The sequence below is a fragment of the Amblyomma americanum genome, chromosome 8 (genome assembly GCF_052857255.1).
Source record: "Amblyomma americanum isolate KBUSLIRL-KWMA chromosome 8, ASM5285725v1, whole genome shotgun sequence".
In the NCBI taxonomy this organism is placed as follows: Eukaryota; Metazoa; Arthropoda; class Arachnida; order Ixodida; family Ixodidae; genus Amblyomma; species Amblyomma americanum.
The window spans coordinates 53,062,896-53,196,784 of record NC_135504.1 but is presented as its reverse complement, the minus strand read 5'-3'; the positions used below and the strand labels follow the sequence as shown (position 1 = coordinate 53,196,784).

The window sequence follows — 133,889 nt, the reverse complement described above, 5'->3', positions numbered from 1 at the left end:
GCAACAAGCGTGTAACGCAAATCCGTCAAGTACAGGAATGAACACAGACACACACACACTCGCGCTACAGTGTAAAAACGTTTTGCTGACAAACATTTTCTGTAGCACTCAGTTTTTGCGTTTTCATATTTTTGTTTTTTACACATTGTTTTCATGAACAAAAAAATTGTGCGGAATTAGCTTTTTTTTTTTCATTTTGTACGGGTATTTTACCAGATTCCATCATTGTTATCATAATTTTTAAAATCATCAGCCTGAATTCGAAGGATACATTGCAACTATGAAACTTTGAAGCGACATTATTAGTGTGGGAACATTCGGTGCCAGGCAATGGTGGTTTTTGCAGGCTTCTCCTTATATATATGCGCATCTTGTGGCCCTCCTTGAAGGGAAAGATGGGTTTAAGTTTAAAAAGATATATAAACCATTTAAGCGAGGTAATGAACAACAAATGCCGGAACTGGTTTTAAACCATATCGACGGAACAGGAAGGAGCGTAGTTGGCAGGACAGAACGCTAACACAGTTTGGACTTGCAGGCCGTGTGGCCAGTCATTGCCAATGTGGAGTGGAAGCCCAGAGAACTTGGTTACGCTCTGTCCTGTCAACATTGTTCCTTTCTGCGCTGTTCTTATGGATTAAAACCAATTCCGGTAATGAGCCAACTAGATTGCAAAAACATCCCAACAAGAAATGCGTTCGCAGAACGCATAACATACCTACACAAAGAAAGTCAAACATATATAGCTGTCTTGGGTTTTATGGCACATAGGCAACTGAGGCCGTCATGCGTCAAGCATAAGGTATAGGAAAAGTTTTTTTGTTGAATATTATAGAAATGTAAAAAAATCATCCCCGGTGTAGAGGTCCTCAAACGTTAATACTCCCCAGTGAACTCACACACAAATTTTAGAAATGGCTTCTAGTAAAAGCTTTAAAGACGGCTGGGTAACCTCAGTAGCTTTCCTTGAAACATACAAGAAATGACCATTTCAAAAACATACAAGTGTATGAGGTTCTCACTAGGACACTTTGCAGTCTGCATTAGGTGCTTTACCTAGGTTTCTCAAATTCCAGTACTACACATATTAAGCTAGAAGTCGCAAGGTCACCGCTTTATGGTGGGCGCCTCATAGAATAAAGCACGATTTCAACACCATTAATGTGAACACGCAGAAATCCTTTCTAGCCACTATCTGAGGTACCAAGACTGGGTGTAAAAGGCAAAGTTTAATAAACCTACATGTTAATAAACTTTTTGTAAACATATATAGACACCAGCCAGCTGCAGCATGGAGAGTAATAAATAGTGCACTAGGCAAAGATAATAAAGATGCACTCACTGATCAACTGATTTATAGAAACCAACCAATTATCGTTCATGCTCTTGGTGACTTTTTCATTAAACATTTCATTGGATCATCAGCTCACACTAGCAGTTACATAACTAGCGAAGCTTTAGGACACTCACGGGCTGAAAGTATATTTCTTCAACCGACAGATCAAGCAGAATTCTACAGAACTTTTTTTCTCCCTGAACAATAAGCTCTTGATATTTATAACATTCAAATTAGACCCATTAAGCATATTTTAGAGTACATAACTGCTCCACTTACATTGATTTTCAACTTATCTATTGAATAGGTAGATTTCTCACTGCAACAAAAAAAGTCTAGGGTGTCAGTTGTATATAAAGGAAGCGATAAAAACTTACCAAAAAATTACCATCCAATGTCAATAATACCCACATTTGCTAAAGGTTTCGAAAAGATATTGCACTTTCATTTTAACCGATTCTTTGAGAAGAATCGTCTCATTTCTGATGCACAATTCGGCCTCAGAAGAGGACGTTCAACTGACCTAGTTTTATTGGGGTCGAAGGAACACGTGCTGAAAAATATAGAAAAGAAACTAATAACCCTTGGCCTCTTTACAGACTATACAGAAGGTTTCGATTTCCCTGATCCTTGTATTCTAACTCATAAGCTCTCAGTTTGTGGGATTCATGGCAAGCCTTTATCTTTAATAAAATCTTACTTAGCTGGCAGGCAACCGTGTGCGTGTTAGAAACCACCAAACATCTCTACTACCTATAATCAGAGGCGTACCTCAGAGAAGTGTACTAGGCCCTCTTCTATTTAATGTCTATAAAAACAGCAGTGCGAACACTGACCAAGGTTCAAACTTCATAATTTACGCTGATGACTGCACAATTTTGTTCTCCGGTCCTGATGTGAATGAACTAGTCACCAAGTGTAACGAACTTCTTAATCGGCTCCATGAACGGTCTGATGTTAATCTATTAAAAATTCACCCTGCAGAAACAAAAGATATTATTTTGTGCAAGAAACAAAAATTTTCGTCTAGAAAAAATATCACTTGTGGTGGTGAAGAAATCGAAATTGTTCACGAACACATCATGCTAGGAATAACATTTTCTTCATACCTTGCATAGAATTCGCATGTCGAGAAAATAACAAAAGTTTCTCGTTGATGACAGGGGCAATTGCTCATTGCCGCGCGTTTCTTCCAGCTAAAATGAAGCTTCGGATATATAATGCGTTATTTGTCTCGCAAATAAGCTATTGCTCAATAGTCTGGTTGACAACTACTAAAACCAACCTAGAAAAAATTTACCTTCTTCAAAAGAAAGCTATACGTCACATTGCCAATCTTTATTACCTAAGTCGCACACGGCTAGCTTTTGCATTCAGTGTGTTAAGAATTCAAATTATGTATGAATTCTGCATGTTTCTTTCATTTAATCTGTCGTTATCTTTTACGTATATGGTGATATATGGCACTGCGATATTGAAACAGAACGATCACACAGTTAATCAGAATGTATGAATATGTACGCATACAGACGAATAAATTTTGATTTGATTTGAACACAGACACTTGGTTAGTTCCCTCTTTTCGCACTGACTATATGTTCCAAGCATTAGAGAACAATATTGTAATAATTTTAGATAGATATAAAGATATAAATAACCCTGCTAAGAAAGCATTGCGTGAATTATTTATACAGAAATAATTCCTGACATACCATTCGCTACCGAGTACAACTGTTCCATTGTATGTTTTTAAAATCTGTTTTTTGCACTTCCGCATTTTCATTAAGATGACTTTGTGCTTTTGGCTCTCCTGTTTTTGCTGAAATTGTACCCTGACTATGTGTTCCTTATTTTGTTTCTGTTGTGCATGTAGATATCTTCAACTATGTCTGCTCCTATGCGCATACTTGTAGGTGCTGCCTGGGCCTCGTCAAGCTGTATACCTACAACTTTGTGTAGGCAGCCGGCCAGAATTTTCCGGGTAATAAACGCAACTGAATTGAAAAATAAAGTAAACGTCATACCGCTAATTAGAGTACTGCATGTTCATCATCAGCGCGACTTTTGAGCGCACGCGAGTGGGCAATGTCAAGTGATACTCGCGAATGCCTTCGTCTGCCGGGGGGTCGCACGCCTGTAACAGCTCTAAAAACCGGAATTCCGATCATAAGAGCACCTGCTCTAAAAAAATCGCCTTCTTATTGTACGGAAGTCTAGTCCTACTACAGGAGCACTCAACGACTTCGACGCGTCTCACGGCACGTATGGGGCCTTTCTAAGTGAGCCGCGTCATGGAGTTAATACATGCACACCGCGTGAAATTACCCGACTAAAAATAACGATCACTACGACGGGCATGGGCGCGTGCAACTAAGCGCTGGCCAGAACTCAGTCGGGGAGGACGGGCCGTTCCTTCCTAACAGCAGCACCAGCAGAGAACCCGTCAGTTGCTCAACGAAGTACAACGTTACCACGCATAAGGAAAGTGCACAGCTTACCTTATTTTGCAAATAGTCCGATCGGCAAAACACGCAAGGACGCACGTGCAGTGAGAGGGCGACCATCATGGAGAATGCAGGACCGCAACAAAACAACAGAACGCAGAGGAGACCATAAATATTCATCAGTGAAAAAAAATTGCCTCTTTAAAATATTTACCTTTTTTTAAAATGCAAAGTGAATTATAATGAGCCAGATGCATTTAAAAAAAGGCTTTTTTCTATAGCGGAGGGCCGAATTACCGGCACTTCCCGTGTAGCTGCCCCAAAAAGAAAAAATATATTTTTTTTGTGTGTGAACAGGTTTCTAAAAGGCTTTTTAACAGATATCTTTTGTATGAAAACCTAATTTCTGTCTAAAAGAACTTGTCACTTTAAAAAAACCATATTGCAGACTATTTTTGGTCTTCTTTGTCATGGAAGAAAACATTGTAAGAATGATAATGTGAAGGGCCCACTGTATGTACCAAGAATGGAAACAAAAATTTTCACCCATTCATTAAAACAATTTTCTTTATTGCAGCACGCCATAGTGTAGCTAACATAATTCTCTCCTGAATGCTACAAAGAAAAAAAAACACATATGTTGCTTATGATCAAAACAAAAACCTCTTATCGGAAAAATTTGAGACTTGAGCAGAAAAGCCACGACAATATCAAACATATATCCAGTGAAAAAATAGGAGAATGAAAAATCCAGACAATATACGTTTCTGGCGTCGCTATGCCAAAACCAGTAATCAGTGTTGCAGAGCTCTTCATGCAAACTTACAAATCAGGAAAAAATGAGTTCACCGCAGCGGTTCGGGCTAGAGTGCGGTGTAGTGCCAAGCTGCACTACGGGCCGTCTCGTAGATAACTGTGTCCGCTAGAGTTGGTGGCACGGAATCGTTCCTAACATGCCCGGGGCCTTCAGAGGGAGGAGGAGGCAGGAACTTTAATGGAATAGGAGATGTCTGCCTCGTTGTCGGCCTGGCATGCTACTCCAGATGAGGGTGAAAGAAGAGAAGGGTAGAGAAGAGGATGGTGAAAAGAAAAGGAAAAGAGAAAAAGAAAGGGTGAATGGTGAAATCAAGCACACTTACGCACTCACAAACACACGCACACACAAAATTGTCAAAGAATGTCCACCAAACCCGTGTCTCTTGAAAACACTAAAAATGCTTTTGTCCCGCGCACACCCGAAGCCGCGTTCCTCCAGGGTCCGAGGACATGCTCGGTGAGCACGGGGCCATCCCGTCGGAGTCCTACAGCACTTAAAAGTGTCTTGGGATGATTGTTGAAGCGTTTGCAGCGGGAGATGAAATGTGGCAGATCCTCGGGCACAGCACATGTGGGGCACAGAGGGCGACTTATTGCGCCAATTTTATGTAAATAGAATTTAGTGAAGGCAACGTCCAGGCGAATTCGGTGGAGGCAATTTTGATCACGTCTAGTTATATTGCGTGGCATGCGGATGTCAGAAGTGGGGCAAATACGAAGAAGGGGTCTGTATTGATGTTCCTGATCGCACCACAAAGAGCGTTGCGTGTGCCAGGATTTTGTAGTTAGAACTCTCGCGCCATCACTGCGGAAAAACGGCATAGGTAGGAGGAGCAAGGTGGTGTCGGCATGCGCCGACCTCGCTGCACCGTCAGCGTGATCACTGCCTGCAAGGGCACAGCGAGCGGGTAACCACTGGAAATCGACACGGTGGCCAAGCTCACAGGCCTCGGAGTGGAATCTGTTTAAGTCATCGATGATCAGCTCTTGAAGGCTTCCCGATGACTTTATGGATTGTAATGCAGCCCAAGACTCACTGAAAATAACCCACGCTGTTGGAAGTTGTTGAAGAATGTAAGTGAATGCTGCTCGCAGAGGAGCCAGCTCGGTAGCAGTAGTCGAGGTGCGATGACTGAGTAACGCCGAAATTGTGGTGCGCGTTGACGGAACCCAGACGCCAATCGCTGATGAAACGAATGTGACAGAGCGATCAGTGTAGACGTGACGGTATGCACTGTAGCATCCATAAATGTGTTCCAGACGCCAATCGCTGATGAGACGAATGTGACAGAGCGATCAGTGTAGAAGTGACGGTACGCACTGTAGCATCCATAAATGTGTTCAAGGGCAAAATATTTATGAGCACGATTGGGGACGATTGTTTTTCTTTTGATGCCAGGAACCGTTGTCTGGGGAGGAGGTCGTGACAGAGCGCTGGTAGTGGGAAAATGTCAGAAACTTCCTCTACGCAGTGAGCTGCGAGTGGATGGTGAGGTACGCGAGCCACGAACCGCATCTGGGCACGAAGCAGCTTCTTGGTTAGCAGTACTGATGCAGATAGACGTCTGCTCTCTGCTAGAGTACCCACTGTGGAGGTGGTCTTGGGAAGACCGAGGCAGATTCTCTAGGCCTTAGCTTGCATAGCTGCAAGGAGTTCAATATTTGTTTGTGAGATACCCTGAAGAACTGGGAGACTAGCGTAGGAGGCCTTCACACAGCGCACCATACAGCCATAGTAGTGAAAGTGTAGAGCAGCCTTTTCTGGTGGTGGAGCGCATACGGAAGACAGAGGTGTAAGAGCAGAGCTTGATTTTGAGCTGTTGTACATGTGGGGACCATGACAGTGACCTGTCAAATGTCACCCTTAGGAATTTATGGCTTATAACGTATGGCATTTGGGTACCAGAAACTTTCAGCACGTAGCGTGAAAGATCGCGTCTCGAAAATGCATTTGCTGAGCTTTTATCTGGCGACATGACGAGACCGCGCTTGCTTAAAAACGATTCGATGCAACCTATTGTCCTCTGTAATCGGGCATGCACAATGCGCCTGTTCCGTCCGGAACACCACATACAGATGTCATCACGTAAAGAAAGATTTCAACTGTAGGAGTCAAGCATTTTTCCAAGCCAACAAGTGAGATACTGAAATAGGGTGGGACCTAAAATCCCCCCCGCCCTCTCCCTGAGGGACTCCGTGAGATATTTGATGCAGAGCTGTGTCACCTTCACTTGTTGACATGAAAATCGATCTTTCGTGCAGACAATCGCACAGCCAGTTATACATCCGTCCACCAATGAATGCGACGGATCCAAGGTTCAGCTGCTCGCAATTTATAACACCTCCTGGGAGGCCGGCCGCCTTGAAACGTGTTGGAAGTGTGCTCGTGCGATACCTATCCTAAAGCCTGGTGCCTTCAGAGGGATGCCTTAAAACAGTGAATATACTCGACTACGCCGGAAACGAAAATTAGACAGGCGCCTGTTGGCAGTCCGGCCAGGGAGCTGCAATCAAGCTCTGTGATAACTAAATTAATATGAATGGATGTTATGTTTTCGCACAAATCTGTCACTTGTACCTCCACAGTGAATTATCGATGCTGCGAAATGGTGTGAACATCATCGCTCCTGAGCAGGGTCAATGCGAAAAGAAGATGCAAGCTTGGGCGCCACGCTTGCGCACAGCACGCCATGGCACCCTGGCCAATCCCCCACTGTAGGTACGTGCCACTCCAACAGAGGACAACAACAACAACAACAACAATAACGCCATGGTCAATGCACCGCCTGCACAGCGGAGGATTGGTCCAGAGTTTCCAGGCGACATTTTTTTCCTTTTGACCTGTGTAATGGGTGCATTTTGAACTCTGCGGAATAAAAAAATCCCAGAATGGCGATAAAGGAACTAATCCTGAGGCATGGGGACTTTAGTTGGTTCGCAGGCCCCGCAAGTGCTCGATAGTACTCCTGCCGCTAACGACAGTGTTATCCGTGCCGCTGATGCCGAGCACAGATAACCGCTGTCAGTTGCTCATTCCAGGGATGTAGCTGATTATCGCACTACGCTCCTATGGCGTACAAAGATTACAAGTCGTCACTGGATACCAGAGAAACGTTTCACAGCCTACGTATGCCGAGTTGAGCCCATCCAACTGGTAATCGTAAGCTTTCCTCGTGCGGCGGTTTCAGCAGAGAGCAGCGCACTTGTGGGGAACGGAATATTGCACAGAGGAAGTTGGGGGCTTCGGAGGCAGTGCGAACATCTGTGCTGGACGCATCTATGGGTTCGCCTTAGGGTACGAAAATCTACGCTTGTCGACCTTGCAGAGGGAGCGTTTGGGTTCACGTGTCCCGCAGAAAGTATATTCGCAGTCGGCACATGGGCACTGGTTGACACCACAGAAGCTAGAGCCGACTGAGATTCTGCACTGCTATGGTGAGCATCAATGTGACTATCAATTTCAACAATTTAAATTGAGATGAAGGTGCGGGTAAAGCGCGAAAGCAGTTCAGAAAGAAAAGCTCATGCAGACGCATGATTCAGACTCTGTAAACAGTATCATCAAATAAATAGCAACCACTCATGTCGCTTCTTAAAGGGAGACGGTTTAGCACTATGTCGTAAAATAGTCGTGAACTACTTCCGCTTGAAACGGTGGCTGGACCAGAGCTTTTTATATGGTCGAAGAGCTGTGGGTTAGACCACACAAGAAGACCTGATTTTAACAGACTCCTATATCTGGATGTGTCGCATTTTCTTTGCCACTCTCAACTCTTCTATCTTCTCCCGAATATCAGCAATCTGATCACGCGGGAGGTCCATATTATTATTGTTCAGCCTTATTTGGAGTGCGCCTACGAAGCTATGTCAATGACCGCCACTTTCAAGCGAGAGCAAGTTGTTTCACCAGCCGGTCAAGCCAATAGCTCTACTCCTCGTGGTAGAACTTCCGATTTCCATGTGGATGAGGCAATGAACTTCAATGCCTCACAATGTCAAACCGAGCTTAAATGCGTGGTCGTATGGCGCAATCTAGACCACGTGATCATATTATTGTGACCATCGGGTACCTGACTTCTTGACCTTGGCATTTGATTTCAAACAGGAGGCACACAATCTGCAATGACCTTTAATGCCTCACAAGGTCAAAGCGAACTTCGTGGTGGTGTGGACAAAGGTACTGTAGTATGGCCACGCAGTCATAACCATTGGGTAACTGACCTTGACCCTTTCAGGCACTGGAGACCATGTTTAACAGTGCTTTCGCTCGTATAACCATAGGTTCTGGCCACGTCGAACTCCAGCCATTTCTTTCTTCTACCCGTGACTTTCGCTCCAGGCTGGACGGAGCATGTGAAATTGCGGCATATGTGTTCCCAGAGTTGTGGCATATGAGTTCCCAGAGTTGTGGCATATGAGTCCCCAGGGAATCCCGACATCGACAAGAGACACTTTCGTGTGGACACGCAAGCGTCAACGCGTAGCTACATTTTTGTCACTGCCCAGCATGAATTTGCTCAGCGCTCCAACATGTGGTCGGAAATAATGGCGGAACTGAACACCTTTTTTTTTACGGGCAATAATAAACAAGGCCTATAGAATGTGCGCGAATTCCTGTTTAAACTTATCAACGATAATAACAAAAAACAACGTTTTTTAACTACCATCAGAGATTCCGCCAGCGAGGCAACTCAAATTCAACCATATTTTGTCAATTTGAAGTACAAATTGTAGCCAAAGTTCTTATTACCGGAAAATATCCCGTAAAAGAGAAGCATGGGATGCATTAGGCATTTTATTCAAGCGGTAAAAAAAATCGAAATATTTTACCATTGCGCTAGAGATACCAACCAATGAAGGACTTTAATTGAAATTTTTAAAAATTCGAAGATCTTAGTTATTTTCTGTGCAAATCAAAGTTGGAAATTTCTTGCACGTTTTGAGAAATGAAATACCAACAACTTGCCCGTCTACAAGTACGAGATTTCCGGGATGGTAGCGGCAAAGTATGAAAAATTAGGAAAACTAAGTCCACAGCTCCGTCCGAAATATGAGCCTTAAAATTAAGGGCGTGTGGATGCAGGCTCGACAAAAGTGTTGTTTCACATAGTCGCAAACTTGCAGTTTCACCAAATCACGAGGCGACGTTTTATGCTTCTATGGTTCCTTTTTGTTTAGAGAAAAATCTATATAGCAAAAATCAGGCCCATTCTTTGGTGACGGCACGATGTTCCATTACAGAATGATTGGAAACGAGAGCTGATCAAGAACAATGAATGATATTTCTTGAATTAGCTACTATACTTAATGAAGACAGCACAGCGGAGGCTAGACTTCCTGTCCTCCATTTGGATCCAATTCTAAGCTCTTGGTCTCCAGAGTCCTTCCAGCTTAGCAAGAAAATGTCAATAGTGCTCGCGCCTGACGTCCAGCTTAATCATATTTCAGGCGCACTGCGGTGGCTCCGCATAGGATACCCACAGACAAAACACAAAGGGATTCGCAAAACGTTGGAGTCAGAGGTTGACTAAACCCCGGAGAAAGAACGGATGGGCACACCTTCATACTGCCAGGAAATTACGTGGCCGTGTGACGCTCTGCCGTACGTTGCAAGCACTTCTCGAATGATTCTATACAGGGATGCCCAAAGCGTGAGAAGGCTTTTTTTTATGTATTTTTCAGCCACATGAGACGGAGGTGACAACTTCGCTATTTCCAACGAACAGCACAAGGAACCGGCTGAAAAAGGTCTGGTGCCCACGTGGTCGACAACAAAGGTGTCTCAAACCTGCATATCTAGAAAGAGAGCATGACTCATTAGTGGACAGTTGAGTGCGTCGCGCAACGTAGATAAGGTTTCCACTAAGAAACAAGACATGATGCAACGCCTTGAAAATAATAATAATAATAATAATAATAATAATAATAATAATAATAATTGGTTTTTTGGGGAAAGGAAATGGCGCAGTATCTGTCTCACATATCGTTGGACACCTGAACCGCGCCGTAAGGGAGGGATAAAGGAGGGAGTGAAAGACGAGAGGAAGAATAGGTACCGTAGTGGAGGGCTCCGGAATAATTTCGACCACCTGGGGATCTTTAACGTGCACTGACATCGCACCGCACACGGGCGCCTTAGCGTTTTCCCTCCATAAAAACGCAGCCGCCGTGGTCGGGTTCGAACCCGGGAACTCCAGATAAGAATTTAGAATCATCGGAGTATTTATTACGCCCTTGCGAAGGCTCTGCTCGCGTGCCAGACGTCGTCAGTTTTACGCAGTATTCACTAACGCGCCTGAATTTCCCTATCGTTCTTGTCCGATTGCCGATTGACGGCTCGAGTATGAAAAGGAAGCAATGATTGCAGGCGATTCCGAAAGAACAGCACGAATTTAAAGCAGGAGGCATGCGAGCACTCCCCGGGTTTAATGCATCGAGAAAGGAGCAGGGCGGAAGTTCGAATACTTTTTACGCACATCGATTGCAGTAAGACATGTGGTACTTTATTCCGTGCCTTGCTTGCGCTCTCTGGGGACAAGGCCATCCCAAAAACAATAGGTGAGAACAGCACTATGGAATTAATTGTGCGTTTAGCCCGTATTAGTTATTTTGTAAACGTGTGCAAAAATGTATTTACAGGGTTTTATGGCGCATAAACAATTAAGGTTACGAAGCAGCAAAGTGGGTTGTAAAACAAGTTGCTCAAATGCTGCCAGATTGCAAGTTTTAAAGGTGTGAGTTTCTCAAAAAAATTCTTTTTTTAGGAAGTTAACAACTCAAGTATTCCCTAAATTAGCAGTACAGGCAATTAATTGTCGACTCATTCATTACGTATAAAAATACAATAATTGTATCAGAGCAATGTGGCTTTAAAACACATCGCAGAACCGGATCTGCAGTGGTTGAGATAAAAGGAAAATTTTCCGATAACAGAGAAAAAGCTGTTAACGGTAGGTATTGCAATACCTCCCGGGTGCGATGCGTGCCGAAGGAAACTTGTGCTGGACTGGCACATTCGGCGCAGATGTCCTCGTTTGCCGCACCGGTAGCACACCGCGTGAAGGTGTTTGCATTCCGCCTCGGTGTGCGACTCGCCACCACACCTGCCACATGTATCGCACTTCTCCAGCCTTGGGCGCGGCTTCGATGAACGACTCTTTTGACGGGCAAAATGTACCTCTCCTGGCTCTGAAGAGTGCATGCTTTTGGCGTTCTGGGAGGCTTTCTGTGCCGAGACAACAAAGTCTTCCGCCTCTTCTAGTGTAAGCTTCCGTTGAGTCAGTAAGTGTCGCCGGACGTCTTCATCTTGCACACCGCACACAATTCTGTCCCGTAACATGCGCTCCAGTGACGTTCCGAAGTTGCACTTCTCCGCTAGCCGCCTAATTTCCGCAATGAAGTCCTGGGCAGACTCCCCGTCTTTTTGCGAGCGCCTGAAGAAAGCATAACTTGCAGCGATCTCGTTAACTTGCGGAGCATAGTGGTCTTCCAAATGCTGGACGACTTCTTGGTAACTCAGCTCATTCACTTGTTTTGGATGACACCGCCCCTGCACCACTCGCACCGCACTGTCTGTGAGCGAAGCTATGAGCAGCGCTCGCTTCTTCGTTGGTTCCGCGATGCTATGGGCTTTGAAGTAAGCCTCCAGCCGAACACGATACGTAGGCCACGTACCTTCTGCATCCGTGAATTCCGGTGGCCGCCCGGCACTCATTCTTGCGCACGTAAGTTCGCCTAGCGCCGGCGCGCTATCTCGTCGCCACTGCAATATAGCATCACGCAGGAATGACACAACAAGAAGGAACGATTTATTCAGGCAGCCCCTTTTATAGCCCGCCGGTGAGGTGACATTGTGATCACGTGGTCCAGCCAAGGTTTGCCGACGACGCATCAGGTATTTTCTTAGATCTAAGCAAAACCTCTGATTCGGTTAGGCATAACACGTTACTAAGAAAGTTGAAATTCTATCGGGTACAGGGAATAGCCTTGAAATTGATCGAAGATTGTATTACACATCGGCTACAGTGAACTAGGGTAAATGGGTTTGACCCTTTTATGGTATTGGTAACTACACGCGTGACGCAGGGCTCCATTTTAGGCCCAATTCTCTTTCTCATAAACGATAATGACAGTCAATATTCCTGACACCTAGCGCAGTTATATATGCACGTGACACAAATGTTTTTTTTTTTTACGGCACCGGATCTTCTAGCCGTTGAGCGTGCCGCTAACTCGTTGTTAAAAGACTTTTCTCGGTGGTTGAAATCATATGAAGTCGTTTGAAATATGAACAAAACTAAGTACGTCATATTCGGGGCCAAAAATAAAAATGTTGGCAGAAACTACGGCCTAGTTTTCGAAGATACAATTCGTAATCAAAAATTTTCACAGAAATTTCTCGGAATAATTTTGGAATAACATCTTTTCTGGACAGAACATATTGATTATATTTGCACACAGGTTGCCCGTTCAGTATGCGTCATTTAATAGACTTCGAACTGCTCTACCAATGGCAGCTTAAAACTAAAAATAAACAACTGTACTTCTCTCTACAGTACACTTAGATCTCTTTTACTGCGTCTTGGTGTGGGGCTCTACTACAGTCACTAATAATAAGAAACGTTATACATTAAAGAAAAGAGCCATTGGAGCAATGGGAAACATGGCATTCACCGAGAGTCCATGAATATTCTTTATAAAGCAGAGTGTATTATCGATTGAGCAAATATATAAAAAGAAGATAGCAGTGTACATATATAGTTCATATTATAGTAACAAAAAAAGACATTCAAAATAATTAATCGCTAGAACAGCTTGCAACCTTCGCCACCTTATGAAGTTTGTCAACGTCATACGAACTACAGTTTATAGAAAATGACCTCCCAAATACCGCACTCATTAAATATTTGTCCGGACATAGTTATGCTGATACACGCAATTAGTAATAAGAAATCGTTTAAAAAATGATTCATGGCTTGCTTGCCCGATAATTCTTTAGGTACCCAAAGTTCTTGGTCATTTATTATTTATTGGCACTATTTGCGGAAGTTTCGGTTGTTTCTTCCTAATTGCATCTCCGAGTATTAGCCGCAATTCATCGGCAATCTCTGTAAAGTTAGCGCTCAAGTTTTGCGTTGTGTGAGCAGATGACAATATTGTATTTTACTGCACTTTTGGATTATCTTGTGTGCGAATCAGGATTCGCTGCATTTTTTCTGCAAAAATGCATACATTGACGCCTCTCGTGTTGTAGACATTTTGTAATGTCACTGGTGTGTTATATTGTTTTGGGAGCGCAGGCCTTTGTGGTGTGTATGACAAGTTTTGCCTGCCTTCCTCCTGGTTTGTTTACGCAGTTCTGAAGAAACCAAAATAAACTTCATTTCACTTCTATCAGTGTACTATGGCATTCTCTCTAAAGAGAAGTCGCGGTGGAAAGGAAAATACTTGCTTTTAAGTAGTGTGGAACTATTTTTTAGTTGCTCGGGTCTTCTCCATGAAAACAATATACGGTTGACTGTTCACCAAGAGCCATTTATTCCCTCGTGAAGTTATATGTCAAGTACGCAAGCGCAAGAAATGAGTTGAATAAAGCGGTCTTATATATTTTTATCAGTGCCCAAAATAATCGACTACAAATTATGTACCTTTATGTAGAAATCTGTTAGAAATCTACTTCCTTTTTCGTTAACTAGCAGTGATCAAAATCCGCGTCGCAACGACACGCGTTTTGCTAATAACTACTAACCATTTACTCCCTAAACCTAGCAGTAATTATGGAAAGCAAACAATTCGTTTCACTGCCACTACATCATGGAACTCATTACCAGTTAGCATTAAGCAATCACCTAATATCTGTGCCTTTAAATCCGCTCTCCGTCAGTTTTTCAATCCCCTAATAGTATTTTACTTGGTATATGGTACTAGTTTTGTCATTTATATTATTCAATGAGTTGTCTTTTCTATTGGTCTGCATGATATTAGGAGTGTATTCATTTTTCATTCAAATAAGGGTTTGCATTATTTCTCGTATTTCACTCACTGCTCATTTATGATGCCAACAACTTTAATTTTTTTTTTGCATCTCCTGTCTATAATTCATTTTTACAATTGTTCTTACAGGAGGTCCCGTCCACAGTCTCGTAACTTTGGGGCCTCCTTCTGTATTCCAATGTTTTTTCTCTAACCTTGTACCATAAACATGTAATAAACGAACCTTGATTGAACATGGGTATCTTTCAACGAGGGAAGCTATTTATTTTTTAGTTTACTCACAATCACCTTCATGGAAGCTTTGTGAAAAATCTTTTTAACCTTATGCAGCATACGCGACGGCTCTTTCGTTACCGCCTATGCCAACTTGTCTCAGCACCTATCTGTTTTGTTGATTGTCCGTGCGCTGTGGCTGTTCATACACGGTTCATGAAAGCTCCATTAAGGTGTCCAACGTGTATCTGGAGCGCATATTTTTTTTTGGTTTAAGTCGGTATATATTACGCATTCTCAATATTCCGGTGTAATATATCCTTAATTGCGACACAGAACTGCTGTTCTTACACTAATGGTTTTCGAGTCGTCCCTACTAATCAAAACTCTTCCAATATAACGTATTATGTGTTCGTGTACAGTTTTTTGCTGCTAGAAGTGCGTCATAAATATGAAACTGTTGGGAGGTTGTACATTGAAGTGTTTCGGCTTTTGTGCCGCATGTACGTGGCAGAGTTTCCAGTAATTCCAACCCTTCGCATAGATCCTCAAAATCGCATTCTCAAAGGCCTGACTTCCTGGGGTTTAACCGAATTTTAAGGACGTACGCGGATGCAAGGAGAGTCCTCCTGAATTCACGGGGAGTCTAAATTCTATAAAAGGCCAGTTTTGGGTGATTTCTCTATGCGCTGAAGCTGTGCACACGGCTTAGTTGCCGACCTCGCTGACATAATTTAACGCGACCTCTAATCTAACGCGGGACATATTACGGAATGATAGAAATGCAAATGAATGGCAACTCCAGTGGCAGACCAAACTTTTCTGCATTAACACTCGAAGGATATTCACGGTTCCATACGACTGTTAGGGATTTTACGTAATGCACAAAAGTTACTTCCTCCTTGAAAGTTAAGAAGAGGAATTTGTGTTGAGATTATAGGGGTAGTTGGGTTCTGTTCACACTGTGTGGGATAAGTTTCTAGTTCTCACTTCAACGAGAATAACAGAGGAAAAGTTTTTGTGGCGAAAAGTTAAAACACTTTTTTTACACCAGCAGGGTTACTCAGAGCAACCTATTCGGGCTAGTAAGTGACGCGGATACTTAGTAAAGAAGCACATAAAGGGGTCATAAAAAATCCTCACGCCTGCAAAGAAGTTTCACCTATATTATATTAGGTCACTAAAATGTGACGACGAAAGCAAGAAATCTGCCGCAACAATCAGGACGGGAAAAAAACACCCTCCCTGGCAACTAGGTCCCGGCTACAGCTGGAAAAACCTCCCAAAAATGCATGCCAACTGAGTTCTATCCTCACACCGTAATGCTTAGAGACCGTGAGGGTAAACAGTAATCCACAATGGCTTTTCTTCTTGTTTTCCCTCGAAGCTTCCGTGATGGATTTCAAGCAAGCCTTCGACAGGGCGTACGTGCGCGCCCTTTGTTTGTTCCGAGACGGCAGAGGCAGGCAACGGAACGGCGGTGGTCCCAGCGCGCAAAAAGACGGACGTCTGTTTCGCGTCCGCCCAAAAGTAGGATTTGTTTATAAAGGGCGAGCGCCAACGCAAGCTCGATTATTTTACGACGCACCCCAGGACGGCTAGCCCCCTCCCCTGTTGGACGCACCGACGAGGCATGCGGCCACGGGAAAAAAAAAATGAACAGGCCGCCGGTGGTTTTTTAGCCACCCTAGGGTCTGGCAGACCAACAAAAACAAGGTGCTTCTAAAAGGGTTCCGTACGGTTGCTTCCAGACACCGCCGCTGCAGCAGACGTCATTCTTGTGTGAGGTCAGCAGACAAAGTGACCGAAAAATGGAGAAAAACAGAAAAGAAGGCTGTCAAGGCAACCGCGCTGAGGTATGCAGCTGTGTCAGGCCCACCAACGTTTGGCGGACTTCCACCACTCGGAACGCTGACTGGGCAGCTGCTGCGGCGAAGTCTCGCCAAAGCCGTGATGCGCCAGCTTTCGAAGTGAAACAAATGTGACACTCGGCGCCCCGCAACCCCCTCCACTTCATAGCGTAGAAAAGGAACCGCACAAATCAATCGCCCAGGCAGAAGAAATAAAGACTTCGACAACGAAAAGTTTAAAGAAGTTATCCTCGTGAGTGCCATTATGAAATAAAGGAAAAACCATCAACGTTTGCAAGCAACGTGCGGACTGGCCACCAGATTTAATGATAGCAGTTCTAGGGGTAGTCCCCCAAGCTTGGTGCATGTAAGGGGTTAATTACTAATTAGCACCTCGCATCGTTTCCACTTCTCCGCATTCTAGTTCACGACAAAAAATAGGAGGAGACACTTAAGCTCCGGCTTAAGGGTATGACCCGATAACGTAATGGGTTAATTCCCATATATGCATAAGGTCATTGTCTACATCCACAGATGCCTGGGAGTCCTCATACCCCTCCACGCGCAGTGATGCAACAAATAAGCGACGCGCCACAGCACTGCGATGGCAGGTGCTCCTAGCGGTGGGCCTTGTGCGCCTCAGGTCGCTCTTACCGAGCGACAAATCATTAACTTAACTGCTGCCTGCCAGACTGGGCGGTTTTCTCACTATTGGGAGGTAAGGTTGCGATGACGCCGCAAGGCCACTTGCCGCAGGTGGCCGACATGCCTCCTCTGTTTCTCTCTGGGGATCATCTGCCAGAGCCATTCTCGTGATACGTCCCTGACAACGCGGTCGCCGACAACGCCGACAGCGAATTTTTCTAGAGAACGGACCCTTCAACGCTACCGCGTTAAGACCTGGCTCGCCTTGCCGTCCTGTCGCCGTTGTGGTCACCTTAACTGGTACACCAGCGGGCCGAGACGGGCGGTATTACTATTTCCAATCTCCCGGAAGAGGCAGAAATTCTCTGCGAAGGTTCGAGTGAAACCTGTTTAGCTTTGGTTTGTAAGCTAATGAGCACTTAATGAGATACCACTCCGCTTGTAGCCGAGTGGCCAAAAGGTGGCTGGAAAGCGCTTGGAGGAACGCCAAACCTGAAGGTAGTTCTGACGGGCACAACCCGGCGGGTGGCCTCCGTGGAAGATGGAGGGAGAGGAGAAAAGTGAGCTTAGAAGAAGTGCGCAGATATCAGAGCGTCGCGCGCAAGCCGGATGTCTCCCTTCCGCGAAGTGACTGTGAGCGAGTTCCGTTGACTCCTTAACGGCGCTGTGCGGTGCTGGTGAGTGGGTCTCACGGAAGGGGTACCTTCAAGGAGCGGTATACAAAGCGCCAAAGACATGCGGGGAGCCCCGATATGCTTAAGAGCAGCGCTTATGGAGAGGGCGTCCGTGATAAAGGGGAGATTCTGCTCTCGAGTGAAAGAACTAAACATCATGCAAATGTAAAGCACAAAGAGGGCAAAGTTTGTGATAAGGTGCATGTGAAGAAATGTGTGCGATGTGTGGCAACACGCAAACGAGCATGAAGGTCTAATGCTAAGCATTTGCGTCCGAATGCACATTGATGGCCTGTCATTTTTTTAAACATGAATAGTTTATTTCAAACCACTTAGTCGACGGAGAGCCAGTAGTTTGAAAGCGCCACTAAGAAAGAACTAGAGCTGGTAATAAACATGGGAATTTAATGAAAATAAATTATTCTTCGATGACATGAAAGGAACATGGTTTTTTTAAAAACAACGCAAAGCTTCACAGCGTAACACATTGAACAGTAGCTCAAATGCGCACACCAGTCTCATGCATGACACTGTACCCGTGAAAAACAATCCGGAAGCCAAAAAGCAATTCACGCCGGGCTGTGATGCAGGCAGGCTTCAGCAAGGTTTCACAAATTCCTTCCCTTTAGATACTAATGAATCTAAGCTGCACAGCTTCTGAACCCGCAGAACGCAAAAAGTGGTTCTCACTCTCTAAAAGGGCTCTATCTGTTCATGCAAACCTTTTCCAAATGGTAACTGCTACCTTTCTATATAGAGAATGCAAGTTGCTACTGCCATACATTTGTTTCAAATTTGTTTTCAATTTTTCTACAGACGTAAAGTGTGGATAGCATTTAAGTAATATATGCGTACACTGAATTGGCACAGCAGAAAGACACCAGTAACTAACGACAGAAATCATTCTCACAATAACTAAAGATCAGAGCAGACACAAACCAGCACAGAGGCACAGAGTATCTCTTAAGCGACAAGCAAAAAAGTGAGAGGACTTCTTTTCACATGGCGCACAGCCAAACCTTCTCGTTGCTTATTGGCAACCCTTATCGCTATCGCCAAGAACAGAGAGCAAAGCCGCTATCAGCTCGGTGGCAGAAGGGTCAACTCCGCACGTAAGCATACACGCGACTCCGCTGAGATTACACCCAACTTTTGTAGCATGATAACAGCAAACACACTCAAGCGCCTGCAAATGATTCAAGAGCGGGGGCTTTAGGAAAACCACGTTTTCCATATATCCACATGTACGGTGTATGCTACTGACAGCGAAAACTCAATACTTAAAAACAGGTTAGTAGAACATTTCGCCTTACAGGGAAGGGAAGGCACGGCAAACGTCATAGCGAAGTGCTGTAAGCCCCTTGGTCAGGCAAGACAAGAAATAATGTACAGTCAGTTTTCAATTACAATAAACTCGTTCAAGCTACTAGTACACGAATAACCGTGTGTACTCAAAAAATATGTTTTCTTTATTTTGCGGCTCCTAATTTTTTTTTTCATGAAAACGTGCTCCTAGAACCCGTTAAACGCCAGACGGAGCATTAATGAGAAGTATCTGGCAACACGGACATGACAAATAGCAGGCAAAAAAAAAACGATGGGCGAATTCTAATGATTTTAAAAGCCGCTACTGCTACCGTTCCCTGAGTCAAGAACACTAGAGTAGACGTTTACACCATGGCACACTAAAAAAAAAAAAAACACGGCAGGACATTATTACAGCTTTCGCAAAGAGGTGGTCACAAGAAGAAATGCCCCAATCTCAAACCACACTAGTCCTGCGTCAAGAAAATCCCTTCAATCCTGCCTGCGACCACTAACACTACGATTAGTGCAATCATCGAAGATGCCGCGCGCTGTGCGGGAGCATAAGAGGGCTCATCGCCCGTATCTTCTTCACTTGGCAAAACCGGTGTCTCATAGCAAACGTCACCCAGGGGATCATAGATGTGCGTCGACGTGTTCCAACACCGACGCGCGTTCACAAAATGGCTCCGCATTCCCATCACGAGGTGGGACACGTCCGGCGCGTCGTGACCGAACGTCGCGGGACGGGCGCCGCACTCAATGCCCCCCTGAAGGTTATGGGCGCACCGGAAGCAGTGGAAGTTCCGGTAGTTGGAGAACTTCCGCGGAGAGTACACGTAGGCGGTGTAACTCGAACAGAGCCGAACGTCACGCGGCGCGGCGCCCTTGCGACAGCTGGAGGCGGCAATTCGGCACTCGCGCAATCCGGGCACTTCGTGCCAGAAGGCCTCGGATGCGACGTCGGCGACTTGGAGCCGGCACGTCAGCCCATCGGCGCCGTGCAGCGCATGGCTCATCTTGCCGTAGCGTCCGCGAGCAAGGCTGCTGAGGACAGTGTTCGCCTCCAAGGCACGGTTGCACCGAAGCTCCAGGTGCCAGGGGATCAAGCCCTGGAGGTCATTGTGACAGGCGGCGCAGAATACATTCGCGTACATGATTCGCGAAGCGTTGCTGTAGACAGGCACGTCCTGAAGGGTCTTCAGCTGGTCTCCCTTGCCGAGGCAATGGTTCAGCAAGTCGGGGTCCACAGCCGGGTCGTGCGGACAGGAAGCGAGGCCGTAAAATTCACGGCCGTTCACAAACAGGCAGCGCCAGGGCGAACGAGCCCCATCTGCGCGAGCGTCAGGGCTGGTCAGTGATCTGTCAGTCCGGTCCAAACAGCAATCACCGTACTTAGCGCAGTCCGCATCGCAGCGGCAAACGTTGCTTGAGGCAACGCGGTCACAGAGGTCTTCGCCCGAAGTGCAGACGCCGGCGAGCAGGCTTTCATGACGCACGGGAGCCCACCAAGCTTCGCCGTCTACGTTGGGACCCTGGTGGTGAAGAGGAAAAGCATTTATTTATTCGCAAAGCTTCGACAATACACATGCAACGCATGAGGCACAAAGAGGGAATCCAATCATAAAACAAGGATAGCATTTGCATATAATAAATACGCTGGAAGCACTGCAGTAAAAAAAAGAAAAAAATTTGAGTTTGAAATCAGAAAACTAAAAACGCTTCTTCAAAACGAAGTAACAATGCCTATGATACACAGCTAAACACAGGAGAGTGTGCGTGCAATCTCAAACATCCGCCTTTTTCAAAGTATAATTTAAAGCCTCCGAGAAGCCCGAAAAACCAGGAATGAGATTCCAGATGAATCTAATGAAATAGAGCGAAAAAGCATATGTCATAGCCTTTAGAAAATACGCTGTATTTCTTGCTGGAGAACATATATTCGAATCAGACATTCCACGTAAAACAAATTAGATTTACAAACGTGGACGGGCGGGCTAGTTGGTGGTTCATGCTTCTTAAAAAACCGCGAAAGACACAGACGGAGACAGAAGGACGGCGATCTCTCTGAGGAATATGGACCTGTGTGTTTGTTTTGCATAGGTGATGAACCGAAACACAATTTAGAGCACTAACATCATGTGTGGCTCCAGCATATAATGGTTTTCCCGGACCCGGCAACATCGTTTACCGGAAGCAGTGAGTATATGGCGGGTGACTTGGGTAACCGACACCTCAAACAATATACCCGAAATGTTTTTGCAAAAACTCGGGCGATAGAAGTACTTTTATACCACCGACAAGCAAATAAATTATGCAAGATTCGCGGAAGAAGACTAACAAAACTAAAGGAGCGGCAGCAGTCAGCTAATGCACTGAAATGAATAGGATGTAAACCTTAACGCTGCACCCTACCAACCGATGTGTTCTATAATATAATTCTCTTAAATACACTGGAACCCGAACAGAAATTATTTATTTTCAAATCATACCTGCATCATAGTTTATGCATTGCACACAAGTTAACGGACGCGCCATCTCGAGAGACGAAACTGCTAGGGAGGGCAAAGCAGCGACAGTGACAAGGGAAGGTTGCTACCTGCGTTCAGCGACACACATCTTTCACGGTTGAAAAAGAAGCCTCCAAAAATCCAGCGCCGCCTGAGCGAAAGTGCTGAAAGTTTCGAATATCGCATGCACCTTCGTTCCACCCTAATTCTCGCGGTAAGACGAAAGAAGACCACTCGGGTGTCGACGCACCTGCACACCAACGGACCAGCTGGAAGGCAGGCCGACCAGTAGGGTCGCACAGATGAGGAGCACCGGGAGCTCCCCAGAGGCACGTCCTTGGCGGCGCATCGGCATCGCCGAGGCTGTTACACGTTCCCTCCGCTGGCACAGCTCCACCACGACGAGGACGCATCAAAGGCGCGACCACCACTCTCGCCGCTCACAACGGCGGCCTTCGCAGTCTTTCGTTGGCCCGCGAAAAGCTCGGCGCGCCGCACGCTGTTCGGCTGCGCGCTTTCCCCCTCAGCCAAACGTTCAAGCCGCAGACGCTGCAAACAAAACCGCGTGGACGGCCCCGCAAGGCGCACGTGACTTTGCCCCTTGCTCCTCCAGCGTATCGCCCTTCCCACGCTCACCCGGAGCCTTCTTCTCCCCCCCCCCCCCCCTTCCTTTTTTTTTCCGAAACTTTTTTGTTTGTCTTTTGGGGAACGCTCGTCCAACGAGAGCGATCGCCGCAGCCTCGTACGGAGGCAACGACAGAAACGCGGCCGGAACGACAGCGTCACCTTGTCTGCGCACGCCGCGCGCAGGGGCGCGGCGCGGCTTGACGAAAGACGCGAGAGGAGGCGACGAGGCTGCTGCCTTTCCACCGCGCCCGTGCGACGTCACTGGAGCGGTTGCGAGAGCAATCAACGCACAGTGGGAAAGCTACCCCACGGGTGAAGAACGTAGCAATCGCGGTGGAGAAACCATTTTTCGCCAAATATACAAAACTCTCGCAACGTTGATAAGAAAGAGCAAACAAAAAGACAAGACACCTAAGTACACTGAACTGGCTGGAATAGGTCATCCAGGCGAAACAACGCACCGTAACGGCTCAGACTACAGAAGTTCGGACGAGCATACGTTCAAAAGTGCAAGGTTGGTAACTCCCAGGCCATAGCGTCTCCTTTCTTGCGGTATAATAACCACTTACGGCGCCTGTGACAGTACCGAGGCTCCTAGAAGTGAGTATGAGCCTTCTCCTTAACATTGAAAGATTTGAAGCTTTCAGGGGTGTTTACAAAGGCCCCTTCTATATTGCCCAAAAGTAGACCATGTGGACTGAAAATTTTTCGGTGAGCCAGCCGGCGTTCCCAAAAGATCTGCAAGGCCCGTTCGGTTGTAACGAGCCGACAGACAAGCCAACATAATGGGATAGCTCATGTTTTACTCAGATGGCGGTTTCTTATGACTCAAATAGGATGAAGGCGTGAAGGTATCGTCCGGTGTGATCCGTAACCTTCCGAGAGGTCGGGTGATATTATCACATTGGCTACGCACGCGTGTAGCGACGCACAGACCGGCGAAGCTGTTTAGTCAACAGACAGCAAAGTAGGCGGAAATATGCGTCCGAAGAAAAGTGCTAGTTCGCCTCATCACCACTTTCATCATGATCACAACCATATAGGTTAAGGTTGTTCTAGTTACACCAGCCAATGGAGGAAGACCAAAAAGTAAACTACGGACGATGTAGCCGTCATGTTCCCCTAAGAGGAAAGCATACTTTCGCAGCAAGCTCAGCGTGTATTTGACTCAGGAGCCTGAATATCCGGCTTTTAACAATAATAATAATTGGTTTTTGGGGAAAGGAAATGGCGCAGTATCTGTCTCATATATCGTTGGACACCTGAACCGCGCCGTAAGGGAAGGGATAAAGGAGGGAGAGAAAGAAGAAAGGAAGAAGGAGGTGCCGTAGTGGAGGGCTCCGGAATAATTTCGACCACCTGGGGATCTTTAACGTGCACTGACATCGCACAGCATACGGGCGCCTTAGCGTTTTTCCTCCATAAAAACGCAGCCGCCGCGGTCGGGTTCGAACCCGGGAACTCCGGATCAGTAGTCGAGCGCCCTAACCACTGAGCCACCACGGCGGGTTCCGGCTTTTACCGAACGAACTTCATAGAGAAACGAGCAGAAACCTTCAAGTGACCTGATGACGCCGTCGGCAGTGCCTACATCATCAGGAAAGAAAGTAAATTAAAATTTCTTCCGAAGCGGGCTTCGAACCTAGGCCACGACAATTCAGTGTGACGTCATCAGACAGGAAGTGACACAATTAGACTGGAAGTGATGCCACGCCGGAAGTGACGTGCTGGCTGGGTTAAAGCGAGGCTCAGTACCACTAGTGGCTAGTAAAGAAATATAGTTAACTAGTAGGCCATGATGAAAAATGCTTTCGCACTTACAGAACGTAAGTAGTCTTCTTAAGTGGCCTCTTATTTTTTTTTTTTACAGACGTTCGTAGAGCCTAGCAGAAGAATAATTTTTGTACAGAACGCAAGGTAAGTGTTGACGGCTAGTCACAAAGAAATAATAAAAACCACATGGTCGGCCCAACAGCCTAAAGGGGGACGCGGCAGTTCGAATTATTTTCGTTAATATGTGTGAAATGTAATCGAATTTCACAAGAGATGTAAAACATTTTCATTCAGATTTGAGAACCGCCGGCAGATAGAGATTGTGTTGGTCGTAAAATAAAGTGAAATATAATTTTCGGGTGTTAAGTTTCATACACATACTATAGAGGACACCATTACGCGCGAACACCCACAGATATGCATACAACTTAAGTCTACAGTGTAGATCCGCCCACATTTAGGACCGGCGCGCAGAATTCCTCCACGACAAAAAAAAAGTAGTTCGTTGTTAAAACTTCTCTCTCCACATAAACAAAAACCTAATCACGAGAAAAATGTTATAAGTTCTAGAATTTAGACACCTGGCTTATTTAATAACGTCAAACATTAAAAAGCTTATTTCGTTTGCTTTCGTGACTGCCTAACGGAGTAATACAGTATGCCGCGGATCGTAGCCCAGTCTGCTTTTTTTTTTAAGTTGTATCCTACGCTGTCCATACTACACAGATTGTGTCCATTCGGTGCCAGACGGAATGATCACCCGAGGATTTTGCTCGAACGCTGTTCCATTCCATAGGTTTGAATCCCGAAGCAACGATGTGGAAGGAAGCCCGCAGCTGTCGTTTGATAGTGACCTCGAAAGAAAGATATCTGGTTGCCACCGCTTTATCAGCAAGGCGGCATAAGGAGCGAAGCGCGTAATCTTTTCGACACTAGACGGTAGCTATTGCACAAGCCCAACGGATGCAGAACCCACCCAACAGTCGAAACGGACGCCAAACGAGAGGCCGTGGCTGCGATAGAAGAGTTCCAGGCTACTAGATGGCGCAGGCGTTTTGGGGACTTTCGACACCCATACTACGTCAACATACCGTTCTCCGCAACTACCCGCGTACCCGCATGGTTCACATGGAGGCATTCCGTGTTGCAAGTCAAGCGGTGTTGTGTGTGTGTGTGTGGCTCCTTGTTCTTGTTCTGCGTCTGTTTCGCTGGTTCTACCATTTCGCGATATGAACGAACTAGCCCAGCAATTTACTCTGTTGATCATTCCGTGAGTCCGGAACAGTGAGCAACGTGCACGTGATCAAAGAAAGCAAAGATGGCACAAACATGTGTTTAATAATATATTATTGGCAATGCGACTTCCGTTCGCCCAGAATCACAGCTGGCAAAGTATCTAAGAGCGGCATACTGATATCGCCAGCACTCAATGCCCCCTACGCACTTCACTTATCGCCAACTACTTTCTCCGCGGTATAGGAGCGCACACTCCGGACACGGAAGAGAAGCTCCTTTTAAGGCAGAGCGACCACCGTCAGTAGGAGAGGATGGGCGCCTGAGTCACGGCATTTCTCGCTGCACGCCTTCCACCTCCCGCGAACGTCGTGGCGGGAACCTATGCAAAAAGTCTTTGAGCGCACCGACGCAGTTACCAACGCAAACGTCTGCCACATTCCCATTCCCATCGCAGAAACCCTAAGTTTGAACTAAGCGTAATATTTTAAGCTATCGCTGCCTGTCCACTTCTAGCTGCCAGGACCCGACTAATAAACAGTTTTCCCTATCTCTTCACGGAGAAAATCCTAGGAGCATGGAAGATGTCAGCTAATAACATATGCGCTAATATCGCGGCAACTAAAAACAAAGGATTGAAAGTGTCGCAAAAAAAAGTAAAAAAAGCACGAAAGCTCTCCCACCGCTGGATAAATGTTTAGGTTTGAAGTCGCAACCATATTCCCTTCGCTTTTTCCCACTTTATTACGCAACTCGATCCGAGACTGGAACAGCGAAAGAAACGTAATTGCCTAAAATGTCGTGGGGCCGCGCAGCTTACCAAGAAGCCAGGCGTGTAGCAACGTCTCGCCACTAAAAGGGAAAGAAACATAACAAAAACATACGTCAAATTCTACTAGACCCGCAGCAGCATCCAGATTGACGCCCGCAAGTTTGTCTACACGCTCTGCTGACGGCCAGCGTGGCTGTGAGCAAGCGCCCTACCCTGCTTACGCGGCTGTCCCGGATACAGCCCCCTTCCTGCATGCATCAGCTACATTGTTGCATAAGTACGCCACCACCAACGGACTAAAGAAAACGAAAGCTATCGCCACAACTGGATTCAACATAATCGGAAGCCCTGCGTACAGGCGCGGTCAAAAATACGCGGCCCACAGCTCCGATCGGCGCAGCGGCTGCGAGCCAGCCGCACCGCGGCGCTCGCGCCAGCGCTGTGAGAGTATGCACTGTGACGACAGCTTTCTCCCTCGCTCTCGAGCGGACACGTCAGACGGTCCATAAAGTTCAAGTGCGACGTACAGCTGTTTCGCACCTTATACCCCTGTCACACGGGCACTTTCGATCCTCATTGAGTCAATGCTCATCGAACTCAATCAATGCAGATCGACGGTTGTCACACGGCCACTTTCAAGCGCAATCGAGCTCGATCCTGGTTGACTCAATGCCGATTCCTCAAGAGTGCTTGAGGTTCCAAGCACAATCGAGAACACTCTCGCTCTCATGAAGCTATAGAAATAAACACTAGTTAACAAAACAAAACCACAATTGTTGTTGTTTTAATTAATTAAAATGCAAGACAGAACATTTTCAGGAACTATGCGTGCTTATATGCAAACATGTTTGAAAATAATCTCCACACCACGCTCCAAGCTTCGCCGTCAGTGTAAACAAAGATGGCGTCCTCCTGCTCGCCGGCGCGCAAACTGTGGAGCGAGCGCGAGACAGCCGCTCTCATCGACTGCTGGCAGGACCGCCTGAATGATTTGCGGCGCCAGAAGAGGAACGCCGCAGTGCATGCGGAAATCGCGGAGGCGTTGCGGATCCTAGGGTTCCATCGCACATCAGCAGAGGTGCGCCACAAGATAAGAAACTTGACGCAGATGTACCGGTAAGTAAGCATTTTTAGACGGCCTCCAACTTCGCAGGCACTGGCTTTCTCACCTGCACCTGTTCTGCTTCGTTGCTTTGAATTAACGCTTCACGAGATGTCATTGCGCTATAGCTGCATTCGATTCAGTGCTGGTTCACGGCACCAATCCTGAAAAAGTGTTGCCAGCGCGGTGCTGAACCAGTTCTGTTGCGCAGGTTCGGCGCGTCAGCAGCGACAATTTTTAATCGAGCGCGTGCAGGCAGGTTTTGTCGTCTGCTCACCGTGGAGGTGTTGAGTTCTCGCGTGTATTTTTTGTTTGCGCTGGATTTCGTGCCTAACGAGATTTGAGTCGGCCATGGTAGACGGTGACGACATCGCATAGTTTTTTGTTATGGAGTAGTTGTACTCTTCGCAAAGTGAATAAGAGGAAACCGACTCCCTGCTGTCTTTTGCCGCAACTCACTCTTGGACCGACGCCAGTCGAATTCCGAAGTGTCATAAAAGCATGGTTGTAAGCTGTTTCAATTGCGAGTTCGCGATGGTCTTCAGACAATGAGAGAGACGTTCGAAGAACTTTCGGCGCGCTTCAAGGCACCTGCATATTTTCCGACGCCTAGGGGAGGGTGCCCGCAAATTACCGCCGAGAACCCGCCTTGCTCATTTAGCTATTTGTAAGCAGTGATAAAAAAAAGTCCTTTGGTAGCACCAGACAGCTCCCCGCTTCTTAGCGCTAGCGTGCAATTTTGATTCATTACGTCTCCATTCATTTCAAGCCTGGCGTCTGAATGTAAAATCTGGTAGGCTTGTTTTTTTCTGTTTAATATGCACCTAATGACGGGCTTTTCTTTTCGCTTTTAAATGCACACTGCTCTGCCTTTATGTAAACTTGCGCAACTTTCCATCCTTTTAGGGACTTCAACAAAAATGGAACCACCACAGGATCGGGCGCCATCCAATGGCCCCATTACGCTCGGATCCATTCTTTCTTGGGGTCGTTACCAATGAACGACCCCTCACTCGTTCAAGAAACCCGCTGCTCTGGGGGAGCCACTGTAGAGGAGGTATGTAGATCAAATTTGAGATTGGCAGTGCACTTGCCAAAAAAGTTGTGCTCGATCATTTCCTCACCTTTTCATTTACATTACCAAGAACTTTGAAAAATGGCCTTTATTGGAGTATCTATGATGTTGTGGTCATGAAATATGTGGCACACCGCAATAGTAAAAAAACGTGTCAAGGTGACATCACATACAAAATGCAAACAGCTTGACATTTGTAGTCTGTCTTTCAGCACTGCTGCACGTTGCCTAGCACACAGCATGTGCTAGGTTGCATTTGAACCATAGTGATGTTTATTTCTAGTTCCATCATCTCAACGACATATTTGTTAGTGCTGTCATCCTGTCGTTTAGTGCTACAAACCATCACATAATTCAAAGCATCAACCACCTTATGTTTCAAGTGCGGTCATGATGTCTACAGAATCAGCCATAGGTGGCACCTAAAGGCATTTGCTCAGGCAGTAAGCAAAGAAAACATGACCTTTGAAAAAACATTGCCAATGTTGACGAAGAAGAAGGAGCGCCGACCAAAGAAAACAAAAAACAAAAACCTTGTTCAAAAACAAAAACAAAACAAAACAAAAACAAAACAAGCCTTGTTCACATTGAAATGAAGCAAGCAGCTCAGTGGCATTACATATGCTTGAAAAGAGGGCGCAGGGAGCGTGCGTAGATTGGGTTAAGATTTCCATCGTTGCGGTTGAGGGTGTGACTAGTAGTTTGGATGATTAATGATTCCAAGTGCAGGCGAGGGTATAGCTTCTTTTCCGTTGAAAGCACGTGTGCCCGACCCCAGTCGATGCCATGGCCTGTAGATACTGCGTGCTCGGCGATAGCATTTGAATCCACTTTTTTGTTACGTACATCGTTACTATGTTCTTTTAGCCGCCTCTCGAAATTTCCGGTTTCGCCAATGTATGCATAGTCACAGTCGGAACAAGTAACCTTGTACACTATGCCTGGATATTTTTCTTTGGGAAGGGGGTCTTTGACATTTACCAACGCATGGCGCAGTTTTCTTGTCGGAACGTGGGCGATATGAACACCAAAGGTGCGCATGATGCGTGCTAAAGCCTCGCTTAGTCCGGGAGCATAGGGCACGGCAGCACGTTTCAAGGGTGACAGAGGAGTATCGCTTGCTGGGCGACATAACTGTTTTTCCACAGATTGCACAAATGAGGTCGGGTAGTTGTTGCTTGAAAGTTCTTGTCGTACAGTTTGAAAATCAATGGTCTGGTCTTCAAGGGAGCTGCAGATGCGTTGCGGTCGTTTGAACAAGGACATAGCGACTGATTTCTTCTGTGTAGCAGGGTGAACCGAATTAAAGTTAAGGTATCTTCCGGTGTGGGCGGTTTTCTATAAACGCTGAAACTGAGCTTATTGCTGTCCCGCCTTATCAATACATCCAGAAAGGGCAACACACCATTCGCTTCTTCTTCGGTAGTGAAGTCTATTGCTCGTTCTATAGAATTCAAATGGTGCGAGAAGGCGGCTAAGTCAGAATTACGAATCAGGCAAAAGCAGTCGTCAACATATCTCAGGAAAATTCTAGGAGGTGATGCAAACGTTTCAAGGGCACGGCGCTCGACGGATTCCATACAGAGGTTAGCGATGGTCACTGATATAGAGGCACCCATTGGTGTGCCCTGAAGTTGATGGTTAAAGCGTCCTTGGAAGACGAAATAAGTATTATCCAGGCAGAACTGCAGGAGTCTACGGAGATCCAGAACTTCAATGGGGGTTCGTTTAGGTAGAGACTTGTCAGCTTCGAGAGCAGCAGAGCAGACTTGTACGGCCAGGTCGACAGGAACGCATGTGAAAAGCGACTTCAACTTCAATCCACTAGATGGCAAAAGAATATAAGTGGGCCAGAAACAAAATCCGTCTAATATCACTGCTTCAGTTCACAGCTAGTCACTGGAGACATCCTTGTTTCACACACGCTTGATCCCACACTTCTCGCTTGTCTATGGAGCAAAGACATTGAGAGGCAAACATCATAAATTGTCACGCAGATCATTCTTGGCATGGTGGTGGGCGCCGACACCGGGACCACTGAGGATGGCAGCCCCGCACTGGAAAATTGGCAGGAGCCCGCATTGAACGCGGACGACAGCAGGGCCGGAGGTTTTGCAGCCGAGTCAGCGGCCATTGAAGATGGAGGAGCTGAGGGGCAGGCAGGCATCTGCGAGCAGCAAAATAATAGAAAAAGGCTGCGGACTGCTTCGTCTGACTTTAGGCAAGCTTTGCTAACGGAGCAGAGGATGCTGCGTGAGAGCCTTGAAGCGTGTCACAGCAGAGAGATGGAGATGAGGCAGCGGCACTTGACGCTGCAAGAGAAAATGGTGAATGCCATAAGAAAGTTTTTTGAATCAAGTTAAGAATTTTTCTAATTTTTTCAGAGTTGTATGTTTCTATTTTTTCGGTTTTTACTTTGCCTATCGGTTTTTTTTTGCATTAGTTTTCAGACTCGTCGGATTTCTTAATGTTTTGCCCCTGCTTTCATATCAGCAAGTGCCTGCGCGATGTTGAGCAGCAATTTGTGATATTGATGGCAGTGTTAACCACATGCAATATGGAATCATTTGATGTGACTCCAGATTTTTTCTTTTCTTTTTTGTGCGCATTTTTTCCATTTGTTTCAGCACCTGCGCAATGTTGTGCGGTGATTTGTGGTACTGAAGGCTGTGTTAACTATGTGCAATATGACGTTATGTATCGACTCCTTTCAGATTTTATCTATTTCTTTTTGTTTTCCTTTCTTGCTGCTGTGCATTTGTTGCACTTGTTTCAGTGCGTGCGTGATATTGCACAGCAATTTGTGATATTGAAGGCAGTGTTAACCACATGCAATATGACATCATCCGATGTGAGCCCAGATTTTGTCTCTTTGTTTTCGTGCACATTTTTTGCTTTTTTTCCAGTTCCTGCGCAATGTGGCACAGTGATTTGTGGCTGTGTTAACTATGTGCAATATGACATTTTCTAATGTGACTCCTTATGATTTTAACTATTGTTTAGCATTTTTCGCACTTTCTGCAGTACCTGAGTGATTTGCAATAATCATGGCTATGTTAACCACATGCAGTGCGATATCTGAGGTTACTCCTTTCAATTTTGTCTTTTATTGTTTTTCTTCCTTGCTGATTTATGCTTTTTACACCTGTTCCAGTACCTGAGCATATTTCCAGTACCTGAGTATGTTTCGCAGCAGTTTGTGATATTTTTCGGGTGATATATACTGTAGCAACAAAGCATTGTGGGCGTGTTGGTAATTCATGGTCAAACTACAGGACCAGCGTACAAAGACGAATGACAAAATAAAGCCAGCCAGTGTCTTTTTTGTCTTGTCCTCGCATATTTTTGATTTGGTTCCGTTGAATGTGATATGTACATTTTTTTGTAAACTGTTGGCTGTGAAGCCTATAAAAAGGTATAACTTTTCAAATTTTGATTGCGTCTCCTGTGTGTTCCATTATCTTTTCACACAGTTTCTTGAAGTGAATGGATTGCACCAACTAGCCAGCCAGCAAACACGGTTATTGTAAATGGATAGCACGGTTTACCTCAGTTCTGTGCTCGCTGCTTGTAGTACTCTAGTATTGCAGCTCGTACTGCAGCACCAGTTGCGGTTTGGTCATCTGTGACTCTCTGTGGCTGCTGATACAGGGCCTCGGAAACTTGTGCATCAGAGGTCCAGTCTTGCATAACTTGGTCCCCAAATGCTTCACAGATGTTGTTCAGCGTGCAGCAGGCGCGGATCGCCAGTGGAGCTGTATCCATGCTGCACTCCATCCTCTTCATGCAGAACCTGAATCTTGCCTTCAGTCTGCCAAAGGCGTTCTCAACTACCCTTCTAGCCTTCGACAGGTGGTAGTTCAACCTTTTCATATCGGCATCCAAGTGGGCGCTGTGGCTGAAGGGTTTGATCAAGTGCGTTGTGAGGGGAAATGCTTGGTCGCAGAGTATTAATGGAGGCACAGCTGTTCCACTGAAGACTACAGCTGGAGCCTGAAATGTTGGCCCTTCAATAAACTCTGCCAGCTGGGAGCGTTGGTAGATGTAGGCATCGTGGCAGCGCCCTGGTGATCCAACGTTCACGTACCGAAAGCGGTACCGGTGGTCTACCAAGGCGAGCAGCACGATGCTGTGCCTGTGAAAAGAAAAACAGCATTAAAAGAATTCCTCACAAATCATGGACATGCACAATGACTTGTGAACTGAAGACTTTTGCATTAGCAAATTCGTACTGCTGCAATGCTGCCTTTATGGCTGCAACATGTAAGCTCTACATAAGCCAAATACGAGATAACTCACCAGCCTTTGTAGTTGTAGTAGTCTGGTGCGCTTTCCTTGGGCGGCGACACGGGGAAATGGCAACCGTCGAGTGCCCCTACCGCTTGTGGGAAATCGCAAACGGCGCCGAACCCTCTAATGTGGTCGCCCATTGCGTCTGGAGAGGGCATTTTATCCACTTGTCCTCAAGTAGGCACACTACGGCGTCACAAAACTCGCGATATATGGCGTTCACGGTGGATCGCCCCAGGCCGAAAAGATTGGCCACAGACCTATCCTCTGCCGAGGAGCACAGCTTATACATCGCCACTGCAACGCGCTTCTCGACAGAGATGGCCAACCGCATATTCGTGTCGACGCGCTGCAGCAGGGGCCGGCAAGCTTCGACTATGTACCGAAACGTCGGAGGAGTCACACGGAAGCTCTGTTTAAAGAACCGTTCACCGAGGTGGGGGAGCGTGTCCTCGAACCAGCGTTCGTTTCGATTGTACATCCACCTTTCCCGCTGGACTGTACCATCGCACGCAACCGTAGCTGCGATAAGCAACCCGTTCGCAAAAAGGAGCCGCCTTTTCACACTGTCTGTCTGACATTTAGCCGCCTCAATCTCGACTTCGAGGTCAGCGGCCTCCACCATCATAAGAGCAATCCCACGCTTCCTTTGTAGACTCATAATAATCTACACAGCTGTGACAGCAAAGCTTTTGGTTTTGGCGCCAACAGCTATCACATCTGGCTACGGATTTGGCTGCCGCTGCCTCCAGCTGCACAGTGTTGCCGGACATCAGCATGTTATGGCTGTCGGTGGAACATTTGGCGCCACCTAACACACATGAGCGAAACTTCTCAATGAGCATTGCAAATGCCCGTGTAGCACCGGATGTTTCGAGCGTGCTCGAAAATCTCGATGCAGATCGAGTTCAATGAGGATCGAAAGTGCCCGTGTGACAGGGGTATTACGGTCAGGGCGAAACAGAGCTCCCATTTACATGAAGCGTCGCCGCGCTGGTGCCGCTTCGCATCTCGCCTCCCGCGTCTGCGCATCGGCTGCGGCGCGCGGGCGCACGCACAGCCGTTCGCGAAGCGCACGGCGCCGCTGTTTCTAGTATCGTAGTTGCGTTGACACCACGTGCATGTAACCACCAGCCGTGAAGGACGCGGCTTCGATTCCGGCGGCGGCGGTTGCTGCATTTCGGTTGAAGCGAAGTGCTAGGGGCCCGTGTACTGTGCGACGTCAGCGCACGTTGAAGAACCACAGGTGGTCGCAATTTCCGGAGCCCTGCACTACGGCGTTTCTCACATAGCCTGAGATGATTTCGGACGTTAAACCTCATAAACCAAATTTCATGCTTACGCGCTGCCCGCTTCAGTGTAATCCACCGCGCACGCGTGCTCAACGCTTGGGTGTCAGCATGCATGTATGACGTTCCCATATAATATACCAGGGTCGTTCGCTGTCTTACAGTGGTAACATGCAGAGAGCCGCCGCATTAGTAGAATCAATAGAGTTGCATTTAAAAGCCGCATGTGGAAGAAAAGCCGGGCATGGATTACGTAAATGCAAGTTGTTAATTATTGTATGCAAAGGCGGTATTGCATGTAAAACTTTGGTGGAGAGTAATACATTCACTGCGGGCAGAGAAATAGAAGTCTTTGTGAAATAACGGTCCCTTACAGTTACCAGAAAAATGTGACGAGGATTATCAAGTTCGAATTGGAAAATGACAGCATAAGATTCATCTAAAACTACGGGCGCATAACGCGAAAGCCGTTTTTTACGACTGTTAAGAATTGGTGAAAATTTAGGCAATGTCGCGAAATGATGGGATTTATTGGTGCATTGACAAGGAAGGCTCATCACAGTTACGGGTGGCAGGCATTGTCATTATCAAGATAAAGTTTGAAGAAAATGAAGAAAAAATGATTGAGATGTATGTGTAGCAGAAGCGAGTATTATGGTTTTATGGTAGTGCATCGGCCGCATACAATGATAATAGGATATCTGCTTTTTAAAGGTAAATCTGGCACTTTTGATGGCTCGGTATAAAGGGTCACTGAGTTTCCAGATGCTTGCACCTACTTCTTTATGCAAAGAAAACTTCAATATATTTTAGCGTTCCCCTTTTTGCTCGTGATCATTTTTTGTATATATGGTAAAAAAAGGTACGCTTCTGCTGCTCCATTGTATTTAAATAGTGCTGAGTATCAGTTTGCAGGTTTGGTAACTGGCGATGATAATCGCATTTCAGACGGAAATAACATGGCCGTTCTTCGCACACATAGACTCTGCGTAATAAATGGCGCGAAATCTGTACGGTATGAAGAAAATTTCTTGATGCATGTGTTTTCGGGACAACGATCATTGATTGTTGACACAGCAAGGGTATTTGAAAAATTTATTTTTTGTCGTAATTTTATTTTTTGTCGTCAAACCTTTACTTTCGGCAAAAAAAAAAAGGTTCCAGAGCATGCCATTCGGTTTTGAAATGACTGGGCATTTAGCTCGCTCTCACAAAAAAATGCTGCCTTATCAAGGACTGCGGTGCTACCTCTTCGTATCCATGACGCAGTTTTTTCTGGTTGCGTTGGAATTGAAATAAGTGCGACAAGTAATGCGTTTTAACAGCCATTGTAAAGCACAGCTGGTGGATATAAAGCGCTGTGCCGGTTGAGGTTCTTCACTAGCTCAGCGTAAAGAAAGTACAAGCATGGCGCGACTCAATGCTGTTAAGAGGCAAAAAGTGGTAGATCTGTTTGTTGCCGGCCGCAGTCGGGGGGCAATAGCTAAAGAGGCTGGGTGCTCGAAGTGCGCTGTATAACCGAATTTGTCGTTCGTTTATGGCTACACGCCGCGTAGAGGATGCACTTAGAGCAGGAAGGTCTTTGGCCACGACGGGGGACCAAGAAATGGCAATTGTTGCTGCTGCCAGCTGCGAGCCCGCTATGACAGCTCTCGAGATCAAGAGGGAGCTTGATCTCCCAGTATCAGTTTCCACCATCAAACGCAGGCTGCATGCCGCTTTTCTGAAGAGCAGGGTGGCATGTCAAAGGCCACGCTTGAATGACTTGGAGAAGCGCGCCCGGTTGGAGTTTTGTTACCAAGTGGGACCAGCAGCGCAGGGTCTGGAGACTCCTTGGGACGAGGTAAGCCAGTTTACGTGTAACCGAATAGATTACAAATATTGTCTCCGTTTACAAGGTGCATTGGTTACGCTGCTTTGTGGAGCTCAACATCGGAAGCTTACACATGGGCTATGAGGACTGACGCATGGCAGGCTTTGAGTTAATTTAGACCACATAAGGTTCTTTGAACGCGCACTGATATTGTAAAATACAGAGGCCTCTTTCTTTTGGGCGCAACGTAATTGATTAAGCGTGTTGAACCTTCGCGCTCAATGCGAATTTCAACGTGAAATCGACAGTCATTTTACAGATATGACCAGCAGTACATTCAACAAGTGGCAGCTAGTGGGCGCTGCTCTATCAGCGTGTGGGGCGCCATTGCCTGCCACGGACTTGGACCGCTGCATCTCATTGATGGGAACCTGACCGCGGACCAATACGCTCAAATTATAGAGCAAGTCCTAGTTCCTTTTGCGCTGGAAGGCCCGTTCAAAGATGGGGTATATATCTTCCAACAAGACAGGAGCCCTATCCACACCGCGAAGTAAGGAGAATCTCTGTCATATGTACAGATTATAACCTTATTTGCAGCGTGTTGAAAATTGTTGGCAACGTCTCTCTAAACACCACCCACAAAAATAAAACAATACGAAAAGACAATTTATATTCATTTTCGATGGTAAAATGCAGACAGTTACGTCTACCGAAACATAAAAAAAGAGTTGCACAACTTCTCTCATAAGCCTTGAATTCAATAAAATCGTTTTACTATTCCCAATGTAAAGCATCTTTCGCCAGTCATTACTCCACAAAAGAGTGTGCGTAAGTGGGCGGGGGGTATTTCACATGAGCTCATATTTCGTATACCTGTGCATTGTAAGGTTTCTGGCGAGAGCCCGTCTGGTTCAGCTGCGTAGTTGGCCCGGCACACCTGCAGGCGGGGTCACTGCACGGCGATGGGCATCTTGGTTTCCACGGCCAGTCCCCGCTTGGGTTATTGGATTCGAGACGGAGGACTCTGCTGCCGTTTGTAAACATCATTGCTCCCGGAAGATCGACCGGTCGGTACGGAGGCAGTTAACGACCGCCAAAACCGAGCAGGGGTGGCTCACCTCTTCAACTGTGCCTGCTCGCAGGCGTCTCGACCATTCGGACTTCCCGACAGACGTGTTCGGCTTGACAGCGTGAGAACTGTCGTTTGGACGCAAAGACACCGCTCTCTCTGGTGGGGGCGATTGTCCAGCGGCACCCTCTCTCTCCGGCGAGGCATGTGCTGTGTGTGTGTGTGTGTGTGTGTGTGTGTGTGTGTGTGTGTGTGTGTGTGTGTGTGTGTGTGTGTGTGTGTGTGTGTGTACGACAGCGCAAGTTAGGCCACGCCCAACCTGGCGAAGACCTCCTCGAACCTGGGGAATCCTAGCGACCGGACCCTTTTAAAACCGGACGACGAGTGAGTGCCATGAGGAGGAATCCTCGATCATCCTCAGATCTTCTAAAGGTCCGATGTGATTAAGCGAGTTTTTTTTGCCGATTCGAGCAGTTTATCACGGGCATCACTTGACCTGAACTTAACGATGATATTCGATTTCTTCCTGTGTTTTGTTGGCACTCGATGCACGAGGTCAATATCATTCACCGTTATTTCCGCTCCCACCTTCCTGGCAAGAGCGGAGACAATGCCTGTCAGTGACTCGCTGTCAGTAGTAGGGATGCCTTTTAACTCAAGGTTATTTCTGCGACTGTACTGCTGAAGTTCAGTTAGCTCTGCTCTAGTACGCTGCAGCTGTTTCGAAAGTTCACTGTTTTCATGCTTTAGATACTTCTGCTCTTCCTTAAGCTCGCTTATCTCCCGACGAGCCTCGGCCAGTTCTTTCTTAAATTCTTCAAAACTTTCATTCATAAATTCGACTGATCCCCGCAGGGTGCCGAGCTCATGGTTAAGGTTACTTCCCAAGGCTTCCAACTTGCTGTTAAGCTTCACAAGAAAACTTCCAACTTCTTTCACAGTAGTTGGAGCCCTGTCGAATAGCTTTTCTCTCTTTTCTTTCGTGTTAGACGCGGTGCCGGACCCTTCATCATCAGTCATTGCTTTAGGACGACCCAGGCACAAACTACAAAATGTATGTACAAGTAAAGAGTATTACAGACCTGTAATACGAAAAGTAGGATGAGCGTCGGGCCGATGCGTTCGTGCCTGAATCGTCCTCAGCAATGCTTCGTCCAGGGTCAGGAGTTCAGCTTTTATACGCCCCGCTGCATCAGTGCGCCACAGTCGGAGAGCTGGAGTATGCGCACACGCGCCGACGCAGTAACCACTGGGCCCGGTGTGACGAAGTTAGTAAAAGCCAGCAAGTTGCGTTGGCAATCGTTGGCACGTGTTGGCGAACCGGGAAGCCGCGACGGTGATCCAGACAGCCGGGCCAGCGATTTGTAAGACGGCGCGTCCACTAAGACGTCGTCCCCGCTTTCAAAGCATAACCGACGGTGAGCAAATGCGTGCGGCGGGTGTCGCAGGCAATTTGTAAAGTTGGCGCGCAGAAGGGCTGCCTTCAGTTCCCCGTGAACCCTGAGGAGAAGGCGGCGGCAAAGAGCGCTGCCTTCGCAACTGCAGTATCCCCGGCGTCGTAGGATGTGTGGATGGTACACTCGTTGCCATCAAGGCGCCGCGGGGCATAGCTGCCTGCAGGGGGCAGCCTTTTGGAGCCCGAAGGGATATATGTCCTAAACGCACAGATCGTGAGCAGACTTCTGCCTCTGCTAGCTCACATGTGTTCGGATACATCTTCGGGCCTCGAGAATGAAAGTTCACGAGGGAATTTTTCCTGTCTGTTTTCTGAAGATATGCGATGCCCACATGCGTATTGTGGCCGTGGACGCCGCAGGCCGGGATCTTGCCATGACGCGTTTGTACGGCGATATTCAAGGTCCGGTAAATGATGGAGGCAGGCCTGCTGGCCAAAGGAGAGTTTCTGCTCACTAAGCAGTAAGAAAGCCCTGTGAAGCATCGGACCACCTCAGTTTTATGTACGGCACTATGCAGTGACCCTCATGCACTTAAGATACAAGAATGAGACGCGCTGGTTAGTCATGCATTGCAGTAAGATATACACGCATTGTGCCAGTTTTCCGTATGTTAATTATTACTTGTTATCACAGCTGAAAGCAATGCATATAAAACATTGTTGAAATGGACTGCATTACGCAACACATCGTCGAAAGTTTCAAGGCTGGTCTTGCAGCGGCGGATCTTTATTAAATATCTGAGTCATATATTGTGTATGCGTGTGCATGAATATCATGCTTTCCAAAACCTCGCAGTGAGCTACGTGATGTGAATCGCGTTGCATAGTACAGCGTGCCTCAACGGTGTTGAAATCAATGACGACAAAGGGCATGTTTGACTGCACGTCATTGTAGATTACGCAGGGAAAAGTGGCTACCGGCTGCAGCCATGGCTATTGACACCGGTGTCAGGCCACCCAAGTGCTGTCTGTGTCTCCAGAGGGGCTGCACAACGCGGCACACGCCTCGTCCATGCGGCCGGTGGTTGAGCGCGCCATCGGCGTTCTCAAGAGCCGCTTCCGGTGCCTGCAAAGGTACCGGCGGATTTTTATTAAACATCTGAGTCATATATTGTATGCGTGTGCATGAATATCATGCTTTCCAAAACCTCGCAGTGAGCTACGTGATGTGAATCGCGTTGCATAGTACAGCGTGCCTCAAGGGAGTTGAAATTAATGACGACAAAGGGCATGTTTGACTGCACGTCATTGTTGATTACGCAGGGAAAAGTGGCTACCGGCTGCAGCCATGGCTATTGACACCGGTGTCAGGCCACCTAAGTGTTGTGTCTCCAGAGGGGCTGCACAACGCGGCACACGCCTCCATGCGACCGGTGGGAAAAGTGGCTACCGGCTGCAGCCATGGCTATTGACAGCGGCGTCAGGCCACCCAAGTGCTGTGTCTCAAGAGGGGCTGCACAACGCGGCACACGCCGCCATGCGACCGGTGGTTGAGCGCGCCATCGGCGTTCTCAGGAGCCTGAAATCCCGCGACTTGAAAACAAACCCTCTTAATCATCGCCACGGATTGCACGCAGTGACGTGAACGCTCAGCGCGTGAATTAGTTTGGGCGATATACGGCCGAGTGCATCGCCCTGGCTGCTTGCAGTGTGCCGCGTGCGGGGTTATTAGCGGCAGGGCGCTACTTACACGCTGCTTTGTATATAGAGTGCTTTTTTATGTTTTGTAAATTAATTGGCATTCGCTCGCGGAATGTACACAGCTTTTTGTGCACACAGGTCTCACATGACAATTTTCTGTATCGCTTCCACGCTGGCCTATTTACCCGGCACGCCGTACTGCTCTCGGCAGCGCTGTTTCGTTTTGCACTCGTATGATTTCAAGGAAAAACGATAAAACATTATATTTAACTGCTTCCCGCGGCATTTCTGCAGCTATTATGACACCAATCAAGGCAACAGTAAATCGACTTGCTTGTTTGAAGGGCGTTTTCTCAGTTATTGTGGGAATCCTGATCGAACGCCTAGCAAGAAAGCAAGAAAGCACTGTTGCTATGAACTTTGCTACCAGTGGCGTGCGTCTACGGCAGGATAAACTGCCCAGAAGCAAACGCTGAGAACAGCAGGAAGCGGTGATGGAAACATTCAGCTGGTCAGAGGAAAGCGTTTCTGCAGGCCGGAAAGCGTCGCGTTCGCTCATTAACGCGGGTCATGTCTGAAAACTTGCCCTGAGGCGTCGAGCGAGGGATGTGTGCAAAAAAGTCCGACTCTAAAAGCTCCATCTGAATTCACAGCTCAGTGGTTCTTTTTGCTTCCCCTGCGCTAGATTCATGCGATAGGTCGTGCTGAGACTGCGCAGTCCCGGGAAAAAAACATGACAAGTGCGCAGCCGAATAAAAACCAGTGTACCCAAATTCAGGTGTGGGATGGCAATAAAGGAAACAGTAAACGAGGTGAGCGCTTTACAAGGCATTTCCAGCTTGTGCTTGCTAAAAGTCACGACGAGGTCAGAGGAGCACAGCGTCGGCGTCTGATCGGAACAGTCGCTTTTTTCCCGCTGCGCCTCCCAGATGGCGCCACATGTACGGCTGAAACTGCAGCGCACGAGGCGGTACGCTATTGCATCGACGCCATCAGCGCCTCGTCCGCCATGTCGTACAGCCGCCGAATGACCGAATATAACCCCGATGACTGTGCTCGACACGCGAGCCGGCGCCGTCCAGCCGGGGACTATCACCTCAACACGCTCCGTCCAGCCGGGGACCATCGCCTCAACGCGCGCATAACTCGTGCACTCGTGCGCTCACTGCTCGCTGATCCTTCCGTCGTCTTTTGAGCGCTAACCACCTAGAACACGTGTCCGCGCGCGCCCCGCCTCGCCAAAGTCGCGGGGGGGGGGGTCCCGGCCCCTGTGCTGTGATGCGCTTGCTGCAGCGCGCGAGAGCACAGCTCTTTGGCTGCTCTAGCTGCGCTTCTGGTTACATTTCTCACTCTACCCCCCCCCCCCCCCCGCTTTCTTCCTACGTGGCGGCGACCGCGCGATAGCGCGCTGTGTTTTATCCGGTCTACTCTATAGCGCTCACCAAAGGCGTCGTGCACTTACTGCGACTAGCATTAACCGCCCATCGATCGATCCACACCAATCTTATTAGTGGGAGAATTTAATTAGATATATTTTCAAAAAGGAATTTCTTACCACGTATCCGGGCGAAAATCCCGTTCCTCTCGCTCCTACGGCTGTGACAGCCTCGCCAAATACTTTCATAGACCTCGTCTTTGAGAACCAGGCATTGGTGCAGCAAGTCTAGCATACATCCGTACATTTTTGCCGACGATAAAGCTTCCTTCATGACAATCAAGAACTGTTAGTGGAGTGTTTCTTGAAGAAGTAATATGTGTGAACAATAACAAGTCTGTAATTGTGCATACATGGCTTGCTCGAATTCTTTGCCTCAGTCTATCGAAAAGCTGATGACCTGCACTGAAATTTCGCATTAGAAGGTAACGTAATCGTCCTTAATTTTTTCGCTTTTTCCGGCACGCGCGCTGGCATCGACTCGCGCTCGCTACAGCGGCCCTACACCACATATTAAAAACTGTGTAAGGATACATTATGCTTACATAGAACATTTTCTGCTTATTATAGTGGACAGCATGTATAGTATCAAATTAAAGGTGAAAAGCATGGAAGAATATATTGTCATATGAACCTGTGCTCACTGCATAAATGATGAAGGCAGCACAGTAAGTACCAATAGTCCCTGTAGAACTTAGCTATATTGATTTTAATGGCGCAAAAGCAACTCAGGCTATGATGCGCTAAGCACACGGTTAGAGCTTTTGTTAAAGGTTACGGTTTTTATATCTAAACTTTGTTTAAAACATTGGCTCCTCTGAGAAACATAAAAACGCTTGAAAAATCAACCAGTGCTTGATCACCCAAAAGTTACATGGGGTATAGTGGGACGTATTCATTGTAGAATGTTGTGAAATATTTATTCCTCAGTTGTTCCAGTTTTGTGCGTACAATTAAAATGTGGTTTACCGTGAGTTCATCGCCACACATTTCGCAGAGAGGTTTGTCTTTTTTGGTCAATAGGAAGTTGTGTGTAAGGTGTGTGTCTAATGCGTAGTCGACACAAAATAACTTCTTTAAAACGTTCCTGATGTTTGGATGATCTCCACTCTCCCAAAATGGGTTTTATAGAGTGTAGTTTGTTGTTTGTCTGTTCTTCCCATGCAACCTGCCACTTATACCTGAGTTTACTGTGCAGTAAATTAGAAAAATCCCTCTGTGGTATGTTAACATGTTTGATATGACCAATTCGAGTTTCCGCTGCGCAAGCATCTGCTCTCTCATTACCGAAAATTCCAACATGGCTAGGGACCCAGCAGAATATAATGTTATGTTTTTGCTTTGTGATTTTAACTATGTTATGTATGATTTTTCCTATTATGGGTTCAGCAGCAATTGTAGAGTGCTTTAAGCACACTCAGTGAATCCGTGTGAATGATGCTATTTTTTGTTTTGTTTTACTATTTGTTCTACGGCTACAAAAATGGCATAACACTCCGCAGTAAATACCGATGCATACTGTGGTAATCGCATCATTTTGTTTCTTTTTTCCTTGAATTACTGGACTTCCGACATGACTTTGTTTTTGAGCCATCAGTGTGAAATTCAGTGTAGGTATCATATTTTTCTTGCAAGGCAAAGAACTCTTGCAGTATGTGCTCGTATGGCATTTGCTCATTTTTTTACGTGTGTCAGTGTGAAGTCACACACCGTAGGGAGGCTGTACCATGGTGGCAGATATTCATATCTTTGTGCAATATTCGGTAGGGCGTCCAGCACTACCAGCTCTTCACATTTATCCTCAAAGCGCATTATTAGTGGCCTGATAAAATGTGGTTTATTATTGAATAATCTTCTAGATGGGCACTTGGTAACAATGGGATAGCAGAGATGTTTAGGAAGAGAACGGGTTTTTAGGATGTACGTGCATGTAACTGTGACTGTTCTATCCTCTAGTGTGGGCTCATTAGCTTTAACATAAAGACTATTAACCGGGGATGTTCTATATGCTCCTCCAGTTGATAGACGCAGACAAACATTATGAACAGGTTCCAGTCTTTTCAGGTAGGATGCTTTTGCTGAACCATATACTATGCACCCGTAGTCCAGCTTGGAGCGCACCAAAGAGGGGTATATTTGTAATAGGCATGCTCTATCGGACCCCCACCGTTTTTGCGAGAGCACCTTTAATACATTGAGGGCTTGGGATGCTTTCTTTTTAATGTTGTTAATGTGTGGTAGAAATGTAAGTTTCTTGTCAACTGTGACGTCTAAAAATATATGTTCCTGTTTGATTGGCAGTGCCGTTTTATTCAAGCACAGATTGGGATTGACCTGTAGGCCTCGTCGTAATGAGAACAGAACAGCTACTGTTTTTTCAGGAGAGAATTTGAAGACATTTTTCTCTGCCCAAGCAGCAAGTTTATTTAGTGTGATTTGTATTTGTCTCTCGCAGGACAGTATGCTTGAAGAAGTGTATGCTATCTTTAGGTCATCTACATAAACTGAATACATTACGGACTTGGGTGTTTGGCCTAAGAATTCATGTCTACTATGAAGAGTGTCGTACTTGAAATGCATCCCTGGGGTACGCCATTCTCTTGTGTGAATGTCATTGACAGAGTTCCTCCTAGACGGACTCTGAATGTGAGGTTAGTCAAGAAGTCGTTCAAGCAGTTCAGAAACCTGCCACGGATCCCTAGCTCTGCTAAGTCATGGAGGATGCCGATCTTCCACGTGGTATCATAGGCCTTCTCCAAATCGAAGACCCCGATACAGTGCTGTTTGTGGATGAACGCCTCTCGGATGGTGTTTTCAAGGCGGACAAGGTGATCAGTGGTCGCGCATGCTTTCTTAAACCCATGCGACTGAATTCCAACCGGACGGAACTCGATCGCAAGCCGTATAGGACTATACCGACGCCATCCCCCCCCCCCCCCCCCAGACGCAGACCTACTGATTTCGCAGTGTCGCAGGAGAGAATCGCACGCATGTGAAACGGGCCGCACGCAGTCTCGGCGCTTCCCATTGGTCAGTCGCAGAGCGAACACACCGCGACGCTGCGGCTGAATACCAACCGGACGGAACTCGATCGCAAGCCGTCTGCGACTAGACCGACGCCCCACCCCGCAGGCGCAGACCCTACTGATTTTGCAGTGTCGCAAGAGAAAATCGCATGCATGTGAAACGGGCCGCACGCAGTCTCGGCGCTTCCCATTGGTCAGTCGCAGAGCGAACACACCGCGACGCTGCGGCTGAATACCAACCGGACGGAACTCGATCGCAAGCCGTCTGCGACTAGACCGACGCCCCACCCCGCAGGCGCAGACCCTACTGATTTTGCAGTGTCGCAAGAGAAAATCGCATGCATGTGAAACGGGCCGCACGCAGTCTCGGCGCTTCCCATTGGTCAGTCGCAGAGCGAACACACCGCGACGCTGCGGCTGAATACCAACCGGACAACTCGATCGCAAGCCGTCTGCGACTAGACCGACGCCCCACCCCGCAGGCGCAGACCCTACTGATTTTGCAGTGTCGCAAGAGAAAATCGCATGCATGTGAAACGGGCCGCACGCAGTCTCGGCGCTTCCCATTGGTCAGTCGCAGAGCGAACACACCGCGACGCTGCGGCTGAATACCAACCGGACGGAACTCGATCGCAAGCCGTCTGCGACTAGACCGACGCCCCACCCCGCAGGCGCAGACCCTACTGATTTTGCAGTGTCGCAAGAGAACATCGCATGCATGTGAAACGGGCCGCACGCAGTCTCGGCGCTTCCCATTGGTCAGTCGCAGAGCGAACACACCGCGACGCTGCGGCTGAATACCAACCGGACGGAACTCGATCGCAAGCCGTCTGCGACTAGACCGACGCCCCACCCCGCATGCGCAGACCCTACTGATTTTGCAGTGTCGCAAGAGAACATCGCATGCATGTGAAACGGGCCGCACGCAGTCTCGGCGCTTCCCATTGGTCAGTCGCAGAGCGAACACACCGCGACGCTGCGGCTGAATACCAACCGGACGGAACTCGATCGCAAGCCGTCTGCGACTAGACCGACGCCCCACCCCGCAGGCGCAGACCCTACTGATTTTGCAGTGTCGCAAGAGAAAATCGCATGCATGTGAAACGGGCCGCACGCAGTCTCGGCGCTTCCCGCTGGACAGTCGCAGAGCGAACACACCGACGCTGCGACTGAACTCCAAGCGCACGGAACTTGATCGCAAGCCGTTTGCAACTAGACCGATTCCCCCCCCCCCCCACCGCAGGCGCAACCTACTGATTCCGCAGTGTCAGATTCAGATTTATTTCACAACACTTGGTTGCCGAGGAGGCGAACAAAAAGGCAATCAAAAGTTGCCTGACGAAGCGTCCGCCCCCTTTACACTCTACCACTGAGCAGTGGGCAGGTTTAACCAAAGAAAAACAGATCATAACACCAAAGAGACATTGCATATAACATTATACACGAAAACATCAAAAAAGAAAAAACAAGAAAAAAAAGCAGCACATATTCATTTAAGGTACACAGTTAAGAAATGCTGTAAAAAGTATATTCGCCAGCCAACATTGTTGCACAGAATTGCACATAAAATACAAATATCGGTGTGACTGAACATAACAAAAGGCAAGAAGAGCTTAACTAGGCCGGCCAAAGTAAGGTTTTCTTTTCTAATAAAAAAATGGATTTTTTTTTAATATAGGGCAGATATGTGCAGAAAAAGTAAGCCATTGTTATGTCACAAAAAAGAAATGGGTTAACTTTTTGCTAAATGCTTTCGTGGAACGACTGTTGTGAATGATTTCTATAATACCCGGGTACTTATTTAGAAGATAAGCGATTCGATATTTTAGCGTTTGTGTACCGTAGTTCGTACGCACTAGTTCTTTTCTACAGGTCATATGCCGAAGGTTATGGTCGTGGTCTCTAAAGAAGAAAGTTTGCGAGAACCCAGCCGGGTCCATTTTTATTTGATCATATATTTTCAAAGCTACTCTTTTGTTCATGATATTCGTGATAGTTAATATCTGATGTTTTTCGAAAAGTGGGGCTGAAGGGGCTCTATATGGAGAGTTTTCTATTAATCGTATGACTCGTTTTTGTAGTATAAGCAGGTTTTGCATGTTTGCTTATGTCGTAGTTCCCCATACAAGAATACAATATTGCAAACGAGAAAAAACTAGACTATAATACAACTGGTTTTTTTAACCACATTGGTAGTAAGTTCTTTTACTTTGAAGATAATTCCGATTGATCTGGAAATATCTTTTCGTATTTTTTCTATGTGCAGAGACCAGCTCAAATTTTCTTGAAAAATAACCCCCAGAAATTTGTGGGAGTTTGCTCGTTCTAGGTGTTCCCCACGAAATAGTATAATAGGTTCTCTATTGATGGCTTTATTTCTGGGACGGAAAATAATGTACTTTCTTTTATTAGTAATCAAGGCTAATTGATTAATGTTAAGCCATTGTGATAGGTTGCTTAGACAACTGTTTGTTTGCCTTTCAAGCATTTCCAAGTCTGTTCCAGAAAAAAATACATTAGTATCGTCTGCATACAGGATTATATCTGGCGTAAGTGGAATATCGATAATGTCATTAATATAAAACAAAAACAGTAAGGGCCCTAAGATGGAGCCTTGTGGGACCCCGTATTTTTTATTGTTCCTAGACCTGATTTTGCTTGGTTTATCTGCACGTATTGTTGTCGACTAAGCAACTTTTTATCAAGTCAAATGCAATTCCTCTGATTCCATAGTTGTATAACTCTTGCAACAATATATTGTGTTTGATGGAATCAAACGCAGGAGAAAATCGCATGCATGTGAAACGGGCCGCGCACCATCTCGGCGCTTCCCACTGGTCAGTCGCAGAGCGAACAAACCTACGCTGTCGCTGAATACCAACCGGATAGAACTCGTTTGCACACCGTCTGCGACTAATCCGACGCCCCCCCCCCCCCCCCCCCCCGCAGGCGCAGACCTACTGATTTCACAGTGTCGCAGGAGAAAATCGCATGCATGTGAAACGGGCCGGACGCCATCTCGGCGCTTCCCACTGGTCAGTCGCAGAGCGAACAGACCGACGCTGCGGCTGAATACCACCCGGACGGAACTCGATCGCAAGCAGTCTGCGACCACCGTGTAAGAATAATTTAGGTGCTGACACTCGCCGCTCCCCGTAGAGAGAAGGCGCGGGCAGATTGTGTTCGCAGATGACCTTGAATAAGCGGTAGTTTTCGCCGCAAGGGTACAGATGGCGCTGTACTATGGGAGCCCAGGGGCCCGCGCTGCCCGCTCGCGTTCGTTCGGAAATTTTCACGCCACACGCGGGGTGTACTTGCTGAAACGCGCGCGCGCGCGCGCGTGCGCGTGCGTGCGTGTGTGTGTGTGTGTGTGTGTGTGTGTGTGTGTGTGTGTGTGTGTGTGTGTGTGTGTGTGTGTGTGTGTGTGTGTGTGTGTGTGTGTGTGTGTGTGTGTGTGTGTGTGTGTGTGTGTGTGTGTGTGTGTGTGTGTGTGTGTGTGTGTGAAGGCTTCTCCGGGTTCTCGAAAAGTGTTTGGTTGTGCCTGTGAGTCCAGTGAGTGCATTGTTCGGCTGATTGGTATTCTGCTGGGATTCACTCAACGTATACCACGCCGTGGCATGTGACGCCGAGTGCAATTAGTTGCGCTCAGCCTTGCTGCGCTTCAAAATGGGCAAGAAGTGCTTTGTACCGAATTGCAAGTCGGGGTATCGGACTTGTACGGAGCGTGTGTCGCTTTTCAAGGCTCCGCGTGAACCCGAACGTTTAGAAAAGTGGCGACGGGCGATTCCGAGAGCAGATAGAGTTTTGCAGCCTACCGACCACGTATGCGCAAAGCACTTCCCGAATGAAGTGATCTCTGTAACATATCACGCGGAATACAAGGGGAACGTCCTTCTACACGCACAAAAAAAACCGGTGCTCTCACCCGACGCTGTGCCTAGCATTTTCCCGAACTGCCCAGGATACTTGACTGTGCAGCAAAAAACGAGAAAACCTCCGCGGAAACGGCAGGCTCTGCCGCCGACTTCTCGCAAGCCTAAGAAGCAAGGACAGCCAGAAGCGTCGAATGCTTCTGAAGAGCTACACCTGGCCGTTGAAAATACACCAAATTTATTGCTGGTTGACACAACGAGTTCAATACATTCTGATGCCGAATCAACAGACGCGCCTTGTAAGAGGCCACGCTTGGATTTCAACAGCGTCGCGCCCCCTCCACGTGAAGAAGAGGATACTTTTCAATACGATACTGACACATTGAGTGGCACATGCACTGCCGACGCACCTAGTCATACAGCTGAAAAGGTAATTTCCTGTTTTAAATTCAGGTGGCATTCCTCCAGCCGCCTCATCTAAGCTCACTAGGCGCAACAAATCATAATATTGTTCTACAATAACTACTGACCGGAAATTATCGTAAATACGATACGATTCTTCCCTTCAGTATATTTATTTGATTATAATTAATTAGCCAGGATCTCATTGGACATTGGAGTGTGCTAGTAATGGCATAAGCTTTGCTCACTATTAGGTGGCATCCGGAAAGTGAACATTTATTTATTTAATTTCAGCACCGTTCAGGCATTAAAGAAGAGGTTGGTAACAGGAAAATTTTAGATTAATAAGAAATAATAAAATAGCAAGAAACATATAACACCGACTTGTTTAAGAGAAGTAATGACATAATATAGGTGACGTAAACAAAACTTTGGCTTAGTTGGGACGGCAGAAACATTCCTGATTCTGTCATATCTTTTCATTCAGCAACAAGTTTCTTCCTCATCTGAAAAAACTACGCAGCAAGAGAGAAGTCATGGACCAACGCAAGAGCAGCGACCCACCGAGTCCTTGTTCCTCCAGGACGGAGGACAGCAAATGACAATTTCCGCTCTGTCATGCTGTGCATCCAGCCTTAAACTCCCAAGTGAAGCCTGGGCAGTCCAAGTTTCTGACAGATTTGGAGTTAAATCTGTTGTTTTCAGTGAGCTAGAATTGCCGAAAGAGAGTAACCAGGCGCCTTTTCATAGAAAAGTACTAGTAGTAACCACATCACATAATGGCTCCTTGTCAGTGAAATGTTTTGTTTATGACCGTATTGTTAACGTACAGACCATAAGTTCTGGTTTGCCCATGAATTCCCTAGCTGATATAGAGTGTGCAGCGCGGGTCTTTCATGAAATGCATGTGTGTGCAGGTGGTCCCAGTGGTGAAATGTACAATAATATACGCCCCGAGTGCGCATATATTGACAAATGTGGAACCTGGCGGCACAACAGTTGCCTACTAGTGACAGAGAGTACAAGTTGCAATGCATGTGCTAAGTTAAAAGATGTACTTCGTATTCATGCTGCACGAAAGAAAAAGAATTCTCAACTGAAACACATTCGCATTCCGGCCAGTCCATCGAAAAAAACACGCATTGAAATGTTGCGGCGCGCCAGGATTGCCTGCTACAAGTCAAAAGTGCGGCTTCAAAAACAAAAACATAATCTTGAACAAGAATTGGCTAACTGCAAATCAAAACTACTAGAAATCAGTAATGAAACACTCGAACGCCTTTCCAGAGAAGCAAACCTTCCTGAAGCGCAAAAGCTGGTGTTGAAAGAGTGTGTAGCTGCAGGCAAAGCTCGCTCAAAAACCGGTAGAAGATACTCAGATGACTGGATCTTGCTCTGCCTTCTCCTCCATATTAGGTCACCTGCAGGATACAGATTCTTGATGGAGAGTGAAATTCTCGCCTTGCCTTCAGTACGAACAATACACCGCTACATCTCATTGGTGGGCTTTAAACCAGGCTTTAATAGTAAGTTCTTCATAGCCTTAAAAAGGAAACTTGAAAAGAAAGATGACTTCCAGCGGCACGGTATTATCATCTTTGATGAGATGCAAGTCCGTAAAAGCAAGGCTGTCAACTCAAAGACAATGACCTACGTCGGTCTGGCATCAGAGACTGAAAACAGTAGCGAGCTTGCAGACCATGCTCTTGTTTTTATGTTCTGCCCTTTTGGTGAAAGTTATGCTCAGCCAATAGGTGTTTTTGCAGCAAAAGGTGCCACGAGGGGTACTATTCTTGCACAGTTGCTCCTTCAGGCAATTTTACTTATGGAGGAAGCTGGAGCAAAAATTCATGGGTTTGTTTGTGATGGAGCTTCGACAAACAGGACTATGTGGCGAACACTGGGTATAAGTGGGTCACTAGAAGCCTGCCAGAACTCCTTCACACATCCAAGCGACCCCACACAAAAAGTTTTTGCATTTTCTGATGCTCCACACCTCTTTAAATGCATCAGAAACCGTCTTTTGCAACAAAGGTACCTGAAAAAGGAGGGACGTGGATTAGGTGGGAGGACTATGCAGCAGTTTATAAAGAAGACCAAGAGAATGTTGGAGCTCTGAAGGTGTGTCCAAAAATAACACATTCCCACCTTTATCCAAGCAACTGTGAACAGATGCGGGTAAAGCTTGCCACGCAAGTGTTCAGTCACTCGATGGCAGCAGGTATTGAATTTTACAGAAACCGTGGTGTGCGCAGTCTGGGAGACACTGAAGCCACGCAAGAATTCACATTGTTTCTTAATAATCTTTTCGATGCCTTGAACCGGCGGTTTCCTCATGAAGGTGTCACAAAGCAGGGCTCTGACCTAGGCATTCTGTCACGTGGGGTAGAATGGTTGGATAACTGGGAAAAAGAGCTGCAGAGTGGAAATATCACGAAAGATATGTTCCTGACAAAAAGCACCTCTGAAGGACTCCGAGTTACCTTGAGATCAACTAAAGAGCTTTGTGCGGTTCTTTTGCATAAGTACGAGTTCAGATACGTTCTTACAAATAAAATGAACCAAGATCCGATCGAAAGATTCTTTGGCAAGATAAGACTTGCTGGAAGCCAGAATGACCATGCTTCAATGCCAACTTTTTTGCAACTGTACAATACAATGTCCATTTACAGCCTTCTGAGGCCTCCCAAGTTTGGGAATTGCTGCGTGGTCGATGAGAAGCCATTACTAGACGCATCAGACTTCAGAGCCCTGATCGAACTAGGCAGTGCAAGCAACTCTTCGCCTGGCTTCATTGATCAGCTAAAAGAAAAGCTTGATAAACTGATTCTTGTTGAGGACTGGGAATGTGAGGATGTTATCACAGTAAACGGAAAGGATACAGCGCAAGTCGTTGACTGCATTCTTTACTATGTGGTTGGATTCTTGAGCTGAAAGTTGATGAAAGCCACAACGTGCGATTGTTGCCGGTCTGCTTTTACCATACCGGAAAACAGCTCTGCTGAAGCATCCCTGACCAACACAAAGAGCAGGGGTGGACTGTTGCACCCCAACGTGAATCTCTTTGAGCTGTTGAGAGCAGCTGAGGAGCACTTTGCAAAAAATGCCGACAGTCAGTCTGTATACTGGGAAACAGTGGAGCATGTGCTTGACACAAAGACCTTGACTTTTCCATGTGCTTAGCACAAAGAAGAGGTCATCGCACAAATTCTGCACTATTTCTTAACCATGAGAATGAGGCAGCACTGCAAAGCTGCAACCATGAACTTGAAAAAACAAGCTCAAGAGAAAAAAAAGCTTGCAAAACTTTGTTCATCCTGAATCCTGTTGCCAAATTTACAGAATGTACTAATTTTTGTTAGATTTTTTTGTGAATGTATGTTTTAAACAGTTTTTGCCATGTAATGTATAGTTTTGTGACAGAATAAAGTATATGTTCAGCCCCCCTTTCAGCATACCATTCCTAATATTCTACACAAATGTAAGAGCACTGTACACACCACCAGACCTACTTCAGGTCGGACATTTTTTTTTTCTGATATAAGAGCACGCATTGTTCTCTTGAAATGACAGAATAGGATAGAAAAATTATGCCCATTCATGGGCAACTAGCACAAGATATACTGCTTTGAGAGTTGCGATGGATTTAGCCGTGTGACATGCCCTTCATCAAGCTGTACTGCACACGGCTTGCTGTACTGGCGCAAAGTATAACCGCCATCGCCTTAACACTGAGCAGAAGTCTGCGTAGGGGTCGCGTGTCGAGAGAAGTTTGTAACCAAGTACATGTGTAAGCTAGAGGTGCAATGGTTCAAGGTGCTTTGAGGACGTTTATTTTGTAAAGAGGAAGATGAGCAGCGGCGGCAGCCGCACCGCCAGCGCACAGCGCGAGATCACTGCGTTGACGACCGAAGCTCGGAACGGCATTTTGGCTAGCTGTCCTTAGGCTATTTCCCCGAAAATCCTGTTACAATTTATTTATTTCTGCTTTAATTAGCTAACATTGGCGGGCGCAACTAGAAAATACGATTGATATACTGGCTTCAACGTATGCTAGCTATCAGAGCTATTACAAAAACGCCGTCGAGAAATCAGTTGCACATTCATTTAGATAATCAGTCTTGTTACTGCAGAATCCCGGTGTATTCATGCCTGTGCATACTTTTCTATATACCCCGATATCGAGCGCGACAAACGAGCAACGCTTAGCATCGATAACCTACGCAGCGCGAATCCGAGAGCCTCTATCGAGGGACTTTAAGAGCCTCCACCTACTAGCGCCACCTGTCGCCGGGAAACGGAAACAGCGCCGGCGGCGAACACAACCAGGACGGCACGCCGGCTGCAGTGTCATCACCTAAATTATTCTTACACCGTGTATGCGACTAGACAGACGCCCCCCCCCCCCCCTCCGCAGGCGCAGGCCTACTGATTTCGCAGTGTCGCAGGAGAAAATCGCATGCATGTGAAACGGGCCGCACGCCATTTCGGCGCTTCCCACTGGTCAGTCGCAGAGCGAACACACCGACGCTGCGGCTGAATACCAACCGGACGGAACTCGATCGCAAGCCTTCTGGGACTTCTGGGACTAGAACGACGGCACTCCCCAGTAGCAGACCGACAGAATTCGCAGTGTCGCAGGAGGAAATCTCTTGCATATGAAAGCCCTGACCGAAAATCGCACTGCGAGGTCAACTACTAGGCCGAACACTTTCCTTTAGTCGCAGCATGTGAAACACGGAACAGCTGTTGCGAATCCCACGAAGTCCACGACAGTCCAGCGACGAGAGAAACAGCTTCCGCGTACTGGGACTCGCGAGCGATCTGTATGCGCAGCGCACGGTGGCTTCCAAGATGGCGCCTGTCAAGCGAGGAAGTTGCATCGCTAAGCGCGGCGCCCACCGATCGCCCCTGGAAAGTCAATGGTGCCGACACCGGAGTGCCGTTCGAGTGGGGGACGGGGCAGGCACACATCAACGATGGTGTACTGTATGCCGACTGTCAACAAAGGCCGCTCGGCCCCACGGCGCACGGCGTCAACATATGACCTGGCTGTCTCTTCCTTAAATTTTTTTTCTTGCCTCAGGGTAAGATATAGTTTCTCGTACTTTCAGATTGATGATTTGTTTTTCTTTCTTGAAAACTTCAGAGGTTCGCGAGTAGGCTGTGTGTGGACATTTGCAATTCGCACATTTTGTTTCAGTTGCTTGGCAGTTGTCTGTTTCATGTTCGGTTTCGGCACATTTGCAACAGGTCTCCTTGCCTCTGGATGTCTTGCTGCCATGGCCATACCTTTGGCATTTGAAACATCTCCAAGGGTTATAAATGTACGGGCGCACTGGGCAGCTGATGAATGCAACTCGGAAAGACTCGGGCAAACGAGCGCTGCTGAATGTTAGAACGATGTGAGGTGTTGTTTTTTCTTCTCTTTTACGCGGCGAAGGGACGTTACCTTTTGGTCACGCAAATTCTCGAGGAGCTCTTTTTCATCCTCTGTCATTAGCAAGCGCTCAGAAATTACTCCCTGAACGCTGTTCAGGCTTCTGCGGGATGTTACAATAATGTCAAGATAATAATAATATTAATTGGTTTTTTGGGGAAAGGAAATGGCGCAGTATCTGTCTCAAATATCGTTGGACACCTGAACCGCGCCGTAAGGGAAGGGATAAGAGAGGGAGTGAAAGAAGAAAGGAAGAATTAGGTGCCGTAGTGGAGGGCTCCGGAATAATTTCGACCACCTGGGGATCTTTAACGTGCACTGACATCGGGCAGCACACGGGCGCCTTAGCGTTTTTCCTCCATAAAAACGCAGCCGCCGCGGTCGGGTTCGAACCCGGGAACTCCGGATCAGTAGTCGAGCGCCCTAACCACTGAGCCACCGCGGCGGGTCTGTCAAGATCGGCAAGTTTCTCTTCAGTAATGCATCACTGCTTTTTCGATTTCACTTGTACAAGAAGATCTCTTGAGGATAGTTTTTTTGCTTCACATTCCTCGCCTATGTTAGCCACTAGCCACTTTTGTATTACAAACACTGATAGTGCTGCCACAGGAGCGTTTTGCTCAACAGCGTGGACTATCAGGAACTGTGGGAAATTTTCACTAGATTTTGCAGTTGGAACTGCGATTCCTTCGGTGCGGTACCGTTTCCGGTTCCGATCGTTTTTTTTTTTTTTGAGGGGGGTGAGGGAATTGAGAATCCATGTGGCATTTATGGATTAAGGGTTTCTATTCTGTCACTTGTGCTTCACCCTTATATAAAGACACAAGAAGGTCCCGGAGCCCCCCACCTGGTATACAGATGGGGAGCCCGTCGGCCGGGGCTTGACCATGGCCATGACCGCCACCGTTCATGGTTTCTACCCATCACCTTAAAACTTATCGCCACGGTGCGGATGACAGCTTCGGTATGGGAGCTAGGGTCCGTGGTGGCGCCAAGCACCACCACCATGAGACTCAAGGTGCCCTTGCGGGTCGTCTATTTTTATTGTTTATATATATATAGGAGGCGCTGTCCAGTGCTAGGGTGCCTAGATGCGCGCGCCCCCATCCGTGCTGGGCCACTGCGCATGCGCAATCCAACGCCGCTGCGCGCCATAACAGCACCATAAGTTCGGCAGAATTTGTCGGTGCCCATACGAATTCGGGACGTGGCAGTCGCTATTACGGTGGTCCGGCCGTTCCGTGCTTCTTGGAAGCGTTTGACGTTTCCTTTTTTAACTCGCTATCATTTTTCGCAAACTATTTCGAGCTCGTGTGGTAGCCATATTCTAGCGTTTCTTTTTATTGCATTTCAATCTATTTTTGAAAGTGCTAAATCGTTCTTATACCTGCGTGTTACCTGCTTAATTTTTTTTTTCAGGTCGTTTGTTTTTCATTGCATTGAAGCCCTATATTTCTAAGTGCGTAACCGTTCGTATACCTCGGTGTATTCCTGCTTTTTAATTCGATACTTTCTCATGTTAAATTTGCATTCCTGTGTCTAGCCACTGCAAAGGGGTGTACCTAACCATAACCCGTTTGCGTGTGCTTGTTGCCGGTGACTCCATGTTGAAAGAACAGGCAGGGTCTTTAACATTAGGCCACAGTGTAGATGTTGAAGTGCGTCCATTCAGCGGCGTGCGAATTGAAAGAATATTTCACATGATTTCTGAGGCTGTGCCAGGTGTGCATGCTTTATTTAGTTCTACATGTTGGCTCCAATAATCTCGGAGAGACAGCCATGACTTTGAGACAGAAATGGTAATAGCGCTGCAATTAGACGTACACAAGAAAGACTGACACAGGACATGCGCTAACTTGCAAATGCGCTTGAGTAGCCCTACGGGTGGTCGCAAACACCCAAACAGTGCAGCCACATCCACTGGAACGAAACCCTTTCGAAGGCAAAACGATATGTATCTTGCACGGCATGTTGATGCTACGATGAGAAACACAAAGGTATTGATTTGGGAAGACGACGGGTGGTCACACACAAAAGGGCCCTGGCTTTTCGACAGATGGTTTAGAAGAACGTCAGTTTGGGCTAGATGGTGCATTATTTGAGACAGAAATGGTAATAGCGCTGCAATTAGACGTACACAAGAAAGACTGACACAGGACATGCGCTAACTTGCAAATGCGCTTGAGTAGCCCTACGGGTGGTCGCAAACACCCAAACAGTGTAGCCACATCCACTGGAACGAAACCCTTTCGAAGGCAAAACGATATGTATCTTGCACGGCATGTTGATGCTACGATGAGAAACACAAAGGTATTGATTTGGGAATACGACGGGTGGTCACACACAAAAGGGCCCTGGGTTTTCGACAGATGGTTTAGAAGAACGTCAGTTTGGGCTAGATGGTGCATTATTTGAGACAGAAATGGTAATAGCGCTGCAATTAGACGTACACAAGAAAGACTGACACAGGACATGCGCTAACTTGCAAATACGCTTGAGTAGCCCTACGGGTGGTCGCAAACAACCAAACAGTGCAGGCACATCCACTGGAACGAAACCCTTTCGAAGGCAAAACCATATGTATCTTGCACGGCATGTTGATGCTACGATGAGAAACACAAAGGTATTGATTTGGGAAGACGACGGGTGGTCACACACAAAAAGGCCCTGGGTTTTCGACAGATGGTTTAGAAGAACGTCAGTTTGGGCTAGATGGTGCTTTATTTGAGACAGAAATGGTAATAGCGCTGCAATTAGACGTACACAAGAAAGACTGACACAGGACATGCGCTAACTTGCAAATGCGCTTGAGTAGCCCTACGGGTGGTCGCAAACACCCAAACAGTGCAGCCACATCCACTGGAACGAAACCCTTTCGAAGGCAAAACGATATGTATCTTGCACGGCATGTTGATGCTACGATGAGAAACACAAAGGTATTGATTTGGGAAGACGACGGGTGGTCACACACAAAAGGGCCCTGGCTTTTCGACAGATGGTTTAGAAGAACGTCAGTTTGGGCTAGATGGTGCATTATTTGAGACAGAAATGGTAATAGCGCTGCAATTAGACGTACACAAGAAAGACTGACACAGGACATGCGCTAACTTGCAAATGCGCTTGAGTAGCCCTACGGGTGGTCGCAAACACCCAAACAGTGTAGCCACATCCACTGGAACGAAACCCTTTCGAAGGCAAAACGATATGTATCTTGCACGGCATGTTGATGCTACGATGAGAAACACAAAGGTATTGATTTGGGAATACGACGGGTGGTCACACACAAAAGGGCCCTGGGTTTTCGACAGATGGTTTAGAAGAACGTCAGTTTGGGCTAGATGGTGCATTATTTGAGACAGAAATGGTAATAGCGCTGCAATTAGACGTACACAAGAAAGACTGACACAGGACATGCGCTAACTTGCAAATGCGCTTGAGTAGCCCTACGGGTGGTCGCAAACACCCAAACAGTGCAGCCACATCCACTGGAACGAAACCCTTTCGAAGGCAAAACGATATGTATCTTGCACGGCATGTTGATGCTACGATGAGAAACACAAAGGTATTGATTTGGGAAGACGACGGGTGGTCACACACAAAAGGGCCCTGGGTTTTCGACAGATGGTTTAGAAGAACGTCAGTTTGGGCTAGATGGTGCATTATTTGAGACAGAAATGGTAATAGCGCTGCAATTAGACGTACACAAGAAAGACTGACACAGGACATGCGCTAACTTGCAAATGCGCTTGAGTAGCCCTACGGGTGGTCGCAAACACCCAAACAGTGCAGCCACATCCACTGGAACGAAACCCTTTCGAAGGCAAAACGATATGTATCTTGCACGGCATGTTGATGCTACGATGAGAAACACAAAGGTATTGATTTGGGAAGACGACGGGTGGTCACACACAAAAGGGCCCTGGCTTTTCGACAGATGGTTTAGAAGAACGTCAGTTTGGGCTAGATGGTGCATTATTTGAGACAGAAATGGTAATAGCGCTGCAATTAGACGTACACAAGAAAGACTGACACAGGACATGCGCTAACTTGCAAATGCGCTTGAGTAGCCCTACGGGTGGTCGCAAACACCCAAACAGTGCAGCCACATCCACTGGAACGAAACCCTTTCGAAGGCAAAACGATATGTATCTTGCACGGCATGTTGATGCTACGATGAGAAACACAAAGGTATTGATTTGGGAAGACGACGGGTGGTCACACACAAAAGGGCCCTGGCTTTTCGACAGATGGTTTAGAAGAACGTCAGTTTGGGCTAGATGGTGCATTATTTGAGACAGAAATGGTAATAGCGCTGCAATTAGACGTACACAAGAAAGACTGACACAGGACATGCGCTAACTTGCAAATGCGCTTGAGTAGCCCTACGGGTGGTCGCAAACACCCAAACAGTGTAGCCACATCCACTGGAACGAAACCCTTTCGAAGGCAAAACGATATGTATCTTGCACGGCATGTTGATGCTACGATGAGAAACACAAAGGTATTGATTTGGGAATACGACGGGTGGTCACACACAAAAGGGCCCTGGGTTTTCGACAGATGGTTTAGAAGAACGTCAGTTTGGGCTAGATGGTGCATTATTTGAGACAGAAATGGTAATAGCGCTGCAATTAGACGTACACAAGAAAGACTGACACAGGACATGCGCTAACTTGCAAATACGCTTGAGTAGCCCTACGGGTGGTCGCAAACAACCAAACAGTGCAGGCACATCCACTGGAACGAAACCCTTTCGAAGGCAAAACCATATGTATCTTGCACGGCATGTTGATGCTACGATGAGAAACACAAAGGTATTGATTTGGGAAGACGACGGGTGGTCACACACAAAAAGGCCCTGGGTTTTCGACAGATGGTTTAGAAGAACGTCAGTTTGGGCTAGATGGTGCATTATTTGAGACAGAAATGGTAATAGCGCTGCAATTAGACGTACACAAGAAAGACTGACACAGGACATGCGCTAACTTGCAAATGCGCTTGAGTAGCCCTACGGGTGGTCGCAAACACCCAAACAGTGCAGCCACATCCACTGGAACGAAACCCTTTCGAAGGCAAAACGATATGTATCTTGCACGGCATGTTGATGCTACGATGAGAAACACAAAGGTATTGATTTGGGAAGACGACGGGTGGTCACACACAAAAGGGCCCTGGCTTTTCGACAGATGGTTTAGAAGAACGTCAGTTTGGGCTAGATGGTGCATTATTTGAGACAGAAATGGTAATAGCGCTGCAATTAGACGTACACAAGAAAGACTGACACAGGACATGCGCTAACTTGCAAATGCGCTTGAGTAGCCCTACGGGTGGTCGCAAACACCCAAACAGTGTAGCCACATCCACTGGAACGAAACCCTTTCGAAGGCAAAACGATATGTATCTTGCACGGCATGTTGATGCTACGATGAGAAACACAAAGGTATTGATTTGGGAATACGACGGGTGGTCACACACAAAAGGGCCCTGGGTTTTCGACAGATGGTTTAGAAGAACGTCAGTTTGGGCTAGATGGTGCATTATTTGAGACAGAAATGGTAATAGCGCTGCAATTAGACGTACACAAGAAAGACTGACACAGGACATGCGCTAACTTGCAAATACGCTTGAGTAGCCCTACGGGTGGTCGCAAACAACCAAACAGTGCAGGCACATCCACTGGAACGAAACCCTTTCGAAGGCAAAACCATATGTATCTTGCACGGCATGTTGATGCTACGATGAGAAACACAAAGGTATTGATTTGGGAAGACGACGGGTGGTCACACACAAAAAGGCCCTGGGTTTTCGACAGATGGTTTAGAAGAACGTCAGTTTGGGCTAGATGGTGCATTATTTGAGACAGAAATGGTAATAGCGCTGCAATTAGACGTACACAAGAAAGACTGACACAGGACATGCGCTAACTTGCAAATGCGCTTGAGTAGCCCTACGGGTGGTCGCAAACACCCAAACAGTGCAGCCACATCCACTGGAACGAAACCCTTTCGAAGGCAAAACGATATGTATCTTGCACGGCATGTTGATGCTACGATGAGAAACACAAAGGTATTGATTTGGGAAGACGACGGGTGGTCACACACAAAAGGGCCCTGGGTTTTCGACAGATGGTTTAGAAGAACGTCAGTTTGGGCTAGATGGTGCATTATTTGAGACAGAAATGGTAATAGCGCTGCAATTAGACGTACACAAGAAAGACTGACACAGGACATGCGCTAACTTGCAAATGCGCTTGAGTAGCCCTACGGGTGGTCGCAAACACCCAAACAGTGCAGCCACATCCACTGGAACGAAACCCTTTCGAAGGCAAAACGATATGTATCTTGCACGGCATGTTGATGCTACGATGAGAAACACAAAGGTATTGATTTGGGAAGACGACGGGTGGTCACACACAAAAGGGCCCTGGCTTTTCGACAGATGGTTTAGAAGAACGTCAGTTTGGGCTAGATGGTGCATTATTTGAGACAGAAATGGTAATAGCGCTGCAATTAGACGTACACAAGAAAGACTGACACAGGACATGCGCTAACTTGCAAATGCGCTTGAGTAGCCCTACGGGTGGTCGCAAACACCCAAACAGTGCAGCCACATCCACTGGAACGAAACCCTTTCGAAGGCAAAACGATATGTATCTTGCACGGCATGTTGATGCTACGATGAGAAACACAAAGGTATTGATTTGGGAAGACGACGGGTGGTCACACACAAAAGGGCCCTGGGTTTTCGACAGATGGTTTAGAAGAACGTCAGTTTGGGCTAGATGGTGCATTATTTGAGACAGAAATGGTAATAGCGCTGCAATTAGACGTACACAAGAAAGACTGACACAGGACATGCGCTAACTTGCAAATGCGCTTGAGTAGCCCTACGGGTGGTCGCAAACACCCAAACAGTGCAGCCACATCCACTGGAACGAAACCCTTTCGAAGGCAAAACGATATGTATCTTGCACGGCATGTTGATGCTACGATGAGAAACACAAAGGTATTGATTTGGGAAGACGACGGGTGGTCACACACAAAAGGGCCCTGGCTTTTCGACAGATGGTTTAGAAGAACGTCAGTTTGGGCTAGATGGTGCATTATTTGAGACAGAAATGGTAATAGCGCTGCAATTAGACGTACACAAGAAAGACTGACACAGGACATGCGCTAACTTGCAAATGCGCTTGAGTAGCCCTACGGGTGGTCGCAAACACCCAAACAGTGTAGCCACATCCACTGGAACGAAACCCTTTCGAAGGCAAAACGATATGTATCTTGCACGGCATGTTGATGCTACGATGAGAAACACAAAGGTATTGATTTGGGAATACGACGGGTGGTCACAAACAAAAGGGCCCTGGGTTTTCGACAGATGGTTTAGAAGAACGTCAGTTTGGGCTAGATGGTGCATTATTTGAGACAGAAATGGTAATAGCGCTGCAATTAGACGTACACAAGAAAGACTGACACAGGACATGCGCTAACTTGCAAATGCGCTTGAGTAGCCCTACGGGTGGTCGCAAACACCCAAACAGTGCAGCCACATCCACTGGAACGAAACCCTTTCGAAGGCAAAACGATATGTATCTTGCACGGCATGTTGATGCTACGATGAGAAACACAAAGGTATTGATTTGGGAAGACGACGGGTGGCCACACACAAAAGGGCCCTGGGTTTTCGACAGATGGTTTAGAAGAACGTCAGTTTGGGCTAGATGGTGCATTATTTGAGACAGAAATGGTAATAGCGCTGCAATTAGACGTACACAAGAAAGACTGACACAGGACATGCGCTAACTTGCAAATGCGCTTGAGTAGCCCTACGGGTGGTCGCAAACACCCAAACAGTGCAGCCACATCCACTGGAACGAAACCCTTTCGAAGGCAAAACGATATGTATCTTGCACGGCATGTTGATGCTACGATGAGAAACACAAAGGTATTAATTTGGGAAGACGACGGGTGGTCACACACAAAAGGGCCCTGGGTTTTCGACAGATGGTTTAGAAGAACGTCAGTTTGGGCTAGATGGTGCATTATTTGAGACAGAAATGGTAATAGCGCTGCAATTAGACGTACACAAGAAAGACTGACACAGGACATGCGCTAACTGGCAAATGCGCTTGAGTAGCCCTACGGGTGGTCGCAAACACCCGAACAGTGCAGCCACATCCACTGGAACGAAACCCTTTCGAAGACAAAACGATATGTATCTTGCACGGCATGTTGATGCTACGATGAGAAACACAAAGGTATTGATTTGGGAAGACGACGGGTGGTCACACACAAAAGGGCCCTGGGTTTTCGACAGATGGTTAAGAAGAACGTCAGTTTGGGCTAGATGGTGCATTATTTGAGACAGAAATGGTAATAGCGCTGCAATTAGACGTACACAAGAAAGACTGACACAGGACATGCGCTAACTTGCAAATGCGCTTGAGTAGCCCTACGGGTGGCCGCAAACACCCAAAACAGTGCAGCCACGTCCACTGGAACGAAACCCTTTCGAAGGCAAAACGATATGTATCTTGCACGGCATGTTGATGCTACGATGAGAAACACAAAGGTATTGATTTGGGAAGACGACGGGTGGTCACACACAAAAGGGCCCTGGGTTTTCGACAGATGGTTTAGAAGAACGTCAGTTTGGGCTAGATGGTGCATTATTTGAGACAGAAATGGTAATAGCGCTGCAATTAGACGTACACAAGAAAGACTGACACAGGACATGCGCTAACTTGCAAATGCGCTTGAGTAGCCCTACGGGTGGTCGCGAACACCCAAACAGTGCAGCCACATCCACTGGAACGAAACCCTTTCGAAGGCAAAACGATATGTATCTTGCACGGCATGTTGATGCTACGATGAGAAACACAAAGGTATTGATTTGGAAAGACGACGGGTGGTCACACACAAAAGGGCCCTGGGTTTTCGACAGATGGTTTAGAAGAACGTCAGTTTGGGCTAGATGGTGCATTATTTGAGACAGAAATGGTAATAGCACTGCAATTAGACGTACACAAGAAAGACTGACACAGGACATGCGCTAACTTGCAAATGCGCTTGAGTAGCCCTACGGGTGGTCGCAAACACCCAAACAGTGCAGCCACATCCACTGGAACGAAACCCTTTCGAAGGCAAAACGATATGTATCTTGCACGGCATGTTGATGCTACGATGAGAAACACAAAGGTATTGATTTGGGAAGACGACGGGTGGTCACACACAAAAGGGCCCTGGGTTTTCGACAGATGGTTTAGAAGAACGTCAGTTTGGGCTAGATGGTGCATTATTTGAGACAGAAATGGTAATAGCGCTGCAATTAGACGTACACAAGAAAGACTGACACAGGACATGCGCTAACTTGCAAATGCGCTTGAGTAGCCCTACGGGTGGTCGCAAACACCCAAACAGTGTAGCCACATCCACTGGAACGAAACCCTTTCGAAGGCAAAACGATATGTATCTTGCACGGCATGTTGATGCTACGATGAGAAACACAAAGGTATTGATTTGGGAAGACGACGGGTGGTCACACACAAAAGGGCCCTGGCTTTTCGACAGATGGTTTAGAAGAACGTCAGTTTGGGCTAGATGGTGCATTATTTGAGACAGAAATGGTAATAGCGCTGCAATTAGACGTACACAAGAAAGACTGACACAGGACATGCGCTAACTTGCAAATGCGCTTGAGTAGCCCTACGGGTGGTCGCAAACACCCAAACAGTGTAGCCACATCCACTGGAACGAAACCCTTTCGAAGGCAAAACGATATGTATCTTGCACGGCATGTTGATGCTACGATGAGAAACACAAAGGTATTGATTTGGGAAGACGACGGGTGGTCACACACAAAAGGGCCCTGGGTTTTCGACAGATGGTTTAGAAGAACGTCAGTTTGGGCTAGATGGTGCATTATTTGAGACAGAAATGGTAATAGCGCTGCAATTAGACGTACACAAGAAAGACTGACACAGGACATGCGCTAACTTGCAAATGCGCTTGAGTAGCCCTACGGGTGGTCGCAAACACCCAAACAGTGCAGCCACATCCACTGGAACGAAACCCTTTCGAAGGCAAAACGATATGTATCTTGCACGGCATGTTGATGCTACGATGAGAAACACAAAGGCATTGATTTGGGAAGACGACGGGTGGTCACACACAAAAGGGCCCTGGGTTTTCGACAGATGGTTTAGAAGAACGTCAGTTTGGGCTAGATGGTGCATTATTTGAGACAGAAATGGTAATAGCGCTGCAATTAGACGTACACAAGAAAGACTGACACAGGACATGCGCTAACTGGCAAATGCGCTTGAGTAGCCCTACGGGTGGTCGCAAACACCCGAACAGTGCAGCCACATCCACTGGAACGAAACCCTTTCGAAGGCAAAACGATATGTATCTTGCACGGCATGTTGATGCTACGATGAGAAACACAAAGGTATTGATTTGGGAAGACGACGGGTGGTCACACACAAAAGGGCCCTGGCTTTTCGACAGATGGTTTAGAAGAACGTCAGTTTGGGCTAGATGGTGCATTATTTGAGACAGAAATGGTAATAGCGCTGCAATTAGACGTACACAAGAAAGACTGACACAGGACATGCGCTAACTTGCAAATGCGCTTGAGTAGCCCTACGGGTGGTCGCAAACACCCAAACAGTGCAGCCACATCCACTGGAACGAAACCCTTTCGAAGGCAAAACGATATGTATCTTGCACGGCATGTTGATGCTACGATGCGAAACACAAAGGTATTGATTTGGGAAGACGACGGGTGGTCACACACAAAAGGGCCCTGGGTTTTCGACAGATGGTTAAGAAGAACGTCAGTTTGGGCTAGATGGTGCATTATTTGAGACAGAAATGGTAATAGCGCTGCAATTAGACGTACACAAGAAAGACTGACACAGGACATGCGCTAGCTTGCAAATGCGCTTGAGTAGCCCTACGGGTGGTCGCAAACACCCAAACAGTGCAGCCACATCCACTGGAACGAAACCCTTTCGAAGGCAAAACGATATGTATCTTGCACGGCATGTTGATGCTACGATGAGAAACACAAAGGTATTGACTTGGGAAGACGACGGGTGGTCACACACAAAAGGGCCCTGGGTTTTCGACAGATGGTTTAGAAGAACGTCAGTTTGGGCTAGATGGTGCATTATTTGAGAAAGAAATGGTAATAGCGCTGCAATTAGTCATACACAAGAAAGACTGACACAGGACATGCGCTAACTTGCAAATGCGCTTGAGTAGCCCTACGGGTGGTCGCAAACACCCAAACAGTGCAGCCACATCCACTGGAACGAAACCCTTTCGAAGGCAAAACGATATGTATCTTGCACGGCATGTTGATGCTACGATGAGAAACACAAAGGTATTGATTTGGGAAGACGACGGGTGGTCACACACAAAAGGGCCCTGGGTTTTCGACAGATGGTTAAGAAGAACGTCAGTTTGGGCTAGATGGTGCATTATTTGAGACAGAAATGGTAATAGCGCTGCAATTAGACGTACACAAGAAAGACTGACACAGGACATGCGCTAACTTGCAAATGCGCTTGAGTAGCCCTACGGGTGGCCGCAAACACCCAAACAGTGCAGCCACGTCCACTGGAACGAAACCCTTTCGAAGGCAAAACGATATGTATCTTGCACGGCATGTTGATGCTACGATGAGAAACACAAAGGTATTGATTTGGGAAGACGACGGGTGGTCACACACAAAAGGGCCCTGGGTTTTCGACAGATGGTTTAGAAGAACGTCAGTTTGGGCTAGATGGTGCATTATTTGAGACAGAAATGGTAATAGCGCTGCAATTAGACGTACACAAGAAAGACTGACACAGGACATGCGCTAACTTGCAAATGCGCTTGAGTAGCCCTACGGGTGGTCGCAAACACCCAAACAGTGCAGCCACATCCACTGGAACGAAACCCTTTCGAAGGCAAAACGATATGTATCTTGCACGGCATGTTGATGCTACGATGAGAAACACAAAGGTATTGATTTGGGAAGACGACGGGTGGTCACACACAAAAGGGCCCTGGGTTTTCGACAGATGGTTTAGAAGAACGTCAGTTTGGGCTAGATGGTGCATTATTTGAGACAGAAATGGTAATAGCGCTGCAATTAGACGTACACAAGAAAGACTGACACAGGACATGCGCTAACTTGCAAATGCGCTTGAGTAGCCCTACGGGTGGTCGCAAACACCCAAACAGTGCAGCCACATCCACTGGAACGAAACCCTTTCGAAGGCAAAACGATATGTATCTTGCACGGCATGTTGATGCTACGATGAGAAACACAAAGGTATTGATTTGGGAAGACGACGGGTGGTCACACACAAAAGGGCCCTGGGTTTTCGACAGATGGTTAAGAAGAACGTCAGTTTGGGCTAGATGGTGCATTATTTGAGACAGAAATGGTAATAGCGCTGCAATTAGACGTACACAAGAAAGACTGACACAGGACATGCGCTAACTTGCAAATGCGCTTGAGTAGCCCTACGGGTGGCCGCAAACACCCAAACAGTGCAGCCACGTCCACTGGAACGAAACCCTTTCGAAGGCAAAACGATATGTATCTTGCACGGCATGTTGATGCTACGATGAGAAACACAAAGGTATTGATTTGGGAAGACGACGGGTGGTCACACACAAAAGGGCCCTGGGTTTTCGACAGATGGTTTAGAAGAACGTCAGTTTGGGCTAGATGGTGCATTATTTGAGACAGAAATGGTAATAGCGCTGCAATTAGACGTACACAAGAAAGACTGACACAGGACATGCGCTAACTTGCAAATGCGCTTGAGTAGCCCTACGGGTGGTCGCAAACACCCAAACAGTGCAGCCACATCCACTGGAACGAAACCCTTTCGAAGGCAAAACGATATGTATCTTGCACGGCATGTTGATGCTACGATGAGAAACACAAAGGTATTGATTTGGGAAGACGACGGGTGGTCACACACAAAAGGGCCCTGGGTTTTCGACAGATGGTTTAGAAGAACGTCAGTTTGGGCTAGATGGTGCATTATTTGAGACAGAAATGGTAATAGCGCTGCAATTAGACGTACACAAGAAAGACTGACACAGGACATGCGCTAACTTGCAAATGCGCTTGAGTAGCCCTACGGGTGGTCGCAAACACCCAAACAGTGCAGCCACATCCACTGGAACGAAACCCTTTCGAAGGCAAAACGATATGTATCTTGCACGGCATGTTGATGCTACGATGAGAAACACAAAGGTATTGATTTGGAAAGACGACGGGTGGTCACACACAAAAGGGCCCTGGGTTTTCGACAGATGGTTTAGAAGAACGTCAGTTTGGGCTAGATGGTGCATTATTTGAGACAGAAATGGTAATAGCGCTGCAATTAGACGTACACAAGAAAGACTGACACAGGACATGCGCTAACTTGCAAATGCGCTTGAGTAGCCCTACGGGTGGTCGCAAACACCCAAACAGTGCAGCCACATCCACTGGAACGAAACCCTTTCGAAGGCAAAACGATATGTATCTTGCACGGCATGTTGATGCTACGATGAGAAACACAAAGGTATTGATTTGGGAAGACGACGGGTGGTCACACACAAAAGGGCCCTGGGTTTTCGACAGATGGTTTAGAAGAACGTCAGTTTGGGCTAGATGGTGCATTATTTGAGACAGAAATGGTAATAGCGCTGCAATTAGACGTACACAAGAAAGACTGACACAGGACATGCGCTAACTTGCAAATGCGCTTGAGTAGCCCTACGGGTGGTCGCAAACACCCAAACAGTGCAGCCACATCCACTGGAACGAAACCCTTTCGAAGGCAAAACGATATGTATCTTGCACGGCATGTTGATGCTACGATGAGAAACACAAAGGTATTGATTTGGGAAGACGACGGGTGGTCACACACAAAAGGGCCCTGGCTTTTCGACAGATGGTTTAGAAGAACGTCAGTTTGGGCTAGATGGTGCATTATTTGAGACAGAAATAGTAATAGCGCTGCAATTAGACGTACACAAGAAAGACTGACACAGGACATGCGCTAACTTGCAAATGCGCTTGAGTAGCCCTACGGGTGGTCGCAAACACCCAAACAGTGTAGCCACATCCACTGGAACGAAACCCTTTCGAAGGCAAAACGATATGTATCTTGCACGGCATGTTGATGCTACGATGAGAAACACAAAGGTATTGATTTGGGAATACGACGGGTGGTCACACACAAAAGGGCCCTGGGTTTTCGACAGATGGTTTAGAAGAACGTCAGTTTGGGCTAGATGGTGCATTATTTGAGACAGAAATGGTAATAGCGCTGCAATTAGACGTACACAAGAAAGACTGACACAGGACATGCGCTAACTTGCAAATGCGCTTGAGTAGCCCTACGGGTGGTCGCAAACACCCAAACAGTGCAGCCACATCCACTGGAACGAAACCCTTTCGAAGGCAAAACGATATGTATCTTGCACGGCATGTTGATGCTACGATGAGAAACACAAAGGTATTGATTTGGGAAGACGACGGGTGGTCACACACAAAAGGGCCCTGGGTTTTCGACAGATGGTTTAGAAGAACGTCAGTTTGGGCTAGATGGTGCATTATTTGAGACAGAAATGGTAATAGCGCTGCAATTAGACGTACACAAGAAAGACTGACACAGGACATGCGCTAACTGGCAAATGCGCTTGAGTAGCCCTACGGGTGGTCGCAAACACCCGAACAGTGCAGCCACATCCACTGGAACGAAACCCTTTCGAAGGCAAAACGATATGTATCTTGCACGGCATGTTGATGCTACGATGAGAAACACAAAGGTATTGATTTGGGAAGACGACGGGTGGTCACACACAAAAGGGCCCTGGCTTTTCGACAGATGGTTTAGAAGAACGTCAGTTTGGGCTAGATGGTGCATTATTTGAGACAGAAATGGTAATAGCGCTGCAATTAGACGTACACAAGAAAGACTGACACAGGACATGCGCTAACTTGCAAATGCGCTTGAGTAGCCCTACGGGTGGTCGCAAACACCCAAACAGTGCAGCCACATCCACTGGAACGAAACCCTTTCGAAGGCAAAACGATATGTATCTTGCACGGCATGTTGATGCTACGATGAGAAACACAAAGGTATTGATTTGGGAAGACGACGGGTGGTCACACACAAAAGGGCCCTGGCTTTTCGACAGATGGTTTAGAAGAACGTCAGTTTGGGCTAGATGGTGCATTATTTGAGACAGAAATGGTAATAGCGCTGCAATTAGACGTACACAAGAAAGACTGACACAGGACATGCGCTAACTTGCAAATGCGCTTGAGTAGCCCTACGGGTGGTCGCAAACACCCAAACAGTGCAGCCACATCCACTGGAACGAAACCCTTTCGAAGGCAAAACGATATGTATCTTGCACGGCATGTTGATGCTACGATGAGAAACACAAAGGTATTGATTTGGGAAGACGACGGGTGGTCACACACAAAAGGGCCCTGGGTTTTCGACAGATGGTTTAGAAGAACGTCAGTTTGGGCTAGATGGTGCATTATTTGAGACAGAAATGGTAATAGCGCTGCAATTAGACGTACACAAGAAAGACTGACACAGGACATGCGCTAACTTGCAAATGCGCTTGAGTAGCCCTACGGGTGGTCGCAAACACCCAAACAGTGCAGCCACATCCACTGGAACGAAACCCTTTCGAAGGCAAAACGATATGTATCTTGCACGGCATGTTGATGCTACGATGAGAAACACAAAGGTATTGACTTGGGAAGACGACGGGTGGTCACACACAAAAGGGCCCTGGGTTTTCGACAGATGGTTTAGAAGAACGTCAGTTTGGGCTAGATGGTGCATTATTTGAGACAGAAATGGTAATAGCGCTGCAATTAGACGTACACAAGAAAGACTGACACAGGACATGCGCTAACTTGCAAATGCGCTTGAGTAGCCCTACGGGTGGTCGCAAACACCTAAACAGTGCAGCCACATCCACTGGAACGAAACCCTTTCGAAGGCAAAACGATATGTATCTTGCACGGCATGTTGATGCTACGATGAGAAACACAAAGGTATTGATTTGGGAAGACGACGGGTGGTCACACACAAAAGGGCCCTGGGTTTTCGACAGATGGTTTAGAAGAACGTCAGTTTGGGCTAGATGGTGCATTATTTGAGACAGAAATGGTAATAGCGCTGCAATTAGACGTACACAAGAAAGACTGACACAGGACATGCGCTAACTTGCAAATGCGCTTGAGTAGCCCTACGGGTGGTCGCAAACACCCAAACAGTGCAGCCACATCCACTGGAACGAAACCCTTTCGAAGGCAAAACGATATGTATCTTGCACGGCATGTTGATGCTACGATGAGAAACACAAAGGTATTGATTTGGGAAGACGACGGGTGGTCACACACAAAAGGGCCCTGGGTTTTCGACAGATGGTCTAGAAGAACGTCAGTTTGGGCTAGATGGTGCATTATTTGAGACAGAAATGGTAATAGCGCTGCAATTAGACGTACACAAGAAAGACTGACACAGGACATGCGCTAACTTGGAAATGCGCTTGAGTAGCCCTACGGGTGGTCGCAAACACCCAAACAGTGCAGCCACATCCACTGGAACGAAACCCTTTCGAAGGCAAAACGATATGTATCTTGCACGGCATGTTGATACTACGATGAGAAACACAAAGGTATTGATTTGGGAAGACAACGGGTGGTCACACACAAAAGGGCCCTGGGTTTTCGACAGATGGTTTAGAAGAACGTCAGTTTGGGCTAGATGGTGCATTATTTGAGAAAGAAATGGTAATAGCGCTGCAATTAGTCATACACAAGAAAGACTGACACAGGACATGCGCTAACTTGCAAATGCGCTTGAGTAGCCCTACGGGTGGTCGCAAACACCCAAACAGTGCAGCCACATCCACTGGAACGAAACCCTTTCGAAGGCAAAACGATATGTATCTTGCACGGCATGTTGATGCTACGATGAGAAACACAAAGGTATTGATTTGGGAAGACGACGGGTGGTCACACACAAAAGGGCCCTGGGTTTTCGACAGATGGTTTAGACCACCCGTCGTCTTCCCAAATCAATACCTTTGTGTTTCTCATCGTAGCATCAACATGCCGTGCAAGATACATATCGTTTTGCCTTCGAAAGGGTTTCGTTCCAGTGGATGTGGCTGCACTGTTTGGGTGTTTGCGACCACCCGTAGGGCTACTCAAGCGCATTTGCAAGTTAGCGCATGTCCTGTGTCAGTCTTTCTTGTGTACGTCTAATTGCAGCGCTATTACCATTTCTGTCTCAAATAATGCACCATCTAGCCCAAACTGACGTTCTTCTAAACCATCTGTCGAAAACCCAGGGCCCTTTTGTGTGTGACCACCCGTCGTCTTCCCAAATCAATACCTTTGTGTTTCTCATCGTAGCATCAACATGCCGTGCAAGATACATATCGTTTTGCCTTCGAAAGGGTTTCGTTCCAGTGGATGTGGCTGCACTGTTTGGGTGTTTGCGACCACCCGTAGGGCTACTCAAGCGCATTTGCAAGTTAGCGCATGTCTTGTGTCAGTCTTTCTTGTGTACGTCTAATTGCAGCGCTATTACCATTTCTGTCTCAAATAATACACCATCAAGCCCAAACTGACGTTCTTCTAAACCATCTGTCGAAAACCCAGGGCCCTTTTGTGTGTGACCACCCGTCGTCTTCCCAAATCTCAATACCTTTGTGTTTCTCATCGTAGCATCAACATGCCGTGCAAGATACATATCGTTTTGCCTTCGAAAGGGTTTCGTTCCAGTGGATGTGGCTGCACTGTTTGGGTGTTTGCGACCACCCGTAGGGCTACTCAAGCCCATTTGCAATTTAGCGCATGTCCTGTGTCAGTCATTCTTGTGTACGTCTAATTGCAGCGCTATTACCATTTCTGTCTCAAATAATGCACCATCTAGCCCAAACTGACGTTCTTCTTAACCATCTGTCGAAAACCCAGGGCCCTTTTGTGTGTGACCACCCGTCGTCTTCCCAAATCAATACCTTTGTGTTTCTCATCGTAGCATCAACATGCCGTGCAAGATACATATCGTTTTGCCTTCGAAAGGGTTTCGTTCCAGTGGATGTGGCTGCACTGTTTGGGTGTTTGCGACCACCCGTAGGGCTACTCAAGCGCATTTGCAAGTTAGCGCATGTCCTGTGTCAGTCTTTTTTGTGTACGTCTAATTGCAGCGCTATTACCATTTCTGTCTCAAATAATGCACCATCTAGCCCAAACTGACGTTCTTCTAAACCATCTGTCGAAAACCCAGGGCCCTTTTGTGTGTGACCACCCGTCGTCTTCCCAAATCAATACCTTTGTGTTTCTCATCGTAGCATCAACATGCCGTGCAAGATACATATCGTTTTGCCTTCGAAAGGGTTTCGTTCCAGTGGATGTGGCTGCACTGTTTGGGTGTTTGCGACCACCCGTAGGGCTACTCAAGCGCATTTGCAAGTTAGCGCATGTCCTGTGTCAGTCTTTCTTGTGTACGTCTAATTGCAGCGCTATTACCATTTCTGTCTCAAATAATGCACCATCTAGCCCAAACTGACGTTCTTCTAAACCATCTGTCGAAAACCCAGGGCCCTTTTGTGTGTGACCACCCGTCGTCTTCCCAAATCAATACCTTTGTGTTTCTCATCGTAGCATCAACATGCCGTGCAAGATACATATCGTTTTGCCTTCGAAAGGGTTTCGTTCCAGTGGATGTGGCTGCACTGTTTGGGTGTTTGCGACCACCCGTAGGGCTACTCAAGCGCATTTGCAAGTTAGCGCATGTCCTGTGTCAGTCTTTCTTGTGTACGTCTAATTGCAGCGCTATTACCATTTCTGTCTCAAATAATGCACCATCTAGCCCAAACTGACGTTCTTCTAAACCATCTGTCGAAAACCCAGGGCCCTTTTGTGTGTGACCACCCGTCGTCTTCCCAAATCAATACCTTTGTGTTTCTCATCGTAGCATCAACATGCCGTGCAAGATACATATCGTTTTGCCTTCGAAAGGGTTTCGTTCCAGTGGATGTGGCTGCACTGTTTGGGTGTTTGCGACCACCCGTAGGGCTACTCAAGCGCATTTGCAAGTTAGCGCATGTCCTGTGTCAGTCTTTCTTGTGTACGTCTAATTGCAGCGCTATTACCATTTCTGTCTCAAATAATGCACCATCTAGCCCAAACTGACGTTCTTCTAAACCATCTGTCGAAAACCCAGAGCCCTTTTGTGTGTGACCACCCGTCGTCTTCCCTAATCAATACCTTTGTGTTTCTCATCGTAGCATCAACATGCCGTGCAAGATACATATCGTTTTGCCTTCGAAAGGGTTTCGTTCCAGTGGATGTGGCTGCACTGTTTGGGTGTTTGCGACCACCCGTAGGGCTACTCAAGCGCATTTGCAAGTTAGCGCATGTCCTGTGTCAGTCTTTCTTGTGTACGTCTAATTGCAGCGCTATTACCATTTCTGTCTCAAATAATGCACCATCTAGCCCAAACTGACGTTCTTCTAAGACAGCCATGACGCCAATTGCTAGGTTTCAAACTCTAACATCGAGGATTCTCAAAGCCAACCCTAGCATACGTCTCGTGATATCGGCAATTCTGCCCAGACAGAAGAGCCCTTGCAAGCAAGGAAAGTAGGAACTGACAACCGACGAACTGGAGAAGTGCAATGCAGATTCTGGCGAGACCAATTCAAAGCTGCAGGAGCTGTGCCGCAGAGGGTTGCGTGTACGTTGATAGCGCCAGACAGTCATGGGCGAATACGTTGAATGGCAGCGGTGTGCACCCAAACAGGCACAAAAATTCTGCAGCTAATTTTTTGTGTGATTACTTGACACTCAGAGGAGGTATATATATCACAAATGCAGATGCTTGAGCGCATGCTGCGCGAGGCGATCCAACATCTTGTCAGCGACTTGACAAGTAGCCATGGTGACCTGGTGTTAGGGACCACCAAGAATAGCACCAGTACGAGGCGTTTCCACGGCAGCACGGAGACGAGGCCGATGCTCTGGCTGCGCATTGGTTGGGTAATGTGAATTTTACTCCACTTAGCAATGAACGTGTCGTTGTTAGAACACAAGTTCCACCAAGACGTGGGCAGCGATGGTGGGTGGCAGTGCTAAAAAAGCAGGATCTCCTCCATTGGAGACAAGTGGTGGGCTGTGTGTCAAACCATGCACTGGTGGTGGTGGGCAGCTACGATCAGTGCAAATGCACTGTGCTCGTGCTGATTCTCTGGCTGGGAATTGGGGAGATGAGGTGAATTTTCCTCCACTCAGGAACGTAGATAATGTGGTTACTACTACACTTAGTTCCACTAAGACGTAGGCAGCGACGGTGGGTGGCAGTGCGAAAAAAGCAGCGTCTCTTCCAATGGAGACAAATGGTGGGTCATGTGTCAAACCATGCACTGATGGTGGTAAGCGGCGGCCATTGGTGCAAAAACGTTGCGCTCGTACGTGCTCCAGCACTTGGCGGTGCGCGGGTGTACCACAAGGACTGCTGTATCGTGTCTACTGGCTGATTGCAGCGTTCCAGTCTTGTTCAGAACGATGACTACAGGGAGTCTGAACCAGCGACAGTAGGTGGCAGTGCGAAAAAAGCTGTTTCCTCTACTGGTGACAAGTGGCGAGCCATGTGTAAGGCCATGCAATGTCGGTGGTAGGCAGCCACAATCACTGCAAATGCACTGTGCTTGTAGATGGGTAGATGAGGTGAATTTTCCTCCAATAAGCAACGCAGATAATGTTGTTACTAATACATTAAGTTCCACCAAGACGTGGAAAGCGACTGTGGGCGGCAGCGCGGAAAAAGCACGGTCTCTTCCACTGGAGACAAGTGGTGGGCCATGTGTCAAACAATGCACTGGTAGTGGTAAGCGGCGGCCATGGGTGCAGATACGTTGCGCTTGTACTCCAGCACTTGTCGGCGGTGTGCGGGTGTACCACAAGGACTGTTGTATCGTGTCCACTGGCTTATTGCAGCGTCCCAGTCTTCTAGAGAACGATGGCTACAGGGAGTCTGAACCAGCGACGGTAGGTGGCAGTTCGAAAAAGCTGTCCCCTCTACTGGTGACAAGTGGCGAGCCATTTGTAAAGCCATGCAATGTCGGTGGTAGGCAGCCACCATCAGTGCATATGCGCTGTGCTTGTAGACGGGTAGATGAGGTGAATTATCCTCCACTCAGTAACGCAGATAATGTGGTTACTACTACACTTAGTTCCACCAAGACGTGGGCAGCGACTGTGGGTGGCAGTGTGGAAAAAGCAGGGCCTCTTCCACTGGGCCATGTGTCAAACCATGCATTGGTAGCGGTAAGCGGCAGCCATCGGTGCAAAAACCCTGCGCTCGTGCTCCAGCACTTGGTGTTGTGAGAGTGTACTACAAGGGCTCATGATGTATCGTGTCCACTGGCTTATTGCAGCGTCCCAGTCTTGTTGAGAACGATGGCTACAGGGAGTCTGAACCAGCGACGGTAGGTGGCAGTTCGAAAAAGCTGTCTCCTCTACTGGTGACAAGTGGCGAGCCATTTGTAAAGCCATGCAATGTCGGTGGTAGGCAGCCGCCATCAGTGCATATGCGCTGTGCTTGTAGACGGGTAGATGAGGTGAATTATCCTCCACTCAGTAACGCAGATAATGTGGTTACTACTACACTTAGTTCCACCAAGACGTGGGCAGCGACTGTGGGTGGCAGTGTGGAAAAAGCAGGGCCTCTTCCACTGGGCCATGTGTCAAACCATGCATTGGTAGCGGTAAGCGGCAGCCATCGGTGCAAAAACCCTGCGCTCGTGCTCCAGCACTTGGTGTTGTGAGAGTGTACTACAAGGGCTCATGATGTATCGTGTCCACTGGCTTATTGCAGCGTCCCAGTCTTGTTGAGAACGATGGCTACAGGGAGTCTGAACCAGCGACGGTAGGTGGCAGTTCGAAAAAGCTGTCTCCTCTACTGGTGACAAGTGGCGAGCCATTTGTAAAGCCATGCAATGTCGGTGGTAGGCAGCCACCATCAGTGCATATGCGCTGTGCTTGTAGACGGGTAGATGAGGTGAATTATCCTCCACTCAGTAACGCAGATAATGTGGTTACTACTACACTTAGTTCCACCAAGACGTGGGCAGCGACGGTGGGTGGGAGTGCGAAAAAAGCTGTTTCCTCTACTGGTGACAAGTGACGAGCCATGTGTAAGCCTATGCAATGTCGGTGGTAGACAGCGACCATCAGTGCGAATGCACTGTGCTTGTAGATGGGTAGATAAGGTGAATTTTTCTCCACTCAGCAACGCAGATAATGTGGTTACTACTAAACTAAGTTCCACCAAGACGTGGACAGCGACTGTGGGTGGCAGTGCGAAAAAAGCAGCGTCTCTTTCACTGGAGACAAATGGTGGGCCATGTGCCAGACCACGCACTGGTAGTCGTAAGCGGCGGCCATCGGTGCAAAAACGTTGCGGTCGTGCTCCAGCACTTGTCGGCGGTGTGCCGGTGTACCACAAGGGCTGTTGTATCGTGTCCACTGGCGTTATGCAGCGGACCATTCTTGTTCAGAACGATGGCTACAGGGAGTCTGAACCACGCAGCACAGTGCAACCATCAAGGCAGTGCAGCATAGAATACCAGACAGCGAACTTACATTTAGATCTTGAGAACTTAAAACGGAGTTACTACACTTTGCAGAGACACAGTAGCACCCCCAGAGTTAGTCTTGAAAGCTTCAAGGAAAAGTACCGTGCCAGCACAGAAGGGCGCTGTGCAGTCCTGAGAAATGAAGAAGCAGGTGTGGTGGGGTCAGGACATGTTTGCAGCAAGCAATTAAAGAAAAAGCGCCGTGTACGTGCTCCTGCACTTGTTGGCGGTGTGTGGTTCAGCCAGAAGGCGCACGAAGGTGCCGCTCACAATTACACACAGGCATCTAGGGTTGCCCAGCACATTAGGACACTTAAGGACTCAGGTGCTGGGAAGGTTTGTACTGAATGTGAAAATATGGCACAAGTTAGGCTAAACCTGAATTGAGGAGTTCCAGATGCGGCTGAGGCAGAGACAGCAGCATTAGCCGCCACCGTGAAGAGAGTAGCCTGCCATTAAGTTGTAGCAAAAAAGAAACTAAACAGTTAAACACTGTGTCAGTGGACCAAATTGGAGGAGGTGTAAACGTGTCTATAGGCACCACATTTAACACATGCAGTGAATTCAAGGTCAGCTTTGAGGAGTGGGAAAATAGAGGATTACACCCAATGGCATTTTAAGCTCAGATAAAAACCCATTTGATTTTTTGATAAAGATGAAAGTGAAGGAAAATTTCTATACATACGCATTACTTTCATTTGTTGTCATGCGGGTCAACCAATTGTGAAGGGGAACTGAATCCGACAGAAGCAACATTATCAGGCTGCCAGGTGAAACTAAAACTTGTGCTTCAACATTCTCCAAACTAATTCTATAAAATAACATGCGTAAAAGTGGATCACAACCACAAAACAAGTCCACAGATTTTTATGTGGTACTCACAAAACCATTGTTTAACGTCTTCTGAAAAGAATATTGCAGATCTGATTTCTTCCAATGCAAACCCAAAAGACATCAAGGAAGTTGTCCACAGGAATACAGGAAAACTGATAACCTCTCAGGACATCAGAAGCCTGAAGAATGGGGCAGTTCGTAAAATAAAAAACACTACACATCGTGGACAGCTTTTATTGGAAGAATTTGAGAAGCTTCTTTCTAATGAATTGGGGTGGATGATTCATATTGAAAAAAAAAGTATTAATGGTGACGTGTTGGTCATTTTGCTCCAGTCAAACCTTATGAGTCAGCAGAAAAGTACCCAGAGGTATTATTCTTTGATGGTACTTATATAAAGTAAATAGGGAAGGGTATGTCTTGCACTCAGTGCTTTGTGAGCATGGAAGAAGTCGTGGCAGGCCCATATGTTATGCATTTGCTCCGCGACAGACAACTGAAATTCTAAAATTGTTCTTGGATACTTTTTTAGAGCTAAATCCAGTTATTAAGCAAAAATGCAAGGTAGCAGTAATGGATAAAGATATCACTGAAATGAACATAATCACTGAGATCTTGCCTCAGTGCAAAATCTTGCAGTGCTCTTGGCATGTTTTGAAGTATCTGCATTATAAAATTGCCCAGCACAGTTCAAACACCTTTGATAAGAGTAGTGTGAAAAGCATAATTACCAAATTAGTTTTGCTCGAGATGTTGACATATATGAAGAAGAGATGCTCAATCTGAAATTGCACTGAAAGATGACAAAACTCTTCTTGCATATTATTATAAAAACTGGCATAGCTGTAAAGTATGTGCGTTCACGCCTATCGGCGTAATTTGAACAGGTGAGGAGATAATACAAACAACAGAATGGAGAGCCATAACCAAAGGTTGAAGAAATTTCTAAGGCGTGAAATGCATTTAGTGGAGGCGGTGAAAGGTGTGATAAATTACATAAAGCACTATGCCCTTTCAGTCAGTCTGGCTGAATTTAAAGAAACTAAAGTTGGCATTGACGCTCGCAAAACTAAAAAAAATCATATGCAGGTGTAAGCACAATGCACAGAATATGCAACAGAACAGGTGTGCAAACAGTATGAGATGTTAAATAAAGAACCTGGAGAGTGTGCGATATTAGTGACCGACATTTGGTCCATATAGATGCTAAATGTTATACAGTTACCAAAAGCACGACAGTGTGCTCATGCACATTCACAGACAGTATGCGCTGCCATGTAGGCACATTTTTGCAGTAAGAGCAAAACAAAATGAAGAGCTTCTTGATGATATGTGTTTCACAGCGATGGTTAAAATCGAACTTCATACAAACTGATGTCCATTTTCCCCAGCAAAACCTAGACAGACATTTTTACTTTCCGTGAGGCATCAAAGGGAGACCTAAAGCTTGATACCAAAGAAGCTAGGTATAAATATGCCTGTAGACATTTCTCGCTATTTGCAAGGTCGTTAGCCGAATCCAGTCAAGCACGTGTGTCTCAAAGGCACAGTACCAACTCATGGTAGAGCTTATGGAGCAGCACCCGGCGCTCGCTCACGCTGCCTCACCCCTTTCCGGGGCCTACACGGCGGCTCGCATTACGGCGAATATATCGAGCTTCCGCTCAGAAGTTTTTGAACATTATAAAAATCTCTTGCTTTGAGTACCTGCGGAAAATTTCCCAAGCTTTGTTTCGTTTCGTTTTTTTGCATATCGGCATTCTTGTGTATACCAAATTTTGCGATTCTGCTTTGCTACTCCATATGACCGAGGAATTGCTAGGCGTGCAGCGGTTAAAATAGTTTGTGAGAGCTTCATTAAGTTCATCTATGCTGAAATCATCTGAAACTATTTTATCTAAGCTGGCCCTTTCTCTAAAAAGTGCCTAGTCGGCTAAATGTAAATTCCACCGTCGGGATTTCGTTGGGGTGACTTGCGGCGGGATGTTAGGCTTATTATTACAGGGAGGTGATCGCTGCCGTACGGGTTATCGACGACATCCCGATTAAAATCACAAAATAGAGAGGGTGAACTAAAAGACAAATCGATAGAACTCATTTTTCCCATGCTCAGAGAGCAGTATGTATCTTTGTCGGTGATTAGGAGGCAAGCATCATTACTTAAAATAAAATCTTAAATATGACCTCTTGCATCAGTGTGTGCACTTCCCCAAAAACGGGAGTGGGCATTAACATCACCAACTAGCCGATATGGCTCTGGTAGCTGTTCTAAAAGGTATTCTAAATCATGAAGTATTACTGTTAGGTGTGGTTCAAGATATACGGTACATATTGTGAGTGTTGAAATGAAGGACGGTGTCTGCGACAGCTTCGTGTTTAGTTTTATGTTTGATCTCGCGGGTTGCTTCACTATTCTGGATGACAATAGCAACACCTCCAGACAGTTTGCTTGCTTGCTCTCGGTCACACCGAAATACATTGTACTTCTTTAAAATATTTTTTTTTGTCTTGGATCTAAGTTGGTCTCCTGTAAGCATAAACGCTGCAGGGGACACTGTGTTTAAAAGCTTTTATGTCACCGTAGTTATTGATTAGTCCTAGGCAGTTCCACTGTATAAGGAACGCCATGTTTAATGAGTCTAGTTAAAACGTAGGATACCGGTTTTTGGGGCGCCAATACTGGGGTCCATTTTCTTTTTCGCTCCAGGGAGCTGTGCCTCTGCTGCAGCAAAGGCGAGTTCTGAGTTGTGTCCATATCGCCTCACTAGAGGCTCTGGACTTCCGCGGTGAACCCGCGGGTGTGCGGTTTGTGGGCTTCTCCCGACGGGGGGAAGCGGGCGGCCGACTGAGGGGCCGGCGGGCCCTTGTTCAGAGGTGGCAGGGCAGCCTTCGCTGCGTCTGCCGGGGGCGGAGGTGGCCCTGCCTCAGGCTTTGCCTGGGCAGTAGCCGAAGCCTGGTGTGGTGTTCCGCCCCTCCGCATCGCATCGGCGAAATTTGTTTTTGCTGTGAACTGGAAGGCTGAGGGGTCTTTTTCGTTCTTCTTGATAAGTTACGTTTTCCTTTGTCTTTACTGTCATTATTTCCTTCTCTCTTTCAGGTCGGGTACGACCTCGAGTACGCGGGATGATCCCCTTCGCAGTTCGCGCAGTGGTGAAGCATTGCAGTACATGGATCCATGATTGACGAACACTTGGCACATGTTTGGCGGCCACGAAAGCTCTGTGACCCATGGAAAAATCTTGACATTTCAAGCAGCGTCTGGGGTTTGGGATGTATGGTCTTATATTTATTTTAAGATATCCTACTATGGTTTCGGGAAGTTGGCTGGAGGCAAAGGTGAGGCCTATGTGTTTTTTTGGTATTTCCTTGTCTTCGGATTTTGATACGATGGACTTCAGTGACCTTCTGGTCTTTCAGACCCTCCAACATCTCTTCTTCAGAAAGATTCAGGAAGTCATGCTCAGATATTACTCTTTTGGCTGTGTTCAGTGATCGGTGCGTAGTTGCGGCTACACGGATGTCTCCGAAGGACACTAAGGTTGGGAGTTTTGAGTATTGCGTTTTCTCTCCGATTTGGAGGAGGAGGTCGCCACTGGCTAACTTCGTCACCTTGTAGCCAAGGCCCAGGGCGTCAGTAAGAGATTTGTAAACAATGAATGGAGAGATTTTTCTGGCTGGTTGCTCTGAATCTTCACTATGTACAACATGATACCTAAAGAAATGTTTTGTTTTTTGGAAACACTGAGCAGTTGTCTTCGGACCGCACTCTTTTTAGAGCGCCATCATTTTGTGATGAAGGGGGAGCCACAAAGTGTGTTTAATGTTCGGTCATGATGCCAGCTACCCACCATGGAGCGCAACTTGGGGACGGGACAGCAACTTGCAAGCAAGTCTTGCCCACGCCAGCTGTGTACCCCAACTATAACCCAATATGACATAACTCAGGGCAGTTCGTCACACAATGTTAACTCTCGCCGCCAGGAAGAAGAAAAAAGTAATTAAGAGAGAAGACAGGAGAGCTGTGATAAAGAAGATAAGAAAGTGAAAGATCGAGGGGAGGACAGGAAAAGGCGACTGCCGATTTCCCCCGGTGGGGCCAGGCCGGAGGTGCCGTCTACAGGAAGCTGGGGCCGAAGTGGTGTGTTGCCTCCGCCGAGGGGCATTAAAGGTCCAAACGCTCGGCATCCGCTCAACCACCAGGATCCCCTTTTCCCCGGACACGGCGGTCACGCACGGCTAGGCGCGGGTGCTCGGTTCCGTGGTGATGCACTGTTCACCGGACAGGCCGCCATTGGAATCTGAACCTGGTAACGTTTAACGCTAGAACTTTAGCTAGTGAGGCTAGCCTAGCAGTGCTTCTGGTAGAATCACAGCTGGGGCTCGACCTCCGGCCATCCCCCCCCTCCTATAACAGTCACAACACAAGCAGAGTGGGAGGCTCGAATCACCCCCCCCCCCCCGCCCACCCCTCCCTGATAAGAAAAAATTCTTTCATCCAACCTACATCATCACTTGCCAGCAGGGGCGCGATTACGGATCGCTCTCAAAAACTGTCCCAATTTTGAGATCGTGACGTCAAAATGACGACACCGAGAGATGCCGAACGCGGAATCGGCCAATGCGGAGCAAGGTTGCAGTGGCTAGTCGCAGGGCTCCGCCCACACACCAATATTCACACGGCAAGCGACCGTAGACTGTTTTGCTGTAAAGACGCAGTGAATAAAAACGAGTAATGTTTTATTTTGATAAGAAACTGTATTTTAAACTCAACAGCACCGAGATAAACAAGCAGTGTTTTCAGTTTTGCAATTAAGTTTGCTGTCCAGAAGCTTTTATTGCCGCGAAGGCGTGCTGTCAAAATATAAGCCTTTTTCAATACTGCCTGTTTTCTCGAAAGGGCTCGAGAAAGTAATACTTACCCGGATGAATACTTTGTGTAATAAACATGACATACTGACACCTTCACACTTCGAAAAAACCGTTCGACCGAACTAGCTCTATTAGAAAAAAAGAATGCATTCTAAAATCTCTTGATGACAGGAATTAAGCTTTAGGAATATACGTAGATTTTTCCAATGCTTTTTGATCATTTGAACCACACGTTACTTTTAAAAGAAAGCTTAAAGTATATGGCTCTCGAGGAACGTCATTGATGCTTTTGAGCAGCTACCTCGGGAGTCGACAACAGTATGTGGAACTTATACAGAACTTATTTAGGCAGCTTGAAAAGTGAAATCTAAGGTCTGACGAAATCTCGTCTGGTCGGGTAGTAAGTAACTGAATGAAATCTAAGGTCTGACGAAATCTCGTCTGGCCGGGTAGTAAGTAACAAGGCTTCCGTACGGAAGCCGAAACGTGTTTTGACAAAAACCTTTGGTCGGCGTCTGCCTTTTTTCAGCTTGAAAAGTGGACAAAATATAACGCTCTAAAAATTAACACTTCCAAAACAAAGGCCACCATTTACCGTTCAAAAAACAAGTATGTTGGTGATAACGATGATATGACTCTTATTGAAAAAGATGCATAGGTAAGGTGTACATAAATAGATTATTACAGAAGGAGGTCCCAAAGTGGAAACTGTCAGGGGGACCTCCTGTAATTAATTGCATATTTGAAGTAGGATAAATATATGGCAGATAGCAATTACATAGCGGAACACAGGTGCAATGAAAAGTAAGATCTGAAATAACAGTTTAGTCATGCTTACTGTTATTACTGATATTAAAATAGATAGTGAATTAAATTAAAGTACAAGGAGTAATTTTTAACGAGGAAATGACATGGGACGATCATACGAATTACGTAGCATCAAAATTGTCGCGAGTCATTGGATTGATTTACACTCATAAGCACATCCTTGCCCAAAAAATGAAAATGCACTTCATAATTCATTGTTCTGTTCCCATCTAAATTACTGTCATTTGGTGTGGGGGCAAACATCCCTCACGAACCTACGAAAATTATACGTTGAGCTGAAAAGAGTGCTCAGAATAATATAACTCCCCCGATACAGATACGTAAATTTTCGAAAAAAAAGCCATACAGGACAACCGTTTCAACACAGACAAAAAGAAATATAATGCATAAAAAGGACAATTGTCACGCAATTGCACAAACCATAACAAAGAAAATGACGAAACTCTTTTGGCCGAATACATCGAAGATTAAAATTAAATTTCGGCACAAGTTTAAGAAACACGGAAGAGTGTTTCTAAGCATATGTTGTCCGTAACCAGTTCTGAATGAGTATGTTTCAAATATCGATGTTTCTGGTAGCACATGTGATATTACTTTTCTGCAGTGAAGCCAGTTGTGCCATGAACGAGATATTGTTTTTGAGCTCAGTATTGTATTTAGAAACTAAGCGGTATGCGTACAGATCATGGATTCGCATTATATTGTCTTTAATAAAGAGCGGTTTATATGGATGATCATATTCGCAAGACGAAAACGTGGTCAAGAAAGAGCTTGCTCACCAGAGGCCTGGTCCCCTTGATCACCAGACCTGTTGCCGTTTAACATAGTGAAGGGCGAAGGATTACAGATGGGTGACAGCGAAAACGCAGATTATATGCTTTTCTTTTATATTATTACTGTAAGTGTGAATGAACGAAGAGTGACTTTCTTCTGTAGGACTTGTTCATAAAATATGAAGTGACCAGAAAGCTCCAAGAACTCCCTGACCGAACGACGTTGTCGAGGGCAGCGCTGCATGATGTGTACCGTGCCATGCACGGACAGGTGAAGAAAATGGTGACTGACGGATAAAGGTTCTGTGTCGTCACGTACGAACTGTGGACCGACAGTTACAGGTGGTGAGCCTACATCACGTTCACTTGTCACCATATTGATGGTATGTTTAGCATGGTGTGTTCAGACTCGTGATACCAATAACCGCGTGCCTCAACCCATGTATTAAATTTCGGAGCGTGCTTCCAAAGTACTTTTCTGAAGTTTTCATTTACCTTAAACCGATAGATGTGAGCTTTCACAAAAAAGAAAGAAAGCTTTGTTTCTGCTTCTATGTCTAAAGATATATTTATTATATCACGAAAGGATTAAATGACTGCATTAATAGTGGGCGAGTGCAGCGAACACTGATATGTGTTCAGTTCTGTGTTCCTCTCCAGCTAATTGCACGCAGTGACAGAACGCTCTGCGCGTGCCACCTCGGACGATTGCATACAGACGGGCGCCCCCATTCTGGCTGTCGTACAGTACCACTGTCCTACAGTGCAACGGTGGATCGGGCAGCCGTTATATAACAGTGTACCGCGCGTTGCTTATTTTTCTCGATAGGACACGCCGCTTGTAAATGTTTTGTGCCGGAGTGCGGTGCGTGGCTGCGTGTGTGCGCGCTCGTCCCCACGCGCCCATTGACGGCATCACGTGCGTGCTTCGGCGCCCACCACCTGCAACCGAACTCTGTGTGCGCCGCTCGCGCGACTTGTGAATATCGTGTATTGCCGAGCCCGCGCGAGCGGTCGTAACAGTGTGTGTGTTTGCGCCCGCGCGCCATGAAATCTCGGACATGCGGGCGCTATGCAGTCAGGGGACGTCCGCCTGAAGTGGTAAGCTATCTCGGTGCTCGGACAATCACGGGCGGGCGTCGCGTTCTTTGTACACTGTTTATAACTATACCTATACCCCTGTCCTCTCCCTATCGCTCCCCTTTTTTATTTCCTGTCCCCTACCTGACCCTTTATTTAAGCTCGCCGCACCTCAGGTGCTTCAGAGTTCGAGAACAGATGACGCGGCTGGCACGTCTTTTTATTTTTTTTTACTATAAAAAAACCAAGAAGAATTTCGTTGGCGAGGAAAGCGCCGTACCACGCTTCTTCAGACTGTAATGGTTGCTGTTTTTATTTCAGAGAACTTCGGGCTCGTGTCTTTGACTCTGAGCACGAGGCACATGACCGATAGACATACAGGCGCTGCCATCATGAACGAGTTTCAAAGTTGCCTCGAAGAATTCGACATGGTGGGAAAGGAAGTGTGTGCAGACACTGACGCCGGATCGAACATCAGGCGCGCAGCGAGTCTCGCGCACACGGAGCATCACCTGCGTGTTGGCCACGACTTACACAGCTTCGTCATCAAGGACGGATTTGGAAGTGTCCCAAAAAGTCAAGTTTGCTATTCAACTGCCGTGACATTGTGAAAACTGTGCACTACCGGGCCTCCGACCTGGAGGAGATCGCGGACTCCGAACTGAATGCGGCAGTGCAATCGTTGGTCAGCACAGACGAAGCGCTTGAACATGACGAAAATGAGCCTGTAGTTGATGAAGGCTGTCAGAACAGCGACCACGCATGCAACGGCGCTCCAGCAGTACGGGGAGGGGCAGTCACAGTTAAACTGCACACACCAACCACATGGCATAGCACATTAGCTATGCTAGTGAATCTCGTTGCGAATAAGGCTGCGCTCAGGAAGTTGTTGGCTCGGATAGGGCGCCCGTTCCCTGGTGTTGAAGTCTGGTGTCTTATTGAAGAGATTGAGCCATTTCTGAGCCAGTTTAAACGCGCGGTGGAGCTGCTCTCCCAGCAAAAATCGAGCACGTTTAATGTGCTCATCGTTATTCGAAGCGCGCTTCTCGTGTCATTGCAAGATGTCCGGAAGTAGCTTAGTTCAGGAAATCAAAAGACAGATGCTGAAGAGATTTGAACGTGACAGAAAGGGGTACATCGCAACTTGAGTTTCTAGCGAACCAGGTGCATCGCTGTATCAAGGAATGCGACGTCGCAAAGCCGACTGAATGCCACACGCGCCCTAACGACGCTTTGACGTCCTTAGCACGACGCCATTCTAGTGCGCGACAGCAGTGTACCAAAGAAATCATTGCAGAGTGCCACGCACTTTTAAGTAAACCTTGCGCGCAAGTGAACGACGTGTAAAAAGTTTTGCAAAAAAAAAATTCTATGCATTCCAGCCACGAGCACACCGATTGAGCGAGTGTTTCGGTGGCTGGTCTGGTCCTCCGATCTCGAGGAGCCAATTTGCAACCACTCACGGTAGATAAAATCTTGTTTATTCATGACAAATCCAGTCTTTGCAAATCTTGCCTCCGAACGAGATGGCTTTGTCTAGTTATTGTTTTGTTGCCAGTGTGTTAGTTTATGATGTGTTTTTGGTGTGTTCGGCACGCAGCCTTTTATCTACTTTCTTCCTCTACTTTCATGGGCCGTAGAGCGCAGGTTTGTCAGTTCTGACGATTCCACACTGCGGTCAACTAGTCCACAGATAGTGATGATTGTGGTTGATTTTTTTATCGTTCTCATGTTCAACTCTGGCTCGCACTTTTCTTGAGCTGGATGTATATATGCTGTCACGCGGTTCATTACGTCAATACTGTTTCAAAACATTCATTTTGTGTGTTATTTTATTTTTGCCCAAATTTGAAACGTCCATTTGGGTTTCGCAAATAAAAAGATTTCTAAATGTCTACTGCATGGTGCTGTTCTTCGTAACAGTTATATATATCATATGACTCTATAGCTATAGAAAACTATAGGCCATTATAACTTTGCTAAGCTTCTGAACATGTGTGCAAAGTATTCTCTTTAAGTCTTCAAGTGACAATTTCGGGTAAAATCAATGTTTCGGCCAGAAGTTTTATGTGAAATATGAGCTTTATAAAATTATCGTGAGTCCTTGCAGCGAAGCCACAATGATTAAAATTTATGGCCAGGAACGGCAAAGTAACATGCGGTACTTTTTTCCGTAAAGACAATGGTAACGCGTTACCATATTTTGTAGCTAACGTAGAGGGGTAACACGTTCCTTTCTTTAGCGCAATGAGCAACTTATTTAGTTACTTTTTTTCGATAATGCCTACAAAAGTGCTTTTTGATAGCAGATGTAGCGGGTGCAATTATTACGCGACTGCGAGATTTTCGGAGTGCCAAGAAAATCGCCACGACGACGATTTCGCAACGCCAAGATAACAAAACTCTTTTGTTTTTGTAAAATAAACGTTTATGAACTATCCGGTCCAATCTGTCAATATTGTGGCCCGATTTCACCATAACGAAGCTTCTGCTTCAACAAAATTTTCCACGGGTCCCGTGAATTTCGTTGAAGCGAGATTTGACTGTATTTTCTATTTTTTTGTGTGCGTGCTTGTCGATGCATATGAACACTTCTACCCATCTGGCCGACATAAAATACAGACTTGTTTGGGTGCACGGGAAAAGCCCGTTCTGTTTCACTGATGCGACGAGTTCCCAGTAGCTCAAGGAGTAAGGGCCTGCGTACATTTACAAGACTAAACATTTTTTTGTTCATTAGGAATAGAAAATAGAACATTATCGTGACATAATGAACGTTGCAAGTGATCCATTCGAGTAATAACAAAAATGAAATGAGTTCTCTTCGACGTCGCTGTCATTTTTTAATGCTTTGTCACATCACTTCTATGCACCGTGAAGAGGCCTAGCAGCTAAGTACTGTTGCGCTTTTGCCGTTCTTGTCGCATGCCCCTAGCATCAGCCGACTCGTAGGTCAGCTTGCCTTCTACTGGCCACTAAACGAATTGTGATCAGAACTTGGTAAAATTAAGAATGCCTTTACTGGGAAATCAGAATGTGGGAATGTGTTAACAAGAATACAAGTGTAACTCTACGGACCAGTTTTATTGGTCATGGCTTTCATCGTATTAATGGCGAAATAATACGACTCAAGAATTTATCAGTAAGAATCTACTGCATATGCCTGCCCTGCCTCCCTTCCCAAAAAAACCACAACTTCACAAGGGCTGAATAAAAGTCATTTAGGGAAGCTTAAGCGGCAGTTGTTTATAAATGCTTACATTGGTTGATGGCTACTGCACACAGAGCCTGTGTAGGAAATGTGTAGCCTTATTTCTCACACTTACATGCTATACAAATTTCAAATTCCGTCTGCACATTTTTTTATGCAGTCCAAATGCTGTAGGGTTTGAGGGTTTGCGAGTCCATGTGATTGATGTTTACATTGTGCTTTCATGCCTCATTCTCGTTTCTCACATTATAATTTGGAGCATGATTTTGCATTTCAGTACATGGCACCAGCTAGCCAGTCGAGGCTAGGGGGCGTGCTGAATTGTTGGATTGACTGTTGAGTGGGTTCATCGTGTTTGTAAGGCCAAAGGCATGAACAGAAAAATATGAGGTGTGGAGTGGTAAAAGTAAGACGTGTGCTGTATGCGAATGCCATAGCTGGCAAAGATGGGTGATTGTGTATCACTCGCAGAGGAATTTTGCGACTCAGGTGGTGGTAATGATAGCGTGACTGGTCCAGCAGCACAGCTGGGTCGTTTGGAACTGTGTGCCTTTCTGGGTGTTTTGACTCGTGGCTGCAGTTTCAGGTTCACCAGAAGAAGATCTGGAAGTTTGTGCTGGCCTTTCAAACCAGCCTGTCCGAGCTAGGTGGAAAGCGCTGCGCTACCTGGCTGCAGTACACGAAGCCATCAAGGTGTGCAAACCCTTGTTTTGCATGTGGCGGCTAGTGTGCCTATACTTTCTGTTGATATGCATAAGTGGATTAGGCACGCAGAAGGCAAACCAGAGCAGGTGTGTGTGACATGTACAGGTGTTGCAAAAATATTACGGAGCATGCAACAGCATTTGAAATTTTCTTAGGCACTTCGCAGAGAAGATATGATGGTTTCTTGGTTTCACATGCGAGTGCACCAGCATGTGCTGACATGCACATAAAGTACTTCCTGATTTCCTATAGATAAGGTATGACAAGAGTGCTGGGGCTTGTGTGGCTGGGGCTGTACATCAGTGCTGGGCTAAAACAAGGAACTGATGTGTATTGCAATGGAACATCCAATAAAAGCTCGGTAAATGCATAGTAAATGCATAGCGGTGCAAGGCCGATTCCATCTCTGATGTTGTTGCTGCAATCGAGATGAACGCTGAGGAGCCGAGCGGAGGGCACGCGCTTCATATGGGCTCCGTCAACTTTATGCCTTTTTGCCGAATTACTTCAGCCAAGTTGCCCAAACCCCAATTCACCACTTCACAGCAGCTTTGCATGCCTCATGTAGTAGGAAGGTGACGCATCGAATTAAAGCATTGTTCAAGCAGGTCATCAATAATCATCAATGCACCAGTTGTTCCTCGTACCTGCGGATTTACTCTGAAGAAGCATGCTCCTTCAGGACAACAAGTGTGCTTTCCTCAGCAGAGCATGGACATATTTTTGCTCTCGATAGTACAGGACTTAAATGCAGACATCGGTGGAGGCAGCGGACTTCTTTTCCTTCCGCAAAGGTAGCCTTCTCTGGAGCTTATCTTTACAATATTTCTTACTTTCACCCGTCTGTCCGGGCTGTTCCAGGCTACGTCACTGCAGATCTCGGCCACCTAGCTAAATACATAAACGCTAATGTCGAAGAGCTACTCATTGGCCGCACGACGACGGCATACATTTCCTTCAAGGAGCAACGAATGAAACGAAATCTGAGCGTCGCTTCACACCAGTCATTCGTTTGTGCCGGAGATTTCAGACGGAGAAGATGACGTTGCTATAAAAAAAATCGTCCATGAAATTGGAGCCACAAAATCATGCGCTCGCAGAAAAGCACTCTTCGCCGACTGCCCAGTTGAATTCTGGTCGTCGCGAGAGCCAGGCGCCGTGCCACGCATTGACATAGACACAAGACTGCGCATAATCGCGCTATCTCTAGGTGGCCGAAGCCGCCGGGAAATCGTCCGCATAGTTGGATGCTCAAGGTACTCCGTAGATCGCACTGTATGAGCTTATAGAGACGAGCAGCGCGTCGGGGATGCCCAAAGAGGAGGAAGGCCGGCTGCCACCAGTTGGGATAAAGGCCTCTGGATTGTGGCAAATCTAGAGCCTACCCTGACCATTGAAGAAATTCGGGAGGAGCTCGCGCTAAGACCGTCTGTGCCCAGTGCTTGCCAGATGCCTCTACTAAGTCAACGGGAGTCAAAGGAAGCTTCGGGTTCAGCTTAATATCACGCAGCCTGCCTGTATTGTCAAATGTTTTGCACGAGAAAAACTAGTGGTAAATCGCACTTACTTGTTCATACAATATATCAGTTTGATGCATGCATCATACCTGCAGGTATGACCAAGAATACATACACGACATTGCAGCCAGCGGCCGCTGTCCGGTGAGTGTGTGGGGTGCGATTACAAGTTGCGGGCTTGAACCGCTTCACAGAACTGAAGGTACATCCACAGGCGATGCCTACGTCGATGCCTACGTCGATGCCGTTCAACAAGTACTGGTCCCTTTTTTCCTGGACGGGCCATTTCCTGATGGGCTGTTCTTGTTCCAGCATGACAGGAGCCCCATTCATACGGCCAAGTAAGTGGATCAACTGCTGCACCCCTTAGAATGCTAGAGACAGAACGCAGCTGAACACTGATTGCGCTACTTCTCTGGACTCTGTCGCCTCAACTCGTCAGTCCCCATTCCTGCGCTGCGCTACGTCTTTGTGATCAAATGCCAACGTGGCCAAAAATACCTTACCAACAGTAGGACCCAACTCAAGAACGCAGCGACGAATGCGCCTCAAAGGAAGCCCTCGAGCCATTGGCATCGACCGGTTTTCATTACTTTGTGGTCAATGACCTAGCGTGAAATGACCTAGTGTTGTCTACTCTTACACTCTGTGAGCTTGTTTTGTCACGGATGGTGCATAGATGGGAACAGCCTATTCTGGTATAGCAGGTTGCAGTACGCAGCAGCAGTCCACATGCAAGTGTTTGTAGTGTGTTATTAAAATTGCCAACTCTCCAAATGTATTTCACTTTTTCTTGTGGAGGCTCGCGCAGCTAATTGTAGCAAATGTGCCACATGGTACAGTCAACAGGTATGTAGCAGCAGCAGCATAAGTGTTGACCACTCTTACAGCATGTCCACTTGTTCCCTCAGGGTAGCAGCGTGTATGTGACCTGCCCATTCACAGCAACCGTGTAGTAGCTTGCGCTACAGATGAGCAGTCAACATATGTAAGTTCGAGGTCTGTTGACACTGCGAACTTCCCTCATGCATTTTTCAATGTTTCCATTTCAGCGCGCATGTGGACGGCTCGTGCAGTTGATTGTAGCAAATGTGCTACATCGTAGAGACAACAGGGCCGGTATTACTGATAGCTCTCGAAAACTGTCTCAACTCCGAGATCGTGACAACAAAATGACGACACCGAGAGATGCCGACCGCGGAATCGGCCAATGCGGAGCAAGGTTGCGGTGGCTAGTAACCTTGTATAAGTTGTTGCAATAGAGCGCATGTGTATGCTCTGCTGTGTGAACCCAAGTTATATATAGCGCACGTCCGCGTGAAGCCAAGCTGTAGATTCCCCATTGTTCCCCATTTCATTCCCTGACTGATACCAAAATATTGCTGGCAGAATTGCCATGATAGACGTTATAATTTGAAATGGCCATGTCTGCCAAGGCATGCATGCGCGTGTCGAAGGCACAATACGAACTTATGGTAGAATTTATAGAACAGCACCCAGCGTTATCTCACGCTGCCTCACTCCTTTCCAGCGTCTACACGGCGGCTCGCAGGCGCGAGCTCTGGCAGGAGCTTGCGAACCTGCTCAACGCCGTGGGCCCCATTGTCAAAATTGTGCCCCTCTGGCGCCACACGTGGCAGGTGTGGTGTACCCGCTGTAAGAGGGAGGAGGCACAGTTTTTGGCAGCGGGAAGGTGGGCATGTCAACAACGGTCTGTCGAATGGCCCTTGAATAAGCCTCTCCGCATCCTGTCGCAGGGGCACTGGAGGCGGCAGGCTGCCGGGGCTGCCAGGGCGCGTGTGCAAATTGCGGGCGCCAGGCCTTCTGCAAGGCGTCGCAGCTCCCATGTTTTTTTCCTCCAGCCAGGTATGTGGTAAGCCGGAAGACACCATCTACGCACACATTCAATCATAGTAGGCCATAGTCCGTTCCTGCTGTCACCATTTAAAAACAAGATCCGTGTTCTGCAGAAATGTTAAAAGAAGGCGTGCAGCCTCCCTTTTGCATGTCTGGTTTCCACTCGGGTAGACTATGTCCTGAACTGTACTCTGACGGGTTCCTGTCGTCTTGAAGGAAGCGAACATCACATGCCTTTCCGCGTTGTACTCTGGGCAGTAGAAAATATAATGTTCGATAGCCCCGCACACACCACATAAAGAGCAGAGCGGAGACGATGCTATGCCGGTCTTATGCATCCATGCAGGAGTGCGAGCAGAGGCCGTGCGAATTCGATGTAGAAGGGTCGCCTGAGATCTTTTCAGTCAGTCCCTTGGTCACACATGGCTTGTGGGACGCACCCCACAGGGTACTGAAGCGATCGAGCACAGTTTTCCTGCAGAGACTTTTCCCATCTTGAGGTACTTTTTTGATGGAATCCTTGAGACAGCTTTATGGGCGAGACTCTCTGCCACCTCATTACCGTTGACTCCTATGTGAGAGGGCACCCACTGGAAATGTAGAGTAAAGCCTCTGCTGTGCAGATTCTGCACCAAACGCAGAGAGCTTAGAGACAAGGCGTCAGTAGGTAATCCGCGCTCTAAGCTCTGAAGGGCAGATTTTTACTCAGTTAGGATGACAACAGGTTGAGCCGGACAAGACCCTAACTTCCGTAAAGCCGCCTCAATAGCAGCACTTTCAGCCGTTGTGGAGGATACAACAGCAGTACAGCGTACGGACCACTTACAGTCCAAAGAAGGAATGTAAAAAGCCGCTGCGCTAGCTTGTTTGACCTTGTCCGCAGAACCATCCGTGAAAAAATTTGAAGATGGCAGGCATACTCTGTTTCCAAGTGTTCCAGTACAAGCGAACGCGTTGCTGCCAAAGGAGAGCTGCGCTTTGCGCTCACATGGGGAATTGTGACCTTACAGTCGAGGGTCGGAAAAGACAAAGGGGGTTCCAACCGTTTCCTTTGCCTTCGGACATTAATGCCTAAGGAACTAAGAGTACTGAGTGCCAAGTAAGCCTTCGACTCATATCTCTTGCAGAGCCGCTGGAGAAGGGATCGCCCAGCTACCGTCTCTCCTAAGCGGTCAAGATGCATTAATAGTCTCTGAGAAGCGATAAGGCTAAGAGGTTTCGATAGGAACCCATGAAGTACTGCCTTATTCGCAGCCGCCTGGGGAACTCCAATGGCTCTTCTTAGGCCCTTTCTGCGGACAATTTCGAGACGTTCAAGTTGTGATGCCGAGGGGGAAATTAAAGGTAATTGATACATTATCCGGCTGACCACCAGCGCTTCATGATGTTTGACCATTGAAGAAGGATGGTTTCCCCATTGCTCACGTGCAATTCTACGGATCACATTGAGACGAGAAGATATAGATGAAACAATCGCGTCTACAGCTTTTCGCCACTGTAGACGGGAGTCAATAATGACGCCCAGGAAACGCACGTGGTTGAATTGACGGATGCAAGAGTGACCGAGGTCTATCTTCAACCGCGCTTGACGTCTTCCTACACCTGGAATAAAGCCGGATTTGTCCACTGACAGAGACAACCCCACACCTTGAAGGTAAGCTTGTGCCGAAAGTATAGCCTGTCGAGCTATCAGGGCTAATCGCTTGTGTTGGTAGCCAGTAATCCAAATACAGATGTCGTCAGCATAAAGTGACTTATGCACTTGCCTGCAACTTTTTTCAACGAATCGGGTAGGCCAGCCATTACGGCGTTAAAGAGCGTGGGGGAAAGAACACTTCCTTGAGGCACACCTCGTGACAGAACCCTTTCGGTGCTTAACGTACTCCCTAACCGTACACGAACCGCGCGATCACTTATAAACTTGTAAATGAATCTTTTCATAATGGCCCTGTATGCCCATGCCTTGCAAACTGTTTAGAATTGAGCTCTGAAGCACGCTGTCGTAAGCTTTCGCAACATCAAGAAAAATGGCTAAGGTGGATAGGCCGAAAGCTCTCTGGTGTTCAATGTGACTTATCAAGTCTAAGACACTATCTTGGGCACTAAGACCTCGGCGGAATCCTGTCATACAGGATGGCAGTGCCTTGCTGTCCTCAAGCCACGATGATAAGAGTTCATTTACCAGCTTCTCCATCAACTTAGCTACACAGGAGGTCAATGACACTGGGCGATACGAGGCAAGGTCTGTCATGTCTTTGCAAGGCTTCAGTACCGGAACTACATGTGCCACCTTCCATGACGGAGGAACATCGCCAGTCTCCCAAACTCGATTGATGAAGCTGAGGAGATCCTTTCTGAGTTGCAAGGGCAGATTATTCTGCATTTGATTGGTGATGCCGTCGGGACCTGGTGAACACCGGCGCCTCAGGCCACTGAGCGCAGTCTGAAGCTCACGAAGCGTGAACGGGACGTCCATGATAGACCTTGAGGAAGCAGGTGGTGAATATATATCTATTCCAGAATCAGCGCGTACGAGTGCGTCTGCAAATTCCTCTGCCAAGCACGCAATAGGTTTTCCTTGCGTACTAGAGCTTCAAAAGGCTTCGAAGGGCGAGATTCTCCAGCAAGACTGCCAATAACTCGCCATATTCTCGTTATCGGTGAGAACACAGTCAAACTAGCACAGAATGGGGCCCATTGCGACCTGTACAGCTTGTTCGTGTGCCGTCTAATAGCAGAATTCAGCCTATTGAAGGTCGTCTTCAGTTGCCTGTCGTCCTTCTTCCGCACAAGTTGGCGCTCCGCCCTTCTTCTCGCTGCGCAAAGGTTCATGAGTTTTAAATCCGGGGCCGGAAAATGATCAGGTAACTTGACCGCCGTAGTTGCTGCTAGCTTACTAGAAATCATTTTGTCAACATCACCAGAAACACGTTCTAGGTGCTTTCTGTACTTGTCCCAGTTGACCACGTTGCTAATTTTAGGAGTATGCATACGAAAGTCGGCAGCAAACACAAAAATCGGATAGTGATCACTTCCCATGCGATCGGGTGCTGTTGACCAACTCACGCGGACGTCAGGTGAATGCAATGTCAGGTCTATAGCTGTCGCTGAGGCTGGAGGCCGGAAAAAGTGGGGCTTCTGCCATTGGCAACACAAAGGTCCAAACTGTCAATAACCTCTACAAGTTTGCGTCCACGGGAATCCGTGTTCCGGTCACCCCAAACGGCATGATGGGCATTGAAATCACCGCAGATGATTCTAGGTGCTGGGCAGCGGTCGCAGAGCTGCTGTAGAAACAAATCTAATGCTACCTTCTTCCGCGGAGACACGTACACGGATGCAATAGAAAGGGTTCGAGTGCCGAGCTGTATTCTTGCAGCCGCTACCTCAATGTCATCCGTGCAAAGATCGGCAACGCTTAAAGAAACATGTGGAATTTCTCTTCTTATGTAAAGCGCAGCACTTCCTGCAGGAAATGACTTTATGCTGCAGTTTTTATGGGCGACATATCCAGTCAAACATCTCCCGCTTGGCAGGCCAGCTTCTCAGCGGGAAGTTGAGCGTGTCAACAACGGTCTGTCGAATGGCCCTTGAATATGTCTCTCTGCTTCCTGTCGCAGGGGCACTGGAGACGGCAGGCTGGCGGGGCTGGCTGGCCGGGTGTGTAAGCTGCGGTTGCCGGGCCTCGTGCAAGGCGTCGCAGCTCCTATGTACTCTTCGTCAAGCCAGGTATGTGGTAAGCCGCGGTGACGTTACTAATAATGAAGGGGGAATGATAGGGAGGCTAATGAAGAATAATGAATGTCAACCTCGGGGCCATGTATTGTGAGCAATGCACACACAGAATGAACTTCGAGACACTTGTGCATTAACGTGGGGCGCTGTGCCTCTTGCAGAACCAGCCCCGTGTGTCCGTGGGGGAGATGCCAGGAACTAGCGGCCTGCAGCAGGCAGAGGCGCGCTCTCCATCTGGTAAGTGAATTTTTAGTCATTTGATATGTACACCTAACAACTTGTGCACATTGTTGACCTCGTTGTGGTTTTTCTTTTAGTTAGGGAGGGATGCGAATGCTGAGTTAAGAAATGCAACCTCGAGTTATGTGCCTTGTACTATCTTGCCCTCTTGGTACTGCTATGTTTCTTTTTGTGTCTCAGCACCTAGTAACCGTGTGTTTTGCACCAATACACGCTCTGCTGAAACTGTCCACTAAGCAGTGCTGTCTTGTGGAATGAATTCACATAGATGGCACAGCACCGGAAGAAGAGGAGCTGGAGGAGGAGGGCGCACCTTGTGACACAGCCTGTGAGTTGGTGTTTCAACATCACGCTGCACATAATCCATTTCGCAAGCTACTTAACATTAATACCATTCGAAGGAGCAGACTATCAGTATCGCTTTAGAATACCCACACAAGTTTGGTTTGGTTTATGGGGCTTTAACGTCCCAAAGCGACTCCAGCTATGACAGACGCCGTAGTGAAGGGCTACAGGAATTTCGACCGCCTGGGGTTTTTTAACGTGCGCTGACATCGCACACTACACGGGCCTCTAGAATTTCGTCTCCATCGAAATTCGACCGCCGCGTCTTTCCGGCCAGCAGCCGAGCGCCCTAACCACTCAGCCACCGCGGCGGCCACCCACAGAAGTGTCTTTCATATGCACCACTGGTACCTTGAGCAAGCTTTTTTACTCTTACAACGGAAACTGTGGTGTCTGCGATGGTTACACAAATGTGCACATTGAAACAATGCTGTTTTTGTCATACCGCTGATTATGAATGCTTTTATGTACTGCTCCCCAGTATGCATGTCAACAACCCTCTGAGATATTGCACCAAAGAGTCAGGTTATTGCACATCGTGCTCCACTATATGACAAGTGTGCATTCAGTCACTTTCTCCTTTTAACAGCTACGCAGCAGCAGCAGGTGTGGTGCCGGGCCGTCCATCTCAGCAGCAGCGGAGCACGCGGGCGGAGGAGGTGCAACAGCTGCTAGCAGAGACCCGGAGCACCAACGACCTCCTTGAAGCCCGCAATGTTGAGGACGTCGCATTTCATGCACGCCTCCTGGAGGTATGTGCAGACAGCACCCACCACATTTAGTGAAGGAGAAGCTGCATGCAACCTGTTGTATCTACATTCACAGTTCGAAATCTATGCCTAACGTCTAGAGACATTTCAGTAGGTCATATTTATGTGAAACGAGCCTTCCATGTCTGTGAAGTCTGCAAATGAAGCTCCTTTTATGTGCAGCAACAGAGCCAAACATCAGCAGCAGTGCTCGGCCTCACGTCGGCAGTGACAGGATTCACTGCTGCCGTCACAGAAACCAGGGCCCATATGATGCGCCCTGCTGATGCGGCAAGGGCCGACACAGTGCGCCTCACCGAGCAAATGGTACTTGCGGTAACCTTGATTGTACGTGTTTTGAACAATCAGGTACAGCCACCGCAGTAACTTGTTCGGTGGGGCTTTTCTTTTTTTACCAGTTTTTCCCGTTTTTTTTGCCTTATGCAAGGTGCAGAATATTTTTTTTATTTCCCTGCCGGGTGAAGGTGTTATGTATACATTTATTTTCCTTCTGCAAGGTGCACAATATTTTTTTATTTCCCTGCCGGGTGCAGGCGTTATGTATATATTTATTTTCCTTCTGCAAGGTGCACAATATTTTTTATTTCCCTGCCGGGTGCAGGCGTTATGTATATATTTATTTTCCCTCTGAAAGGTGCAGAATATTTTTTTATTTACCTGCCGGGCGCAGGCATTATGTATATATTTATTTTCCTTCTGCAAGGTGCACAATATTTTTTATTTCCCTGCCGGGTGCAGGCGTTATGTATATATTTATTTTCCTTCTACAAGGTGCAGAATATTTTTTTATTTCCCTGCCGGGTGCAGGCATTATGTATATATTTATTTTCCTTTTGCAAGGTGCTGAATATTTTTTTATTTCCCTGCCAGATGCATGGGGCTTATGTATGAATGTTTTTTTTTCTCCTTTTCTACTTTTTAACATGTGTGCAGTGTACAGGCTGTGCAGTATTCGATGTCCACTTTGGTTTCGTATTTCAATGTGGAAGCATTGCTAGTCCCATTACGAGAAAACCTGACGGCATGTATGAGCACTGGCAGATGGTACAGAAAATCCCAGTCATGTCAGGATAAATTTGCCGTCATCACATGGTCGCATGGCGCACACGGCAAGCCGAGGGCCGCCTTTCCTGACGGTCATATTACATGACATTCGCCTTACACACCCCCCACTGGCTGAGTTAAATATGGCGCAACTATTCCATGCTACATTCGTGTCAAAATTGTCAAAATTGCAACTAACCATTTCTCGTGCAGTGTTCCAGGTGGTGTCATACGCACGTGTGTGTCATACACACACAAGGTGTGTGTTATGTACTGTTTACATTGATTTCGTTTTTAGATGTTACCTTTTTACCTTCTGCAAGACACACAAGGTATGCTATATCTAGTCATTGTTTGGTTTTTCATATGTTCATTAAATTTCCTCCTTCGCACACACTTAATTGTGTGCTTTAACGACACGTTGTGACATACGTGATTGTAGGGAGAACGTTGTAGAGGTCTCCGGGTGAATTTACACCATGGATTTAGGTTTATAGGGGTTTAACATCAAAAATCGACTTAAGCTATGAGAGACGCGGTAGTGAACGGCTCCGGAAATTTCGCCCACCTGGTGTTCTTTAACGTGCACTGACATCGCACAGCACAAGGGCCTCCGAAATTCACCTCCATCGAAATTTGACCGCCGCGGCCGGGATCGAACCCGCATCTTTTGGGCCAGCAGCAAAGCGCCATAACCACTCAGCGACCGCGGCGGCAAATTACACCACGGGGTTCTTAAACGTGTCTACACATTGCGCAGCACACGCACACTGCTTGTCCGTCGCAATGTGACCGCCATGGCTGACAGTTAACCTGCTCCACATCGGTAGCAGATTGGAAGATATATATATAGGAACTGTACAGCTACCATAGTCCTCTATAAAGCCAGCATTTAAATTCCAATAAGGAAGGGCGTCAGGCAAGGAGACACGATCTCGCCAATGCTATTCACCGCCTGTTTACAGGAGGTATTCCGAGGCCTGAATAGGGAACAGTTGGGAACAAGAGTAAATGGAGAGTACCTAAATAATCTGCGATTCGCTGATGACATTGCCTTGCTGAGTCACTCAGGTGATGAACGAGTTAGGCAGAGCAGAAAGGTGGGTCTAAAAATTAACTTGCAGCAAGCCAAAGTAATGTTCTACAGTCTAGCAAGGAAACAGGAGTTCACAATTGGCAGTGGCAGCTGATCGTGAGACGGAAAAAAACTAGACGAATAAGAATGGGGTGGAGCGGATATGGCCTGTTCTTTCATATCATGAATGGCAGTTTACCAATATCCCTTGGGCAGGGCATGTAATTGGAAGGCAAGATAACCGCTGCTCCTTCAGGGTAACGGAGTGTATTCCAAGAGAAGGCAAGCACAGCAAGGGGGGCGGAACTAAGTTGGTGGGCAGATGAGAGAAGTTTGCGGGCACAGTGGACGCAGCTGGCAAAGGACAGAAGGTGCCAGAAGGTGGTACAACAAGCCGCTTTCAAACCACTGAACCACGTAGCAAGATATAGCAACAAAATGAGAGACGATAATGAGTGTAGCATTCAGTGGAATCAAAAGACTCTCGGAGCCATCATCGCCGCCAACGTTCAGCCGGGGACCACCATCGTCAGCGACGAGTGGGCGGCGTACCAGTGTGTTCCGGGGCTGCTCGACAACAACGGAGTCAATATGAACTTGACTTACCAGACAGTCAACCATTCGCAGTTTTTCATTGACCCCGTTACCGGCACTCACACACAGAGCATCGAGAGCTCATGGCAGAAGGCCAAGGCCCGGCTCATCAGAAGCGGTCGAAAGCTTACGCCGCAGCTGATGGAGACCTACCTGGGCTTGCTTTGGTGGCAGTCCATTAACGGGAGGCAGCGCTGCCATGACCCTTTCCTTCGGCTGATGGAGGCCATCGCCAAGCACTACTCTATGTGATGTGGACCCCTGTCATCTCTCTCTGCACTGCACGAGGCCCTCCGGGTCTCAAAGCTGCTTTGCCAGCTTTTTTTTTCTTTTCACGGTCCCTCTGGGGGCCACCAAACGACCCTTGGCAGAGCTAGCACGATGCGTGCCACTCTCTCCCGAGTTCCCTTCCCTAAACCGAGTCTCCTATATGCAGGAACCGGTGCTTGAACTGCTCTTGTTTTTTAATATAGAGTTCACCATAGCCACTGTGCACTCAGGTAATTTCTTTTGCATTGCCACACGCAAGTAGCCGTGTATAATGCTGGAGGAAACTTGTAGGGGCAGGAAACGCGCCCGATTAAGACTGTTACGCGTTATTGCGCGACAGAAAGCAGCGAAAGCGCGCCGTGGTAGAAACGCGTGGACTAGATGCCCTCAAATCGGACTTATCGTCCGACGGAGGACGATTATGTGGTTCTTTGACGGATGAACATGGTCATTTCACGAAGGAAATATTTTCAGTCAAAAATTGGGAACCAGAAAGACGTCGTTACTGTATATTGATACGGGAATAAAAGAAGAGGCGGAGAGCGAGAGCGAGCGGCGAGTGCGCGGCTCTAGCACGAGGGAGATAGAACGAGAAAGCTTGGCCGCCGCCGGTCGTGCTTCGCCGGCTCTCCTCCGTACTGCTGCTATATTTCTCTGGGCGGGCCCGTGGCCACCCCGTGGCATCCCACACCGTAACATTTTGGTGGCAGCGGTGGGATCATGCCGCTCACCCGCTCCCAGAGTCAAGCACCCGACGTGCCAGACGACAGGAGTCCACCATCAGCCGATAGCGCCGACGACGCGGCGGCCGGCGCCGCTAGACCTAGGCGCTCGGAGGGGCTCGGCTCTTCGCAGCAGCCGGACGCCGGTGTTGAGCGCCTCCTGGATACAGTCACCCAACGGATGGACGCATGGGAGGCCCGTCTGACTGCCCAGGCTGGGGAGATGGAAGCTCTCCGGCGCGAACTCCGTCGCCTGGTGCCAGCCGAGCCGAGCACAGGTCAGGTGCCTTTGGGCGTCCCCGCCGCCGCTGTTTACGGCTCTGCCGTCGCTGGGCCTGCGATCGTGGCCACCAATGGCGTGCTCGGCGCGGGTGCATCCTCGCCGCAGTGTTCGTTGGACGTTGTGGAATTGCCCACATTTGACGGCACCATCTCGTGGGATGCTTACCGCATCCAGCTGGACGGTATTGCGGCGGCGAGAGGCTGGGACGAGCAAATGAAGGCATGGATGCTCGTTGCAAAACTGAGGGGCCGCGCCACCGAGCTGCTGCAAAACGTGCCGCCCGACCAGCTGGGCTCTTACACTGTTCTGGCGGGCCTCCTCGCCGACCACTATGGTGCCTCAGGTCAACCCCGTGTGCAGTACCACCGCCTGCGAGCCCGCCGTCAAGAGCCCGGGGAGACGTACCAGGACCTCGCCGCCGCCATTGAGCGCCTGGCTCTGCAGTCGCTGCCGGGAGCGCCTCAGAACGCCGTGGCCCTGGTCGGCACCGAGGCGTTTGTCGACGCCATCCGACTCCCCGAGGTGCAGCGCTTGGTCCGCTCTGGCCGTCCTGATTCCGTCCGCGCCGCCATGGCGCTCGCCATCGAGGCGGAATTGACTTTGCTGGCCACGCGGGGGTCGCCACCGTCTGCCGAGCGCAGCGTCCGGGTGCAGGCTCCTCGGTCCGCAGCCCCAACTGCAGCCTCTATCCGACGCCTGCGTAACGACGTCCGCATGACCTGCTTCCGCTGCGGCCTGCGGGGACACTACGCGAGGGACTGTGCCGGCCCTCCAACGTCGGGAAACGATTTGGCGGAACTCCGGGGGCACCGTCCCCACACTCCTTCGTTCTCCGCGTACCCTCCTTTCGTCGGCTCCGATTACCACTGATGCTCCTTACGTGCTCGTCGACGTCGCCCTGCTTGACCGGCACGTAAAGGCCTTGGTTGACACTGGAGCGGCTGTCAATGTACTGCACAAATCGTTTGTTGATAACGCGCCCCACCTGCTTCTGCCAGCCGCCAAAACCCGGCTCTTAGCTTTTAACGGCACCCCTGTGGAGCATGTCGGACGTGTCGTCGTCAACCTGACAGCACTCGGAAATACCATCTCCACCGAGTTTGTTGTCGCAGACAGCCCTATTTGGCCAGTGGTCCTCGGGTGCGGGTGGTGCCAGCAATGCGGAGTCGTCCTTAATTTTACTAGAACCAAACCACGGGCGAGCCACCCCGCAGGATGCAATGTGGGGCGAGCCCACATTGCATCGCCCCAGGAAACCCTGCATCACAGCACGGCCTGACTTCTCCGCCCCCCCCCCCCCCGGTGGAAAGGTGATACGGGAATAAAAGAAGAGGCGGAGAGCGAGCGCGAGCGGCGAGCGCGCGGCTCTAGCACGAGGGAGATAGAACGAGAAAGCTTGGCCGCCGCCGGTCGTGCTTCGCCGGCTCTCCTCCGTACTGCTGCTATATTTCTCTGGGCGAGCCCGTGGCCACCCCGTGGCATCCCACACCGTAACAATATACACGTTAACAATCGCTTTGTTTGCACGAAACTACCGCAAGGCCGCGTAAAAAACACGCGCATGATTAAAACTTTTACTGATGTTATTGCGCGATAAATCCACCAAAAGAGGAAAAAGGCGCGGGAAGTGACCCGCGTCACTGCCGCTGACACGCCGCCGAAAGCGAGAGGAGTGGGTGAAAAGAAATTGGCTGTGGTTTAGCTTTGATTAAACATGGAGTGACGCGAGAGCCAGATCTGGCCGAGTGGAGCTCGCTCTGTCGAATTTCAAAGTCAGTCTTTCGCTGCTGCTTTTCGCAGGGCGTGCCTTCTTCATCTTCGTTCCTGGACGTGGATTCACTCTCTCCGCTCCGCCCCCCCCTCCCCCTCACTTGGCACGGCGCATACGGACAGCTGTTGCAGCTCGGTATCGCTGGCGCCGGCGGCACCACCAGCCCCCCACAACCCCACCGCTGCATCAGCCTCCACCTCCTCAACCACAACGGCTGATCCTACCCTCTACCGAATATCACCGTGGTACCATCGTCGGATGGTGTCGTCTTTCTTACGGCCCGCCAAGCCAAGCGCCTCGTCCCTTCCCTTGTGAACCTGGCACTAGGGAGTTCTTGTGAGCTCACGAAGGCCAACAGGTGGCCGCAAAGGGCATTCAAACTCCCACAACCCCAGAAAAATACTCAGTCAAGTCTGTGGGCCCAACCGCGCTTGTCCCGCCCGTTCCTGGGGCCACAGTCCTGCCTTCTGGTAGAATCACAGCTGGGGCTCGACCTCCGGCCATCCCCCCCCCCTCCTATAACAGTCACAACACAAGCACAGTGGGAGGCTCGCCTCACCCCCCCCCCCGCCCACCCTCCCTGATAAGAAAAAATTCTTTCATCCAACCTACATCATCACTTGCCAGCAGGGGCGCGATTACGGATCGCAGTCAAAAGCTGTCGCAATTTTGAGATCGTGACGTCAAAATGACGACACCGAGAGACGCCGAGCGCCGAATCGGCCAATGCGGAGCAAAGTTTCGGTGGCTCGTAGCAGGGCTCCGCCCCGAAACCACTATTCGCACGACAAGGGACCGTAGACTAATGTTTTGCTGTAAAGACGCAGTGAATAAAAACGAGTAATATTTTATTTTGCTAAGAAACTGTATTTCAAACTCAACGACACCAAGCTAAACAAGCAGTGTTTTCCTTTTTGCAATTAAGTTTGCTGTTCGGTCACTTTTTTTGCCGCGAAGGTGTGCAGTCAGCGGCAAAGCGTGAACATGTTAGTCTGAAAATGAACAAAAACGCAATGAAGAAAACAAGTTATGTCTTATTTTTGTAGTAAACTGTGTTGCAATCTGAACGACACGAGGGAAAATTAGAAGCATTATCAGTCTTGCAATTAAATTTGCTGCAGGGTAACTTCTCTTGCCATGAGGGCGCGCTGGCAGTGGTATCGCGTGAACATGGCGGTTTGCAAGAAAACAGCAGATTCCACGGCTAGTTCCCGATTTTTTGCGTGTCGTCTAAAATCAAGGTACTTTGCGGATGTCTGAAGTGCGCAGAAAAATCTGATTGAAGGCAGTGAATGCTACGGGCCTGCGGAGATCAACTTACAAGGAGCGCTGGGCTTGAAAATCGACGGAGACAACATATTGTGGTAAGTGTGTATTTGCTTATTATCGATGACAACAATAGCCCAAAGATGCTCTTCGGTTGACGAGTGGGATGTATAGTTCCGTATTTTGTTTGCTAAATACAAGACTACGGGGCTTCTATGCCTGCAAATATAGCAGGAAATGTTTGTAGTCCTGTATAGCCATATGTCAATTTCGCCGTTAGATGTTCTTCAGTGTGCAAAATATTGGTGATTAAGTATTAGTATTCGTCTTATTGAATCCGTGTCTATCAGTTACATTGAACCGGTATTATTACTTTTTACTAATATGCGGCATTTTGTGTTTGGAATTACTGTGTATATTATGTATTTTGTGTTTCTATATATTTCGTGTTTACAATTTCTATGTATACTGCATGCTCTTATCTTCGTACAATTTTTAATCGCAGCTTTGTATTATTTCTGCTGTTATCCGTTGTCAAGAGAAAACAAGGGGTAAGAACCGTTGTCAAGCTGCTCGAGAAGCAGCTTTTTGTTCTTATCCTTGCATTTATTTCTGTATTGAAAGAAATGCTAAATAAATTGATTGATTGATTGAAGTGTAACATATGGGGCGAAATAAAGTTGCATGGCTGCGTGATCGTCAGTTTATTGTGTGTAGGCGTGTAAGTAAGGAACGATCAAGGACGACAAAAAACGATTAAACGCACTCTACCAACCGTCTTGCTCGTCCTTGCAGCTTCGTAACGTTGTATAAGTTGTTCCAATAGAGCGCACGTCTATGCTCTTCTGTGTGAACCGAAGTTATATATAGCGCACGTCCGCGTGAAGCCAAGCTGTACATTCCCCATTATTCCCTATTTCATTCCCTGACCGATACCTAGTAATGCTGGCGGAATTGGCATGATAGACCGTTATCATTTGAAAAGGCCATCCACCATCATGTCTGAAAAGACGACAGCACGTGTATCGAAGGAGCAGTACCTCATACTGGTGGAATTCATGTAGCAGCACCCGGCGCTCGCCCACGCTGCCTCACCCCTTTCCGGGGGCTACACAGCGGCTCGCAGGCGCGAGCTGTGGCAGCAGGTTGCGGCCCTGCTGAACGCCACGGGCCCCACTGCCAAAAATGTGCTTCACTGGCGCCACACTTGGCAAGTGTGGTGCACCCGCTGCAAGAAGCAGGAGGCGCAGTTTTTGGCAGCGGGAATGTGAGCGTGTCAACAACGGTCTGTCGAATGGCCCTTGAATATGTCTCTCCGCATTCAGTCGCAGGGGCACTGGAGGCGGCAGGCTGCCGGGGCTGGCAGGCCGGGTGTGTAAGCTGCGGTCGCCGGGCCTCGTGCAAGGCGTCGCGGCTCCTAGGTACTCTTCGTCCAGCCAGGTATGTGGTAAGCCGCGGTGACGTTACTAATAATGAAGGGGGAATGATAGGGGAGGATAATGAAGAATAATGAATGTCAACCTCGGGGCCATGTACTGTGAGCAATGCACACACAGAATGAACTTCGAGACACTCGTGCATGAACGTGGGGTGCTGTGCCTCTTGCAGAACCAGCCCCGTGTGTCCGTGGGGGAGGTGCCAGGAACTAGCGGCCTGCAGCAGGCAGAGGCGCGCTATCCATCTGGTAAGTGAATTTTTAGTCATTTGATATGTACACCTAACAGCTTGTGCACATTGTTGACCTCGTTGTGGTTTTTCTTTAAGTTAGGGAGGGATGCGAATGCTGAGTTAAGAAATGCAACCTCGAGTTATGTACCTTGTACTATCTTGCCCTCTTGGTACTGCTATGTTTCTTCTTGTGTCTCAGTACCTAGTAACCGTGTGTTTTGCACCAATACACGCTGTGCTAAAACTGTCCACTAAGCAGTGCTGTCTTGTGGAATGAATTCACATAGATGGCACCGCACAGGAAGAAGAGGAGCTGGAGGAGGAGGGCGCACCTTGTGACACGGCCTGTGAGTTGGTGTTTCAACATCACGCTGCACATTATCCATTTCGCAAGCTACTTAACACTCATACCATTCGAAGGAGCAGACTATCAGTATCGCTTTAGAATACCCACACAAGTTTGGTTTGGTTTATGGGGCTTTAACGTCCCAAAGCGACTCCAGCTGACAGACGCCGTAATGAAGGGCTACCGGAATTTAGACCGCCTGGGGTTTTTTAACGTGCGCTGACATCGCACACCACACGGGCCTCTAGAATTTCGTCTCCATCGAAATTCGACCACCGCGTGTTTCCAGCCAGCAGCCGAGCACCATAACCACTCAGCCACCGCGGCGGTCACCCACAGAAGTGTCTTTCATATGCACCACTGGTACCTTGAGCAAGCTTTTTCCTCTTACGACGGAAACTGTGGTGTCTGCGATTGTTACACAAATGTGCACATTGAAACAATGCTGTTTTTGTCATACCGCTGATTACGAATGATTTTATGTACTGCTCCCCAGTATGCATGTCAACAACCCTCTGAGATATTGCACCAAACAGTCAGGTTATTGCACATCGTGCTCCACTATATGACAAATGTGCATTCAGTCACTTTCTCCTTTTGACAGCTATGCAGCAGCAGCCAGGTGTGGTGCCGGGCCGTCCGTCTCAGCAGCAGCGGAGCACGCGGGCGGAGGAGGTGCAACAGCTGCTAGCACAGACCCGGGGCACGAACGACCTCCTCGAAGCCCGCAGTGCTGAGGACGCCACATTTCATGCGCGCCTCCTGGAGGTATGTGCAGACAACACCCACCACATTTAGTGAAGGAGGAGAAGCTGCATGCAACCTGTTGTATCTACATTCACAGTTCGAAACCTATGCCTAACCTCTAGAGACATTTCAGTAGGTCATCTTTATGTGAAACGAGCCTTCCATGTCTGTGAAGTGTGCAAATGAAGCTCCCTTTATGTGCAGCAACAGAGGCAAACATAAAGAGCAGTGCGCAGCCTGACGGCGGCAGTGACACAGTTGACTGCCGCCGTCACAGAAACCGGGGTCCGCATGGTGCGCACTGCTGATGCGGCAAGGGCCGACACAGTGCGCCTCACCGAGCAAGTGGTACTTGCGGTGGCCTTGATTGTACGTGTTTTGAACAATCAGGTACAGCCACCGCAGTAACTTGTTCGGTGGGGCTATTTTTTCTTTTCTACCTGTTTTTCCCGTTTTTTTGCCTTCTGCAAGGTGCAGAATATTTTTTTATTTCCCTGCCGGGTGCAGGTGTTATGTATACATTTATATTCCTTGTGCAAGGTGCACAATATTTTTTTATTTCCCTGCCGGGTGCAGGCGTTATGTATACATTTTCCTTCTGCAAGGTGCAGAATATTTTTTTTATTTACCTGCCGGGTGCAGGTGTTATGTATACATTTATTTTCCTTCTGCGAGGTGCACAATATTTTTTTATTTCCCTGCCGGGTGCAGGCATTATGTATACATTTATTTTCCTTCTGCAAGGTGAAGAATATTTTTTTATTTCCCTGCCGGGTGCAGGTGTTATGTATACATTTATTTTCCTTCTGCGAGGTGCACAATATTTTTTTATATCCCTGCCGCGTGCAGGTGTTATGTATACATTTATTTTCCTTCTGCGAGGTGCAGAATATTTTTTTATTTCCCTGCCGGGTGCAGGCGTTATGTATACATTTATTTTCCTTCTGCGAGGTGCACAATATTTTTTCATTTCCCTGCCGGGTGCAGGTGTTATGTATACATTTATTTTCCTTCTGCGAGGTGCACAATATTTTTTTATTTCCCTGCCGGGTGCAGGCATTATGTATATGCTTATTTTCCTTCTGCAAGGTGCTGAACATTTTTTTATTTCCCTGCCAGATGCATGGGGCTTATGTATGAATGTTTTTTTTTCTGCTTTTGTACTTTTTAACTTGTGTGCAGTGTACAGGCTGTGCAGTATTCGTTGTCCACTTTGGTTTCGTGTTTCAATGTGGAAGCATTGCTAGTCCCATTACGAGAAAACCTGACGGCATGTATGAGCACTCGCAGATGGTACAGAAAATCCCAGTCATGTCAGGATAAATTTGCCGTCATCACGTGGTCGCATGGCGCACACGGCAAGCCGAGGGCCGCCTTTTGCTGACGGTCATATACATGACATTCGCCTTATACACCCCCCACTGGCTGAGTTCAATATCGCGCAACTTTTCCCTGCTACATTTGTGTCAAAACTGCAACTAACCATTTCTCGTGCAGTGTTCCAGGTGGTGTCATACGCACGTGCTTTCACATTCCTGCACATAACCAGTCTGAAGTGTGTCTGCAAATTTTTTGTGTTGGTACTTTGCAACATTTTGCAAGACACACACAAGGTGTGTGATAAGTACTGTTTACTTTGATTTCGTTTTTAGATGTTACCTTTTTACCTTCTGCAAGACACGCAAGGTATGCTATATCTAGCCAGTGCTTGGTTTTTCACATGTTCATTAATCTTCCTCCTTTGCAAATTCACGATTGTGTGCTTTAACGACACGTTGTGACACACGTGCTTACAGGAACAATGTTGTAGAGGGCTCCGGGTTAATTTACACCACGGGGTTCTTGAACGTGTCTACACATTGCGTAGCGCACGCACACTGTTTGTCCGTCGCAATGTGACCGCCATGGCTGACAGTTAACCTGCTCCACATCGGTAGCAGAATACTTCAAACAAAACAGTGGGATGCCACGACGGGGCTTACCATGACTTGTGCCAAAATATTGGAAGATATATATAGGAACTGTAGAGCTACCATAGTCCTCTATAAAGTCGGCATTAAAATTCCAATAAGGAAGGGCGTCAGGCAAGGAGACACGATCTCGCCTATGCTATTCACCGCCTGTTTACAAGAGGTATTACGAGGCCTGAATAGGGAACAGTTGGAAATAAGAGTAAATGGAGAGTACCTAATTATTCTGCGATTCGCTGATGACATTGCCTTGCTGAGTCACTCAGGCGATGAACAAGTTAGGCAGAGCAGAACGGTGGGTCTAAAAATTAACATGCAGCAAGCCAAAGTAATGTTCTACAGTCTAGCAAGGGAACAGCAGTTCACAATTGGCAGTGACAGCTGACCGTGAGACGGAAAAAACTAGACGGATAAGAATGGGGTGGAGCGGATATGGCCGGTTCTTTCAGATCATGAATGGCAGTTTACCAATATCCCTTGGGCAGGGCATGTAATTGGAAGGCAAGATAACCGCTGCTCCTTCAGGGTAACGGAGTGTATTCCAAGAGAAGGCAAGCACAGCAAGGGGGGCGGAACAAAGTTAGGTGGGCGGAGAAGAGAAGTTTGCAGGAACACTGTGGACACAGCTGGCAAAGGACAGGGTTAATTAGAGAGACATGGAAGACGCCTTTGCCCTGTAATGGTTGTAGTCACGCTTATGATGATGAACGAGAATTTTGTCATCTTAGTCATTCTGATAGCACAATTTGCCATATTCACGATGCATTCCGTTCTGCGTCAATCTTCTCGGAACTGCTAGCGTTTGCCATTGAGCAGATCTTCATCACACGTTGTCGTATTGATATTCATGCATTTTGTGGATGATACAGATTTTCTAGTCAGGCGAAATGTATTACACACGTACAGCGCATTGCTTTAGATGTGTACCATGGTTTAATATGCGCTGAAGTGCGTTTTATGCTTGCATAACTCACGTAGAAGCAGTGGTAACACGTAGGCCGCTAGTCTTGTCAAGATGTTACTCGTTCATGGTATTGCAAGCAGGGCTTTTTGCACCCATCTGTTCAAATAAAAACACTTGTGATAAATGCTGCTAAAAAAAAAGTGCATGCTGAAAGGAGCCCTGAAATGATTTCGATGGACATATTGTATGTAGTGCAAGAGATGTGATGCCAAGTACTTGGCACTTGCCAAATGCCAAGACGGCAAAGTAGTGGAAAATAGGCAAGGAGTGGAAATAAATTTTGAAACTGATTGAAATGTGTTTGGCAAGAGATAATACAGCGAACAAAATGTTTGATTCACATAGAGTAATTAGAAGGAAAAGTCGTTGGACGGCCGTATAGATTGGACGGGGATAGAGTAGTAGGTGGATGAGAAAGTAACAATCGGCGCCAGATTTGAAAAAAAAATCTGCGATTGAGTTGAAAGGGAGATTTAATTACAGTAACTGTGTTAACCTGCTTCTAAAATCCTCCTTAGAGGAAAAGTAGGAGCAAAGAAAGGCGACGATTTATCCTCAAAACACATGCTTTCGCATTCCTCCACGTAAGCAGATTTAAGTGCCCGCAGAATTTTGATTAGTGCTGTCAGTTAAGTTCGTTGGTGATCCCCATTTTTCGTTTGCAAGGCGCGATTTTATGGTTTTGTTCAGGGCAAAAATGCGGGTCTACTTTTGTCTTCCTTTATGCCTAGATTTTCGACCCGTCGTCCACTGCTTGCTAAAAACTTGCCACTAAAATATTAATTCGTTTTCACAGCCACCATTGTTTCCTGTCGACCACGTTTTTCCAGCTCTGGTATAAATGACTATCAAAATGTTTCTCTGCTTGCGTTTACCGATCTGTGTTACCGCACACAACGGATGTGTTTCAGCAATTAATGACGTCAAAGCAAGAGCGGTGGAAATGCAGAATGAGTCACTATAAGGCCAAGAGCAGAACACCCGTTTTTCAGTCTGTACGAACAGAATGGAAAGCTTAAAGCAGGCACAGAACGGCCCAGAGAACAGGTATAGTAGCGACGACCACTTCTGACGACAGGACTGCTAGTTCATGACCACACGGAATAACACAACCGGTGAGCCTCGCCATGAAAATAGCGGTGCAAACCGGCCTCCCCAATTCCGAGTCACGAATAATTAAAAGTCAGTGACCCCGCATGTTCCTTTCTGGCCGCACACCGCACGCACGACACAACTGGTGCCACATACGGATGCTTAATCGAAGTACAGTCCACAATATCAAGGACGACAGACACCCTGCGAATTAACCTCGGCGCCTTCGACATTACACCCGTCGTAACATTTCACTAAAGTTACTAATGAATGATGACCTAGCGTACCTCCTCGTCCTCCGTTAAACAGATGGAATAATACAGTGAGGACAGGATGTGAAGCTAGAAGAGATAGCTATATCACTATTGCACCAATGGTCTCCCGCAATTATTGGCCCAAGAGCGACACAGGCCAAACAGCGCCAAATGGAGGTATCGGTTAGGTCGGGTTGCTCTTTGAAGAGATTATGCGAGATGGAATGAAACGATGGAAAATGCTAGGTATTAAATGACTAAAGGTAGGACCTGGAATAAAACTACGCCACGTAAATACGGCCGACCGTAATTGCAGTCAGTAAGCTGGGATAAAAAATACAATATTTACACATAAGCTAAATGATCGGCCTTGGCACAAACTAGAGGGCGGGGAGTTTCCTCCCACCGTGTTTGGCCACGGCGCTCCCTTGTGTGTGCCAGGGCACCCTTTCAGCAAGCTACTCCGACAACAAAAAACAAGTATTGAAGTTTTCAGTGACATATTTAGATGATACACACCATGAGCTAGAATACACTTATAATTAAGACACCACCTTATTATGACAGGGAACGATGAAATGGTGTCTGATTTATGAAACATTTGACAAATTGACAGTCTTTAAGCTATAGGTTATGAGGAAATGAAATTCGCAGAAACCGCTCGGTGGACACCTCAACTGCGCCATGAGGGAAGGGAAGATTGGAGTTGAAAGACGAATAATACCGACAAAATGGGGGTCTAAGACGTGCATTGACACCGCACAGTACAGGGCTCCTTATGAGCAAGGGGAGGAAAAGCGCGAGCTACTTCTGTCCCGGTTAACTCCGTGCACCATCCGTTGTGAACGTAACTGAAGGAGGAATTGGCGCTAGCGTCTGCAGTAAAGAGCAAGGTCTAACCGCAAGAACGTTCTGAAAGAAGAAATCGTCTCTCGCTCTCTATCTGTTTTCAATTTGACTCACGGGGCCGTTGCAACCGCCGCGCATCCTTGGCGTGCATTTCGCGAACTCTATCAGACGCAAGTTATCTCGAGCGCTGTCGCCTGCTTTGGGGCTCAGAGTTGTCCTCAGAGCCAGTCAATGGAGACGCATGCAGAAACAAGCTGGCATGTTGTCTGTACAACTCCAAAAAAAGTCTGAAAGTGCCCTTGTGAATAAAAAGAAATTGGTTGCTTAGTACTTAGCAAAAGGCCATACATGCCTTTTACCTTCAGTGTAAGCACACATGATGTGGGAGATGGTAAACTGGCTTACATCTGGACGGCTCCTAGTTCAGGTTGGGAAAGAATACTTCATATATTGAGGGAAACAGGATGCACTGACCATGCATAGTGGTTATCTCAGGCATAATTTGTAGAAATATACTTACAAAGTAAAATATAATGTTGCAAAATACAATGAAATAAAAAATAAGCATTTCAGTGTGTGCAGCGTATACATACATATATCCTCTGAGAGAGTTGTACAGTAATATTTAAGCCCTTTTTCTGACCAGATTCTGGTTCCCAAAACAGCAGATAAAAGAGAGCATTGTCCGCACCACTTGTCATCTCGGCGGTTTTCCGGTGCCAGTCGACATACCATTGGACTACAGCCAGTGGTAGGGTGTCTACCAGGGGCCCTATTCTCGATATTCGCCGATACGCGCAGAGCGAGGCGTACCCGTGACGCCTGCATCGGGGCGGTGCCAAGGCACGTCAACGGAGAATATGATGACGAAATTGGAAAAAAGGAAAAATATGAAAACAGATACTTTCCTCTGCTACTTGACGCCAAGTTCAGAAAACACCGATGCCCTAAAGCGTTCCTCAAGCCAAGCATTTGGGGCGCGTAGGTGCGCACGCGTCGCGTATTACAGCCGCTGAGCGAAACAGTGAAATGCGTTCCGGTCTCAGCCCATACATATGCGTTGGGCAGCAAAGGGATATATGGATCTGGCGTTCGTTCTAAAAGCGACGCGAATAGTCGCTAGAATAGTGAAGATAGTTAGCGGCAACTGCGTGAAGTCAGGTTCTTCGCGACGCTGGCGCTGCTATACGCGCAAGAAGCGACGAAACTTGGCGCCAGAGCGTGAAAAACGCTATGACTGAGAGTTGTTTGGCGGTCGTCCCTGACTGTCGCTTCGTTGGCACATGCTGCGTTAATGGGGAGAGTCTTCGCGCGCCCATACAGTGAAGGCAAAAGGAAATGAATGATTTACTGAAAATTTTCCGCTTTATAACTTATTTTGGTGCCATGAAAATGTGTAAGAAAAAAAACTAACATAAATGAAAAATCTGTACCTTTGCCTACTCACGTAGTCAGCAGCAAAAGTTTGCGGGATGTCCAGTGCGTGGCAGAGGGACGCAAAACTGCATTGCTGCGCCATGTATCGCAACCGCGCTCGATTTCGAGGCTCGCGGAACTGACGTGCCAGTCACTCTTTGCGCATGCTTGTCCTTCCTTTGATATCAGGCATGTCTTATCGCTTGCTTCGCCGGAATCCGCTTTTGACTCATCTTATAGTCGCTGGATCGCTGTGCGACCATCGCAGCGCGCCTGCTTCGGGTGCTGCGATGGCGGACGGAGCGTCATCTTTTTAGGGGGCGTCCTACGTTCTGTGAATAAATGCTGTCTCCCAAGTAGCGTTGCCGGAATGGCAAGCGGTATTCTTCGACTGATATAACACGAGGATCGATACGCTGTCATTGCGGCCCATAATTCCTGCTTGTCGTTCATTGCAACGAAAACCACAGTTGATGCAGGTACTTATTTTCCGACGATGCCGCCTGGAGTTCCAGAGGAGCAAAGCAGATACATTGCACGCCTCTTTGTGGAAGGCGTGCCCCAGAAAGAAGTTTGCCCCCTGACAGGCAGGTCTAAACCGGCAGTAACACGAGTGGTGAAAGCGTTCCGAGACGACGGAGGAAGAATTACTGACTCCCCCCGCAGTGGACGACCGAGGGTCACTGAAGAAGACTGACTGATTATTGCCGCTGCCGTGGTTGATCCCTTCTTGGGCGCCAAGAAAATAAGAAAGAGCTCGGCATTCATGTGTCATGCGACACAGTTAGAAGGCGCCTTAAAGAAGCAGGATTGCAAAATTGTACCGCAGCACAAAATCCATATTTACCTGAGAACAAACGGCGGCAGCGGCTGGAATTTGCGAGGGCTTACGAGCACTGGGGTGTTGAAGAATGGAGCCAAGTCATCTTTATGGATGAATCCACGTTCCGCACCATGTGGGACCAGCGGCAGCGTGTTTGGCGGCCACTCAACTGCAGGTATGGCTGAGGTTTACGTCTTTAACAAAAAGTAGAACTTTTTACTGGGCTAGTTGATCCATTCTGCATAAAACAGTGCAAATGGAGTTGCCCCAAGGCGAAACGAAGGTGGGACTGGAAAGAGCGCTCTTTCCTGTCCCACCTTCGTTTCGCCTTCGGGCAACTCCATTTGCGCTGTTTTACTTGTGTTAAAATAAAGTGTTTGAAATTAGATACGAATCCGTACTGCAAAACTAAGAAGGGCAATCTGCATTTTGTCTGGCGAGCAGCTTACTGTAAAATTAAGCGTTCAGTAAATATTCGGTGGCTTTGTTTCATCAGTCATCATAGAACAATTTAGGTACTCATCTGGCAACATCTGGCTGCCGCAGGTGTTGTGATTTACAGTTTGCGGTTAGGGCTGTGATAGTTCACCCCTCCAGCAGCGCTGCACCGTACTCCGCTATGCTGTTTTGTCGTCGTGCTGTTTTGTCGCTGTGCCGTTTTGTCCGGCGTGTTGTTTTTTCCTTATGCTGTTTATTCGCCATGCCATTTTTTCCCTGTGTTGTTTTGTCGTTGTGCCGTTTTTTCCCTGAGCCGTTTCGTCGCTGCACTGTTCTTTGTGCGCTGTTTTGACGCATGATGTATTGTCGTGTGCTGTTCTTTCGTGCCCCAAAATTTCAGCATGTACGCGGACGATATCAATCTCTGGGTCAACCGAGGAAGCGATACACACATGGAAGAGCGGTTACACGACGCAACAGATATCATTGTCGGGAATGCAGCCGAAAGGCGGCTCGCGTGGTCGCCGCAGAAGTCAGAACTTTTTGTATATAACCCGAAACGCATCCGATGTAAAGAACGCGGGGATAATAAGATTAATGTGGCTGATATGCAGGTGCGCAATGTGGATAAAACAAGGATCTCCGGTATAATAATCCAATCGCACGGATACAACGGGGATATTGCGTCATTGCACCTCGCAATAATTTACGACGAATCAAAAGTTCAAAGTGTCGTCTGCTCCCGAGGACGACGGCGCTCCGTATCACGCCATTGGCCGACGCTCGTGCAGCGCCTCACGTCATAGCTTAAGCCCCGCCCTCCACTGCCGTACACGAGGTTACACGAAGTGTAGCTTAAAAAGCTGTCCGCATCAGAAATATATTCTTCCTTCAAAAAAATATAGATTCGTGCAGACTCCGATGCACGCCACTATATCATAAAATGTGTTGAAAATCCGCATGCAAATCCAATTGGTTGATTGGTTTTTTGGGGAAAGGAAATGGAGCAGTATCTGTCTCATATATCGTTGGACACCTGAACCGCGCCGTAAGAGAAGGAATAAAGGAGGGAGTGAAAGAAGAAAGGAATGGGTGCCGTAGTGGAGGGCTCCGGAATAATTTCGACCACCTGGGGATCTTTAACGTGCACTGACATCGCACAGCACACGGGCGCCTTAGCGTTTTTCCTCCATAAAAACGCAGCCGCCACGGTCGGGTTCGAACCCGGGAACTCCGAATCAGTAGTCGAGCGTCCTAACCACTGAGCCACCGCGGCGGGTGCAAATCCAATCTCAAAACCAATTCTAGCAACTCGCACAATCTGGCCGGCAGCGACTTGACGTTGAGAGCCACATCCGTATAGGAAGCACGGGTACCGTAATAGTCAGAATCGCCATCCCCGCCCGCGTTAAGCAGCAGCAAGTCTCACATGCAAGCGGAGACACGATACAGAAAAGTGCCGGTGGCAGTGCATTTAGTTACAACGTAAGCGTGACCAAAAAACGCAGCGCAAATGTTTACCGGAACTCAGTCCGCTTCACTGCCGAATAGGAGCTTCACAAATGTGCACCGAACATAAACCCCCCCCGTGTACTCCGACACCATGATGCGCACAGATTTACAGCTTCACTGCAAAACCACTGAAACAGAGATCATCGCGGTGGCGTCAGCAACGCTACGGAAACATCGACACCGCGTCAAAAACCGAACGCGCATTTGCAGCGAACAAGGACGACGCAGGAATGTGTGCCAGAAGGTGGTACAACAAGCCGCTTTCAAACCACTGAAACAAGTAGCAAGAAAATGAGAGACGCTAATGAGTGTCGCATTCAGTGGAAACAAAAGACTCTCGGAGCCATCATCGCCGCCAACGTTCAGCCGGGGACCACCATCGTCAGCGACGAGTGGGCGGCGTACCAGTGTGTTCCGGGGCTGCTCGACAACGGAGTCAACATGAACTTGACTCACCAGACAGTCAACCATTGGCAGTTTTTCGTTGACCCCGTTACCGGCACTCACACACAGAGCATCGAGAGCTCATGGCAGAAGGCCAAGGCACGGCTCATCAGAAGCGGTCGAAAGCTTACAGCGCAGCTGACGGAGACCTCTACCTGGGCTGGCTTTGGTGGCAGTCCATTAACGGGAGGCAGCGCTGCCATGACTCTTTCCTTCGGCTGATGGAGGCCATCGCCAAGCACTACACGATGTGAAATGGACCCTGTCATCTCTCTCTGCACTGCACGAGGCCCTCCGGGACTCACAGCTGCTTTGCCAGCTTTTTTCTTTTCACGGTCGCTCTGGGGGCCGCCAAACGAGCCTTGGCAGAGCTAGCACGATGCGTGCCACTGTCTCTCTCCCGAGTTCCCCTCTCTGAACAGTCTCCTATGTGCAGGAACCGGTGCTTGAACTGCTCTTGTTTTTTAATATAGAGTTCACCATCGCCACTGTGCACTCAGGTAATTTCTTTTGCATTGCCACACGCAAGTACCCGTGTATAATGCTGAAGGAAACTTGTAGGGGCAGGAAACGCGCCTGATTAAGACTTACGCGTCATTGCGCGACAGAAAGCAGCGAAAGCGCGCCGTGGTAGAAACACGTGGACTAGATGCCCTCAAATCGGACTTATCGTCCGACGGAGGACGATTATGTGGTTCCTTGACGGCTGAACATGGTCATTTCACGAAGGAAATATTTTCAGTCAAATATTGGGAACCAGAAAGACGTCGTTACTGTGTATGTACGTTAACAATCGCTTTGTTTGCACGAAACAACCGCAAATCCGCGTGAAAGGCACGCGCATGATTAAGAGGAAAAAGGCGCGGGAAGTGACCCGCGTCACTGCCGCGGACACGCCGCCGAAAGCGACAGGAGTGGGTGAAAAGAAATTGGCTCTGGTTTAGCTTTGCTTAAACATGGAGTGACGCGAGAGCCAGATCTGGCCGAGTGGAAATCGCTCTGTCGAATTGCAAAGTCAGTCTTTCGCTGCTGCTTTTCGCAGGGCGTGCCTTCTTCATCTTCGTTCCTGGAAAGCGATTCGGGGACGTATTTTCGCCTTCGGAACGCGTTCGAATCGTGGTGCAGCGTCTTGTGCGCGCTTGTTTTGGAGCGAAAACGCGGCTCTGCGCCCATTTATGCAGCCACAGAGCCCTGTTCATTAACCGCCGCAGAGAAAACGATTCGGGGACGTATTTTCGCCTTCGGAAAGCGATTCGGGGACGTATTTTCGCCTTCGGAACGCGTTCGAATCGTGGTGCAGCGTCTTGTGCGCGCTTGTTTTGGAGCGAAAACGCGGCTCTGCACCCATTTATGCAGCCACAGAGCCCTGTTCATTAACCGCCGCAGAGAAAACGATTCGGGGACGTATTTTCGCCTTCGGAAAGCGATTCGGGGACGTATTTTCGCCTTCGGAACGCGTTCGAATCGTGGTGCAGCGTCTTGTGCCCGCTTGTTTTGGAGCGAAAACGCGGCTCTGCGCCCATTTATGCAGCCACAGAGCCCTGTTCATTAACCGCCGCAGAGAAAACGATTCGGGGACGTATTTTCGCCTTCGGAAAGCGATTCGGGGACGTATTTTCGCCTTCGGAACGCGTTCGAATCGTGGTGCAGCGCTCTGCGCCCATTTATGCAGCCACAGAGCCCTGTTCATTAACCGCCGCAGAGAAAGCGATTCGGGGACGCATTTTCGCCTTCGGAACGCGTTCGAATCGTGGTCCAACGCGCAATAACGCGAGACAAACTACCCGTAGTCAAGTATTAGGGCCAAGCATACACCACGCAAGAGTGGCAGATCGGGCTAGTTGGTATTTTTCCATAATGCGGTATAGCGCGAATAAAGACGGGGACGAAGCGAGACAAGACACCACAGCGACAGAAAAAAACATAGTTCGCGTAGAGAAAGCTATTGCGGACGTACTTACGCCCGTGCAACAGGTACGAACCGTGGTCTCTCGTGCTCTGTGGTGTATCCAGCACGCTAATTACGCTCCTTTCGAGCAAAAAGCGCGATTCTGCTTGCATTTCTACAGCCGAAGATGCATACAAAGGAATACCGAGTTTTGGCAGGAAATGCGTCGCGAGCCTCCGCGAACTCCCGGCGTAAAAAAAAAGAAAAAAAAAAACAAACCCCGCCCTCAGAGACGGACCACTCACGCCTGCGCATACCCGAACTCCCGGCGTTAAAAAAAAATAAAAACAAAAAACACAAACCCCGCCCTCCGAGACGGACCACTCAGGCCTGCGCGCAAAAAGTCACGTGGTTTTGCGAGGGCTCCTCTTCATATCTCTCTCTCTCCCTCTTCTAGGCCTCAACCCTATATAAGCGCTGCATTTTGCGAACTGCATTGTCTTCAGACTCTTTGGAAGTGGTTTCGGAGATTCACCCGTCACTGTTGCCATTTCCGTCTCTTTCTGTACATTTTCTACAATGGCTTCTTCGGTCCGCTGGGATCCCAAATTCAGCGAAATGGGCCGCATCGTGGCCGATGAAGCGGTCCAGGAAGAATTCGTGAAGTCGCTTCGTCTCGCACCGCGGTCATCTGCAGTGCGAACCCCCCAGCCGTCCACCAGCTCGGGAGGCCGCCCGGCGAAATCCGAGTACTGGGGCATTTGTGGAGAACTGGGGTTCAATGACGACAAGCCGGACTGCGTGGGGGAAGTTGTCACCTTCTACTGCGTCTCATCTAAGGGGAAGCGGGCGCAGTTCCGGTGCAACAGATGCCGCAAACAACTGTCGCAACTGCACGGCACCACTGCGTTGCGAGGGAGTGCTGCTCTGCGAGCAAGTGGAGGCGCTTCAGCGAGCTTTTTTGCCCGCAAGGACTCCCTAGGCCGCCCAGACGTGAAGCTGCCGAGGTCAGCTGTGCTGTACCTCACCTTCTGCATGTCGAAGGAAATATCGATGACGGTCGCCAGAGAAATGCAGAACGGGGAGGTATCGAAGCAGGCCTGCACCGACTGGACGAACTACGTCCGCGAGGTCTGCTGTGCTGAGCTGTCGCAGCAGCCCCCCATGGGTGGACCTGGCGAAGTGGTGCAGGTAGACGAGTGTCTCATGCGGGGAAAGCGCAAAGCCAACCGCGGCCGGCTTTTGGCAGGCGACAACGTGCCAGCGCACCGCCAGAATAACTACGGCGGCGTGGTGGACCGTGGGTGTTCGGTATGATCTGGGAGGCGACCAAGGAATTGCGCCTCTTCAAGGTCGACCGGCGTGACGCGGCGACTCTGGGGGCCATCATCGCCGCCAACGTTAAGCCGGGGACCACCATCGTCAGCGACGAGTGGGCGGCGTACCAATGTGTGCCGGGGTTGCTCGACGGCAACGGGGTCAACATGAACTTGGTTCACCGGACCGTGAACCACTCACAGTTTTTCGTTGATCCCGTTACCGGCGCTCATACACAGAGCATCGAGAGCTCATGGCAGAAGGCCAAGGCCCGGCTCATAAGAAGCGGTCGGAAACTTACGCCGCAGCTCACGGAGACGTACCTGGGCTGGCTTTGGTGGCAGTCAATCAACGGGAGGAAGCGCTGCCATGACCCGTTCCTTCGGCTGATGGAGGCCATCGCCAGGCACTACCCTATGTGAAGAGGACCTCTGTCATCTCTATCTGCACTGCTCGAGACCTTAAAGCTGCTTTGCCAGCTTTTTTTCTTTTCACGGTCCCTCTGGGGGCCAGCAAACGAGCCTTGGCAGAGCTAGCACGGGGCGTGCCACTGTCTCTCTCCCGAGTAACCCTCTCTCTAAACCGAGTCTGCTATGTGCAGGAACCGGTGCTTGAACTGCTCTTGTTTTTTAATAAAGAGTTCACCATCGCCACTGTGCACTCGGGTAATTTCTTTTGCATTGCCACACGCAAGTACCCGTGCATAATGCTGAAGGAAACTTGTAGGTGCAGGAAACGCGCCCGATTAAGACTGTTACGCGTTATTGCGCGACAGAAAGCAGCGAAAGCGCGCCGTGGTAGAAACACGCGGAGTAGATGCCCTCAAATCAGACTTATCGTCCTACGGAGGACGATTATGTGGTTCCTTGACGGCTGAACATGGTCATTTCACGAAGGAAATGTTTTCAGTCAAAAATTGGGAACCAGGAAGACGTCGTTACAGTATATACACGTTAACAATCGCTTTGTTTGCACGAAACAACCGCAAGGCCGCGTGGAAGGCACGCGCATGATTAAAACTTTTACTCATGTTATTACGCGATAAATCCGCCCAAAGAGGAAAAAGGCGCGGGAAGTGACCCGTGTCCCTGCCGCGGAAAGCGAGAGGAGTGGGTGAAACGAATTTGGCTTTGGTTTGTTTAGCTTTGATTAAACCTGGAGTGACGCGAGAGTCAGATCTGGCCGAGTGGGACTCGCTCTGTCGAATTGCAAAGTTAGTCTTTAGCTGCTGCTTTTCGCAGGGCGTGCCTTCATCTTCGTTCCTGGATGCGGATTCACTCTCTCCGCTCCGCCCCGCCCCCCCCTCACTTGGCACGGCGCATGCGGAAAGCTGTTGCAGCTTGGTTTCGCTGGCGCGCCCACGCCGCCGGCACCAGCAGCCCCCCACAACACCACCGCTGCATCGCCCTCCACCTCCTCAACCACAACGGCTGATCCTAACCCCTACCGACCATCACCGTGGTGCCATCGTCGGATGGTGTCGTCTTTCTTACTTACGGTCCGCCAAACCAAGCGCCTCGTCCGTTCCTAAAGGCTATTCCTTGTGAACCAGACACTAGGGAGTTCTTGTGAGCTTACGAAGGCCAACAGGTGGCCGCAATGGGCATTCAAACCCCCACAACCCCAGAAAAATTCTCAGTCAAATCTCTCGGCACAACCGCGCTTGTCCCGCCCGTTCCTGGGGCCACAGTCCTGCCTTCTGGTAGAATCACAGCTGGGGCTCGACCTCCGGCCATCCCCCCTCCTATAACAGTCACAACCCAAGCAGAGCGGGAGGCTCCCCCCCCCCCCCGCCCTCCCTGATCAGAAAAATTCGTTTCATCCCAACTACATCATCCGAGTGGAATCACTTGCCAGCAGATGTGGCACTCACCAACGATCTCGAGAATTTCAAGAAAAAGTTAAGCGCCTTCCTTTCTTGTTCATGATATGTGTGCCCTTCGGTGCGCAGTCCCACATGAACTCTGTTTTGTTGATTTGTAGTCTTGTGATTTGTTCTTGTTTTCTTTCTTCGTATTTTTTTCTCCAGCTTTCCGTGGATGTGCACAATTCCTGATACATGTACAACTCAGAGCAGTGCAGTATGTATGCTGTAACCCATGAACGTATTTTAATTTCCTGTTATCTGTGTTTCTTGTTCCACTCCCCTCAATAATGCCCGCGCTGGGCCATGAGGGTATTTGAAATAAATAAATAAATATGAAACAGAGCAAGCCTTTTCGCCTTGTACTGAACCGTGAGACGGAAAACGACTTACCTTAAAGTGGCTGGGTCCCCTCGTGGCTTGGGTCCAGGCAACACCGCGTCCGACTCTCAACAGTACCATAATGTCTCCAGCACCATAATTTACGTGGCCTCTCGCTTGCGTTGGGACAGCACTCACCTCTTCCGGCTCCTCAAGTCCACCGGTGAGCACAATTCAAAAGGTTAATCCGCGGTGTTGCCCACATCAACGGAAACGGGCTTCATCGTCACCTGGGCACGGGACGCCATCATACTTTTCCAGAGCAACCGACGCGTCTCCGCTTTGTTCCACGACATGCTGTTTTCTTCGCGAAGAGTCGTCCTCAGTAAAGCGGGGATGCGTCGGGAATGAAGTTTCCAAGAGCACAAGAGCAGGTGAAAACCACAAGGCGACCGCAATTCGGAGACAAGCTCGATACGCACAACGCCATCAAGAAGCTACCACCACAGACGGCACCCAGCAACTGCGCGCACATCCAACTCGACGACCGTCCGCTTACACAACCAAAAAACAAGTCGCGCCGGCGTCTGACCACCCGCGGCGGTCCGGCCGGTTTGGCGGAGCAGAGGCTCTCGCCAATGACCAAGGCTCTTTTACTGTGGCGTCATACATAGCAACGGGCCCTAGCAACGGTGCAGCGGAGAGCAGTAGCCGTGCTTCGCCGCTTCCGTCCATGACCTTGAAAGCCGCGACAATTCGAATCGCCACCCTCGTGGGCTGTCCAGGGTCCGTACGTAGGGTGAGCCCTAGCTCGTGCCCGTCCTCCCACGGTTGTCTGCTCTTTGGGTTTTGTTTCGCGCAGCCCCATTCCTGGTGCTGCGCGTTAAAATCTCCTATCTTGATGGCTTTGCGTATTGAAGACCCCTAAATCTAATGTTCAGCTGCCTAGGCGAGCTGTGTACAAATTTAGTAGGAATAAGCTCGGGTACTTCCTTTAGCCCGTCAATATTTCTAGAAATACATTTTCAATATCTCGCGAGTTTAGGTCGTGCTCTATGGCTGCAATATTGCGTTTAAGGAAGGTGGTTTCGGTTGATTTCTCTCCTCTATCGCTATGGAACGCATGATAGCCAGATAATTTTGCGCATTTTCCAGTTTTATGGAGGGCACTCACCAGGGGCGTCTCATCTATTAGTGGGAGATACTGTCGCAGGAGCGCCCTCTTACTCTGGAACCCGCGACAGTTCCACTGCAAAATTTAGTTTTCATTTCTGCGCTTGGCCGTTTATGAAGATGCGAAAATGCCTGTTCAGTATTTTGCTGCCACGCGTTGACGGCTACCATTTCGTTCTTTAGTATTTGCAACTCTTCGCCTTGCTTTTGTATGAAACATAGGATTGCCTGGATATGTATAACAACGCGACAGCGTTAAGGAGCTCGTGTCGCAGAAAAGCCGGTGTCGTCGGCGTCTGCCGTGAGCGAAAAATCCCTCCTCCTCCTCGCAGTGTACGCCTCTGCCCCAACAAATAGTGCGCGATGGCAGCCCAAGGAAAGCAAGGGACGCCTGTCACATATTTCGGTGGACAAACCGGACCACGCCGTAAGGTAAGGAAAATGAAATGAAAATTGATTTTAAGAAAAGGAAGTGAGGCGTCTAACATCTCTCTAGTTCGGGCGCAGTGGGTACGTGCGGGCACGCAGCAATCACGCGGTGAGCAGCGAACCTCGCAGCGCACATACAAAGCGCTTTCACCACGAAGCTTTCGCCTTGCTGCCCGTTCGTTCGGCGCGGAAGCTATGCTGCCGTTCATGGCATGCGTTTGTCGAGAACGATGTGCCGACGAACTACGACTGTGACTTGAGTGCAGCAAGGCGCCTCGCAGCGCTTCTACGTGGTTCGAAGCTCAGCGCGTCCATTTCACCGCACGTAGCAGAGCGATTTGTCTAACGGGGAAGGCGTCGCGCCGAACGGGCGATGGCGTTCCGTGGACTCCCTGGCAGTGCTGCAACACGCGCTGTCTCGTTCCAGTATTGAAGGCGAAGCTTAAGCGTTCTCCAGTTTTTTATACGATTCATGAAATCATTCATTTTTGAATCCAAGACCGGCGCCACAAGCCCGGTCTAGGCACCAGGGGCGGTATTACAGATCGCTCTGAAAAAATGTCAATTTTGAGATCGTGACGTCAAAATGACGACACCGCAATATGCTGACCGCGGAATCGGCCAGAGGAGCAAGGTTCTCCTGTGGCTAGAAGCAGGGCTCCGCCCCGGAACCATTTATTCGCAGATGGTGCATGAAATGCCAGTCATGTCAAGGTAAATATGCCGTCATCAAGTGGACGCATGACGCACGCAGCAAGCCAACGCGGTGGCCCCCTGCTGACAGCCCCAGCTGACCTCCAGTCCTCGCTGAGCCTCTGGCAAGCCCCCGACGTCCGCGCGCCACGCCCAGGGCGCGACCGTTCATCCTCCCCTCCCCTCGTGTCTATGCTGCTGCTGTGGCCGGCCTGCCGCCTGCGACTTCCGACGACCAGCTACTGCCACGCCCATGGATTACAAGCAGTGCAGTGAGGACGGTCACAGTTCCTTCCTCCCCCCCCTCCCCCACATCCCCTTCCCCTCCCCTCGTCCCCAACATTGATGCCCAGAGGGCCAGCATATGTCCGGACCAGTATCCCCTTCCCCAGAATACCTCATAGCATCAACATACCTACCTACCCGCTCCATTCCTTTTTTTTTGTCTTCGCTAGCTTCAGCGCGCCCGTCAGCTCGCCACCTCGCGAAAGATGCTTTTCATCGTCGCAGGCCGAGGAAAATGATTCAAGATAAAGACCACCTTCTCGTACCTGCAGCCGTCCAAGACCCCTTCATAACAACCAAAAAAATTGCCGAGCAGCTCGATAGTGAAGCTAGTCTCCCTACTATTGGAAGGCGACTTCATGAGGCTGGATTGAAAAGTTGTGTAGCCGCAAGAAAGCCACTTCTTACAGCCGCTCACCTTCAGAAACGGTTAGAATTCGCTAACCGTCACAGGAACTGGACGTCGCACAAATGGCAGCAAGTGATATTCAGCGACGAGTCTACGTCCTCCACATGCTGGATGGAATCAGCGCCTCCGCGTCTGGAGGATCGCCAATTCTCGGTATGATAGGCATGCGCATGCTTTCAACGCAGTTCAAAATTCACTTTTTCTATTATTCTTTTCCGGCAGCTTCGACTGAACAACGTCCTGAACTTTGCTGCCAGCGGACGCGTGTCCGTAAATGTGTGCCGCAAGATACGACGGTCTTGGTCAGCTCTACCGCATTCCAGGGAGGCTGACAGCTGAAGCATACAAAGAAATTTGTGACAGCATTCTTCCATATGCATTCTTCTTCCATATAATAAACATTTCCCAGATGGGTGCTTTTACTTCCAGCATGACGGGTGCCCCGCACACAACACATCTGTAGCGCAGCAGTATCTGAACAGCAGTGGCATCGCACAGCTGGAGTGGCCTCCACGAAGTCCGGACCTCGACATCATTGAGAACATTTGGGGCATTATGAAAGCGAATCTGGCAAGCGTACATCCGGATACAGGGAATCCAGAAGCAATGTGAGAAGCAATGGAATCGGAGTGGAATCGCCTTCGCTGAGACCTGGCTTTGGTAGTCCCTCTACACATCACTGCCCGGAAGAATAGAAAAACTTCAAAAGCAAGGAGGACACCCTATCAAGTAATGAAGGCAATTTGATAGGTTCCTGAAGCGGACAGTATCGACAGAGATTATGTTGCATTATACAGGAACATGCAGCGTGTGGAGATTTATTCTTTTTTTTTTGGGTGAATAAAAATATTCACCAATATTGGGCTGCAGTTTTTTTTTACTCTTGTTTAGCAGCTTCTGCAACTGGAGGCTAAAAGTATACAAATTAACGGGAGTGTTAAACACCGAAGCAACTTAGAACAGCGGAATACTGTAGTTGGAGGAAAAGGGTGGCGCAGTAGTATATGTCGCCGCCTTCGTTTTCGACGACACCTGTAGCACGTGGGTCATGGAGTAGAGAACACAATGAAGAAAAGGACACAAAAGTTGCGTAGTGCAGCATTCCTGAGAAGAGAGCCCGCGCCTTACAGAAAAGCATGAGGGCAACGGATGCGCGCGTAATTCCATCCTGGACGATAAAAAATGCGTCGCAAGGTGGCTTTATGGGTGAACCTTCGAACGATATGCTAGCTGCCAATTGACTGCGTGCACGCCCACCGTATACAGCCGAAAGGGGCACGTGCGGTGCCACCACTACCTGCTTGGAGACGCGTAAGGAAAAGAAAAATTGTTACTAGATAGCGGAGAGTGTCAGCTGTAACAGGAACAGCGAAAAGAGAGAAGAGCTAGCTTGATGTTTTCCTCGCCACGCATGGTGATGACGTGTGTGTCCGAAGCAGTACCACCTGGCCGGTCTTGCGTATAAGAACTGTCGCAGTGGTTGCACCGGTATGGGACGTTCGCCAGTGTGTGCGAAGGTGGACAACCAGGCCCGCCTTATATCTGAACGAACAGCCGCAGCGGTCGCACTGGTATGGACGTTCGCCAGTAGGTGTGCGAAGGTGTGCCGCCACGCCGGTATTGGGTGTGAAAGAACTGTCGCAGCGGTATGGACGTTCACAATAGTGCGAAGGTGTACCATCCGGCCGGTCCTGTGTGTGCAATAAATGTCGCAGTGGTCGCACGGGTATGGATGCTCGCCAGTTTGTGTGCCAAAGTACTGCCAGGGCGGTCTTGTGTATGAAAGAACTGTCGCACCTCTATGGACGCTCGCCAGTGTGTGTGCGAAGGTGTACGAACAGGCCGCTCTTATGTCTGAACAAACAGTCGGAGCGGTATGGACATTCGCTAGCGTGCGTGCGAAGGCGTGCCGCAACGCCAGTTTTTTGTGTGAAATTGCTTTTGTAGTGGTCGCACTGGTACGGACGTTCGCCAGTGTGTGTGCATAACTGTACCACAAGGGCGGTCTTGTGAGTGAGTGAACGAACCGGTATGGATGCCCGCCAGCATGTGTGCCAAGGTCTACCACCAGGCCGGTCTTGTGTATGAAAGAACTGTCGCAATGGTCGCAACGGTATTGTTCTGAAATCGAAGACAGTGACTGTAGTTTAAAAATCCACGACAATTTTGAACTAGAATTGCCGTGATTGTAGACTAGTCTTTTCGACCTGTTATAGGGACTTTATCCCCTTTTTTTGCCCTCAAGAGAGCCTTGCCGCCGCTGCAGCGGGGGCGAAGGAAGAAGAGTTGTGTCCATCACCTAACGAGAGGTGGTGGAGGACCGCGGATCCGCCGCGGGTGTGTGCGTTTCAGACCTCCCCCGACGGGGGAAGTCGCGCGGGATGCCGACCCATGGACCGGCGCTCCCACCTTTGGGGGTGGCAGAGCAGCCTTCGCTATCCGTGCCTGGGGCGTGGATGGCCATGCCATCGGCTCGTTAGAAGCGGCCTCGGCAGGTGTGGGAGTGCTGTGTGGTGCCACGCCCCTGAGCACCACCTCAGCAAAGTTGGATTTTGCTGTGAAATAAAATGTGTTGGTAAGCGCAAAACACCTCCTCGCTTCTTTGAATGAAATTTTTTCCTTGGTCTTTATGGTGATTATTTCTTTTTCGTTTTTCCAGGACGGACACGCCCTGGAGCAGAGCGGGGCGGCGTCCCATCCATCAGACTGGTGATCATTGGAAGCACATTTTGCGCAAGTTTTGCGGCCGCGACAACTCTGAGCCGTGGCCGAGCCTCTGGCAATTGAAAACAAATAAGACCATATATACACAACCCACACAGATGTTTCAAGTAGCCGACTTCAATACTTTCAGGCAGTGTGCTGGTGTTGAAAGTGAGGATCGAAGGGGGGGGGGGGGGGGGTATTACGGATGGCACACTTATCGCCATCAAGGTGCCGCGGGGCGATACTGCACAAAAGGCCGCCTTTTGTAGTCGCAACGGCTACTACGTACGGCCTCAACACAATGATAGTGAGTAGGCTTCACCCTCCGTTTTTGGCTGCATGTTCGGCTGCAATCTCGGGCCTTGACGGCGGAAGTGCACAACTAAGCTTGTGGTGTGCTTTCTCTCACAGGTGTGCGACTCCAACATGAGAATTATAGCTGTTGACCCCCGCTGCTCGGGATCGGACCACGACGCCTTTTCGTGGCGTTATTCGTGGGTGCGCCAGGAGATAGAGAGCAAGGACTGCTGGAAGATGGCGTTTCTTCTGGGTAAGCAATAAGAAACCCCCTCCTCGGTTACAAATTCCGTAGAGAGGCAAAAATGAATACCGGAAGACGTCACGTAAGACCCGACGTGACCGCCTCCTGTGACCACCTCCTGTCATCGTGCCTGCCGGAGGATCCGAGGCCTGTCCCTCGAGGACTTCTCTTGTGACGGCGCACCCTCGACTTTCACTCCGCTCATGGCGACGCCACTGCCCGCCGCGACTATGACTGTACCTTCGGCCAGCCCCACCTACCTGACCCTTAAGACCCCACGAAAACGTAACCCCTTTCACGGTGGCCAGTTCGAGGATGCAGAGGACGGGTTGGCCCACTATGAACGGTTTGCGAACTTCAACTGCTGGGACGACGCGAGAAAGATGCGTTACGTGCATTTCATGCCTTGAAGACTCTGCCCGCACGTGATTCGAGAACCGTGAGGCTACCTTGTCTACGTGGCCGGACTTCCGACCTCAGCTCCTGACCACGTACGCCAACAACGACCGCCGAGAGAGCGCGGAGCGTGCCCTGATCTCTCGAATTCAGCTTCCAAATGAGGGTGTTGCAATGTACGTAGAGGATGTGACACGTCTTTACCATCGCGCCGATTCGGCCACGAGTGAAGAAAAAAAAAGCTGCAGTACCTGATGCATGGCGTAAAAGACCAGGCCGCGATTACGGATCGCTCTCAAAAACTGTCTCAATTTTGAGATCGTGACGTCAAAATGACGACACCGAGTGATGCCGACCGCCGAATCGGCCAATGCGGAGCAAGGTTGTGGTGGCTAGCAGCAAGGCTCCGCCCCGCAACCACTATTCGCACGACAACGGACCGTAGTAGTTTTATTGCAAATTTGCAAAGAAAGTGTGAACAAAAACACAATGAAGAAAACAAGTAATGTTTTATTTTGGTAGTAAACTGTGTTGTAAAGTTAATAACACGAAGGAAAATTAGAAGCGTTCTCATTTTTTTCAAATAATTTTGCTGTAGGGTAACTTCTTCCGCCATGAGTGCGCGCTGGCAGTCGTATCGCGTGAACATGGCGGCCTGCAAGAAAACAGCTGGTTACACGGCTAGTTCCCGATTTTTTGAGTGTCGTTTAAAATCAAGGTACTTTGCGGATGTCTGAAGTGCGCAGAAAAATCTGATTGAAGGCAGTGAATGCTACGGGCCTGCGGAGATCAACTTACAAGGAGCGCTGGGCTCGAAAATCGACGGGGACAACATATTGTGGTAAGTGTGTATTTGCTTATTATCGATGACACCAATAGCCAAAAGATGATCTTCGGTTGACGTGTGGGATGTGTAGTTCTGTTTTTTGTTTGCCAAACACAAGACGACCGGGAAGTGTGGCATATGGGGCGAAATAAAGTTGTATGGCTGCGTGATCAGCAGGAACGACGAGAAAAACGATTAGGCGCACTCTGCCAACCGTCTTGCTGACGCGTCCTTGCTACTTCGTAAACTTGTTGCAATAGAGTGCACGTCTATGCTCTGCTGTGTGAACCCAAGTTATATATAGGGCACGTCCGCGTGAAGCCAAGCTGTACATTCCCCATTATTCCCAATTGCATTCCCTGACCGACACCAAGAAATCACTGGCGGAATTGGCATGATAGACCGTTATCATTTGAAACTGCCATAATGTCTGAGAAAACGAGCGCACTTGTCTCAAAAGAACAATACTTCATAACGGTGGAGTTCATGGAGCAGCACCCGGCGCTCGACCACGCTGCCACCCCTTTCCGGGGGCTACACGGCGGCTCGCAGGCGCGAGCTGTGGCAGAAGCTTGCGGCCCTGCTGAACACCGCGGGCCCCGCTGCCAAAAGTGTGCTCCGCTGACGCACACGTGGCAGGTGTGGTGCACCCGCTGCAAGAAGCAGGAGGCGCAGTTTTTGGCAGCGGGAAGGTGAGCGTGTCAACAACGGTCTGTCGAATGGCCCTTGAATATGCCTCCGCATCCTGTCCCAGGGGCATTGGAGGCGACAGGCTGCCGGGGCTGGCAGGCCGGGTGTGTAAGCTGCGGTCGCCGGGCCTCGTGCAAGGCGTCGCAGCTCCAATGTTCTCTTCCTCCAGCCAGCTATGTGGTAAGCCGCGGTTGACGTTACCAATAATGAAGGGGGAATGATAGTGGAGGCTAATGAAGAATAATGAATGTCAACCTCGGGGCCATGTACTGTGAGCAATGCACACACAGAATGAACTTCGATACACTCGTGCATGAACGTGGAGCACTGTGCCTCCTGCAGAACCAGCCCCGTGTGTGCGTTGGGGAGATGCCAGGGACGAGCGGCCTGCAGCAGGCAGAGGCGCGCTCTCCATAAAAACTTGTGTACATTGTTGAGCTCGTTGTGGCTTTACACGCTCTGCTGAAACTGTCCACTAAGCAGTGCTGTCTTGTGGAATGAATTCACCCTAGATGGCACCCCCCCGGAAGAAGAGGAGCTGGAGGAGGACGGCCCGCCTTGTGACACAGCCTGTGAGTTGGTGTTCCAATATCAGGCTGCACATTATCCATTTCACAAGCTACCACACGTTAATGCCATTCGCAGGAGCAGACTATCAGTATCACTTTAGAATACCCACACAAGTTTGGTATGGTTTAAGGGGGTTTAATGTCCAAAAGCGACTCCGGCTATGAGAGACGCCGTAGTGAAGGTTTCCAGGAATTTCGACCGCCAGGGGTTCTTTAACGCGCACTGACATCGCACAGTACACGGGCCTCTAGAATTTCGCTTCCATCTAAATTCGACCGCCGCGTGTTTCGGGCCAGCAGCCGAGTGCGATAAGCCTTTTTCCTCTTACAACGGAAATTGTGGTGTCTGCGATGGTTACACAAATGTGCACATTGAAACAATGCTGTTTTTGTCATACCGCTGATTATGAATGCTTTTACGTACTGCTCCCCAGTATGCATGTCAAAAGCCTTTTGAGATATTGCACCAAACAGTCCGGTTATTGCACATCGTGCTCCACTATATGACAAGTGTCCATTCAGTCACTTTCTCCATTTGACAGCTACACAGGAGCAGCCAGGTGTGGTGCCGGGCCGTCCGTCTCTGCAGCAGCGGAGCACACAGGCGGAGGAGGTGCAACACCTGCTAGCAGAGACCCGGCGCACCAACGACCTCCTCGAAGCCTGCAATGTTGAGGACGTCGCATTTCATGCACGCCTCCTGGAGGTATGCGCAGACAACACCCACCACATTTAGTGAAGAAGCAGCTGCATGCGCGTGCAAACGAAGCTCCTTTTATGTGCAGCAACAGAGCCAAACATTATTAGCAGCAGTGCGCAGCTTCAAAGCGGCAGTGACAGAATTTACTGCTGCCGACACAGAAACCGGGGCCCATATGATGCGCACTGCTGATACGGCAAGGGCCGACGCAGTGCGCCTCACCGAGCAAGTGGTACTTGCGGTACGTGGTACGTGGGGCTTTTTTATTTTTTACCTGTTTTTTTTCCTTCTGCAAGGTGCAGAATTTTTTTATTTCCCTGCCAGGTGCAGGCGTTATGTACATATTTTTTATTTCCCTGCCAGGTGCAGGCGTTATGTATGTATTTGTTTTCCTTCTGCAAGGTGCAGAATATTTTTTTTATTTCCCTGCCAGGTGCAGGCGTTATGTATATATTTCTTATTTCCCTGCCAGGTGCAGGCGTTATGTATGTATTTGTTTTCCTTCTGCAAGGTGCAGAATATTTTTTTTATTTCCCTGCCAGGTGCAGGGGGGCTTATTATGAATGTTTTTTTCCTTTTGTATTTTTAACTAGTCCTATTACGAGAAAACTTGACGGCATGTATGAGCACACGCAGACGGTATAGAAAATCCCAGTCATGTCAGGATAAATTTGTCGTCATCACGTGGTCGCATTGCGCACACGGCAAGCCAAGGGCCACCTTTCCTGACGGTCATATATGCATGACATTCGCCTTATACACCCCCCACTGGCTGAGTTCAATATGGCGCAACTTTTCCCTGCTACATTCGTGTCAAAATTGCAACTAACCATTTCTCGTGCAGTGTTCCAGGTGGTGTCATACGCACGTGCTTTCAGATTCCTGCACATAACCAGACTGAATGAAGTGTGTGTGCAAATTTTTTGTGATGGTACCTTGCAACATTTTGCAAGACACACAAGGTGTGTGATATGTACTGTTTATTTTGATTTCGTTTTAAGATGTTACCTTTTTACCTTCTGCAAGACACACAAGGTATGCTATATATAGTCAGTGTTTGGTTTTTCATCCTTTGCACATTCACGAATGTGTGCTTTAACGACACGTTGTGACACACGTGCTTACAGGAACAAAGTTGTAGAGGGCTCCGGGTTAATTTACACCACCGGTTCTTGAACGTGTCTACACACTGCACAGCACACGCGCACTGTTTGTCCATCGCAATGTGACCGCCATGGCTGACAATGAGGTGCCACGACGGGGGTTAGCATGCCTTGTGCCAAAATATTGGTAGATATATATATAGGAACTGTACAGCTACCATAGTCCTCTATAAAGTCGGCATTAAAATTCCAATAAGGAAGGGCGTCAGGCAAGGAGACACGATCTCGCCTATGCTATTCACCGCCTGTTTACAAGAGGTATTACGAGGCCTGAATAGGGAACAGTTGGAAATAAGAGTAAATGGAGAGTACCTAATTATTCTGCGATTCGCTGATGACATTGGGCGGTGTATACTTGGCGCCATCAAGTCGTTTCGACGTCCGAAGGTTGAGTGGTTTGATGGCAGCTACACCTGCTCCGTGGGTCATTACGGGTGACTTCAATGCTCATCACACCATGTGGGGAGCCGTTAGGATGGACGTTAGGGGTAGAGAGCTTGTGTTCTTCGCCTCTGACTATGACCTCCAGTGCCTTAATGACGGAAGCCCGACCTATATTCGAGGGGTGATTTATAGCAGCTGCTTGGACTTGACTTTCGTTTGACAGCGCCTTACCAACAGCCTCCGGTGATTTTCGGATGTAGAAACCCACGGCAGCAACCAACCATATCCCAACCTATCTGATTATTATTGGCCATTGCACATTTTCCCCGGCCACGTGCAGGCAGCATTGACTGGACAGTTTTTAAATTGCTTATGGAGGCTGCTTGCACAGACAGATTCACCACCGGTCTTCAAGAAAAAATTAAGGAGGGCATGGAACA

General features: G+C 48.1%; 2 protein-coding genes and 3 pseudogenes across 2 annotated transcripts; 3 read left to right on the top strand and 2 right to left on the bottom strand.

Annotated features, from left to right (window-relative positions):
* Positions 1-18,276: 18,276 nt before the first annotated feature.
* Positions 18,277-22,337, bottom strand: LOC144101645 (uncharacterized). Its single transcript, XM_077634782.1, has 2 exons — positions 22,037-22,337; positions 18,277-20,811 (listed from the first exon to the last, which is right to left on the bottom strand). The coding sequence occupies exons 1-2, from the start codon at positions 22,139-22,141 to the stop codon at positions 19,744-19,746; spliced, it is 1,173 nt and encodes a 390-aa protein (XP_077490908.1). The 5' UTR covers positions 22,142-22,337; the 3' UTR covers positions 18,277-19,743.
* A 4,730-nt stretch (positions 22,338-27,067) lies between these two features.
* Positions 27,068-31,298, top strand: LOC144101505 (uncharacterized). The gene is made up of 4 exons (XM_077634682.1): positions 27,068-27,307; positions 28,200-28,350; positions 30,366-30,695; positions 31,275-31,298. The coding sequence occupies exons 1-4, from the start codon at positions 27,093-27,095 to the stop codon at positions 31,296-31,298; spliced, it is 720 nt and encodes a 239-aa protein (XP_077490808.1). The 5' UTR covers positions 27,068-27,092.
* Positions 31,299-31,748: 450 nt separating this feature from the next.
* LOC144101504 (uncharacterized) lies at positions 31,749-33,283 on the bottom strand (annotated as a pseudogene).
* A 2,306-nt stretch (positions 33,284-35,589) lies between these two features.
* On the top strand, positions 35,590-78,898 carry LOC144101501 (uncharacterized; annotated as a pseudogene).
* Positions 78,899-120,129: 41,231 nt separating this feature from the next.
* LOC144100324 (uncharacterized) lies at positions 120,130-120,743 on the top strand (annotated as a pseudogene).
* The last annotated feature ends 13,146 nt before the right edge of the window (positions 120,744-133,889 follow it).

Bases quoted from the DNA above. Each gene is read 5' to 3' on its own strand.
- LOC144101645 (XM_077634782.1), bottom strand. From the start codon at position 22,141: ATGCCGATGCGCCGCCAAGGACGTGCCTCTGGGGAGCTCCCGGTGCTC. The intron at 20,812-22,036 runs GTGCGTCGACAC...CTTCACCACCAG, and splicing joins GCTGGTCCGTTGGTGTGCAG to GGTCCCAACGTAGACGGCGA.
- LOC144101505 (XM_077634682.1), top strand. From the start codon at position 27,093: ATGGCGTCCTCCTGCTCGCCGGCGCGCAAACTGTGGAGCGAGCGCGAG. The intron at 28,351-30,365 runs GTATGTAGATCA...ATTGTCACGCAG, and splicing joins GGGGAGCCACTGTAGAGGAG to ATCATTCTTGGCATGGTGGT. The intron at 30,696-31,274 runs GTGAATGCCATA...CTTTTTTTCCAG, and splicing joins TGACGCTGCAAGAGAAAATG to TTCCTGCGCAATGTGGCACA.